The sequence below is a fragment of the Oncorhynchus clarkii genome, unplaced genomic scaffold (assembly GCF_045791955.1).
Source record: "Oncorhynchus clarkii lewisi isolate Uvic-CL-2024 unplaced genomic scaffold, UVic_Ocla_1.0 unplaced_contig_14143_pilon_pilon, whole genome shotgun sequence".
Classification (NCBI taxonomy): domain Eukaryota; kingdom Metazoa; phylum Chordata; class Actinopteri; order Salmoniformes; family Salmonidae; genus Oncorhynchus; species Oncorhynchus clarkii.
Window position 1 is genome coordinate 1 of NW_027260818.1, and position 142500 is coordinate 142500.

General features: G+C 44.5%; 6 protein-coding genes across 9 annotated transcripts; 4 read left to right on the forward strand and 2 right to left on the reverse strand.

Annotated features, from left to right (window-relative positions):
* Positions 1-2289: 2289 nt before the first annotated feature.
* LOC139401793 (protein transport protein Sec31A-like) lies at positions 2290-24579 on the forward strand. The gene is made up of 26 exons (XM_071145765.1): positions 2290-2391; positions 3570-3685; positions 4049-4172; positions 4309-4504; positions 4735-4830; positions 5551-5691; positions 7247-7389; positions 7796-7895; positions 8073-8234; positions 8734-8886; positions 9257-9490; positions 10073-10240; positions 10456-10594; positions 10830-11008; positions 11799-11925; positions 12411-12556; positions 12747-12920; positions 13546-13719; positions 14012-14255; positions 14620-15027; positions 16065-16109; positions 18711-18766; positions 19112-19273; positions 19592-19711; positions 19871-19942; positions 23043-24579. Exons 2-26 carry the CDS (start codon positions 3607-3609, stop codon positions 23220-23222), a joined length of 3822 nt encoding a protein of 1273 aa, XP_071001866.1. The 5' UTR covers positions 2290-2391; positions 3570-3606; the 3' UTR covers positions 23223-24579.
* Positions 24580-37803: 13224 nt separating this feature from the next.
* LOC139401794 (acyl-CoA desaturase-like) lies at positions 37804-50495 on the forward strand. 2 transcript variants are annotated; one of them, XM_071145768.1, is made up of 6 exons: positions 37804-37957; positions 38231-38491; positions 39137-39267; positions 42304-42509; positions 48976-49208; positions 50215-50495. In XM_071145768.1, exons 2-6 carry the CDS (start codon positions 38260-38262, stop codon positions 50418-50420), a joined length of 1008 nt encoding a protein of 335 aa, XP_071001869.1. In that variant the 5' UTR covers positions 37804-37957; positions 38231-38259; the 3' UTR covers positions 50421-50495. The 2 variants fall into 2 exon arrangements, with proteins under 2 accessions (XP_071001869.1, XP_071001870.1); XM_071145769.1 differs by having other exon boundaries at positions 37833-37957; positions 38203-38491; positions 50215-50488.
* Positions 50496-59182: 8687 nt separating this feature from the next.
* On the forward strand, positions 59183-74220 carry LOC139401795 (dnaJ homolog subfamily B member 12-like). The gene is made up of 9 exons (XM_071145770.1): positions 59183-59394; positions 59877-60051; positions 60701-60846; positions 61065-61238; positions 61368-61432; positions 63235-63344; positions 67660-67832; positions 71267-71423; positions 73279-74220. Exons 1-8 carry the CDS (start codon positions 59262-59264, stop codon positions 71386-71388), a joined length of 1098 nt encoding a protein of 365 aa, XP_071001871.1. The 5' UTR covers positions 59183-59261; the 3' UTR covers positions 71389-71423; positions 73279-74220.
* Positions 74221-75154: 934 nt separating this feature from the next.
* LOC139401796 (DNA damage-inducible transcript 4 protein-like) lies at positions 75155-77315 on the reverse strand. Its single transcript, XM_071145771.1, has 3 exons — positions 77170-77315; positions 76649-76920; positions 75155-76466 (listed from the first exon to the last, which is right to left on the reverse strand). The coding sequence occupies exons 2-3, from the start codon at positions 76854-76856 to the stop codon at positions 75961-75963; spliced, it is 714 nt and encodes a 237-aa protein (XP_071001872.1). The 5' UTR covers positions 76857-76920; positions 77170-77315; the 3' UTR covers positions 75155-75960.
* A 9741-nt stretch (positions 77316-87056) lies between these two features.
* On the reverse strand, positions 87057-92718 carry LOC139401798 (anaphase-promoting complex subunit 16). 2 transcript variants are annotated; one of them, XM_071145774.1, is made up of 4 exons: positions 92575-92718; positions 92083-92229; positions 87877-87951; positions 87057-87589 (listed from the first exon to the last, which is right to left on the reverse strand). In XM_071145774.1, exons 2-4 carry the CDS (start codon positions 92222-92224, stop codon positions 87480-87482), a joined length of 327 nt encoding a protein of 108 aa, XP_071001875.1. In that variant the 5' UTR covers positions 92225-92229; positions 92575-92718; the 3' UTR covers positions 87057-87479. The 2 variants fall into 2 exon arrangements, with proteins under 2 accessions (XP_071001875.1, XP_071001877.1); XM_071145776.1 differs by having other exon boundaries at positions 87064-87581; positions 92575-92696.
* Positions 92719-92783: 65 nt separating this feature from the next.
* On the forward strand, positions 92784-125802 carry LOC139401797 (activating signal cointegrator 1 complex subunit 1-like). 2 transcript variants are annotated; one of them, XM_071145772.1, is made up of 10 exons: positions 92784-92988; positions 93293-93398; positions 96038-96135; positions 96970-97148; positions 97544-97677; positions 99226-99345; positions 101045-101169; positions 104467-104531; positions 111534-111677; positions 125700-125802. In XM_071145772.1, exons 1-9 carry the CDS (start codon positions 92871-92873, stop codon positions 111648-111650), a joined length of 1062 nt encoding a protein of 353 aa, XP_071001873.1. In that variant the 5' UTR covers positions 92784-92870; the 3' UTR covers positions 111651-111677; positions 125700-125802. The 2 variants fall into 2 exon arrangements, with proteins under 2 accessions (XP_071001873.1, XP_071001874.1); XM_071145773.1 differs by lacking the exons at positions 104467-104531; positions 111534-111677; positions 125700-125802 and adding an exon at positions 101430-101525.
* The last annotated feature ends 16698 nt before the right edge of the window (positions 125803-142500 follow it).

Genomic DNA, 142500 nt, shown 5'->3' on the forward strand with positions numbered 1-142500 from the left:
CTGATATGGACAGTGATGGTGCAGAGATGGCAGGAGCAGGTTAAAAGCCTGATATGGACAGTGATGGTGCAGAGATGACAGGTTTAAAGCCTGATATAGACAGTGATGGTGTAGAGATGACAGATTTAAAGCCTGAAATGGACAGTGATGGTGTAGAGATGACAGGCTAAAAGCCTGATATAGACAGTGATGGTGTAGAGATAGCAGGAGCAGGTTAAAAGCCTGATATGGACAGTGATGGTGCAGAGATGGCAGGAGCAGGTTAAAGCCTGATATGGACAGTAATGGTGTAGAGATGACAGGCTAAAAGCCTGATATAGACAGTGATGGTGTAGAGATGACAGGCTAAAAGCCTGATATAGACAGTGATGGTGTAGAGATGACAGGAGCAGGTTAAAAGCCTGATATGGACAGTGATGGTGCAGAGATGACAGGTTTAAAGCCTGATATAGACAGTGATGGTGTAGAGATGACAGATTTAAAGCCTGAAATGGACAGTGATGGTGTAGAGATGACAGGCTAAAAGCCTGATATAGACAGTGATGGTGTAGAGATAGCAGGAGCAGGTTAAAAGCCTGATATGGACAGTGATGGTGCAGAGATGGCAGGAGCAAGTTAAAAGCCTGATATGGACAGTGATGGTGCAGAGATGGCAGGAGCAAGTTAAAAGCCTGATATGGACAGTGATGGTGCAGAGATGGCAGGAGCAAGTTAAAAGCCTGATATGGACAGTGATGGTGCAGAGATGACAGGAGCAGTGGAATAGAGATACTAAGGGCAAGCATTTATTTCAAGTACAGAGGAAAGTCGGAGAGGGGAGGACGGCAGGAAGGGACAGAAAATAGCAGGCTATTTTTACAAGATTAAGGGTGAGACACAGCCGGTTGAATAAGACCTTAAGCGTGATGGATGAAAGCATCCAACAGGAAAGTGTGATTATTGCCAGGAAACAGAGACCGTGGAGCATGTATTGCTAGTGTGGGCAGTATCAGAGGGAAAGAGAGGCTGAGATCTAGTATGAGGGAGGAGGGGATACAGGAAATTAGTTTAAAGAGTGTATTGTGTAGAACATCATTAGATATAGTCTCAAATATTTTCGATTTTTTTTTTAAGAGTAATGGGGCTGGCAGGTAAGATTTAGTTTCTCCGTCTCTGGCTCACACTCCAGTACAGTAGGTGGCGGTAATGCACCATCATGTTGGATGCCAACTGTCGATAAACCCCCACAGAAGAAGAAGACAAAGAAAAAGAAGAAGGAGGAGAAGAAGAAGAAGAAGGGCTGTGACTGGCCTCACACTCCACTACAGTAGGTGGCGGTGATACACCTTAAAAGTTGGATACGATCTGCCAACCCTATCTCAAAATAATAAGAAGAAAGAGTTTGCCTACCAAGACGTCAATGAATCGAAGATTGTATAAGTAAACCAAGATAGACTGACTACACCCTCTCGTTTCCAATGGGAACAAATGAGCCGAGAGTTAGAGTTTAGAGAGATCCCATTGGCGTGTTCTTGCACACATCTGCGTTATGTCCGTTAGGGACCCACTACCCTGTGAGGTGCGCGTGTGCAATAACTCAATTCGCCTTTGCGCCCCTTTTAAAAAACGCACATTTCAAAAAACTTTTGCAAACTGCAAAGTCTGCAAAACTTAGGCCACTCTTTTCATAACATATAGTTTTGGGAACAAAAAACTGTATTGAGATCAAACGTTTCATCGATAAGAAAATGTGTAGAATATCGGCTAAAATCCATCTGGTTCCATCTTCTCCCGCTGCCCGCAATCGGGCTTCCTCTCACTACCATAATATTGTACAATCCAGGTGTGCAAAACTCTTACAGATTTACCCAGAAAGACTCACAGCTGTAATCACGTCCAAATGTGATTCTAATTTGTATTGACTCAGGGATGTGAATATTTATGTAAATTAGATATCTGTATTTTTTATTTTCAATACATTTGTAAAAAGGTCTAAAAAATGTTTTCATTATGGGTATTGCGTGTATTAAAAAAAACAAATGTGGACAAAATCAAGCGGTATGAATACTTTCTGAAGGCACTGTATGTTTGTCTGGCTGAAGCTAGTTGCAACATTGTCCATCAGGAAATTAAAATGTATAGTTATAGATGTAATACTATTTTGAAAAAAAAAAGAAAAATATTTATTCAGTACTTTCAACTACTGACATTTGAAGAGGCGAGACAATCTTTGCTGAACTGAAAACATTGCAAAACACAGCTACAGGTCAAATCAAGATACTGACTGCTGTGATATTTGATACCATGTCGGCCACCGTAGACGACGATAAACATCCAGGATTACGTTGGGAGTGCCCGGTGGTTTTCTACATCATTTGTAAGCTAGAAAGATTGATAATCATCAATTCCGACGTAAGTATTTTATATGAAGATATGGGGGTACTAACAATATAGTGTTAGAATATATTTATTCTAGCTTTTAGCTAGCTTGCTAGATTTATAAACTGAACGACACGTCTGCATGATTTAGCTGTCAAGCTCTAGCAGAAGCCAACGACACGTATCGGTAACTAGCCTAGCTAGCTACCGTTAGCTAACTAAATAAATTGGTTGAACCAGGGATGGTTTATAGCTAATAGCTCAACCAGCATTAACTACCTATCTATTTATAGAACATATACATTACGACGAAGAAAAGCCGTTGACAGACGTGTATTACTAGCTAACCAAATGATGGATGTTAGCTAGCTCAACGTTTTCTCATCACCCAGCAGCTCTCCATCTAACGGCTCGCTTCCTTCTCGTGTTGTTGATTCATGACACGTGATTGAAATTGATTCTTCTAACGTTTAGTAAATTGTTTCATCTTATTAACCATCCCGGAATGTTACGTAGCTAACTAGCTAGCTACTGTAACGCCCTACAATATGTTGTTTTGATTATTCAGAAACTATTAACGTTTGCTAGTTAGCTGTAGGTGGGTTCATAGTGTTTAGAAATCGGCTATCCCCATATGACGTCCATTACTGCCCAATGCAATACGCTTACCTTGGGTTTATTCCTTACGTCTTGCAACGGAAACTTTGTACCGTTTAAGAAGTCAACTGAGACAGACCTACCTGAGTTTTTCCGATAGAATCTCTCGTTTTCGTTGCAAAACTTTTTCAGTTTGGAGGAAACGTTTTGCAACATAATTTGCGTAATGAATACACTCCAGGGGTCATAACGTCAGGGGTATATTCAATATGACAAAACTTTGTTCAACGTAGCCAAAAACATTTCGAAATGTTTTGGCTATGTTCAACGATTTAGTCAATGGAAACGGTGCTGAAGAGAAGAACGGTGTGATTATGGTGGCTCAGAGGGCTATTGTGTATGGTGGGCTGCACAATATTGTGCGATTAGCTACAAATGGTCACACTGGTGATTTATGTATCTCAATGTGTCACACCCATATTGATCAGGGTACACCCACCAAACAGAAGCAAACAGACCTCAAAAGTTGTTGAAGAATGCTGCACACGTTGAACTGAACTGAATGCACCCCGTATTGAAACGTCATTAAAAGTGCTTGTTTCCATTTTTTTTAGGACTTTGATAGAGGCATCCTAGCCCAATAGAGGAAAGATGAGGCTGAAAGAGATCCAGAGGACTGCTCATCCAGCATGGAGTCCTGCGCCCCACCACCCTATCTGCCTGGCTTTAGGTAGGGCACCAAATGTTACCTGTATCAGGCCTGTCCATACCTGTCCTACACTAACTCTAACCCTTCTACCTAATCTTAGGTAGGTCAGAACTGTTTTGTGTATCAGGACTGTCATGCACTTATACAGTAGATAGTTCCAGATGTTTAGGCATTCTTCCCAGATCTGTTTATGCGATCTAGCCAACTTGCCTAACTTGGCAAGCATGCATAAACAGACTTGGGAGCAGGCTTCTAAAAATCAGGAGTTGTGTAACTGATGATAACAGGCTTCACTTTTAATTCTGAATAACATACTTCTTGAGTTCTTGTGATTTATTAGATTTCTTTGTTGGTCTGTTTGTTGTTGTTGTTGTTGAGGAACAGGCACGTCAGCTCAGCAGCTGGATGCGTCATTCAACACCACTGCCGCCTTGGAAATATTCCAGGTGGATTTTGCCGATCCTTCCCTGGGAATGAAGCTCAAGGGGTCCCTACCTACTTCTAACAGGTAAGCAACAACAATGACCTGCTAACCCAATACTATACGAGTTATCAAGTTTTATATATATATATATATATAATATTATTGTATCAATACATACGATTCAACCTATAACATTTGATTTTTGATATCTGTGCCTTAGGCTCCATAGTCTGGTGTGGGTGAACTTTGGAGCAGGAGAAGACGGTTTGGGAGGGAGACTGATTGGAGGCAGTGATAATGGCATGGTAACGGTGTATAGCCCAGAAGCCATCGTAACATCAGGGGCAGAGGCAATAATAGGACAGTCTGACAAACACACTGGGCCTGTCAGAGCACTAGACTTCAACCCCTTTCAGGTAATACTGGTAGCAGCCAGTCAAGGCTTTGGCCCATTTCTCACTTGTAGTTTGACATGCAATTTAAAATGGCTACTAAATTACATTTAAATGAAGCTTTTAATATGAACACTTAAAGGATATGTTCAATCCAATGTTCTCTTTCATATTCGTCACATGTATTTTTTTTCTCTCATTTGAATGTACTCCACTCTCTCACTCTCTCACTCTCTCTCTCCTCTCTCTCTCAGAGTAATCTGTTGGCATCAGGTGCAAACGATTCAGAGATCTACATCTGGGATTTGAACAATTTCAGCAATCCAATGACACCCGGGACAAAGTCACAGGTAAATGTCTCTGGGGGGGAAGTTTGTCCCGTTCTCTTCTATTTCCATTCAACTTCTTCTCTAAATCAAAATGGTGGGTAATTCCAGGTGATTTAAATCCCTGGAATGAGTCTTAATTTAATTTTGAACCGTTTTCTCCATGTTTTCCCCTCTTTGTAGCTTTGTGAGGTAAGAGTGAAAGCCTGTGTGTGTGTGTGTGTGTGTGTGTGTGTGTGTGTGTGTGTGTGTGTGTGTGTGTGTGTGTGTGTGTGTGTGTGTGTGTGTGTGTGTGTGTGTGTGTGTGGTTGTCTGGTGTGTGTTGGCTTTAACATGTGTGGGCTGGTGAGTCTTAATTTAATTTTGAACCGTTTTCTCCATGTTTTCCCCTCTTTGTAGCTTTGTGAGGTAAGAGTGAAAGTGTGTGTGTGTGTGTGTGTGTGTGTGTGGTTGTCTGGTGTGTGTTGGATTTAACATGTGTGGGCTGGTGGGAACAATAAATAACCTAACACTTCCCCCTATCAAGATATTACTGAAGTCTCAGAGAAATAGCCTGTGACGATAGTCTTCCACAGTGTGGCAGTGTTGGGAATTTTGGCTTTGCTTTTTGATGTGAAATAACTAATTTTTTGTTGTTGTTTTGTTAATCTCTAAAATGTGTGCCATGACATTCTCCACTCACTAATTAATGGAGGAATATCTATATTTGTAACAGTGCTGTTCCTTCTCTCCCCATCCACCTAGCCTCCTGAAGATATCAGTGTAGTGTCGTGGAACAGACAGGTGCAACACATCCTGGCCTCTGCAAACCCCAGTGGGAAAGCAGTGGTCTGGGACCTGAGGAAGAACGAGCCCATCATCAAGATTAGTGACCACAGCAACCGGGTGAGTACAGTAGACTAGTGAGTACAGTAGATTGGTGACCACAGCAACCGGTTGAGTACAGTAGACTAGTGAGTACAGTAGATTGGTGACCACAGCAACAGGGTGAGTACAGTAGACTAGTGAGTACAGTAGATTGGTGACCACAGCAACCGGGTGGGTACAGTAGACTAGTGAGTACAGTAGATTAGTGACCACAGCAACAGGGTGAGTACAGTAGACTAGTGAGTACAGTAGATTAGTGACCACAGCAACAGGGTGAGTACAGTAGATTGGTGACCACAGCAACAGGGTGAGTACAGTAGATTAGTGACCACAGCAACCGGGTGAGTACAGTAGACTAGTGAGTACAGTAGATTAGTGACCACAGCAACAGGGTGAGTACAGTAGATTAGTGACCACAGCAACAGGGTGAGTACAGTAGATTGGTGACCACAGCAACCGGGTGAGTACAGTAGATTAGTGACCACAGCAACAGGGTGAGTACAGTAGATTGGTGACCACAGTAACCGGGTGAGTACAGTAGATTAGTGACCACAGCAACAGGGATGCTCTGGTCTGATGTAGTGTTATAGATGCACTGTTCAGGGATGCTCTGGTCTGATGTAGTATTGTAGATGCACTGTTCAGGGATGCTCTGGTCTGATGTAGTATTGTAGATGCACTGTTCAGGGATGCTCTGGTCTGATGTAGTATTGTAGATGCACTGTTTAGGGATGCTCTGGTCTGATGTAGTATTGTAGATGCACTGTTTAGGGATGCTCTGGTCTGATGTTGTGTTACAGATGCACTGTTTAGGGATGCTATGGTCTGATGTAGTATTGTAGATGCACTGTTCAGGGATGCTCTGGTCTGATGTGTTGTAGATGCACTGTTTAGGGATGCCCTGGTCTGATGTGTTGTAGATGCACTGTTTAGGGATGCTCTGGTCTGATGTAGTATTGTAGATGCACTGTTTAGGGGATGCTCTGGTCTGATGTTGTGTTACAGATGCACTGTTCAGGGATGCTCTGGTCTGATGTATTGTAGATGCACTGTTCAGGGATGCTCTGGTCTGATGTAGTATTGTAGATGCACTGTTTAGGGGATGCTCTGGTCTGATGTTGTGTTACAGATGCACTGTTCAGGGATGCTCTGGTCTGATGTAGTATTGTAGATGCACTGTTTAGGGATGCCCTGGTCTGATGTGTTGTAGATGCACTGTTTAGGGATGCCCTGGTCTGATGTGTTGTAGATGCACTGTTTAGGGATGCTCTGGTCTGATGTAGTGTTGTGTTTTAGATGCACTGTTTAGGGATGCCCTGGTCTGATGTAGTGTTGTGTTATAGATGCACTGTTCAGGGATGCTCTGGTCTGATGTAGTGTTGTAGATGCACTGTTCAGGGATGCTCTGGTCTGATGTAGTGTTGTGTTATAGATGCACTGTTCAGGGATGCCCTGGTCTGATGTAGTGTTGTGTTGTAGATGCACTGTTCAGGGATGCTCTCTTCTGATGTAGTGTTGTGTTATAGATGCACTGTTCAGGGATGCTCTGGTCTGATGTTGTGTTGTGTTATAGATGCACTGTTCAGGGATGCTCTGGCACCCCGAGGTGGCCACACAGTTGGTCCTGGCCTCAGAAGATGACCGCATGCCAGTCATTCAGATGTGGGACCTGCGCTTTGCCACGTCCCCTCTCAAAGTCCTGGAGAACCACACAAGGTGAGCCTCTGGGACATTGTGCCACACATCACTTTAGCTGGAATTGTTATGTGATGATGATGGTGATGATATGGTCTCTGTTATGGCAGGTGGAGCTAAGTACTTCATGTTTCTAGCTCCAACAGTGCAGTAATATCTAACCATAGTAATTCACATAATAAAACATTATTATTTTTATTTTTTTATACGTTGGTGTTGTGCCACTTTAATTGTCTGTATGTCGTTGGTTGTGTTTTTAGTGGTGTTGTATGTGTTACGTGGTTCAATCACATTTTCCTTTTTTAAATGGATTAATAAAGTACAATGAGTTCTTCTAGCTCGGCGGCTGTTGTTGTTTCATAGTTGAAGTTAAAAGAGAGAGAGCTTCGACCGTCGGTGATGAAGGCTTGGTGTTTTTCCTCCTCAGGGGACTTCTGTCCATAGCGTGGAGCCAAGCAGACCCAGAGCTGTTGCTCAGTAGTGCTAAAGACAACAGGATCCTCTGCTGGAACCCAAACACTGGAGAGGTACCTGCTTTTCTGCTCTGTTCTAAAGGCCTCATGGCGTCATGTGGTGCATATGGCCTCCCATCACAAAGCCCCCGCCATCTTTCCCTGCTCAGGGCTTCTTCAGATGCCTCTGTCTAGGTGATCTGTTTCTACAATGTCGTGGTGATCCAATCTCTCTCTCTCCCGTCTCTCTAGGTGATCTATGAATTACCAACGACCAATCAGTGGTGCTTTGACATCCAGTGGTGTCCCAGGAACCCAGCGCTGCTGTCGGCGGCCTCGTTTGACGGCTGGATCAGTGTTTACAGCGTGATGGGAGGAAGCCTGGAGGCCCAGCAGCAGAGCAGGGCTGATCAGGTAGAGAGCCTCCATCTGTGACCCATGTCTGTTTACTGTCTAAAGGAAACCACCCACAATCCAGTGTTGCCGCTGGGAGTCGTTCTGGATAAGAATGTCTGCTAAATGCTAAAACGTCAAAAGCTCCCTGTTTCCTATGTAGTGCACTACTTTTGACCAGGGGACATTTTGGCGTAGTCAGGTGTCTAGCCTGGTATGGTTGTAGACCTCATTTGGGCGGAAGCGTAGCCTAGTGGTTAGAGAGTTGGACTAGTAACTGAAAGGTTGCAAGTTCAAATCCCCGAGCTGACATGGTACAAATCTGTCGTTCTGCCCCTGAACAAGGCAGTTAACCCACTGTTCCTAGGCTGTCATTGAAAATAAGAATTTGTTCTTAACTGACTTGCCAAGTTAAATAAAGGTAAAAATATAATAATAATTTAAAGACCTCTGCTCATTTATCTTTCCTTTATATAATATTTAGATTGGAATGCAGTCTTTGTGTGGTGCTTTCCCACAGATCTCCTCGTCCTTTGACACCATGGATCCGTTTGGGACAGGCCAGGTGCTGCCCCCTCTGCAAGTTCCCCAACCCACCCCTCAGACCACCCTCGTCGCTCCGCTGAAGAAGCCCCCCAAGTGGGTTCGTAGGCCCGTAGGAGCCTCATTCGCTGTAAGTGCAATGTACCTGACCTTTTAAAAAATGTATATATATTAAAAAAAAATGTATTTCAGAAGGTAAATAACATCAGTGAATGCCTATTGTGAGGAACCCCAATATGTTTAAGCAGTAAGGCATGACAACCCGTGGATTATGGTAGAAACACACGGTTAAAGTCTATTCTTAGGCATGACAACCCGTGGATTATGGTGGAAACACACGGTTAAAGTCTATTCTTTGGCATGACGTAAAGTGCTACTCTTTTGTCACGCTCTAATCTTAAAGGGACAGTACGTGCTTATGACAAGTCTTAAAATGTATTATAACTGCATCATAGTAATAGTACCCCCCCCCCCCCCCCCCTATTCTCTTCTCCTTGTAGTTTGGTGGGAAGCTGATCACCTTTGAGAGTCCTAAGGCTCCAGTCCAGAGCCCACAGCCCGTCCCTGTCCCCAGGCAGGTGTTTGTGAGCCAGGTCACCACGGAAACAGAGCTCCTCCAACGTTCCAGAGAGCTGCAGGCTGCTCTGCAATCTGGATCCTTGTCAGACTACTGCCAGGCCAAGATCCACAAGGCCCCCACAGACTCTGAACAGGATATATGGAGGTTTCTCCTGGTAGGTGTTATGACACTGCACAGTGGCACGAAAGGTTCATTTTTTAAAGGAATAATGGACGATTTTTGGCAATTAAGCAACTTTTCTACATACCCCAGGGTCAAACAATGTAACATTATAGAGACGGTGTGACATTTTTGTCATTTAATCCCTTTTTCTCCTCACCCAGGGTCATATGATCTCATGGATACCATTTTTTGCCTCTGTATGCAGTTTTGAAGGTAGTTTCGGGAGCCATTGCTAACTAGCGTTAGCACAATGACTGGAAGTCTCCTGGAACTGTTAGCATGCTAAAATGGTATCCATGAATTCATCTGACCCTCGTTAAGTAGAAAAGTTGCTTCATTGCCAAAATGTTTTTAAAAAGTCCAGTTATCTGTGTCCCTGTCTGTCCTTCCGACTGGACAGTAGTAGGACTCACAGAACACCTATGGAGATGATGCATTTCCATGAACAGTAGGCTTCTCTGTACAATGTATTTGGATAGAAAGGCACTCGGGAGCCAAGACCGACATATGATGAACACAAGTTCTGTAAGGGTTGTTTAGGTTTCTAATGTTGTCCACCTCCTGATGTTTGCAGGTCAACTTTGAAGATGAAGCCCGGGTCAAATTCCTGAGACTTTTGGGTTTCAGCAAAGAGGATTTAGAGAGAAAGATATCCACCTGCTTGGGGAAGAATCTGCAGCCTAACGGACACGGAGTGGATGCCAACGATCTGGCTGAGAAGATACAGCTTCTCTCTACTCAGGTCAGTCCAGGAACAAACCTCTTCATAGCCCATTCTCTTTTATAGTAGTCCTACTTCTCGTCTAGACTGCATTTCTTCCACCGTCCACTAGAAGGCAGTGACGAGTTTCAGAAGCGATATGTGGTCTCTGTTCATAACAACATGAATCCTGTCACCTTTTTATATTATCACCGCCAACCTTCTGTAAAAGTACGTTGTCCTCGTTTCGTTTCCAGAGGTCAGAAGAATCCGGGGATGAGGTTGACTCCACCAAGACTCCGGGTTCATCCTCGCCCTCTGACTTTTTCAGTCAGATCCCACCACAACCACAAGACAAGGAGAAGAAGATCAGCTTCCCAATCCCTGTCTCAGCAGGTACTGCTCGTCTTCCGTTCAGTATCCCAGCAGTAGGACGTGACTTCAGCTCTCTCTTCCTGTGAAATCTAAACAGTACGGACTGGTTTCCCGGACACATAACAAATAGAATGTTCAACGTAAAACCTTTTTTTTTTAGTCTTAATATGAATCTGTTGTCCTGGTAACTGGCCCTTTTGTATGACTGTAACTCTCCCGTATCTCATTCAGTTGCTTTATGCTCCTGTTGTATTAGATGCAGATGGTCTGATCAGCCAGGCTCTGCTGGTGGGAAACTTTGAGGGAGCGGTGGACCTGTGTCTGAACGAGGGGCGCTACGCTGAGGCCATCCTGCTGGCGATCAGTGGAGGACAGGAGCTACTGCAGAAGACCCAGCAGACATACCTGGAGAAGCAGAGGAACAGCATCTCTATGGTAAGACGGGGGGGGGGGCATACCTGGACGAGCAGAGGAACAGCATCTCTATGGTAAGACGGGGGGGGACATACCTGGAGAAGCAGAGGAACAGCATCTCTATGGTAAGACGGGGGGGACATACCTGGACGAGCAGAGGAACAGCATCTCTATGGTAAGACAGGGGGGACATACCTGGACGAGCAGAGGAACAGCATCTATGGTAAGACAGGGGACATACCTGGACGAGCAGAGGAACAGCATCTCTATGGTAAGACGGGGGGACATACCTGGACGAGCAGAGGAACAGCATCTCTATGGTAAGACGGGGGGGGGACATACCTGGACGAGCAGAGGAACAGCATCTCTATGGTAAGACAGGGGGGGACATACCTGGACGAGCAGAGGAACAGCATCTCTGGTAAGACAGGGGGGGACATACCTGGACGAGCAGAGGAACAGCATCTCTATGGTAAGACAGGGGGGGACATACCTGGACGAGCAGAGGAACTGCATCTCTATGGTAAGACAGGGGGGGACATACCTGGACGAGCAGAGGAACTGCATCTCTATGGTAAGACAGGGGACATACCTGGACGAGCAGAGGAACAGCATCTATGGTAAGACGGGGGACATTTGGGACTTACCCTCACGGCTATTTGATTTATATCATATTTGTATGACTTGATTACTAGCTAGCAAAGTTAGTTTAGTTCAGAATATAGTTATTTTATATCAACAGGGCAAAATAATCAACATAGTCAACATGAATACATACAACATGGTTAAGTTTACTGTCGACCGTCCTCAGCTGATCTCATCCGTGGTGACCCAGAACTGGGGAGACATCGTGCAGAGCTGTGCCTTGGATAACTGGAAGGAGGCTCTCGCTGCACTCCTAACCTACGCTCACCCCAAAGAGTTTGCTCATCTGTGTGGTAAGAACAAGATGTTGAGGATCGTAAACAAAGGCATCAGTAAACCCCGACTTGCTTTTACCTTGAGTTCAGAACTTATTTCTGCAAGTCACTACAAATCTATTTCAGAAGAGAGACCTGATTGTACCTGATGGTCTCTTCTGCTTCCTGTTCCTAACCCCTCCCTCCCTTTCCCCTGGTAGAAGATGTAACAGAGGTCAGTTCTAGTCCTATCTAACCCCTCCCTCCCTTTCTCCTGGTTGGACTATAACTGATCTCTGTGCTGTGTAGCTCTTCTGTTTCCTGTTCCTAACCCCTCCCTCCCTTTCTCCTGGTTGGACTATAACTGATCTCTGTGCTGGGTTGCTCTTCTGTTTCCTGTTCCTAACCCCTCCCTCCCTTTCTCCTGGTTGGACTATAACTGACCTCTGTTACATCTTCTATCTAACCTCTCCTCCTCTCTCTCCCACTCTTCCTTGCTCTCCCGCCCTCTCCTGGTACTGTAGAGACCCTGGGGTCGCGTCTGGAGGGGGAGAGGACAGAGAAACGCTGTCTGCAGGCATGTCTCTGTTACATTTGCTCTGGGAACATTGAGAAACTAGTGGAATGCTGGGCCCTGCAGAGGGACTGCTCATCTCCCCTGGTTTTAGAGGTAAGAAATCGTTTTTTTTATATATCTATCTATATATTTGTCCTTCATTTAACCATGGAAGTCACTTTTCCAAGTGAACCCAAGCGTTATGATGATGTGATGTGATAACTGGCCACAGATACCATCTGTATTGACGTGGTAGTAACCAGGTAGTTAGTTACATTATGTCGTCTGTGTGATTGACCGCCAGGACTTGGTAGAGAAGATGATGGTTCTGCGTAAGTCTGTGGAGTGTCTGAGGAACAGCGAGGTGGCTGTACAGAGTCCTGTCCTGGCTGACAAGCTGACTCACTACGCTGGTCTCCTAGCTTCACAAGGCAGCCTGGCTACAGCCCTGTCCTACCTGCCAGACACCTCAGACCAGGTAAACACAACCTCCCACTCCTCTTCACAGATACCTTATCAACCAGGAAGTGTTTTAAACGTGTCCTCATGCTTCAAAGACACTGTGTTTTCTCTCTCCTGGATCGTGTTCAGACCTGCATTTTAATATGTAAGTTGTGCTTCGTTGATCTTGCCTGGTGAAAGAGAACTAATGTTGTTGTCGTCCAGAAAGGGTTTTTTCCTACCATCTGTTACTCCAGAGGGCTGTACTGCAGAGCAGGATCAATGAGTTAGTCAGCTTACTTTGATCAACAACCAGAAATTACTACACAGTTTCTGGTTCATTAACAAAGCTAAACATCCATGTGTTCTTGGCTGTTGAGTCAATAAAACCATGCCTAAATATTATGATTTATTATTATTATTATTATTATTATTATTATTATTTGAGAAGCTTGAAATGGGTAAGTTAGCCTGCTAACTCCCTGGTTTATAGTTTACCCCCTCGGGCAGGCTGAAGCATCAAACTGTTGGAAATATTTCCAGTACTATTATAACTGTGTTGTGGTGTTTGTCCTCCTGCAGGCGGACGCATCAAACTGTTGGAAATATTTCCAGTACTATTATAACTGTGTTGTTGTTCTGTGGTGTTTGTCCTCCTGCAGGCTTGCATCATGATGATGAGAGACCGGCTGTTCCACGCCCAGGGAGAGGGAGGAGCTGCAGGGGGGCAACAGCCCCCACCGTGCCCTTACAACAGAGTCAGGGTGACTGGGGGCAACCCTACCCCCGCTCAGGCCCCTGCTGTCCCCGTCCAAACACAACCACCAACACAGACGGTATTTAGGAATGAATGCAACAATAAACACACACACAAATGACTGAGGATTATAAAACACAAAGTAAACAGATGTATTTCCATTGATTTATACATCGATGAATCTAATCTCCACTTGAAGATATCATAGCAGTTCCTAGAGTTCATGTTGTGAAACATCAGCTTGGTATAGTGTTATTCTCTCGTGTGTGTTCCTGTGGCTGCGTTCCAGTCTACTGTTGAAGTAGTTCACTATAAAGGGAAAAGGGTGCCGTTTGGGACGCCGGCTGTGTGTAAATGATGTTCCTCTCCAGGGGCCCTACCAGCCTCCTCTTCCTGTGATGTCAGTGGGTGGCCAGCCTCCTCCTCCTGTGATGTCAGTGGTTGGCCAGCCTCCTATGACGACAGTCTTCACTCCTCAGGCTGCTGCTCTCTCCAGAGGGCCGCCTCCTCCTTCGTATGGCGGTCTGCCACCCTCCTCCCCTGCTCCTCCACCGAGTGGGCTGCCACGTACAGGACTACGGCCAGCCTACCCTCAACATCCTGCCACTGCCCCAGGTAGGCACTCGCCCTCCGTCCAGGGCCGTGTTCAGCAGGTGTTATGTCTGGAACTGACCCTGTGTGTGTAGTATGCTTACTGACTTAATCTTGTTGGTTTTCTATCCTGTGTTTTTGTTCTACCTTGTTATTTTTAGTGCTACATTTGATATTGATTGCTGCATTGTTGGGTTTGAAGCTTGTAAGAAAGGCATTTCATTGTACTTGTGTATGTGACATAGAAATATATAATGTAGAACAAACATGTTTCAATCTGAACGTAATATACAAGCTGTGCCCTGCTGAACCAGGTACTACTCTGTCACCTGCCAGACACTACTCCAGACTGGTCTTGATGTAACATGTCTGTCTCCTGTCTGCTCAGGGTTCTCTCCACTCCAGCCATTCCAGCCACAACAGCAGCCCATGTCTGCAGGACTAGGTGGCCCCGGCCTCTCTGCCTTTCCTCCAGGACCTCCAGGACCTGCTATACACCCCCTGCCTCCGTTCTCTGCCCCTGGCGGCCTCCCCACCATGCCCAGCCCAGGGCCACCTCCGTCAGGCTTCACCCCCACCTCGCTCCCTTCAGGCCCCATGCCACTCAGCTACCAGCAACCTGGGGCCCCCGTCGGCATGTACCCACCAGGGGGGTCTCACCTTCACAGCCAGGGCCCACCTGCAGGTCCCCCCTCTGGTCCGTACCCACCCCTGGGACCTGGGTACCCACAAGGAGGTCCTGGAGCCCCGGCTGTCAAGTCCTTCTCTGCTCCGTCGGTTGCTCCTCCTCCTACAGGTACTGACCATGATGCAATTCATGTGTTGCCATCCTATGCCTGGTAGAGTGCACTACTGTTTACCTGGGATCGTACGGTCAGTAGGACCCTACTGTTGACCTGGGATCGTACGGTCAGTAGGACTCTACTGTTGACCTGGGATCGTACGGTCAGTAGGACTCTACTGTTGACCGGGGATCGTACGGTCAGTAGGACCCTACCGTTGACCTGGGATCGTACGGTCAGTAGGACCCTACCGTTGACCTGGGATCGTACCGTCAGTAGGACCCTACCGTTGCCCGGGGATCGTACCGTCAGTAGGACCCTACCGTTGACCGGGGATCGTACCGTCAGTAGGACCCTACGTTGACCCGGGATCGTACGGTCAGTAGGACCCTACCGTTGACCTGGGCTCGTACGGTCAGTAGGACCCTACCGTTGACCGGGGAACGTACCGTCAGTAGGACCCTACCGTTGACCGGGGAACGTACCGTCAATAGGACCCTACCGTTGACCTGGGATCGTACGATAAGTAGGACCCTACCGTTGACCTGGGCTCGTACGGTCAGTAGGACCCTACCGTTGACCGGGGAACGTACCGTCAGTAGGACCCTACCGTTGACCTGGGAACGTACCGTCAGTAGGACCCTACCGTTGACCTGGGATCGTACGATAAGTAGGACCCTACCGTTGACCTGGGCTCGTACGGTCAGTAGGACCCTACCGTTGACCGGGGAACGTACGGTCAGTAGGACCCTACTGTTGACCGGGGAACGTACCGTCAGTAGGACCCTACCGTTGACCGGGGCTCGTACTATAAAGGGAATGGGGTGTATTTTGGGACACAGGCCTGTAACACCACTGTTTATCTGTTGTGATAGTCATCTTTAATCATATCTTTATTCATTTATGCTTAAACAAGAATCCACCATTCCTTCTTTAACACTTGTCTCTTTTATAAATACTAAATCATGTGTAGTGAGATTTGAGACGTGAATAACGTAATGTTAATTTATAAATGCTTCTGATTGAGCTGTCCCCCTTGTTTAACTTTCAGGGTACTTCCCTTGGCTGAGTACTCCCCTTGTTGACGATGATGAAGGTGACAGTGAGAGTGACAGACAGGGATAGGTTTGGATGTGGTGGGATAAGACAGGGATAGGTTTGGATGTGGTGGGATAAGACAGGGATAGGTTTGGATGTGGTGGGATAAGACAGGGATAGGTTTGGATGTGGTGGGATAAGACTGTGTTAATGCAGACAGGGATAGGTTTAGATATGGTGGGATAAGACTGTGTTAATGCAGACAGGGATAGGTTTGGATGTGGTGGGATTAGACAGGGCTAGGTTTAGATATGGTGGGATAAGACTGTTAATGCAGACAGGTATAGGTTTGGATGTGGTGTGATTAGACTTTTAATGCAGACGGGGATAGGTTTAGATATGGTGGGATAAGACTGTTAATGCAGACAGGGAAAGGTTTAGATATGGTGGGATAAGACTGTTAATGCAGACAGGGATAGGTTTAGATATGGTGGGATAAGACTGTTAATGCAGACAGGGATAGGTTTAGATATGGTGGGATAAGACTGTGTTAATGCAGACAGGGCTAGGTTTAGATATGGTGGGATAAGACTGTTAATGCAGACAGGTATAGGTTTGGATGTGGTGTGATTAGACTGTTAATGCAGACAGGGTTATGGTGGGATAAGACTGTTAATGCAGACAGGGATATGGTGGGATAAGACTGTTAATGCAGACAGGGATAGGTTTAGATATGGTGGGATAAGACTGTTAATGCAGACAGGGATAGGTTTAGATATGGTGGGATAAGACTGTGTTAATGCAGACAGGGATAGGTTTGGATGTGGTGGGATTAGACAGGTCTAGGTTTAGATATGGTGGGATAAGACTGTTAATGCAGACAGGGATAGGTTTGGATAAGACTGTTAATGCAGACAGGGTTATGGTGGGATAAGACTGTTAATGCAGACAGGGATATGGTGGGATAAGACTGTTAATGCAGACAGGGATAGGTTTGGATAGGTTTGGATAAGACTGTTAATGCAGACAGGAGTAGGTTTAGATATGGTGGGATAAGACTGGACTAGGTTTAGATATGGTGGGATAAGACTGTTAATGCAGAGAGGGATATTGTGGGAGAAGACTGTTAATGCAGACAGGGCTAGGTTTGAATATGGTGGGATAAGACAGGGCTAGGTTTAGATATGGTGGGATAAGACAGGGCTAGGTTTAGATATGGTGGGATAAGACAGGGCTAGGTTTAGATATGGTGGGATAAGACAGGGCTAGGTTTAGATATGGTGGGATAAGACAGGGCTAGGTTTAGATATGGTGGGATAAGACAGGGCTAGGTTTAGATATGGTGGGATAAGACTTAATGTACACAGGGCTAGGTTTGGATATGGTGGGATAAGACTGTGTTAATGCAGATAGGGCTAGGTTTAGATATGGTTGGATAAGACGGGGCTAGGTTTAGATATGGTGGGATAAGACAGGGCTAGGTTTAGATATGGTGGGATAAGACTGTGTTAATGCAGACAGGGATAGGTTTGGTGGGATAAGACAGGGCTAGGTTTAGATATGGTGGGATACGACTGTGTTAATGCAGACAGGAATAGGTTTAGATGTGGTGGGATAAGACTGTGTTAATGCAGACAGGTATAGGTTTGGATGTGGTGGGATAAGACTGTGTTAATGCAGACAGGGATAGGTTTAGATATGGTGGGATACGACTGTGTTAATGCAGACAGGTATAGGTTTGGATGTGGTGGGATAAGACTGTGTTAATGCAGACAGGGATAGGTTTAGATATGGTGGGATAAGACTCTGTTAATGCAGACAGGGATAGGTTTAGATATGGTGGGATACGACTGTGTTAATGCAGACAGAGATAGGTTTAGATATGGAGGGATAAGACTGTGTTAATGCAGACAGGGATAGGTTTATATATGGAGGGATAAGACTGTGTTAATGCAGACAGGGATAGGTTTGGAGGGATAAGACTGTGTTAATGCAGACATGTAGAAAGGTGTTTGCTTGTGCCGTCACATGATTTTACAGGAACGCGTTGAGCCGGTCTTTGATTTATAACAAACAATGTAACGATGTAGTGAAATAATCCATGCTAAATCACTGTTGTTGGTGATTTACATTTTACTAATTTAATACCGAAATATCTGTTTTAAGTTTATGATATTTGAGTACTAAAAAATGTAAATTTACCACAGTATTAGGCTATGCCATGTAGTGAAGATAATGCAACAACAATGTGTTATTATTGTCAGTCAGTGTGTCCAATCTAACTGCACTGTGATGCTGCCTGGCCGTGGCCCGCTGTCTGCTGAAGTGACCTACTGCCTGGCCTGCTGTCTGAAGTGACCTGCTGCCTGGCCTGCTGTCTGAAGTGACCTGCTGCCTGGCCGTGGCCTGCTGTCTGTTGAAGTGGCCTGTTTGTTGCTACTCGAGTGGAAATACCTTTTTTTGTTTTTCAGAGTTGAAAGTGATTTTTAAGACTTAATTTATCCTCCTAAGAGATTGAGAAATTACCCTGCTCAACTTAATGTCCCAGAACTTTCCATGGATCTCCAGGTCTCTAGGCTTCTTGGCTTTGGCTGCTGTCTGGATTCTTAAAAAGCGTCAGGTGTCTTGTGGCTGACTATTCATCTTTCACTATCTATAGGACAAGATGGCTGGAATGACCCACCAGCAGTACGAGGGGGTTCTAGGAAGAAAAAGGTATCTCCTCTGGATAAATGACCTTCATACCGGATTCCCCATCCTCTCTGATAACATGGACTAGCTCAGACTGGATAAATGTGGACCAGTTCCAATTTGTCCAATCCAGGACCAGTTGACCATCTTGGAAATGTTAATAGCTACAATCTTAGTTGTATGTAAACCAGTATTCAGTGAATCCATGTTCTCCAGATGTTGTAGACGGGTCTTTGCTATTTCAGTACTTTCACGTGTTTAAACATGCAGTAAGATCTTAGCTGTATGTTAACCAGTATAAGGTGAAGCTTTTATGTCTGTAATAATAAACCTGCCAGTGTGTGAATCTGTGTTCTGTCCGTGTCTCAGGTTGTCCCAGACAACTACACCCCTCCGGCTCCCATCACCGCCCCTGTTATGGGGGGTTTCCCCATGGAGGGCCATCATCATCAGCCCCAAGGACAGCAGGGCCACGACCCCAGCCGCACGCAGCAGTTCCCCCCAGGGGCCCCTCAGGAGCCCAGCGTACAGGTCAGTGACAATCTCGTCTCTTCTGTGTTTCTCCATGCCAGTTCTGGAGCCAGAATACAGTGGGATTTCTGGTAGCATGAGACTAGTGCCAACCTAACCCAGTACCATTTACTTTCGAATTAAAGGCCTGCCAGGCCGACCTCTAACCCCTAAAGTCAGGCTACCATTTACTTTCTTATTAAAGGCCTGGCAGCCTGACCTCTAACCCCTAAAGTCAGGCTACCACTTACTTATAGGTAGGCAGATCTCTAACCCCTAAAGTCAGGATACCAGTTACTTATAGGTAGGCAGATCTCTAACCCCTGTGTGTCCCTTCAGCTCCTCCAGGCGCTGCCGGCTGAGAGGGTGGAGCAGAGAGAGATCCCTGCAGAGCACATGGTCCTCAAGCAGACCTTCGACAGCCTGGTTCAACGCTGCCAGCTAGCCGCACAAGACCCAGTAAGTCTTTACACAAGACGGTAGTTTCGGCTCTAGTGATTCAAAAGACAGAATTTCTACCCGTCTATCTGCATAAGACACACAGAGCCATTCTGAAGGTGCTGCTGTTCGAGTCTGACATCCTAATATTCAATATATTTATTTATTTATTTTCCTCAGCAGACAAAGAGGAAACTTGACGATGCATCGAAACGCCTTGGGTACCTGTATGACAAGCTGAGAGAGCATTCGGTGAGAACACAGAGCAGATACTCTACCACAGGGCCCCAGCCTTAGAGTTCACAAATCTGCTGTTTAAAAACACACACACCTTCAAAAAAAATAATCTGTGTTTTTTAAAACCTGTGTTTTTATATTGAAAGTCGGCTGTTTTTAGATTTTTTGCTTCAATAGAGTGATCAGGGACATGTAGCTATAGTTTTCCTTCACAGAAAATACATTAGTGCAACACATTCTGGCAGAAAATAGCTTCGTTTTCATCAGATGACAACAGAAGTGGAACGCCATTTGGCTGGCAGCCACACAAGTAAATGAGTTTACAATTAAAAAGCACTGTCTTTTTTTTTTTTGCAAAAACGATGCATGGCCATCATATTTCTGTTTAGCATAGAGACAATGTAGCCAGCTACATTTCCCAATGTTTTGCTTGAAGTTAATCTTGTATTTTACCAGAGAAAAGTTGGCTACGCGGAAAAGTAGCTACACATCAGTCAGAGCGCTATCTGCTGATAGAATGCCGTTCCTGAAGTCTCATCCGAGTGGAGAAGTGCAACTGAAGCACAAAATTAGTCTGATGCAGAGCAGAAATTACAATAAGAAGCATTTTAGTTTTGCTGTACAAAACACAGCAAGATATTTCTTACTCGTTTTATCTTTTTTTTTTTTCTGCGTGAAAATCACACAATTCTGTATTAACGCAACTCCTGTACCATGATGTCAGTTAGTTCTCATCTGGGTCTGATATGGAGTGGACCATGGAGTGGAGCACCATGACTGGGTCTGATATGGAGTGGACCATATCAGACCCAGTCATGGTGCTCCACTCCATATCAGACCCAGTCATGGTGCTCCACTCCATATCAGACCCAGTCATGGTGCTCCACTCCATAACAGACCCAGTCATGGTGCTCCACTCCATATCAGACCCAGTCATGGTGCTCCACTCCATAACAGACCCAGTCATGGTGCTCCACTACATTACAGACCCAGGCATGGTGCTCCACTACATAACAGACCCAGTCATGGTGCTCCACTCCATAACAGACCCAGTCATGGTGCTCCACTCCATATCAGACCCAGTCATGGTGCTCCACTCCATATCAGACCCAGTCATGGTGCTCCACTCCATATCAGACCCAGTCATGGTGCTCCACTCCATATCAGACCCAGTCATGGTGCTCCACTCCATAACAGACCCAGTCATGGTGCTCCACTCCAAAACAGACCCAGTCATGGTGCTCCACTCCATAACAGACCCAGTCATGGTGCTCCACTCCATAACAGACCCAGTCATGGTGCTCCACTCCATAACAGGCCCAGTCATGGTGCTCCACTCCATAACAGACCCAGTCATGGTGCTCCACTACATAACAGACCCAGTCATGGTGCTCCACTCCATAACAGACCCAGTCATGGTGCTCCACTCCATAACAGACCCAGTCATGGTGCTCCACTCCATAACAGACCCAGTCATGGTGCTCCACTCCATAACAGACCCAGTCATGGTGTTCCACTCCATAACAGACCCAGTCATGGTGCTCCACTCCATAACAGACCCAGTCATGGTGCTCCACTCCATAACAGACCCAGTCATGGTGCTCCACTCCATAACAGACCCAGTCATGGTGCTCCACTCCATAACAGACCCAGTCATGGTGCTCCACTCCATAACAGACCCAGTCATGGTGCTCCACTCCATAACAGACCCAGTCATGGTGCTCCACTCCATATCAGACCCAGTCATGGTGCTCCACCCCATATCAGACCCAGTCATGGTGCTCCACTCCATATCAGACCCAGTCATGGTGCTCCACTCCATAACAGACCCAGTCATGGTGCTCCACTCCATAACAGACCCAGTCATGGTGCTCCACTCCATATCAGACCCAGTCATGGTGCTCCACTCCATAACAGACCCAGTCATGGTGCTCCACTACATTACAGACCCAGGCATGGTGCTCCACTACATAACAGACCCAGTCATGGTGCTCCACTCCATAACAGACCCAGTCATGGTGCTCCACTCCATATCAGACCCAGTCATGGTGCTCCACTCCATATCAGACCCAGTCATGGTGCTCCACTCCATATCAGACCCAGTCATGGTGCTCCACTCCATAACAGACCCAGTCATGGTGCTCCACTCCATAACAGACCCAGTCATGGTGCTCCACTCCATAACAGACCCAGTCATGGTGCTCCACTCCATAACAGACCCAGTCATGGTGCTCCACTCCATAACAGACCCAGTCATGGTGCTCCACTCCATAACAGACCCAGTCATGGTGCTCCACTCCATAACAGACCCAGTCATGGTGCTCCACTCCATAACAGACCCAGTCATGTTGCTCCACTACATATCAGACCCAGTCATGGTGCTCCACTACATATCAGACCCAGTCATGGTGCTCCACTACATATCAGACCCAGTCATGGTGCTCCACTACATATCAGACCCAGTCATGGTGCTCCACTACATATCAGACCCAGTCATGGTGCTCCACTACATATCAGACCCAGTCATGTTGCTCCACTCCATGACAGACCCAGTCATGGTGCTCCACTCCATGACAGACCCAGTCATGGTGCTCCACTCCATGACAGACCCAGTCATGGTGCTCCACTCCATGACAGACCCAGTCATGGTGCTCCACTCCATAACAGACCCAGTCATGGTGCTCCACTACATAACAGACCCAGTCATGGTGCTCCACTCCATAACAGACCCAGTCATGGTGCTCCACTACATATCAGACCCAGTCATGGTGCTCCACTCCATAACAGACCCAGTCATGGTGCTCCACTCCATAACAGACCCAGTCATGGTGCTCCACTCCATAACAGACCCAGTCATGGTGCTCCACTCCATAACAGACCCAGTCATGGTGCTCCACTCCATAACAGACCCAGTCATGGTGCTCCACTCCATAACAGACCCAGTCATGGTGCTCCACTCCATAACAGACCCAGTCATGGTGCTCCACTCCATAACAGACCCAGTCATGGTGCTCCACTCCATAACAGACCCAGTCATGGTGCTCCACTACATAACAGACCCAAAGGAAATCTGTACATGCCTATAGTAACTTTAAATTCTCCCCTCATCCTGTAGCTGTCTAACAACATCCTGGGGGGTTTACATGAGATCAGCCGCTGTGTGGCGGGCCAGAACTACCAGCGTGGCCTGGAGGTCCACACTGCTGTGGTCACCAGCAGCAACTTCAGCGAGATCCAAGCCTTCATGCCCATCCTCAAAGTGGTCATGACCATCGCCAACAAGCTGGGCGTCTGACCACTGATCCCACACCAAGGCAGGCTTCTAGAATAAACCTTATTTCCTATAATGCTCTACTTTTGACCAGACCCTATGGGCTCTTTACGGGCCCCGTGGGCCCTATGATTTATGAGGGCCCCGAGGGGTCTATGAGGGCCCCCGAGGGTTTTTGTCAAAAGTAGTGCCCTAAATAGGGAGTAGAGTGCCATTTGGAACACTCAAAAACACACCAAGATAAAAACAGCCTTCAGTGTTATCATATGGATGGATCACAATGTTATAGATTAGATATTTATTTCTTTTTCAGCTGTTGAAATGTGCTTTGATAAAGAGAACATGATTGCAGATGTGTGGTTTTCGCTTGACTAAAGCCGACTCATTGAAAAGGTTTCAGACTTGGCTGATGACGAGAGGTGTTCTTCTCTCTGAGAAGACGAGTCACTGTGGTGGTTATCAACAGCAAAACACCCAATAGTACTAAAGAAGTTGAGTCCTTTTAGCTTTTCGATGGGAAGATACCTGATGTTAAATATTAAAGAGGTGGGGGTTTACTGATGTGGGAGGATTGTAGATTGCTGAGGATTTTAATGTCATATGTTTGAGAGTGGAGAAAGATACGCAAATGTCTCTGAACAATGTGGGCTTGGATTCTCTGGCTGTCAGTAGTTCTTAACATGGTAACACATCCAACTAAGGGAAGACTTTGGAGAGCGAGGTTGTTTTCGTCCACCTTCCTACCTCATCTTTCCTTAACAAACCACACAACGTCCAGCCGATTTTTACAATAGTTAGGAAGAGTGAATGAGTTATATACACTTTTGTAATGCATACTGTACCACAGCGCTGAAATTTTTACTTTTCACTGACAGACCAGTAGGCTCTACAGACCAGTGTGCTCTACAGACCAGTGTGCCACCTCTTACTTTGTTCCGTTTTTCAGGCCAAAGCACTGCAACGACTAGCTCTGATCCAGGGTGTTACGTGCAGCTTGTTGACTCAGAGCTGTGTCAGAGCCTGCACATTACGCCCTGGTCCAGAGCTATGCAACAACAGAATGTAATTTAATGATTCTTGTGGAGTTGCTGGATGTGTTTTATAGTCAGTCCGCGTTAGTCACTATAGAGCGGCCCACTGCTGTCAGCTAGCTTGTGTGATTGAGATACTGTATGAGAACAGTGTGTGTCCTGGTTGTTGGCTTTGCCCCCTGTTTATAGTGTGCTGGCTTCTGTTGTGTATAAACTGTAATGAGCACACCAGTGTAAACAGCTTTGGCGTGGTTATACTTGACATTTCATGCTGATTGAAGAACGTGGCGGTTATCGACTGAAATATGAATTATGGCAAAGAAACCCATGAATAAATATCTTGAAATATTTTTGTGAATTGTAAGTGGTGCGTAAGCTACACTCCCCCTATTTTTTTGGGGTCGTTGTTGACCATTTCCCTGTTTTTAATAATTAATTAGTATTTCCCCATTTTTAATCATGAATTAGTAATTCCCTGTGTTGAATAAGGAATTAACAATTACCCCTGTTTTAATAAGGAATTAGACATTTCTTATGTGACCTGTTGCATCCTATATTTAGTTTCTAATTGTGCGTAGCCATAGAAACGACCTTCCCACGTCACCTTGTTCATTTTCAGGAGGGGGTTTGTGCACAAAAAATTATCACACCAAAGCTGATCCATTCTAGTGTTTTGTTCTCATTGGGAGTGGCCTATGCTTACGTGTGTACTTAATATTAGTCGAGATCTAATGTGCTAAATCAAATGTTTGAGAGCTGGAGCAGTGGAAATGCGTTCTCTAGAGTGATGAATCACGCTTCACCATCTGGCAGTCCGACGAACGCATCTGAGTTTGGTGGATGCCAGGAGAACGCTACCTGTCCTACTGCATAGTGCCAACTGTAAAGTTTGGTGGAGGAGGTATAATGGTCTGGGGCTGTTTTTCATGGTTCGGGCAAGGCCCCTTAGTTCCAGTGAAGGGAAATCTTAATGCTACAGCATACATTCTAGACAATTCTGTGCTTCCAACTTTGTGGCAGCAGTTTGGGGAAGGCCCTTTCCTGTTTCAGTATGATAACAATGCCCCTGTGCACAAAGCGAGGTCCATACAGAAATGGTTTGTCGAGATCGGTGTGGAAGAACTTCACTGGCCTGCACAGAGCCCTGACCTCAACTCCATCAAACACCTTTGAGAAAAATTGGAACGCCGACTGGGAGCCAGGCCTAATCGCCCAACATCAGTACCCGACCTCACTAATGCTTTTGTGGCTGAATGGAAGCATGTCCCCGTATTGATATTCCAACATCTAGTGGATAAGCCTTCCCAGAAGAGTGGAGGCTGTTATAGCAGCAAAGGAGGGACCAACTCCATATTAATGCCCATTATTTTGGAATGAGATGTTCAACAAGCGGGTGTCCACATACTTTTGGTCATGTAATTGACTATCTGATGTGCTATGTTACACCCTGTTGTGTATTACTTTAGTTCTGTACTATAGGTTGGTTGAAGAGATGTCAGTCAGTTAAACAGGTTGGCCAGAGAGAGCAAACAGAGAACATCATGTGGCAACAGAAGGCATTGAAGCACCTCACCCAGTGCTCATTATTTGTTGCACTAAAATATGTATCCAATCCATTGATGCTTACTTTGCCATCCTTTGCTGTATATATTTTTGTTTTGAAATAAAATAATAATTCAGACTTGTATAAATAAGGAAGTGTCCATGTTTAGTGCAGAAAGTGTATCAAGGGATTTATGATTGTGTAAGGTTGATTCCTCAGCAGAGTAGGCTGATGTACATGTGGGTCTACAGGAGAGAAGGCGAATGAATGAATGAATGGCGCGAGAGACTTAATAACAGCAGGTCAGGCTGAACTGAGTGGTGAGTATGGAGCGGACCAACAGCATGGAACCAACTAGTATGGAACCGCTTGTAGTGTCAACTTAAAATATAATATATATATTCTTCTTCTTTTTTTATATATATAAAATCCCCAAAATTGACCTGACATGGAAATGCCCGTAGTTGCAGAATCACCCAATTACGAGACCGTGATACTACGAATGTTCTGCCTTGTCATGTTGTCTTGCCAGGTAGGTGGCGCCAAAACTCAGCTATAGCCATACTTCAAAGCTGGAGGTTTTAAGGTGGGAACACGTCACCCCACTATCAAAGATTTCTATAACTAACCCAAGATATACCAGAGCCTGTCCTTTCCAATGAGAGCAAATGAATCATAGTGGGCAGAACAAGGAAGGAGGTGGGCAGAGCCAAGCACGAGCTAGTGAGATCCTATTGGCGTGTTCTAGAGTTTATTTGCATATTTCTGTTAAGGGAACGCCTACTCTGAAGAGTACGTGTACAATAACCAAATTCGCTCTTGCACTCCTAAACAACGCATTTTTTTTTAAACATTTGGCAAAGCGTAAAATCTACAAAACATCTACTATGTTTGTTACAGACTCTAGTTTTGGAAACAGAAAACCGTATGGAGATCAAATGTTTCATCGATGAGAAAATTTTGCAGATTGTAGGCCAAAATCCATCTGTCTCCATCTTCTCCCACAGCCGGCTATTGGGGTTCCTCTTATCACCATATTTGGTAGTGAGTGGAAACGCCAACCGGTTTCTTCACATTTATACAGCCAGTGAAAGATCTGGCTCATTGTTCCATCTGTGCCACTATCATCTAAGGGGAATGTAAATTATAGGTAAGGTTCGGGTTTAGGGTAGGAACGTCCCAATGAGCTCATATAGGAATGACCGTAATTTATAGGTTGGATTCTTTTTTTTAAATTTACTTCAGACGTGATGCCTTGCTAAGGTTTTCACTCACTTTGCAGGCATGTCGTAGGATTGGTCAGAGGGGAACACATGTTGAAGAACTGCTGCTGATTGGTTGTGTTGAATCAGACGACGTAAGCTGTTGTGCGGGTGATTTTACCAGGTGAACCGCCCTAGTGCCATTATGACCTAAAGTAACCTCTACTTGACAAGGTGATGTAACCATAACCTCCATCAAACACAATGCATATGTAATTATCCTACATTCACCAATGGGAAATGAACACAGTCTTATTGTGTTGGCGGGGTGTGTCAGAGTCATATGGGATATATCCCAAATGGCTCCATATTCCCTATATAGTGCACTACTTTTGAAAAGAGGGCCCTGGTCAAGTTAAACACTATATCGGCAATAGAGTGCCATTTGGGGAGCAGATAATATCTACATTCATAGTCCTACCCAGACATGATTCCTAGAGCTCTAGCCAGCTTTGAATTTTAGGGAACCCTTCACTTGCAAATTACTGAGAGCTTAGGCCTCAAAGACAACGATAGCACAGCCATGGATCTGTTAAGTAAATCATATAAAAATGTATTTGCAGGGCCTCCCGGGTGGCGCGGTGGTTAAGGGCGCTGTACTGCAGACCTTACCGTGAAATGCTGAATACAACAGGTGTAGGTAGACCTTACAGTGAAATGCTGAATACAACAGGTGTAGGTAGACCTTACAGTGAAATGCTGAATACAACAGGTGTAGTAGACCTTACAGTGAAATGCTGAATACAACAGGTGTAGGTAGACCTTACAGTGAAATGCAGAATACAACAGGTGTAGGTAGACCTTACAGTGAAATGCTGAATACAACAGGTGTAGGTAGACCTTACAGTGAAATGCTGAATACAACAGGTGTAGTAGACCTTACAGTGAAATGCTGAATACAACAGGTGTAGTAGACCTTACAGTGAAATGCCGAATACAACAGGTGTAGTAGACCTTACCGTGAAATGCCGAATACAACAGGTGTAGTAGACCTTACCGTGAAATGCTGAATACAACAGGTGTAGGTAGACCTTACAGTGAAATGCTGAATACAACAGGTATAGTAGACCTTACAGTGAAATGCTGAATACAACAGGTGTAGTAGACCTTACCGTGAAATGCTGAATACAACAGGTGTAGTAGACTTTACCGTGAAATGCTGAATACAACAGGTGTAGTAGACCTTACCGTGAAATGCTGAATACAACAGGTGTAGGTAGACCTTACCGTGAAATGCTGAATACAACAGGTGTAGGTAGACCTTACCGTGAAATGCTGAATACAACAGGTGTATGTAGACCTTACCGTGAAATGCTGAATACAACAGGTGTAGGTAGACCTTACCGTGAAATGCCGAATACAACAGGTGTAGGTAGACCTTACCGTGAAATGCTGAATACAACAGGTGTAGGTAGACCTTACCGTGAAATGCTGAATACAACAGGTGTAGTAGACCTTACAGTGAAATGCTGAATACAACAGGTGTAGGAAGACCTTACAGTGAAATGCTGAATACAACAGGTGTAGTAGACCTTACCGTGAAATACTGAATACAACAGGTGTAGTAGACCTTACAGTGAAATGCTGAATACAACAGGTGTAGGTAGACCTTACAGTGAAATGCTGAATACAACAGGTGTAGGTAGACCTTACAGTGAAATGCTGAATACAACAGGTGTAGGTAGACCTTACAGTGAAATGCTGAATACAACAGGTGTAGGTAGACCTTACAGTGAAATGCTGAATACAACAGGTGTAGGTAGACCTTACCGTGAAATGCCGAATACAACAGGTGTCGGTAGACCTTACCGTGAAATGCCGAATACAACAGGTGTAGGTAGACCTTACCGTGAAATGCTGAATACAACAGGTGTAGGTAGACCTTACCGTGAAATGCTGAACACAACAGGTGTAGGTAGACCTTACCGTGAAATGCTGAATACAACAGGTGTAGTAGACCTTACCGTGAAATGCTGAATACAACAGGTGTAGGTAGACCTTACCGTGAAATGCTTACTTACAAGCCCTTAGCAACTAGCCCAGTGGTTAGAGCATTGTGTTAGTAACCAAAAGGTTGCTGTATCGAATCCCTGAGCTGATGTCACGGTGTTTGACACGGTGTCTGATCCCCTGTAGGCCGTTGTGCCATTGATCAAGGCACTTAACCTCCACAAAGTAGACCTGCACTCTTAGTCGCATGTTGTCAACACGTGGTCAACCCTCCATCTGGAGAGCTTCTGGGTGTTCAGGCTTGACTTTTGATCTATCCCTGAAACACCCAAGTCTGCTTATCGAGGTCCTGTTGAGCAGCTGATGTTTAGGCTACAATGTGGTTAGAGCAGGGCTTGAACAAAAGTCTGCACACCCAGTAGCTCTCCTGCAGTGGTGCAAAGTACTTAAGTAAAAAATACTTTGAAGTACTACTTCAGTTGTTTATTGGGGTACTTTATCATTTATATTTTTAACAACTTTTACTTTTACTTCACTACATTCCTAAAGAAAAGTATGTACTTTTTACTCCATACATATTCCCTGACACCCAAAAGTACTTGTTACATTTTAAATGCTTAGCAGGACAGGAAAATTATCCAATTCACTTATCAAGAGAACATCCCTGGTCATCTCTACTGCCTCTGATCTGGTGGACTCACTAAACAGAGAACATCCCTGGTCATCCCTACTGCCTCTGATCTGGAGGACTCACTAAACAGAGAACTTCCCTGGTCATCCCTACTGCCTCTGATCTGGTGGACTCACTAAACAGAGAACATCCCTGGTCATCCCTACTGAATCTGATCTGGAGGACTCACTAAACAGAGAACATCCCTGTTCATCCCTACTGCCTCTGATCTGGAGGACTCACTAAACAGAGAACCTCCCTGGTCGTCTCTACTGTCTCTGATCTGGTGGACTCACTAAACAGAGAACTTCCCTGGTCATCCCTACTGCCTCTGATCTGGAGGACTCACTAAACAGAGAACCTCCCTGGTCATCCCTACTGCCTCTGATCTGGAGGACTCACTAAACAGAGAACCTCCCTGGTCATCCCTACTGCCTCTGATCTGGTGGACTCACTAAACAGAGAACATCCCTGGTCATCCCTACTGCCTCTGATCTGGAGGACTCACTAAACACAAATGCTTTGTTTTAAATTATGTCTGAGTGTTGGCGTGTGACCCTGGCTGTATATAAGGAATTTATATAAGGAATTTTGTATTATTGGTACTTTTACTTTTGACACTTAAGTATATTTTAGCAATTACATTTACTTTTGATACTTAAGTATATTTAAAAATACTTTTAGACTTTTACTCAAGTAGTGTTTTACTGGGTGACTTTCACTTTTACTTGAGTCATTTTCTATTAAGGTATCTTTACTTTTACTCCAGTTTGAGAATTTAGTACTTTTTTCACCACTGCTATCCTGGAGGATGGTTGCCACCCTTCATATAAAATATTGCAGATGGATATATTGATCAGATGGATACATTGATCAGATGGATAAGGTAGGATACTTCAAAGCAAGGTATCTAAAGCCTTAATGCTCAAATCAGTTTTGTTTTTCAAATCCGTTTCGGACTACTGACTGTCCAAACAGCGTGGCCAAATCCGTTTCGGACTACTGACTGTCCAAACAGCGTGGCCAAATCCGTTTCGGACTACTGACTGTCCAAACAGCGTGGCCAAATCCGTTTCGGACTACTGACTGTCCAAACAGCGTGGCCAAATCCGTTTCGGACTACTGACTGTCCAAACAGCGCGGCCAAATCCGTTTTGGACTACTGACTGTCCAAACAGCGTGGCCAAATCCGTTTCGGACTACTGACTGTCCAAACAGAGTGGCCAAATCCGTTTTGGACTACTGACTTGTCCAAACAGCATGGCCAAATCCGTTTTGGACTACTGACTGTCCAAACAGCGTGGCCAAATCCGTTTCGGACTACTGACTGTCCAATCAGCGTGGCCAAATCCGTTTCGGACTACTGACTGTCCAAACAGCGTGGCCAAATCCGTTTCGGACTACTGACTGTCCAAACAGCATGGCCAAATCCGTTTCGGACTACTGACTTGTCCAAACAGCATGGCCAAATCCGTTTCGGACTACTGACTTGTCCAAACAGCGTGGCCAAATCCGTTTCGGACTACTGACTTGTCCAAACAGTGTGGCCAAATCCGTTTCGGACTACTGACTGTCCAAACAGCGTGGCCAAATCCGTTTCGGACTACTGACTGTCCAAACAGCATGGCCAAATCCGTTTCGGACTACTGACTTGTCCAAACAGTGTGGCCAAATCCGTTTCGGACTACTGACTGTCCAAACAGCGTGGCCAAATCCGTTTCGGACTACTGACTGTCCAAACAGCGTGGCCAAATCCGTTTTGGACTACTGACTGTCCAAACAGCGTGGCCAAATCGGATTTGTGTGTGTTCAAACAGCAGTCATTTGCAGACAAGGCTACCCTAGTCGTCATAGTAACAACCGGTGTATGCCATAGTGGTGTAGGCTGATTAGTGGTGGTGCTTGTGCTTCCTATCACTCAGACGTTATGTAGCAAGCTAAGATTATGCAAATAAATAGGATTTGAGTCACTTCAAACTGCCAATGTGAACACGGCTTAACTGTTTATATATAAGGCTCAAATATTCATATTTCAGGAGATATCTATGCACAGCACAGGAGGCCGCTGAGGGGAGAACGGCCCATAATAATGACAGGAACGGAGCAAATGGAATGGCATCAAACACCTGGAAACTATGGAAACCAGGTGTTTGATGTGTTTGATACCATTCCATGGATTCCACTCCAGTCATTACCATGAGCCTGTTCTCCCCAGTTAGGTGTTTGTTGTGTTTGATTCCATTCCATGGATTCCACTCCAGTCATTACCATGAGCCTGTTCTCCCCAGTTAGGTGTTTGTTGTGTTTGATTCCATTCCATGGATTCCACTCCAGTCATTACCATGAGCCTCTTCTCCCCAGTTAGGTGTTTGTTGTGTTTGATTCCATTCCATGGATTCCACTCCAGTCATTACCATGAGCCTGTTCTCCCCAGTTAGGTGTTTGATGTGTTTGATTCCATTCCATGGATTCCACTCCAGTCATTACCATGAGCCTGTTCTCCCCAGTTAGGTGTTTGTTGTGTTTGATACCATTCCATGGATTCCACTCCAGTCATTACCATGAGCCTGTTCTCCCCAGTTAGGTGTTTGTTGTGTTTGATACCATTCCATGGATTCCACTCCAGTCATTACCATGAGCCTGTTCTCCCCAGTTAGGTGTTTGTTGTGTTTGATTCCATTCCATGGATTCCACTCCAGTCATTACCATGAGCCTGTTCTCCCCAGTTAGGTGTTTGTTGTGTTTGATTCCATTCCATGGATTCCACTCCAGTCATTACCATGAGCCTGTTCTCCCCAGTTAGGTGTTTGTTGTGTTTGATTCCATTCCATGGATTCCACTCCAGTCATTACCATGAGCCTGTTCTCCCCAGTTAGGTGTTTGTTGTGTTTGATTCCATTCCATGGATTCCACTCCAGTCATTACCATGAGCCTGTTCTCCACAGTTAGGTGTTTGATGTGTTTGATACCATTCCATGGATTCCACTCCAGTCATTACCATGAGCCTGTTCTCCCCAGTTAGGTGTTTGTTGTGTTTGATTCCATTCCATGGATTCCACTCCAGTCATTACCATGAGCCTGTCCTCCCCAGTTAGGGTACCACCAACCTCCTGTGATGCACAGCAAGTCATTTGTCAATTCTTACCATTTTTGTTGCCGCAATTACACGGCTACGGTTTAATAGAGGGTAATCCCAGTTTTCCAACGGTGCAGATTTATTTAGGCTTAGTGCGGGTGGAAAGGCGACAACGACATTAGTTATAATTAACTAGCGAGAACTGCTACACGTTGTTTTGAATTGGCTATCTACACTGAACAAAAATATGAACGCAACATGTAAAAGGTTGGTCCCATGTTTCATGAGCTGAAATAAAAGATCCCTGAAATGTTCCATACGCACAAAAATATTATTTCTCTCAAATTTTGTGCACAAATTTGTTTACATCCCCGTTAGTGAGCATTTAACCATTGCCAAGATAATCTATCCACATGACAGGTCTGGTATATCAAGAAGCTGATTAAACAGTATGATCATTGCACAGGTGAACCTTGTGCTAGGGACAATAAAAGGCCACTCTAAAATGTGCAGTTTTGTCACACAACGCAATGTCACAGATGTGTCAGGTTTTGAGGGAGTGTCCAATTGGCATGCTGACTGCAGGAATGTTCACCAGAGCTGTTGCCAGAGAATCTAATGTTCTCTACGATAAGCTGCCTCCAGAATTTGGCAGTACGTCCAACTGGCTTCACAACCGCAGACCACGTGTAACCACGCCAACCCAGGACCTCCACATTCGGCTTCTTCACCTGCGGGATCGTCTGAGACCAGCCACCAGCCTGCGGGATCATCTGAGACCAGCCACCTGGACAGTTGACTGTCAGAAACCGTCTCAGGGAAGCTCATTTGTGTGCTCGTCGTCCTCACCAGGGCCTTGATCTTGAATACCGGTTTCAACTGTACCAGGCAAATGTCAGACAACGTGTATGGCGTCGTGTGGGCGAGCCGTTTGCTGATGTCAACGGTGTGAACACAGTGTCCAATGGTTGCGATGGGGTTATGGTATGGGCAGGCATAAACTGTGGACAACGAATACAATTGCATTTTATCGATGGCAATTTGAATGGACACAGATACCGTGATGTGATCCTGAGGTCCATTGTCGTGCCATTCATCCGCCACCATCACCTCATGTTTCAGCATGATAATGCACGGCCCCATGTCACACGGATCTGTACACAATTCCTAGAAGCTGAAACTGTGTTTTCTCTTCCATAACCTGCATTCTCACCAGACTTGTCACCCATTGAGCATGTTTGGGATGCTGTGGATCTATGTGTACGACAGCGTGTTCCAGGTCCCGTCAATATCCAGCAACTTTGCACAGCCATTGAAGAGGAGTGGGACAGCATTCCACAGGCCACAATCAACATCCTGATCAACTCCATGAGAATGAGATGTGTCTTGCTGCATTAGGTAAATGGGGGTCACACCAGATACAAGGGGCACAACTTTGGTTTTAGAAGTGGGGGGACATACAGTCAGAAGTTTACATACACCTCAGCCAAATACATTTCAACTCAGTTTTTCACAATTCCTGGCATTTAATCCTAGTAAAAATTCCCTGTCTTAGGTCAGTTAGGATCACCACTTTATTTTAAGAACGTGAAATGTCAGAATCATAGAAGAGAGAATGATTTATTTCAGCTTTTATTTCTTTCGTCACATTCCCAGTGGGTCAGAAGTTTTCATACACTCAATTAGTATTTGGTAGCATTGCCTTTAAATTGTTTAACTTGGGTCAAATGTTTCGGGTAGCCTTCCACAAGCTTCCCACAATAAGTTGAATTTGGTAAATGTTGGGCCCTTCCTCCTGACAGAGCTGGTGTAACTGAGTCAGGTTTGTAGGCCTCCTTGCTCGCACACGCTTTTTCAGTTCTGCCCAAAAATGTTCTATAGGCTTGAGGTCAGGTCTTTGTGATGGCCACTCCAATACCTTGATTTTGTTGTCCTTAAGCCATTTCGCCACAATTTTGGAAGTATGCTTGGGGTCATTGTCCATTTGGAAGATCCATTTGCGACCAAGCTTTAACTTCCTGACTATTGTCTTGATATTTTGCTTCAATATATCCCCATAATTTTCCTCCCTCATGCCATCTATTTTGGGAAGTGCACCAGTCCCTCCTGCAGCAAAGCACCCCCACAACATGATGCTGCCACCCCCGTGCTTCACGATTGGGATGGTGTTCTTGCAAGCCTTTTTCCTCCAAACATAACGATGGTCATTATGGCCAAACAGTTCTACTTTTATTTCATCAGACCAGAGGACATTTCTCCAAAAAGTAATATCTTTGTCACCATGTGCAGTTGCAAACCGTAGTCTGGCTTTTTTATGGTGGTTTTGGAGCAGTGGCTTCTTCCTTGGTGAGCAGCCTTTCAGGTTATGTCGATATAGGACTCGTTTTACTGTGGATATAGATACTTTTGTACCTTCCTTTTCGCAACAAAGTACGTTCATCTCTAGGAGACAGGCCGTGTCTCCTTCCTGACCGGTATGACGGCTGCATGGTCCATGGTGTTTATACTTGCGTACTATTGTTTGTACAGATGAACGTGGTATCTTCAGGCGTTTGGAAAATGCTCCCAAAGATGAACCCGACTTGTGGAGGTCTACAATTTTTTTCTGAGGTCTTGGCTGATTTCTTTTGATTTTCCCATGATGTCAAGCAAAGAGGCACTGAGTTTGAAGGTAGGCCTTGAAATACATCCACAGGTACACCTCCAATTGAGTCAAATTATGTCAATTAGCCTATCAGAAGCTTCTAAAGCCATGACATCATTTTCTGGAATTTTCCAAGCTGTTTAAAGTCAACTTAGTGTAGGTAAACTTCTGACCCACTGGAATTGTGATACAGTGAATTATAAGTGAAATAATTTGTCTGTAAACAATTGTTGGAAACATTACTTGTGTCATGCACAAAGTAGATGTTCTTACCGACTTGCCAAAACTATTGTTTGTTAACAAGAAATTTGTGGAGTGGTTGAAAATCTAGTTTTAATGACTCCAACCTAAGTCTATGTAAACTTCCGAGCATAAATATATATATATATATATATATATATATATATATATATAAAAATATAGATATTTTTTTTGTAAAATCCAGACAGATAAACACTCCAAACGTCTGCATGGTCCTAAAGCACACCTTTTCCTAGGTTTGTATCACATTCCAATGATAAAATAGGGGAATGTGGTGGGGACTTGTTGCGCCGCTGCCAGATACTGGTTTTCTGATCCACACGGTGTCTGTGACCCAACAGTTGCATATTTGTATTCCCAGTCATGTGAAATCTATAGATTCGAGCCTAATGAATGTATTTCAATTGACTGTTTTTCTTATATCAACTGTAAACTCAGTAAAAATATTTGAAATTGTTGCATGTTGCGTTTATATTTTAGTTCAGGGTAGTTGGTCTGTTGTCTGTCATTATGTTATACCTGCTGCTGAATTGCCGGCGCTCTCTCTCCTCGGGCAACAGACCACTCATACTGGCACACGTGCAGTGTACAACAGTCACGCAATGAATGGTCCTTCCGGTAATGGCTGATATGTCGATTTTTAAGTGATTGATCATATTTAAAAGTGTGCCTTCATTAATTAATTATATTAACAAAAAATATTAAACTCATTTCAATTACATTTCATGACCTTAAAAACCCTAATTTGACACCATGCCATTCAGGCTGGCGCATTTTTAATCTGCACAATCTGGAACAGCCTACAGTCATGCATAGTTTCACAGACTAGCGCCAAATCAATTTCAACAAAGCGGAATCAGGAAATGAATGCCAAAATGTCATTGCTATTCAATGCAGATCCCGCCTTCCATTCCGTTTTGATCACCGTGTTCTGCCTCGGTGTGTGAATCTGCGCCGCCGACATGCTACTTTGTTTTATAGAGGAGCTGGTTTGCAATTACCAAAAAATGTGAAGTCCGGGTACGGAGCTCGTCGGGACAGCTCCGGCCCAAGTCAAGCAATCTTAGACATCATCTCTCACTGCATTCCCATCATTGCAGGGCAACCGTGTGGGTGTGGGTGTGGCTGTATCAATGGACAAAGTATTCTTCTCCTCTTTCTTCAGTGTTTGAATGAAAGTGGTGATATTAAAAAAAGATATGATGAATGAAAGATGAATGAAAGAAAGACATGGCTATTTTCTCAAAGCGCATGAACCACCGAAGCCACTGAAATGTGGTGTGACATTCAGTGGCTTCCTGTGGAATTCATCATATAGGTGTGGGAAGCACAGCACTAGACGTGGTAGCATCACATGGTAAAGCTGAAGCAGAGAGCGGAGGAACGAACGACTGTAGCCTATCTACTATCTAATGGCTGAAGATAGCGACACTGTCAGCATGATGGGACTATCACTGATGATCCAAACCAACCGTTTGATGTTTTTAGCATGGACTACTGGTATTGTCAGTATTGCACTCAATTTCTAGAGTGCCAATCCAATAAAACATCTAAACTATTTGTGTAAGCCTGTACAATAGATTATTATTGATCAATATCGTATTAATGAGATGTGACTAAAGTAGGCCTACACTTTCTCCATCCAATATTCATCTTCGGGGGGGTGTAATAACCCAGAACTGTACTGTAGTCATAAATCTAATCCAATTTCATTTGTCACATGCGTCGAATACAACATGTATTCGAATAAAGCAAGTAAAAAGTTGGAAGGGACACAGTCATAGCCAATTCCATCCACCGTGAAATGCGTATTTACAAGCTCTTTTAACCAACAGTGCAGTTCAAGAAATAGTTAAGAAAATATTTACCAAAAAAAATCAAAGTAACACAATAAAATAACAATAACGAGGCTATATACAGGGGGTACCGGTACCGAGTAAATGTGCGGGGGTACAGGTTAGTCGAGGTAATTTGTACATGTGACTATGCATAGACATGAAAACCAGACTGTAGTATATTATTATGTAAATGATGAGAATATTCTATTAACAAGTTATTGTAACAACGTGAACATCAGATAACAGGGCAACCAATGAAACGAGGCGAGAAAGGTGGTATCAAACCCAGCTTGTCCAATTACAGTCTCGCAAATATCTTCTCCAAACCCCGGAGCACCTAGCAAGGTAAACGGCTTCAGCAACACTGGAATTTAGGTCATCACAGTGTTATTATATTATTTTCAATTCAGTGCCGTTTACCACCATTTGAAACTGGATTCTGTCATATTTGTTCGCATCAATTAACAGAAGTAGTCTTCATAAGGTACGTTTGATATTGCATTGAACATAATACGGGGATGTTTCATCCAACATTAGTTAACTAACGTACGTCTTGATGCCAGTGTTCAGCATCACCCAGCAACAGACAGGTTTTGTCACCATCGTGCAACGTTTAACCACAATTTCGAGTGACAATAGTTACAAATGTCAATTTCTGCAGAAACATTACATTTAATTCACATTCACGCCACTATTTTATGACTGTTGTGTTGTCTCGTTATTTTGAAGGTAACAAAATGTCTGCTTTCGTTGCCAGTTTCATTCATCAACAAAATCACGGCGAGGATGACTGACACGGAGATAGAGGGTCCGGGGAGACACAGGAACGGTGATGTGCTCGCAGAATCGGCGACAAAAAGAGATGATGTGTTTGATGAAACGTACAAAGAGAAAGAAGGTCCTAAACCTTCCATGATAATCGTGTGGAGAAATATCATATTGATGACTTTATTGCACATTGGAGCCGTGTACGGCATCACCCTCGTCCCATCTGCTCACGTTTTGACCTGGGCTTGGTGTAAGTATGATAAAGCTAACCCACTTGTTATTTCAAATTAACTGAGTTTTCATATTGTTTTTATGGCGTAGTTAATTGTCACCTCGGATTGGGCACACAGCACAGCTGGATTCGCCAGACTTCAGTGCTGCGTAGCGCAAGCTCCCTGCCTCTTTCTCTCTCCCCTGCTGGTGAACACGGATGGTTGTCATTTCTCTGCAAATGTAATACTATAATAACCAGACATGTAGAAAGTTCTAGAAACAGTTGTTATTATGCATTCATTAAAAAAACTCTTACTCCAAATATGATTATTGTATTCCGGGGATAAACTCCAAATGAATGATTCTATGGAAAAGAGACATTCTAATCTGTGAAACCTTCCACTCCGTTTGACGTGTCTATTATTATTCACAATCGCTCGTTTATACTCTGTTATGGAATAGCAGACCCTTTTTCTGGATTAGATGGCAAACAAATGAATGAATGTTTTTAGGAAAACCAGAGACTACAGGACCCATTCTTTGCCACCTGATCCTATTCATGATTATGGTTGTGTTTTCTCTGTTTATCATGCAAATGATTCTGGGCGAGGAGCTGTTGTCATCTGACCATTTCAATATATTTTGTTCCTCTATCTTCCTTGTTCTCTCTCTTTCCACACAGTTGTGTTTTGCTTTTTAACAAGTGCTTTAGGAGTGACTGCGGGGGCTCACCGGCTATGGAGCCACAGGTCCTACAAGGCCTCGTTACCTCTCAGAATCTTCCTTGCCACTGCCAACTCCATGGCCTTTCAGGTACAACATGGGGGTTTCCCACCTCACCTTTATTGAACCGGGTTGAACATCAGAAGACAGACGATAGCGGTACACACACACAAAAACCTCTTCCATTGTTATGATGAACAAACTTTCCCGAAGTATCGTTCTGTTAGCCTGGTCAAGCAGACGACTGCATGCACTCAGAATGTGAGCTGTCGCGAGATCAGGCTGTAATGTAGAATGTTCATTCAAATTGTGCTAATTTACAGTGCCTTTGGAAAGGATTCAGACCCCTTGACTTTATCCACATTTTGTTACGTTACAGCCTTTATCTAAATTGGATGAAATATATTTGTATACACGATACCCCATAATGACAAAGCGAAAACAGGTTTTGAGATATTTTTGCTAATGTATAAAAAATTATTATAATATAATATATAAATATACTTATTTACATAAGTATTCAGACCTTTTGATATGAGACTCAAAATTGAGCTCAGCTGCCTCCTGTTTCCATTGATCATCCTTGAGACATTTCTACAAGTTGATTGGAATCAACCTGTGGTAAATTCAATTGATTGGACATGATTTGGAAAGACCCATACCTGTCTATATAAGGTCCCACAGTTGACAGTGCATGTCAGAGCAAAAACCAAACCATGAGGTAGAAGGAATTGTCCTTAGAGCTCCGAGACAGGATTGTGTTGAGGCTCCGATCTGGGGAAGGGTGCCAAAACATCTCTGCAGCATTGAAGGTCCCCTTAAACACAGTGGCCACCATCATTCTTAAATGGAAGAAGTTTGGAACCAACAAGACTCTAGTTGTAGCTGGCCTCACGGCCAAACTGAGCGATCGGGGGAGAAGGGCCTTGGTCAGGGCTGTGACGACGAACCCGATGGTCACACTGACAGAGTTCCTCTGTGAAGATGGGAGAACCTTCCAGAAGGACAATCATCTCTGCAGCACTCCACCAATCAGGCCTTTATGGTAGAGTGGCCAGATGGAAGCCACTCTTCAGTAAAAGACACATGACAGCCCTTTGTGCTGTTGTCTGTGCCCAATAATGTTTGTACCATGTTTTGTGCTGCTACCATGTTGTGCTGCTACCATGTTGTGCTGCTACCATGTTGTGTTGCTACCATGTTGTGTTGCTACCATGTTGTGTTGCTACCATGTTGTGTTGCTACCATGTTTTGTGCTGCTACCATGTTGTGTTGCTACCATGTTGTTTTGTCATGTGTTGCTGCCTTGCTATGTTGTTGTCTTAGGTCTCTCTTTATGTAGTGTTGTGTCCTTTTGGTAGGCCGTCATTTTAAATAAGAATTTGTTCTTAACTGACTTGCCTAGTTAAGTAAAGGTTAAATACTAAACAAAAATACATAAAAACAGCCTGCTTGGAGTTTGCCAAAAGGAACCGAAAGACCATGAGAAACAAGAATCTATGATGAAACCAAGATTAAACTCTTTGGCCTGAATAACGTCTGGAGGAAACCTGGAACCATCCCGACAGTGAAGCATGGTGGTGGCAGCATCATGTCTGGAGGAAACCTGGAACCATCCCTACGGTGAAGCATGGTGGTGGCAGCATCATGTCTGGAGGAAACCTGGAACCATCCCGACAGTGAAGCATGGTGGTGGCAGCATCATGTCTGGAGGAAACCTGGAACCATCCCAACAGTGAAGCATGGTGGTGGCAGCATCATGTCTGGAGGAAACCTGGAACCATCCCTACGGTGAAGCATGGTGGTGGCAGCATCATGTCTGGAGGAAACCTGGAACCATTCCTACTGTGAAGCATGGTGGTGGCAGCATCATGTTGTTGGGATGTTTTTCAGCGGCAGGGACTGGGAGAATAGTCAGGATCGAGGCAGAGATGAACGGAGCAAAGTACAGAGAGGTCCTTGATGAAAATCTGCTCCAGAGCGCTCAGGACCTCAGACTGGGGCGAACGTTCACCTTCCAACAGGACAATGACCCTAAGCACAGCCAAGACAACGCAGGAGTGGCTTTGGGACAAGTCTCTGAATGTCCTTGAGTGGCCCAGCCAGAGCCCGGACTTGAACACGATCGAACATCTCTGGAGAGACCTGTAAATAACTGTGCAGCGACACTCCCTATCCAACTTGACAGAGCTTGAGAAGATCTGCAGAAAAGAATGGGAGAAACTCCCCAAATACAGGTGTGCCAAGCTTGTAGCGTCCTACCCAAGAAGATTCAAGGCTGTAATCACTGCCAAAGGTGCTTCAATAAAGTACTGAGTAAAGGGTCTGAATACTTATGTAAATGTGATATTTCCGTTGTTGTTTTTTTCATACATTAGCAAAAATGTTTTTTTTAAATTATATATTTCTTTTGTTTTGTCATTATGGGGTATTGTGTGTAGATTGATTATAATTATTTTTCAAATCAATTTTAGATTAAGGCTGTAACCTAACAAACGTTTGGAAGAAGTGAATGGGTCTGAACTTGCCCAAGGCCCTGTGTATGTCACATGCAATGGAATGGATTTTTGTCATGTAATTTGAGTTGACAACACAGCAAAGATTGAAAGGTACACTTCCTGTTTTTATTTCCTGGATTGGTCTAGTTTGAAGCTAACAACGTTTCGGCCAATGTAATAATTCCATGCAGAAGCGTTTGAAAATAAACAAATTCATTGGACCAGCGCCGCGTCGCTGATTCTACAGGATTAGCGATTAAAAATGACTGGAAGTGAATTTTAGCCGTACTGAAAGTTCGCCATGAAAGTGGAGAATAAACACAATCGTAGTTCATTTCAGCTAACTACTCAGTAAACACAGAATAACTGTCGTTCTGGTCATTTAAAACGTTTTTCAAATGATCTACATCCACTTTTATTACTTGATGTCCCGACCGCTGGTCACGTGTTCAATGCTCATCCTGTAGAATCAGCACCGGTCCAATGAATTTGTTTCCTTTTCGAACCAGTATGTTAACGACCTAGGCATGGGTACACTCAAAATGGCTGCCAAGTCCACCCATTATGCCGTCAGGCCCGTTCTATGGATTCTATGTTTAAATATTTGTCTTTGTGCCCCCCACTACAGAATGATATCTTTGAATGGGCTCGGGACCACAGAGTTCACCACAAGTTTTCAGAGACCGATGCCGACCCGCACAACGCCGTCCGAGGGTTCTTCTTCGCCCACATCGGTTGGCTCCTGGTGCGTAAACACCCGGACGTCATTGAGAAGGGGAAGAAGCTGGAGCTCAGTGACTTGAAGGCTGACAAGGTCGTCATGTTCCAGAGGAAGTAGGTGTTCCTTCCTGACGATCCATTTCAACCGTATTCCTTGAATTCTCTTTTTCCATAACTGTTTCTGTTCACTCCCCACTAAACCTGTCCTGTTCATAGTTAGATCACCACTAAACCTGTCCTGTTCATAGTTAGATCACCAGTATGACTCCCCACTAAACCTGTCCTGTTCATAGTTAGATCACCAGTATGACCCCCCACTAAACCTGTCCTGTTCATAGTTAGATCACCAGTATGACTCCCCACTAAACCTGTCCTGTTCATAGTTAGATCACCAGTATGACTCCCCACTAAACCTGTCCTGTTCATAGTTAGATCACCAGTATGACTCCCCACTAAACCTGTCCTGTTCATAGTTAGATCACCAGTATGACCCCCCACTAAACCTGTCCTGTTCATAGTTAGATCACCAGTATGACCCCCCACTAAACCTGTCCTGTTCATAGTTAGATCACCAGTATGACTCCCCACTAAACCTGTCCTGTTCATAGTTAGATCACCAGTATGACTCCCCACTAAACCTGTCCTGTTCATAGTTAGATCACCAGTATGACTCCCCACTAAACCTGTCCTGTTCATAGTTAGATCACCAGTATGACTCCCCACTAAACCTGTCCTGTTCATAGTTAGATCACCAGTATGACTCCCCACTAAGCCTGTCCTGTTCATAGTTAGATCACCAGTATGACTCCCCACTAAACCTGTCCTGTTCATAGTTAGATCACCAGTATGACTCCCCACTAAACCTGTCCTGTTCATAGTTAGATCACCACTAAACCTGTCCTGTTCATAGTTAGATCACCACTAAACCTGTCCTGTTCATAGTTAGATCACCACTAAACCTGTCCTGTTCATAGTTAGATCACCAGTATGACTCCCCACTAAACCTGTCCTGTTCATAGTTAGATCAACAGTATGACTCCCCACTAAACCTGTCCTGTTCATAGTTAGATCACCAGTATGACTCCCCACTAAACCTGTCCTGTTCATAGTTAGATCACCACTAAACCTGTCCTGTTCATAGTTAGATCACCAGTATGACTCCCCACTAAACCTGTCCTGTTCATAGTTAGATCACCAGTATGACTCCCCACTAAACCTGTCCTGTTCATAGTTAGATCACCAGTATGACTCCCCACTAAACCTGTCCTGTTCATAGTTAGATCACCAGTATGACTCCCCACTAAACCTGTCCTGTTCATAGTTAGATCACCACTAAACCTGTCCTGTTCATAGTTAGATCACCAGTATGACTCCCCACTAAACCTGTCCTGTTCATAGTTAGATCACCAGTATGACCCCCCACTAAACCTGTCCTGTTCATAGTTAGATCACCAGTATGACTCCCCACTAAACCTGTCCTGTTCATAGTTAGATCACCAGTATGACTCCCCACTAAACCTGTCCTGTTCATAGTTAGATCACCAGTATGACACCCCACTAAACCTGTCCTGTTCATAGTTAGATCACCAGTATGACACCCCACTAAACCTGTCCTGTTCATAGTTAGATCACCACTAAACCTGTCCTGTTCATAGTTAGATCACCAGTATGACTCCCCACTAAACCTGTCCTGTTCATAGTTAGATCACCAGTATGACTCAGAAGGTTGGAGAAGCCTCTTAACAATGGAGACCTGGAACGTCCATAACCTCATGGCATGTTGTGTATTTGTAACGGAATAATGTGATCATCTGTCAAAGAAGAGGCTGCCAGCCGAGACAGTGTTACTGTGTTGGGTCCTGTAGACTTTCAGTCTAACAGACCTCTCTCTATCTGCTGTTGGGCCTTGTAGAGAGAGGTCTGTTAGACTGATAGTCTATCTCCTGTGTTGGGTTATGTACAGAGAGGTCTGTTAGACTGATAGTCTATCTCCTGTGTTGGGTTCTGTACAGAGAGGTCTGTTAGACTGATAGTCTATCTGCTGTGTTGGGTCCTGTAGAGTGAGGTCTGTTAGACTGATAGTCTATCTGCTGAGTTGGGTTCTGTAGAGAGAGGTCTGTTAGACTGAAAATCTATCTGCTGTGTTGGGCCTTGTAGAGAGAGGTCTATCTGCTGTGTTGGGTTCTGTACAGAGAAGTCTGTTAGACTGTCAGTCTATCTTCACAGATACATGGATATATACACACCATGATAACATACGCACTATACACACACGTACACATGGATTTTGTATTGTAGATACAGTATGTGGTAGTAGTGGAGTAGGGGCCTAAGAGCACACAGTGTGTTGTAGATATGTGGTAGTGGTGGAGTAGGGGCCTGAGGGCACACACTCAGTGTGTTGTAGATATGTGGTAGTGGAGTAGGGGCCTGAGGGGACACTCAGTGTGTTGTAGATATGTGGTAGTGGAGTAGGGGCCTGAGGGCACACAGTGTGTTGTAGATATGTGGTAGTGGTGGAGTAGGTGCCTGAGGGCACACACTCAGTGTGTTGTAGATATGTGGTAGTGGTGGAGTAGGTGCCTGAGGGCACACACTCAGTGTGTTGTAGATATGTGGTAGTGGAGTAGGGGCCTGAGAGCACACAGTGTGTTGTAGATATGTGGTAGTGGTGGAGTAGGTGCCTGAGGGCACACACTCAGTGTGTTGTAGATATGTGGTAGTGGAGTAGGGGCCTGAGGGCACACACTCAGTGTGTTGTAGATATGTGGTAGTGGTGGAGTAGGGGCCCGAGGGCACACACTCAGTGTGTTGTAGATATGTGGTAGTGGTGGAGTAGGGGCCTGAGGGCACACACTCAGTGTGTTGTAGATATGTGGTAGTGGAGTAGGGGCCTGAGGGCACACACTCAGTGTGTTGTAGATATGTGGTAGTGGAGTAGGGGCCTGAGAGCACACACTCAGTGTGTTGTAGATATGTGGTAGTGGAGTAGGGGGCCTGAGGGCACACGCTCAGTGTGTTGTAGATATGTGGTAGTGGAGTAGGGGCCTGAGGGCACACACTCAGTGTGTTGTAGATATGTGGTAGTGGAGTAGGGGCCTGAGGGCACACACTCAGTGTGTTGTAGATATGTGGTAGTGGAGTAGGGGGCCTGAGGGCACACACTCAGTGTGTTGTAGATATGTGGTAGTGGAGTAGGGGCCTGAGGGCACACACTCAGTGTGTTGTAGATATGTGGTAGTGGAGTAGGGGCCTGAGGGCACACACTCAGTGTGTTGTAGATATGTGGTAGTGGAGTAGGGGGCCTGAGGGCACACACTCAGTGTGTTGTAGATATGTGGTAGTGGAGTAGGGGCCTGAGGGCACACACTCAGTGTGTTGTAGATATGTGGTAGTGGAGTAGGGGCCTGAGGGCACACACCCAGTGTGCTGTAGATATGTGGTAGTGGAGTAGGGGCCTGAGGGCACACACTCAGTGTGTTGTAGATATGTGGTAGTGGAGTAGGGGCCTGAGGGCACACACTCAGTGTGTTGTAGATATGTGGTAGTGGAGTAGGGGCCTGAGAGCTCACAGTGTGTTGTAGATATGTGGTAGTGGAGTAGGGGCCTGAGGGCACACACTCAGTGTGTTGTAGATATGTGGTAGTGGAGTAGGGGCCTGAGGGCACACACTCAGTGTGTTGTAGATATGTGGTAGTGGTGGAGTAGGGGCCTGAGGGCACACACTCAGTGTGTTGTAGATATGTGGTAGTGGAGTAGGGGCCTGAGGGCACACACTCAGTGTGTTGTAGATATGTGGTAGTGGAGTAGGGGCCTGAGGGCACACACTCAGTGTGTTGTAGATATGTGGTAGTGGAGTAGGGGCCTGAGGGCACACACTCAGTGTGTTGTAGATATGTGGTAGTGGAGTAGGGGGCCTGAGGGCACACAGTGTGTTGTAGATATGTGGTAGTGGAGTAGGGGGCCTGAGGGCACACACTCAGTGTGTTGTAGATATGTGGTAGTGGAGTAGGGGCCTGAGGGCACACACTCAGTGTGTTGTAGATATGTGGTACTGGAGTAGGGGCCTGAGGGCACACACTCAGTGTGTTGTAGATATGTGGTAGTGGAGTAGGGGCCTGAGGACACACAGTGTGTTGTAGATATGTGGTAGTGGAGTAGGGGCCTGAGGGCACACACTCAGTGTGTTGTAGATATGTGGTAGTGGAGTAGGGGGCCTGAGGACACACACTCAGTGTGTTGTAGATATGTGGTAGTAGTGGAGTAGGGGCCTGAGGGCACACACTCAGTGTGTTGTAGATATGTGGTAGTGGAGTAGGGGCCTGAGGGCACACACTCAGTGTGTTGTAGATATGTGGTAGTGGAGTAGGGGCCTGAGGGCACACACTTAATGTGTTGTAGATATGTGGTAGTGGAGTAGGGTCCTGAGGGAACACAGTGTGTTGTAGATATGTGGTAGTGGAGTAGGGGCCTGAGGGCACACACTCAGTGTGTTGTAGATATGTGGTAGTGGAGTAGGGGCCTGAGGGCACACACTCAGTGTGTTGTAGATATGTGGTAGTGGAGTAGGGGCCTGAGGGGACACACTCAGTGTGTTGTAGATATGTGGTAGTGGAGTAGGGGCCTGAGGGGACACACTCAGTGTGTTGTAGATATGTGGTAGTGGAGTAGGGGCCTGAGGACACACACTCAGTGTGTTGTAAAATCCGTTATGAATGTATTGTGATGTTTTTCACAATTGTATAACTGCCTTCATGTTGCCAGACCCCACGGAGAGTAACTGCTGTTACACTGACAGTTTGAATAGACATGTATCTTCTGTTGCTGCCTCCGTACCACAGGTATTACAAGATGTCATAGAGGATATGTCCCTGGTCTTCTCCACAGGTATTACAAGATGTCATAGAGGATATGTCTCTGGTCTTCTCCACAGGTATTACAAGATGTCATAGAGGATATGTCTCTGGTCTCTGGTCTTCTCCACAGGTATTACAAGATGTCATAGAGGATATGTCTCTGGTCTCTGGTCTTCTCCACAGGTATTACAAGATGTCATAGAGGATATGTCTCTGTTCTTCTCCACAGGTATTACAAGATGTCATAAAGGATATGTCTCTGGTCTTCTCCACAGGTATTACAAGATGTCATAGAGGATATGTCTCTGTTCTCTGGTCTTCTCCACAGGTATTGCAAGATGTCATAGAGGATATGTCTCTGTTCTCTGGTCTTCTCCACGGGTATTACAAGATGTCATAGAGGATATGTCTCTGTTCTCTGGTCTTCTCCACAGGTATTACAAGATGTCATAGAGGATATGTCTCTGTTCTCTGGTCTTCTCCACGGGTATAACAAGATGTCATAGAGGATATGTCACTGTTCTCTGGTCTTCTCCACAGGTATTACAAGATGTCATAGAGGATATGTCCCTGGTCTTCTCCACAGGTATTACAAGATGTCATAGAGGATATGTCTCTGGTCTTCTCCACAGGTATTACAAGATGTCATAGAGGATATGTCTCTGGTCTCTGGTCTTCTCCACAGGTATTACAAGATGTCATAGAGGATATGTCTCTGGTCTCTGGTCTTCTCCACAGGTATTACAAGATGTCATAGAGGATATGTCTCTGTTCTTCTCCACAGGTATTACAAGATGTCATAAAGGATATGTCTCTGGTCTTCTCCACAGGTATTACAAGATGTCATAGAGGATATGTCTCTGTTCTCTGGTCTTCTCCACAGGTATTGCAAGATGTCATAGAGGATATGTCTCTGTTCTCTGGTCTTCTCCACGGGTATTACAAGATGTCATAGAGGATATGTCTCTGTTCTCTGGTCTTCTCCACAGGTATTACAAGATGTCATAGAGGATATGTCTCTGTTCTCTGGTCTTCTCCACGGGTATAACAAGATGTCATAGAGGATATGTCACTGTTCTCTGGTCTTCTCCACAGGTATTACAAGATGTCATAGAGGATATGTCTCTGTTCTCTGGTCTTCTCCACGGGTATAACAAGATGTCATAGAGGATATGTCTCTGTTCTCTGGTCTTCTCCACGGGTATAACAAGATGTCAAAGAGGATATGTCTCTGTTCTCTGGTCTTCTCCACAGGTATTACAAGATGTCATAGAGGATATGTCTCTGTTCTCTGGTCTTCTCCACAGGTATTACAAGATGTCATAGAGGATATGTCACTGTTCTCTGGTCTTCTCCACAGGTATTACAAGATGTCATAGAGGATATGTCTCTGTTCTCTGGTCTTCTCCACGGGTATAACAAGATGTCATAGAGGATATGTCTCTGTTCTCTGGTCTTCTCCACGGGTATAACAAGATGTCATAGAGGATATGTCACTGTTCTCTGGTCTTCTCCACGGGTATAACAAGATGTCATAGAGGATATGTCTCTGTTCTCTGGTCTTCTCCACGGGTATAACAAGATGTCATAGAGGATATGTCTCTGTTCTCTGGTCTTCTCCACAGGTATTACAAGATGTCATAGAGGATATGTCTCTGTTCTCTGGTCTTCTCCACGGGTATAACAAGATGTCATAGAGGATATGTCTCTGGTCTTCTCCACAGGTATTACAAGATGTCAGTGGTGCTGATGTGCTTCTCCATCCCCATGTTTGTTCCTTGGTGCCTGTGGGGAGAGAGCCTGTGGCTGGGCTACTTCGTGCCGGGTCTGCTGAGGTACACCCTGGTACTGAACGCTACCTGGCTGGTCAACAGTGCTGCCCACATGTGGGGAAACCGGCCCTACGACACCAACATCAACCCCAGAGAGAACAAGTTTGTCACCCTTAGTGCCATAGGTATGTTAGCTACCTCTTGCCATTTTAAAAGATCTTAAGATCTTTCATTAAGTCGCTCCTTTATAACATGTAGTTATATCGTAGATGACTCTATACTGGGGTCTCCTGAGTGGCGCAGTGGTCTAAGGCACTGCATCGCATTGCTAGCTGTGCCGCTAGAGATTCTGGGTTCGAGTCCAGGCTCTGTCCCAGCCGGGAGACCCGTGGGGCAGCGCACAATTGGCCCAGCGTCGTCTGGGTTAGGGGAGGGTTTGGCCCAGCGTCGTCCGGGTTAGAGGAGGGTTTGGCCCAGCGTCGTCTGGGTTAGGGGAGGGTTTGGCCCAGCGTCGTCTGGGTTAGGGGAGGGTTTGGTCGGCAGAGATGTCCTTGTCCCGTCACGCACTAGCGACTCCTGTGGCGGGCCGGACCGGGCGCAGTGCACGCTGACACGGTCACCAGGTGTACGGCTTCTCCTCCGACACATTGGTGCGACTGGCTTCCGGGTTAAGTGGCCGTTGTGTCTAGAAGCAGTGCGGCTTGGCCGGGTTGTGTTTCGGAGGACACACGGCTCTTGACCTTCGTACGGGAGTTGCAGCGATGAGACAAGACTGTAACTACCAATTGGATACCATGAAATTGGGGAGAAAACGGGGTAAATAAATGACTCTATATTACACAATTATCGTAGAACAGTAGCCTAACAGAACGAGCGTTGACTTCTGTGCTTGTAATTACCTTCCTGGGTGAAATTAAACATGTAATATGTTTTTAACCTGCTGTCAGTTTACTTTGATTCCACCTGTTTGTCAAAGAGATCCAAAGGGGATTGGTTGTTCATTGTCGATGAAGAGCAAGTTTATGCAGACCATGAATTTTAGGTTTTCTGAGTTGACAGAAAATAATATTTATAGTAGTTCTATATCAAACCATGTGTGGGTGTTCACATCTTACAAGGTATCTTGAATGTATGATTGTGTGTAAATAACGGCCAACGGTTATCCTGACTGTGGTTTCCTGTTACTTTCAGGTGAAGGGTTCCATAACTATCACCACACCTTCCCATATGATTACGCATCAAGTGAGTTTGGCTGCAAACTGAACCTGACCACCTGTTTCATCGACTTGATGTGTTTCCTCGGCCTGGCAAAGGACCGCAAGAGAGTGTCCCCTGAAATAGTGCTGGCCCGGGCTCAGCGCACTGGGGACGGAAGCACCCGGAACCGGAGTGGCTAGGAGGTTTTCCCCAATCTCAAAAAAGCTCCAAAACAAAACCAATGTAAAAATAAAAAAATACATAGATATAAAACCGACAGAAGTTTAGTTTGCAGTGTAATTTTGAGAGATGCTTCTCTATCTTGTAGCTACAGTCACAGCTTCACTCTTCTCCTTTGTGAGCTTTTTACGCGTTTCCTAAAGAGTTCTTAAAGATTCATGTTAGCTTTTTAAAATAAGGACTTTAATCAACTTTACGTTATACTGTTTCATTTCTTCTTCGCTGCAGCAAATAGTCTGTTGTGTGAAATGGTACAAATCTGTCTGTTGCCAAAGCTGGTATGCTGCCATTGGTCGAGCCTCCCTCATGCTGCCATTGGTCGAGCCTCCCTCATGCTGCCATTGGTCGAGCCTCCCTCATGCTGCCATTGGTCGAGCCTCCCTCAGTAGGCTGGAGGAGGTGTCCATGAGCTGTGAATGCTTCTTCTGCTGTAATGTTACATTGATGTTGCAAAGGCAATCAATCCACAGTTTCTCTTTAATATTACTGTCAAATATTAAAGGAGAGATTTGAAAAATAAGAAAGCTTTAAAAAAAAAAAAAAGAAACATTTTAAACTTGTTTGTTGTGACACCTTTTAAATCTCCCGTCTTGAAGTGAAGCTGTCAGTTGTGTCCATAGCTTTCATGTAATGTGGGTCGTGCAACCAACACAGATACTTTTATATTCTTAAAGTAACTGTCCAGTGAAAGTCTCACTTTTTAAAAGGTCATGTTCTGTTTACTCAAACCCAAAGAATGTTGCGGACATATCCTCTATGACATCTTGTAATACCCGTGGAGAGAAGAAAACAACACTTCAAAAACTCCAATTCAAAGTTAAATCTCAAACAGACGGTTTAAAAAAGCCTTGCTATTTCCTCATAGAGTATGAAGTGCTGGCCAATCAGCGGTTTACTCACATGAATATTTTTACTGACCGGTAGATACGCCCACACCATTCCAACACAGAAAAGATGCTTCATTTTTTTAAAAAATTGGAAGGAAAACTATTTCATATTTCATAAAAATCTGGAAGTTATTTTAATACTTAAATGATTTACTGGATATTAATAAGGAATAGAGTCCTGAAACGTGGAAAATCATGTTCCGTTTCGTAGAGTATATGAGATTTATTAGGTTTCAACTGACTTGGTTGTTATTCAACATTGTTACAGTTTACAGCACAGTGTTTAAATGATACGGAAGGAGTCTTACTTTATTGAGAGGGGTCACAGTGGAACTGGATAAATGAGAGGGGTCACAGGGGAACTGGGTAAATGAGAGGGGTCGCAGGGGAACTGGGTAAATGAGAGGGGTCGCAGGGGAACTGGGTAAATGAGAGGGGTCGCAGGGGAACTGGATAAATGAGAGGGGTCACAGGGGAACTGGGTAAATGAGAGGGGTCGCAGGGGAACTGGATAAATGAGAGGGGTCGCAGTGGAACTGGGTAAATGAGAGGGGTCACAGGGGAACTGGATAAATGAGAGGGGTCACAGGGGAACTGGATAAATGAGAGGGGTCGCAGTGGAACTGGATAAATGAGAGGGGTCGCAGTGGAACTGGATAAATGAGAGGGGTCACAGGGGAACTGGATAAATGAGAGGGGTCACAGGGGAACTGGATAAATGAGAGGGGTCGCAGTGGAACTGGATAAATGAGAGGGGTCACAGTGGAACTGGATAAATGAGAGGGGTCGCAGTGGAACTGGGTAAATGAGAGGGGTCGCAGGGGAACTGGATAAATGAGAGGGGTCACAGTGGAACTGGATAAATGAGAGGGGTCACAGGGGAACTGGGTAAATGAGAGGGGTCGCAGTGGAACTGGATAAATGAGAGGGGTCGCAGTGGAACTGGATAAATGAGAGGGGTCACAGGGGAACTGGGTAAATGAGAGGGGTCGCAGGGGAACTGGATAAATGAGAGGGGTCGCAGGGGAACTGGATAAATGAGAGGGGTCGCAGGGGAACTGGATAAATGAGAGGGGTCACAGGGGAACTGGATAAATGAGAGGGGTCACAGGGGAACTGGATAAATGAGAGGGGTCACAGGGGAACTGGATAAATGAGAGGGGTCACAGGGGAACTGGATAAATGAGAGGGGTCACAGGGGAACTGGATAAATGAGAGGGGTCACAGGGGAACTGGATAAATGAGAGGGGTCACAGGGGAACTGGATAAATGAGAGGGGTCACAGTGGAACTGGATAAATGAGAGGGGTCGCAGTGCAACTGGATAAATGAGAGGGGTCGCAGGGGAACTGGATAAAGCACAGGCATGGCGGTACTGTCACAAAAATAGATTTTATACATCTTAGAAAACAAATGAAGAATACATGCTCCCCCTCACTAGATTGTCAACCAGGTTAGAGCTATACAAAAAAAACATATATAGTAAACAAATATTTTTTTATGTGCTGTTTCTTATAGAAGCAGGGCTGACAAACCACATCTGGGGCCCTAGGCAATAATATTTTGAAGCCCCCCTCCCCTCTCCTCATGGCAGTGGAGCAAGACATTTTTTAAAGCTAACTTCCTGCAATTGTACACATTTTGCCATGGGGCAGAGATAAAAAATGTTCCGTTTTAAAGCTAATTTCCCAGTTGGTAATCCGGCCATGAATATGAAACAGTTCTCTGTCTATGCCATGGCCATTCTACTGTAGGCTGAGTGTACTCTTTTCACAAGCTATTTGTAGTCTACAGCACTTTTGAATTGCATTGACAAAAAGACAACTCAATAAAAAATGATTTGTTGATAAAACGTAAACTAGTAAAAGGTGAATGTAAAATGTAGTTGTTAGGATTATGGCCATAAAATGTACTTCTGAATCCCTGAAGAGGGACCTGCAGTATTTATTTTTCCCTTTATTTAACCAGGCAAGTCAGTTAAATAATACATTTTTAATTTCAATGACGGTCTAGGAACAGTGGGTTAAACTGGTCTAGGAACAGTAGGTTAACTAATCTAGGAACAGTGGGTTAACTGGTCTAGGAACAGTGGGTTAACTGGTCTAGGAACAGTGGGGTTAACTGGTCTAGGAACAGTGGGTTAACTGGTCTAGGAACAGTGGGTTAACTGGTCTAGGAACAGTGGGTTAACTGGTCTAGGAACAGTGGGTTGACTGGTCTAGGAACAGTGGGTTAACTGGTCTAGGAACAGTGGGTTAACTGGTCTAGGAACAGTGGGTTAACTGGTCTAGGAACAGTGGGTTAACTGGTCTAGGAACAGTGGGTTAACTGGTCTAGTAACAGTGGGTTAACTGGTCTAGGAACAGTGGGTTAACTGGTCTAGGAACAGTGGGTTAACTGGTCTAGGAACAGTGGGTTAACTGGCCTAGGAACAGTGGGTTAACTGGTCTAGGAACAGTGGGTTAACTGGCCTAGGAACAGTGGGTTAACTGGTCTAGGAACAGTGGGTTAACTGGTCTAGGAACAGTGGGTTAACTGGTCTAGGAACAGTGGGTTAACTGGTCTAGGAACAGTGGGTTAACTGGTCTAGGAACAGTGGGTTAACTGGTCTAGGAACAGTGAGTTAACTGGTCTAGGAACAGTGGGTTAACTGGTCTAAGAACAGTGGGTTAACTGGTCTAGGAACAGGGGGTTAACTGGTCTAGGAACAGTTGGTTAACTGGTCTAGGAACAGTGGGTTAACTGCCTGTTCAGGGGCAGAACGATAGATTTTTACCTTGTCAGCTCGGGGATTTGATCTAGCAACCTTTCAGTTACTGGTCCAACGTTCTAACCACTAGGCTACCTGCTATAACCACTAGGCTACCTGCCCCAGTATCCCCAGTATCATAATATTTAACTTATTGAGAACACAGTTAAATAAGGAGTTAATCCACATTTAGTTTAAAACATTCACCAACTACTTTACGGTACATTTCTTCCATATCTTCCTCTCTGCCATAGCATGAAAATGTTAGTGGATTTTCTCGTAATATTTGATAATAAATCTAAAATAATACCACTGGAGTAAATGAGGGATACAAAGTGTATTGAAGCAGGTGCTTCCACACAGGTGTGGTTTCCTGAGTTAATTAAACAATTAACATCCCATAATGCTTAGGGTCATGCATACAAATGGCTGGGCAGGCCATTTATTACGGTTACCATGGCTATGTCCCCATAAGATGACAATGCCCCCCATCCACAGGGCACGAGTGGTTTGATAAGCATGAATACGATGTAAACCATGTGCCGTCTCAGTCACCAGATCTCAACCCAATTGAACACTTTACGGGAGATTCTGAAGCGGCGCCCTGAGACAGCGTTTTACACCGCCGCCACCAAAACACCAACTGGTGGAATTTCTCCTGGAATAATGGTGTCGCAAGCCCTCCCAACAGAGTTCCAGACACGTGTAGAATCTATGCCAAGGTGAAGCTGTTCTGGCTGGTGGTGGGCCAGTGTTCTATTGAGACGATGTTGGTGTTGTTTTTATTTTGCCAGTTACCTCTATGTGCCCATAATGTGCCATTGGTTGGACATGTCTAGTTAGTGCAGCCTTACCATAGAGACGTTATTAGCCGCTTGTAGCTGGATAATGCTGTTTAGCAAGCTACTTAGGTCATAAGATTGTACAAGATTTTAAAACTTTTTCAGACATTTAGCAGACGGCTCTTATCCAGAGCAACTTACAGGAGCAATTAGGGTTAAGTGCCTTGCTCAAGGGCACATCGGCATTTTTTTTTGTTTTTTCACCTAGTCAGCTCTGGGATTCGAACCAGTGACCTTTCGGTTACTGGGCCAACGCTTAAAAGTGTGGTCTTTGTCATAACCTAAACAACTGCCCTGATTTCCCTGACACTAGCTACATAAAGTCAATTAGTTGTTACCTGAGACAGTCGTATAGCATGCAAACGATAACATTGACACGGAAGCATTCTCGGTGATGCGTTTGTCTCAGTAAGGAAGTAACACCATGCAGTGAGGCCCAGGTGTTATTTGGTCGCTAGAAGATCCAGGGGCTGTTTGGATGTTCTACAGAGGCTCAGATTGTGACTTAGGATCTTGTTCAATAGGGGAGTTACTTTTCATTCAACTTGAAAGATTCTGTTTGTATGTTAGCTTGACAAAATGTTCTGTAAGCATTTATTGTGTATTTTTTTCGCCATTTGTGGTTTTCATTTACTGAAAGAAAATGGCATGAAAATGTATTGCTTTAAGTACTTTTTTCCTTAATAAAATGAATTATTTGAGCACCTTTTTAAACCATTTTAAAGGTCGAAAGCAGCTATTTTTATCGCAATGTCTAGCATTTCTGGGTAACAATTTAACTACCTTACTGTGATTGTTTTCAATTAATATGGTCAAAAACAAAAATAGCTTTGTAGCAAACAGCAATTTCTCAAGCAAGTGTTTAGCTTGAACTGTCTGGGAGTGGTTCTGAGTGGGGAGGGGGAAACTGAAGACGAGCTGTTATTGGCAGAGAGGTCTGGAACTCTCTTTCTTATTGGTCTATATTAACTCATTTACCACATGGTGATGTCACCATGTGAGGCCAAAACTCCCTCTCACCAAAACAGGCTGAAATTTCAGGCAGTCTTTTCAAACAGCTCTTACCACTAAAAGGATATATATATATATATATATAAAACACAGGAAATCACATTGTTGACTGTACTTAAAAAGACTGAGTCGGGATACTCTACTACTGCCCAATGCCTTATGATTACTTTAATCCATTCCTGATCCTTTCTGTGTTCACATCCCATTTAGTTTGGTTAAAAACAGCCAAAGGCCGTGAAAGGCAGAAATGACACGTACCACAATGCAGATCTAAGTGTTTTAGTTCCATCAGATATGAATGAATTGGTGGTTTACTGTATTTAATGTGCTTTAGTGGACAATGGCTGAGTCCGATAGACGTGCCAACCTGAAGGAGGTACAGAGACAGGACATGACATCTGCATGGAACTTTTGAACAAAAAAAAGGGGCTTTCATGTTAGCCTGGTCTCAGTTCCGGATCGGTTTGTGCTGTACATCGAAACAGCTGTAGGAGTTGGATATACAGCACACGTTGATCTGGGAACAGGATACTTTAATGTGAAATGCTACTGAGAACTAATCGTAGAGTTTTACTGAACTGCAAATTATTATTCAACAATCCCACAAATAAATATAGTTAATTCTGTCATGTTGAGGGAAGCAAAACTGGTATCATTCTTATGTTCTGGTATATGTAAAATGTGAAATATATTCTGAAGTAAAATTCAGAGATATTTTCAATAAATGTATAATTAAATGAATTGTTGTTGCTCTACTGTTTTGCAGTGCAGTTATTTTTTTCCAGTATTCTTGAAATGCCTTAGCAACAGTCTGACATATTTTGCCTTAGCAACAGTCTGACAGATTTTGCCTTGGCAACAGTCTGACACATTTTGCCTTAGCAACAGTCTTGACACATTTTGCGAGGAATGTTGTAATGCACTGTAAATAGAAAATTTTCTACGGGTGGGAAATATACTGTGTTGAAGATAGTGTATGTTCCTGTATTTAAATGCCACATTGATATGAATTAATATATTGTTCAAATGCCCAGTCAAATAAAAAATACATTGTACCTTTTGCCTAATCTGTAAGTAAAGTTGTAAATATTATATAATAATCTCAATGATAACAGACCTGATAATAAGCCAAAGCACAATCAACACGTCAAAGACGAGGGGAAATTAACTGAGTCGTGTATTCTATCCCTCTCAGCACTGCCTGGACTGCGCAAAAATGCAAATGCTTTCCGTTTGAGTTATATTAGGTTTTATTTCATCGAACTTAACTAAACGACGGAGAGTTTTGACTGTGTGATATTAGATTGCTTCTTGTGTAAATATTTTCTGTCTGGATTTTAATGACCTGAATGTTGCAAACCATTGACCTACTGCCAAACAAACTATTTTGTGTATCTGTCTAATGAATGAGGATGCACCTTTTATTTTCCAGCGAGAACCTCTCCGTGGATGCTGCAGTGTACCCAAGTGGCGTCGGGAGCAACTGCTGGCACGCGCGTTACGACTCCACAATGTCTCCCTGTCATGGCTTTTGCTCCACCATCATCGGGGGGGTGTAACGGATGTGAAACGCTATTTAGCGCGCACCAACTAGTGGTGGTGCGTGCTAAATAGCGTTTCAATCGGTGACGCCACTTGCTCTGAGACCTTGAAGTAGTGGTTCCCCTCTGTTACAGGGGCAGTGAAACGAGGCTACTCACCCAAATGTTTAGCCCCGTTGGAAAATATTATAATTATTATTTTAAATGTGAATCACATTTTTATTTTGCGTACCCCCGACGGCATTGTGCGTGTACCCCAGTTTGGGAATACCTGCCTGTTTCAGCCCAACATTAAGCCACGGTATCTAGGATTTCATAACACGCCTCTGTTAGCTATCCCAACCAGACAATTCTCATCGGGACCCGGGATTCAAACCTGCAACCCGTATTATTTTATTAAAGTAATAATAAGGGATTCCGGTTGAAATCCATAGACAAATATACAGGTCAGTTTGCTTATCGCTCCCTCAACTTCAACACAAGGAAGGAGCTGATCGTGGACTACAGGAGACAGCAGAGAGACCAGGTCATGAGATCAGGAAAAACTCCAGGCCCGAAAAAAGACACTTACTAATTTTTCCACACCACTTTTGAACACGTGGTGCCACCTCCGGCTCATTCTGACGTCTTAACATATTGTTCTTTATTATTATTATTATTTTTAAACCTTTGGATTATGTGCGTCTTGTTATTTTGTATTGCTAGATATTACTGCACTGTTTGAACTAGATACATAAGCATTTTGCTGGAACTGCGATAAAACGGTACGTAGCCGTACTTCAATGAGATTTGATTCCACTTAAAACACCATCTGGCTCAATCATGGGGCCCCATAAGGGCAATTCAATTCAAAGGGCTTTATTGTCAAAGCAAGTGAAATAGATAATAAACAAAAGTGAAATAAATAATATAAAATGAACAGTAAACATTACACTCGGCAAAAAGTTCCAAAGGAAATAGAGACATTTCAAATGTCATATTATGTCTATATACAGTGTTGCAACGAATGCAAAAGGGAAAATGAATAAAAAATAAATATGGGTTGTATTTACAATGGTGTTTGTTCTTCACTGGTTGCCCTTTTCTTGCTGCTGTGATGGCACACTGGTATTTCACCCAATAGATATGGGAGTTTTCAAATTCTTTGTGGGTCTGTGTAATCTGAGGGAAATATGTGACTGACTTGCCTAGTTAAATAAAGGTAAAGAAATAAAATAAAAATATGGTCATATATTTGGCAGTTGGTTCGGAAGTGCAGCTCAGTTTCCACCTCATTTTGTGGGCAGTGAGCACATAGCCTGTCTTCTCTTGAGAGCCATGTCTGCCTACGGCGGCCTTTCTCAATAGCAAGGCTATGCTCACTGAGTCTGTACATAGTCAAAGCTTTCCTTAAGTTTGGGTCAGTCACAGTGGACAGGTATTCTGCCACTGTGTACTCTCTGTGTAGGGCCAAATAGCATTCTAGTTTGCTCTGTTTTTATGTTAATTCTTTCCAATGTGTCAAGTAATTATATTTTTGTTATTTTATGATTTGGTTGGGTCTAATTGTGTTGCTGTCCTGGGGCTCTGTTTGTCAACAGGACCAGCCTGCTTCTCCAGGTTCATCTCTCTGTAGGTGATGGATTTGTTATGGAAAGTTTGGCTCCATCTAGTAGGCAATACCAGCGTGACCCCACCACCTCGTCCCTACTTACTGCGTGGCGTCATTAGAAAGCGCCCTACAACGGCTATTATAGCGTTATTTTTTTATTTACCTCAAGCTGCGTCCCGCAATGGAAGTAAACAGGGACGAAGCAGAGCGTTGCATTGACATTGCAACTGCTGCATTAACAAATAATCAAGCAGAGAAGGCTGTTAGATTTCTAGAAAAGGCACAGAAACTTTTTCCGACGGATAAGGCGAGAGGTAAGAGACGGCCGCTTGAGAAGCGACATGAATGCCAGCTAGCATCCAGGCTATATTTTTTCTTGGGAAATTGAGGGCCCTCTATAGTTACGAAAATACGTTACCCATCTCGCTGCTATAGCTAGCTAATTATCGCCGAGTTTTCATATAAAACATCTAATCTGTCTGGATGTTGCATTGTCACTGTTGTAGTATACACAGTCCGTTTAATTCTGCTGGTTATATTAGCGAGCTACCTAACGCTAGTTATGTAGTCAGTACATTCAGTTGCACCCAATCTCATGTTGCTAGTTAAATACAAACGGTGGAGCTGCATAGCTAGCGGTCTTTGACGCTGTTACTTCGAATAACTCACTCCGTGTGCTTCTGATTGTACAAGAGGGAGATGTCATCAGAGATTTGCCCCAATGGGCCTGCTCAGTGGAGACGTTTCTGGGGGGATACTACGATACTCTAATGTTCCTCTCCATCTGTATTTCCAGCACTGCTGGACTTGATTGCAAAAAATGGTTTCACCCCTGGTCACGACAACCAGTCAGGAGGAACCAGTGATGGCACTGGGCCGAGGCAGCGAAGACCTGGGGAGGAGGACCAAGGAGAGAAGGCCTCGCAGACAGCCAAATCCTACACCTCAGATCAACTGGATGCTGTCAAGAAGTAGGATGCGTGGAATTTAGTATCATTGCAATTATTATCATATATAATGTAATTACAAGGAAAGTGAAGGGAAAGGACAATTAGTCAGTTGCATAACTGAATACATTCAACCAAAATGTGTCTCCCCTCATTTAACCCAACCCCTCTGAATCAGAGAGGTGCGAGGGGTTGCTTTAACCCAACCCCTCTGAATCAGAGAGGTGCGAGGGGTTGCTTTAACCCAACCCCTCTGAATCAGAGAGGTGCGAGGGGTTGCCTTAATGGAAATCCATGACATCCCTGCCCGGAGAACAGTTGTTGGGGGTTAAATGCGAAAGGTCGCTGGCTTGGATTCAAACAGATTTTTCACCCAACGCTCTTACCCGTTAGGCTACCTGCCGCCCAACGTTCCTGCTGAGCTGGGACCATATATATATATATATATATATATATATATATGGCTCCATCTAGTATATATATATATATTTGTTGATAAAAGCATCTGCTAAATGGCATGTTATATTGAAACTGCTTCAAGACTTCTAAAACATTAACATCAAACATCTGTTTAACTCCCACTTTCCACAATGAATCTTCCTTATCAGAACATGAAAATATCTTGAAACAATTTAGTGTTTTGTCTTCATAGTTTTCTTCTTTTTGTTTCCAGAATAAAACAGTGTAAAGACTTCTATGAGATTCTTGGAGTGAAGAAAGATGCGTCCGAAGATGATCTCAAGAAGTCATATCGAAAATTAGCGTTGAAATTCCATCCCGACAAAAACCACGCACCGGGTGCCACTGAGGCGTTTAAAGGTACGCCCCCCAAACCATACTTATTTTCCTAATTATTAGAATGTGATAACCAGTCAAAGGATCCGGTTTGACGGACACAGATTAAGCCTAGTGGACTAAAACGTGTTAAACTGAGAATGCTTTCTAGGCTAATCTGTATCCAGGAAACCGGTCCAATGAATTGTATATCATTTAATGTAATTTGAAGGTACCGAAAAGGGTGTTTGTTTTCCCCCCAGCTATTGGAAATGCCTATGCCTGCCTGAGTAATGCTGACAAGAGGAAACAGTATGACCAGTGTGGTGAGGAGAAGAGACATCCGTCAAGACAGGGCCAGACCAACGGCGACTTCCAGGCCGATATTTCACCCGAGGACCTCTTCAATATGTTCTTCGGAGGGGGTTTTCCAGCAAGTGAGTGACACACACACACGCACGCACGCACGCACACACACAGTCATTAGAGACCATTACATCTACATATTTTACTGCCACCTCCACTGCTAATGCTTTATCTATTGGTTGTCTGTTTTGCTTCTCAAGGCAACGTTCATGTATACAGAAATGGGCATCAGAGGCCAGCGGGACAACGAGGACAACAGAGAGAGGTATGCCAGTGGTTTTTTTTCGTGATTGCACATTTTCCAGTTCAGGTCATTAAGTAGATACATTTAGCCATTTTCTAATGGCTTTCTAATGTCCTGCTGCTGTACAGCAGGGGGAGTCCTTGTTGTTTTTTCAATGCAAACTGAGAATGATCTACTTGGGTAGAACTATGTTGTTACACTACGTGACCAAAAGTATGTGGACACTTGCTTGTCCAACATCTCATTCCAAAATCATGGGCATTAATATGGAGTTGGTCCCCCCCCCTTTGCTGCTATAACAGCCTCCACTCTTCTGGGAAGGCTGTCCACTAGATGTTGGAACATTGTTGTGGGGGCATGCTTCCATTCAACCATAACAGCATTAGTGAGGTCTGACACTGATGTTGGGTGATTAGGTCTGGCTCGCAGTCGGCGTTTCAATTCATCCCAATGGTTTTTGATGGAGTTGAGGTCAGGGCTCAGTGCAGGCCAGTCAAGTTCCACTTCCACACCGATCTCGACAAACTATTTCTGTATGGACCTCGCTTTGTGTACAGGGGTATTGTCATGCTGAAACAGAAAAGGACCTTCCCCAAACTGCTGCCACAAAGTTGGAAGCACAGAATCGTATAGAATGTCATTGTATGATGTAGCATTAAGATTTCCCTTCACTGGAACTAAGGGGCCTAGCCCGAACCATGAAAAACAGCCCCAGACCATTATTCCTCCTCCACCAAACTTTACAGTTGGAACTATGCATTGGGGCAGGTAGCGTTATCCTGGCATCTGCCAAACCCAGATTAGTCTGACGGACTGCCAGATGGTGAAGTGTGATTCATCACTCCAGAGAACACGTTTCCACTGCTCCAGAGTCCAATGGCGGTGAGCTTTACACCCCTCCAGCCGACACTTGGCATTGCGCATGGTGATCTTAGGCTTGTGTGTAGCTGCTCGGCCACGGAAACCCATTTCATGAAGCTCCTGACAAACAGTTATTGTGATGACGTCGCTTCCAGAGGCAGTTTTGAACATGGTAGTGAGTGTTGCAACCGAGGACTATTGTTATGCTCTATGGGCTACATCGCTCGGCGGTCCTGTTCTGGGAGCTTGTGTGTCCTACTACTTCACGGCTGAGCCGTTGTTGCTCCTAGACGTTTCCACTTCAATATAACAACACTTAGTTGCCCGGGGCGGCTCTAGCAGGGCAGACATTTGATGAACTGACTTGTTGGAGAGGTGGCATCTTATGACAGTGCCATGTTGAAAGTCACTGAGCTCTTCAGTAAGGCCGTTCTACTACAAATGTTTGTCTATGGAGATTGCATTGTACGTGCTCAGTTTTGTATACCTGTCAGCAATGGGTGTGGCTGAAATAGCTGAATTCACTCATTTGAATGTGTGTCCATATACTTTTGTACATATAGTGTGTGTGAAATTAGCCTGTGCAAAGTGGATTGCTAGGCTTAAGGTCAGTAGTTGGTTTTGCAGTGTTACCAGTTAACTCTAACTAACCTGTATAGTTTACCATGTCAGTTTGTCATTGTTGTTGTCTAACTAACCTGTATAGTTTACCATGTCAGATTGTTGTTGTTGTTGTTGTTGTCTAACTAACCTGTATAGTTTACCATGTCAGTTTGTCATTGTTGTTGTTGTCTAACTAACCTGTATAGTTTACCATGTCAGTTTGTCATTGTTGTTGTTGTCTAACTAACCTGTATAGTTTACCATGTCAGTTTGTTGTTGTTGTCGTCTAACTAACCTGTATAGTTTACCATGTCAGGTTGTTGTTGTTGTCTAACTAACCTGTGTGTTGTGATTTTCAGGGAGGCTTTGCGCTCTTTGTCCAGCTGCTGCCCATCGTCATCCTAGTGGTTGTGTCAGCTCTCAGTCAGATGATGGTCTCCGCCGCCCCCTACAGTCTCAGCTTCAGGCCGTGAGTCTAACCCCTGACCCCCCCCCCCCCCCACACCTGGATAATCACCTCATGGAGTAGCCTGGTCTTTATTTATTTCACCTTTATATAACCAGGTAGGTCAGTTGATAACAAGTTCTCATTTACAACTGCGACCTGCCCAAGATAAAGCAAAGCAGTGCGACAAAAACAACAACAGAGTTACACATGGAATAAACAAATGTACAGTCAATAACACAATAGGGAAACAATCTATATACTGTGTGTGCAAATGTAGAAGATTAGAGAGGTAAGGCAATAAGTAGGCCATAGAGGCAAAATAATTACAATTTAGCATTAACACTGGAGTGATCGATTTGCAGATGACGTTCAAGTAGAGATACTGGGGTGCAAAAGAGCAAGAAAATAAATAACAATATGGGGATGAGGTAGTTGCGGGTGCTATTTACAGATTGGCTATGTACAGGTGCAGTGATCGGTAAGCTGCTCTGACAGCTGATGCTTAAAGTTAGTGAGGGAGGTAAGAGTCTCCAGCTTCAGTCATTTTTGCAATTCGTTCCAGTCATTGGTAGCAGAGAACTGGAAGGAAAGGCGGCCAAAGGAAGTGTTGGCTTTGGGGGTGACCAGTGAGATATACAGTGGGGCAAAAAAGTATTTAGTCGGCCAACAATTGTGCAAGTTCTCCCACTTAAAAAGATGAGGGAGGCCTGTAATTTTCATCATAGGTTACCTGCTGGTCAGGATGATATCTAAGAGGGTGCCCATGATTACGGATTTAGGGTTGTACCTGGTAGGTTCCTTGATAATTTGTGTGAGATTGAGGGCATCTAGTTTAGATTGTAGGATGGCCGGGGTGTTAAGCATATCCCAGTTTAGGTCACCTAACAGTACGAACTCAGAAGATAGATGGGGGGGCAATCAATTCACATATGGTGTCCAGGGCACAGCTGGGGGCTGAGGGGGGTCTATAACAAGCGGCAACGGTGAGAGACTTGTTTCTGGAAAGGTGGAATTTTAGAAGCTCGATTCGTTTGGGCACAGACCTGGATAGTAAGACAGATCTCTGCAGGCTACCTCTGCAGTAGATTGCAACACCGCCCCCTTTGGCAGTTCTATCTTGTCGGAATGTGTTATAGTTAGGGATGGAAATTTCAGGGGTTTTGGTGGTCTTCCTAAGCCAGGATTGAGACATGGCAAGGACATCCAGGTTGGCAGAGTGTGCTAAAGCAGTGAATAAAACAAAACTTAGGGAGGAGGCTTCTGATGTTAACATGCATGAAACCAAGGCTTTTACGGTTACAGAAGTCAACAAATGAGAGCGCCTGGGGAATGGGAGTGGTGCTGGGGGCTGCAGGTCCTGGGTTAACCTCTACATCCCCAGAGGAACAGAGTAGGATAAGGGTACGGCTAAAAGCTATTAGAACTGGTCGTCTAGTACATTCAGAACAGAGTAAAAGGAGCAGATTTCTGGGCGTGGAAGAATAGATTCAAGGCATAATGTACAGACAAGGGTATGGTAGGATGTGAGTACAGTGGAGGTAAACCTAGGCATTGAGTGACGATGAGAGAGGTTTTGGGAATGTTCCAACCAGGATTAATGGACATCTGGAATTTTGGAAAATTTACCGGAGTTTTGCAACCCTAGCTGTGCTGTCTTAAACTCCTATAGTCAGACATCTGACTATGCTGTATTATTACACAACTTCCCCCAGAATAATGCAATCATTTGATGAGTCTTCTTTCCTTGTATTACAAAATGCTGAACTGTCTTTGATGGGACGGATTATCCTCCAGTTGCTATGTTATCCTGCTAGACAATGGATTTCACAATTTGGAAATTGTTTGGAAAGGTTGGTTTTCAGCAGGTTTTTTTTGTGTTTGCTAGCTGTATTATTTTGACTTGGGTGGTGAGATGGCACCCTATTCCCTATATAGTGCATTATCCCTATGGGCTCTGTTCAATGGTAGGACACTAAATAGGGACTAGGGTGCCATTTGGAACACCTCCTGGTAGTCTTTAGGGAGGTCACAGGTCATACATTGACTTTAGGGGAAAGTAGTCGTCAGCAGGGACTCTTTGTCCTGTGGCCCGGTGATGAATGGCCCGTGTTTAAGGCCCGGTGATGAATGGCCCGTGTTTAAGGCCCGGTGATGAATGGCCCGTGTTTAAGGCCCGGTGATGAATGGCCCGTGTTTAAGACCCGGTGATGAATGGCCCGTGTTTAAGGCCCGGTGATGAATGGCCCGTGTTTAAGGCCCGGTGATGAATGACCCGTGTTTAAGGACCGGTGATAAATGGCCCGTGTTTAAGGCCCGGTGATGAATGGCCCGTGGTTAAGGCCCGTGGTTAAGGCCCGGTGATGAATGGCCCGTGTTTAAGGCCCGGTGATGAATGGCCCGTGTTTAAGGCCCGGTGATGAATGGCCCGTGGTTAAGGCCCGGTGATGAATGGCCCGTGTTTAAGGCCCGGTGATGAATGGCCCGTGTTTAAGGCCCGGTGATGAATGGCCCGTGGTTAAGGCCCGGTGATGAATGGCCCGTGGTTAAGGCCCGGTGATGAATGGCCCGTGGTTAAGGCCCGGTGATGAATGGCCCGTGTTTAAGGCCCGGTGATGAATGGCCCGTGGTTAAGGCCCGGTGATGAATGGTCCGTGTTTAAGGCCCGGTGATGAATGGCCCGTGGTTAAGGCTGGCCCATGGTTAAGGCTGGCCCATGGTTAAGGCTGGCCCATGGTTAAGGCTGGCCCATGGTGAAGGCTGGCCCATGGTGAAGGCCGGCCCATGGTGAAGGCCGGCCCATGGTGAAGGCCGGCCCATGGTGAAGGCCGGCCCATGGTTAAGGCTCAGTGATGGCTGGTAGGCTTGAGCAGAATACCAGGGTATTTGGAAAAAGCCACGGTAGGGTTTTTCAATACCGTTAAAACTATTTATTTGTAATTTCTCAATAAATGTGAATATGTGTAGCTACTTTTTAAATTAATACCCGCAGTCAACTTGTGCAATAAGGGAAAGCGTGATACCTAGTCAGTTGTACAACTGAATGCCTTCAACTGAAATGTGTCATCCTTATTTAACCCAACCCCTCTGAATCAGAGAGGTACGGGGAAGCTACCTTAATCAACATCCACGTCATCGGCGCCCGGGGAACAGTGGGTTAACTGTCTTGCTCAGGGGCAGGACGACAGATTTTTACCCTGTCAACTCCGGGATTCGATCCAGCAAACTTTTGGTTACTGGCCCTACGCACCTAACCAACAGGCTATCACCACCAATACCCTACTCCTCTGTCTGTCTGTTATCACCACTGTTACTGTCGTGTGGGAGACTATAGTGATTGTGTCAGAAGAGTAGTTGAAGGGATTGGTGTTGGTGGGTTGGATCATGTGAAGCTGCTTCACTGGGATGGCAGGTAGCCTAGTGGTTAGAGCGTTGGGCCATTAACTAGCAGGTAGCCTAGTGGTTAGAGCGTTGGGCCAGTAACCAGCAGGTAGCCTAGTGGTTAGAGAGTTGGGCCAGTAACCAGCAGGTAGCCTAGTGGTTAGAGTGTTGGGCCAGTAACCAGCAGGTAGCCTAGTGGTTAGAGCGTTGGGCCATTAACTAGCAGGTAGCCTAGTGGTTAGAGCGTTGGGCCAGTAACCAGCAGGTAGCCTAGTGGTTAGAGTGTTGGACCAGTAACCAGCAGGTAGCCTAGTGGTTAGAGCGTTGGGCCAGTAACCAGCAGGTAGCCTAGTGGTTAGAGCGTTGGGCCAGTAACCAGCAGGTAGCCTAGTGGTTAGAGCGTTGGGCCAGTAACCAGCAGGTAGCCTAGTGGTTAGAGCGTTGGGCCAGTAACCAGCAGGTAGCCTAGTAGTTAGAGCATTGGGCCAGTAACCAGCAGGTAGCCTAGTAGTTAGAGCATTGGGCCAGTAACCAGCAGGTAGCCTAGTAGTTAGAGCATTGGGCCAGTAACCAGCAGGTAGCCTAGTAGTTAGAGCATTGGTCCAGTAACTGAAAGGTTGCAAGATCGATTCCCCGAGCTGACAAGGTAAAAAAAAAAGATCTGTTGTTCGGCAGTTAAGGCAGTTAACCCACTGTTCCCTGGTAGGCTGTCAATGTAAATAAGAATTTGTTCTTAACTGACTTGCCTAGTTAAATAAAATAAAAATTCACTCACTGCTCTCTCTCTGTCTCTCTGTCTCTCTGTCTCTCTGTCTCTCTCTGTCTCTCTCTGTCTCTCTCTGTCTCTCTCTGTCTCTCTCTGTCTCTCTCTGTCTCTCTCTGTCTCTCTCTGTCTCTCTGTCTCTGTATCTCTCTCTCTCTGTCTCGCTGTCTCTGTCTGTATCTCCATCAAATTCAGGTCTATTGGACACACCCACAAGAGGTACACGGAGACCTTGAGGGTGCCGTACTATGTGGGAGACCACTTCTCCAGGGAGTACAACGGACTGAACCTGAAGACTGTGGAGAGGAGTGTGGAGGATGACTACATCTCCAACCTCAGAAACAACTGCTGGAAGGAGAAACAACAGAGTACGTTCACTTTGTAGTGTGAGAATAACATGGTCATTTAGCAGACACTTCCAGAACAGTCAGCGTGGACAGTGACACCTAATTCAGTATGTTGATCCGTGTGGGAATTGAACCCACAACCCCATACTCTTAGAACTACAGCTGCTGGAAGGAGAAACAACAGAGTATGTTCACTTTGTAGTGTGAGAATAACATGGTCATTTAGCAGACACTTCCAGAACAGTCAGCGTGGACAGTGACACCTAATTCAGTATGTTGATCCGTGTGGGAATCGAACCCACAACCCCATACTCTTAGAACTACAGCTGCTGGAAGCAGAAGTAGGTAGATTTTTCTAACAAGCTTCTTCTCCGTTGACCTTTTTGTCTGTCTTTGGGATGATGAAGTTGTACTATTGATTAATCAATATTCTCCAAATCAGATGTTATTGGTCACGTACACGTGTTTAACAGATGTTATTGGTCACGTACACGTGTTTAGCAGATGTTATTGGTCACGTACACGTGTTTAACAGATGTTATTGGTCACGTACACGTGTTTAACAGATGTTATTGGTCACGTACACGTGTTTAACAGATGTTATTGGTCACGTACACGTGTTTAACAGATGTTATTGGTCACGTACACGTGTTTAGCAGATGTTATTGGTCACGTACACGTGTTTAACAGATGTTATTGGTCACGTACACGTGTTTAGCAGATGTTATTGGTCACATACACGTGTTTAGCAGATGTTATTGGTCACGTACACGTGTTTAGCAGATGTTATTGGTCACGTACACGTGTTTAGCAGATGTTATTGGTCACGTACACGTGTTTAGCAGATGTTATTGGTCACGTACACGTGTTTAGCAGATGTTATTGGTCACATACACGTGTTTAGCAGATGTTATTGGTCACGTACACGTGTTTAGCAGATGTTATTGGTCACATACACGTGTTTAACAGATGTTATTGGTCACGTACACGTGTTTAACAGATGTTATTGGTCACGTACACGTGTTTAACAGATGTTATTGGTCACGTACACGTGTTTAGCAGATGTTATTGCGGGTGTAGTGAAATGCTTGTGTTTCTCGCTCCAACAGTGCAGTAATATCTAACAATACACACATCTAAAGTAAAGGAATGGAATTAAGAATATATAAATATATGGACGGGCGACGTAGAATAGGATAGAATACAGTATGTACAAATGAGACGAGTCATGCAAAATATGTCAACATAAAGTGACTAGTGTTCCATTATTAAAGTGACCAGTGATTTCAAGTCTATGTATATAGGGCAGCAGCCTCTCTGTGTTAGTGACGGCTGTTTAACAGTCTGATGGCCTTGAGATAGAAGCTGTTTTTCAGTCTCTCTGTGTTAGTGGTGGCTGTTTAACAGTCTGATGACCTTGAGATAGAAGCTGTTATTCAGTCTCTCGGTCCCAGCTTTGATGCACCTGTACTGACCTCGCCTTCTGGATGATAGCGGGGTGAACAGGCAGTGGCTCGGGTGGTGATGATGCACCTGTACTGACCTCGCCTTCAGGATGGTAGTGGGGTGAACAGGCTGTGGCTCGGGTGGTGATGATGCACCTGTACTGACCTCGCCTTCTGGATGGTAGCGGGGTGAACAGGCAGTGGCTCGGGTGGTGATGATGCACCTGTACTGACCTCGCCTTCTGGATGGTAGCGGGGTGAACAGGCAGTGGCTCGGGTGGTGATGATGCACCTGTACTGACCTCGCCTTCTGGATGGTAGCGGGGTGAACAGGCAGTGGCTCGGGTGGTGATGATGCACCTGTACTGACCTCGCCTTCTGGATGGTAGCGGGGTGAACAGGCAGTGGCTCGGGTGGTGATGATGCACCTGTACTGACCTCGCCTTCTGGATGGTAGCGGGGTGAACAGGCTGTGGCTCGGGTGGTGATGATGCACCTGTACTGACCTCTCCTTCTGGATGATAGCGGGGGTGAACAGGCTGTGGCTCGAGTGGTTATTGTCCTGGATGATCTTTATGGCCTTTCTGTTACATCGGGTGGTGTAGGTGTCCTGGAGGGCATTTAGTTTGCCCCCGGTGATGTGTTGTGCAGACCTCACCACCCTCTGGAGAGCCCTGTGGTCAATTCCACGTGGCTGGCTACTTTAAAATGAATGTGTACTGGAGGAGTGTTTTAATGATTTAGTTTGGAGGCTTCGGGTGTTCTGATCCGACCTTAACCGGTTGTGTTCTGTTTGCTGTAATGTAAGATGGATAACACGGTACCAGAAAGTGATATTCTCTGTGAAGAAATAGCACTACTTCACATGCAGAGGAGGCTGGTGATGGGAGGACGGCTCATAATAATGGCTGAAATACAGTGACTGGCATGTAGGGACCTAAAAAAAACATATATATATTTTTTTTGCCTGATTCTGTTTTTTCCATGTTGTTTTCCCAGGTTTCAATTTCCTACAGTTTCATGTTTTTGCTCTCAATCAAGTCCACAACACTGCTTAAACCACATCAGGAGAACACTTAAGGTCTGGGATAATGTTGATAATGTTTGGGTGTAGCTACCATTTTAATTCCAGTGTACTGAGGCTGTTTGTTTTAGAGGTGTTTTTGTAAAACCAAATAGCCACAATAATCATCCTCATATGGTTCTGCCAGGTCAGCATAGCCTACTTCCTAGATGACATTTAATATGAGAAGGATTTTGGATAAGGAAAGGATTTCCCATGTCCAGAAAGATCATCGCTAGCGGCGACACACCACACATACAGACGGGGAATTCTCATTGGCTCTTCAGAAAGTTGCAGGAAATACCAATCACTGATTCATTCTGTTCATGTCTTATGATAAACTTTAATTTTCAATTAATTTACTTGATTCCCTACTAAGTTCAGTACATTGTTGGATTCCGTTTTAATGTCTGGATTCCGTGATTCCGTCCTCATTCTCAACATCGCGGATTTTCTCGGACCCTAGGAATGGTTCAATTCCATTTATTCTGTTCCAGACATAACTATGAGCCTGTCCTCCTATTTTAAAGTGCCAGCCACCGCTGTTTCCATGGCAGGGGGAAAGGCACATAGCAGTTTTACATTATAACACATCATTCAGATGATTGGTTGTCTGGGCAAAATGCAAAGGAATTAGGATCCTCTTTTCAGCCTCTCTATTGTACTTCCTGTTATCTTATTTAACTTGTATTGTACTTCCTGTTATCTTATTTAACGTGTATTGTACTGGATGCCCAAGTAGGCGTTTGTCTTAGACTACATCACAGTTCTGCTCCCTTCTCCCAAGGTGTCCACTTGCTCACTTTCTTGCATGGATTTAACGATAGTGGAAACTCACTCCAGACAATGCTTACAACAATCATATGTTTTTAAATCCACGACAGGGAGCGCAGACTTCTGGGAAATATTGGGGACTGAGCCGTTGTACTTTTGTTGTTGTGTTCCAGAGGAGGGCCTGCTGTATCGAGCTCGCTATTTTGGAGACAATGAGTTGTACCAGAGGGCTCAGAAGATGGGCACACCGAGCTGCTCCAGGCTGTCTGACATCTCCGTTTCCTTGGGTGGTTAAATATAAAGGAAGGCTGTTGATCGCCACACTGATAGGTAAGAGCTCACCACTAAAACAACCCAAAATGGCACCCTATTCCCTTTCTAGTGCACTACTTTTGACCAGGGCCCATAGGACACTATAGGGAATAGGATGCCATTATGGACTCAGTCTGTCTCTCTATAAGGCTCCGTTGTTGTAGTGTCCCCATTGGGTTAGTTATGAAGTCCTACTGAACTATGTACAGTGGCAAGAAGAAGTATATGAACCCTTTGGAATTACCTGGATTTCTGCATAAATTAGTCATACAATTTGATCTGATCTTCTAGGTCACAACAACAGACAAACACAGTCTGCTGAAAGTAATAACACACAAACAATTATACTTTTTCATGTCTTTATTGAACACACCGTGTAAACATTCACAGTGCAGGGTGGGGAAAAGTATGTGAACCCTTGGATTTAATAACTGGTTGACCCTAATTTGGCAGCAATGACCTCAACCAAACGTTTTCTGTAGTTGCGGATCAGACCTGCACAACGGTCAGGGGGAATTTTGGACCATTCCTCTTTACAAAACTGTTTCAGTTCAGCAATATTCTTGGGATGTCTGGTGTGAACTGCTCTCTTGAAGTCATGCCACAGCATCTCAAATGGGTTGAGGTCAGGACTCTGACTGGGCCACTCCAGAAGGCGTATTTTCTTCTGTTGAAGCCATTCTGTTGTTGATTTACTTCTGTGTTTTGGGTCGTTGTCCTGTTGCATCACCCAACTTCTGTTGAGCTTCAATTGGCGGACAGACAGCCTTACATTCTCCTTCAAAATGTCTTGATAAACTTGGGAATTAATTTTTCCGTTGATGATAGCAAGCTGTTCAGGCCCTGAGGCAGCAAAGCAGCCCCAAACCATGATGCTCCCTCCACCAGACTTTACAGTTGGGATGAGGTTTTGATGTTGGTGTGCTGTGCCTTTGTTTTCTCCACACATAGTGTTGTGTGTTCCTTCCAAACAACTCAACTGTAGATTCATCTGTCCATAGAATATATATATTTCCAGTACCGCTGTGGAACATCCAGGTGCAATTATGCAAATTTCAGATGTGCAGTAATGTTTTTATTGGACAGCAGTGGCTTCTTCCGTGGTGTCCTCCCATGAACACCATTCTTGTTTAGTGTTTTACGTATCGTAGACTCGTCAACAGAGATGTTAGCATGTTCCAGAGATTTCTTTGTCTTTAGCTGACACTCTAGGATTCTTCTTAACCTCATTGAGTAGTCCTCTTTGCAGGATGGCCACTTCTAGGGAGAGTAGCAACAGTGCTGAACTTTCTCCATTTATAGACATTTTGTTTTACTGTGGACTGATGAACATCAAGGCTTTTAGAGATACTTTTGTAACACTTTCCAGCTTTATGCAAGTCAACAATTCTTAATCTTGGGTCTTCTGAGATCTCTTTTGTTCGAGACATGGTTCACATCAGGCAATGCTTCTTGTGAATAGCAAACTCACATTTTGTGAGTGTTTTTATAGGGGAAGGCAGCTCTAACCAACATCTCCAATCTCGTCTCATTGATTAGATTCCAATCAGCTTTTGGAGAAGTCATTAGCCTCGGGGTTCACATACTTTATCCAACCTACACTGTGAAGGTTTAAATGATGTATTCAATATAGACAAGAAAAATACAATTTGTGTTATTAGTTTAAGCACACTGTTTGTCTATTGTTGTGACTTAGATGAAGATCAGATCAAATTTGATGGCCAATCTTTGAGAAATTCCAGGTAATTTCAAAGGGTTCACACACTTCTTCTTGCCACGGTATGTTATGAAGGCCTACCTAACTATGTAAGTTATGAGTCCCATGAACAGAGTGCACATGTCGAAACTGAATTGTTTTTGCTCTCTCTTTTAGGTAGTTATATCGAAACCGCAAAAAAAAACAATTTTATTGCCTGTAAATACGTACGCTTTTCAACATTCGGGACTGTGACTTCACTGCACACCAAAACTCGGACAGACTCTCTCTCCTTGAGTTGGAGATCTCGTATGGCGAAGAAGAAGAAGAGGAGAATGACCTAAAGTCTTGTTGAGGAAGAATGAAAGCCCTCTGTGTTGATGATCATGGTGATGTGTCATGAAGTGACTGTGCTCTGTTACAAGCTGACTGTTTTACAAATGCACTGTTAGGGACTCCTGCTTTTACCCTCTTACGTCCTAAATGGCACACTATTTACTATATAGTGCACTACTTTCTTTTTTTAAATCCAGGCCCATAGGGCTCTCTGGTCACAAGTAGTGCAGCATATAGAGAATAGGGTGCTATTTAGGATGCACCCTCGAGTCAGATGATGTAAGGGCGGTGTTATAATCAGGAAATACTCCGATCAGAAGTGGTTCGTTATAGATGTCCTCCTTTTAGCAATTGATACTTCCGAGATATTCATCTTTTATTTCGATCTGGTGAAAACATCGAAGAATGGTTAAGACCAATTGAAGCTGATGACAGTTGGTTTCCTGATTTTTATACTTTATACGTAAATTATGATTTTCACTATGCAGGGATTATATTTATATATATTCTCCTATCAGAGTCAGTAAGGTAAACATACACCTCTCGGAGACTTGTACTGAGCAATTTTAATTTTGCAGACCTATGTATTTACAATGAGTGAACCCAGTGACTGAGAAAGTAATTTATTTATTGTTGGAATTCTAAAATGTAAAAATGTTTTTAATCAAGGTTTTCTTCATTAGAACACAACGGCTATCTAATAAAGTAGGTCTTGCTCACCATGACACGTCCATATTATGTTTTTACTCAAACAGGGAAAATAAATATTCTACGTGCCCCATCTGTCATTCTTCCCCCCTCTCTGTGTGTGTGTGTGTGTGTGGGAGAGCTGGGAGCTGGACAAGTGCCCAGACCAGTGAGTGCATTACTCATCAAAAAATTGGCTTGTACAACAGTGACTAGCTGTAGCAAAGACGTGAAGATGTGCACGTTTTCTACCAAACCAGGTGGGCGCTGTTGTGCACGTTTCCCAGGGACGGCTTCATTCCACAACGCTTCAGTATCTACAACACGTATTTAAAACCACAAGCAAATCAGTTGTGAGGAACTAGAAGTAATAACAATGAACATCTACCCTGGGGCCGGTCGGCACTCACTGGTACACTAGTTTTTATATACTTCTCAGTACTCGACTGCCCCTTTTAGAACAGATGCGTTCCAAGGAAATGTGTCTCATATACACAGGCCATTTCTTGGGATACTGCAATATATTTCTCAGTTTATGGTCAACACCTGTAGTTCACTTGCTGTATCGCTAGAGGGCGCTAACGCAATTTTAAAAAACACGTCTGAGAAAAACAAGTGGTGGAGCTCAGACAAAGGCCCTGCAATGAATGGAGAAAAACAAAATGCGCCTGTGTTGCAAAGAATCCTAGTATCTAATGCTGTGTTGCTATTCATGTTCCAGTTCATCTAATGATGAGCCTTTCCTACGCTGGCTGCTTTCACACAATACACAGGCAGATAAATGTGGATCATTTGTCCCAATTATTGGCAAAGATTTGATCTAACTGATCAAAAGTCAAGCCCAATCAGTGGGGGGGGTGGGGGGGACAGAATTTTGTTGCCTGTGTAAAATGCAACCACTGTGTGCAACCTACATATGGGGTTCTTGATTCAATGAGGTAAAGTGGAGTTTCATTCAGTGATATGTATCACACTACACCCTCTCATAAGACAATCTGAAAGGTTTGGTCAAAGCAACAATGAGTTTTGTAAAAAAAAAATATTTTATTGTCCGAGGTTCATAAAATGGAAAGTATCAAGACAGTACAGATATTTGAATATCAAATAAAATGATGCACAGATGAGTATGCAGGAGGACAATCCAGTCGAAACCGGAAATAAAGAATCAAGTAAACTGACCTGTGGTTCACAGAATGGACGCTACAGACGGAGAAGCCAGTACTGCTAAGTAATGTTGGTCTCTAACCAAACATGTCAATCTGGTCCCCTCACCATAGTGTACAATGAAATGCCATGAAAAAATTATTACCACAGTTTCTAAATGGCCACATACAAACATTACCACACAACAAACATTACCACACAGCTAGCTGCCATTGTCTGGTTTCAATAGAAACAGGTAAACATTTTTAACAATAAATGGAAAACCAAACCACCCATCTTGTATAAAAATAGATATTAGTGGTTTGCAAAAGTGCCAGAAACTTCATTTTTCAGTGTTCGGGTTAACACCATTCTCTTAAGCACACTCAACTACTCACGTACCATTTACTGTGTGGCTCCCTGTTCCATTCTCTTAAGCACAATAGTTGTTCTTATTAACTTTCCACGTACCATTTACGGTGGCTCCCCTACACAGGAACGCCAATCGGCAAATAATGAACATAGCAAAGTAATCGGCGATTCATCTTAACAGTTAAGAAAATGTCCTAGAAAATCATACATTTGACTAGAATCCCAAACGTTGATCACTAGGGCTCTGATGAGCGTTGTAGGTAGGACACTTGGTACAAGGTTTATTAGAAAAATATCTGAAGAAAGTCTCTTTGGTTTCTTTCAGCATTCTTCAATGAGCAACTCTTCAGAGCTGTACAGTTTCTTCTTGATCACTCTGAAGCCCGTGCTCAATCTAATTGCCTGTCTCTTTACGGGACTGGATGGAGACTTTGTGGAGAAAAGCCCTTGGATTTTGGGCCACAGTCCTCCAGAATCGAGCCTCAGCACCAGTGTGAGCTGGAAGGTAGGGACTAGATATGGGTCCACGGCGATCTGTTCCATACTCTGACACACCTCCCCCTGTTCCACACAGAGGTCTATGAGAGCCCCCCTCAGGCCACAGGGCTCGCTGGCCGCCAGGTGAAGGAGCTCTTGGCCTATGTGTTCTAGAAGCTTCTCAGGGATGAGTAGTTTCGAACATCTAAGGGCACCGTCTTTGGCTTCCCTTAAGCTACTGGCAATTAGGTGCACAAGTTCTTTCAGAAGGGTCTCCTCCATTGAGAGGAGATCATCATATAGCACGTTGCTGAAGTCATCAGATGAGGAGATAGAGGGAAAGTCAAACCCTGAAAAGACAGAGGGCAGTTTTAGTCATACAGAACATCAGATAGATCTATTGTTTTTGTCAAACTAGCAATAACCTGGTCTCAGATCTGTTTGTTTCTGTATTAATAGCCAACTCCTATCCTCAATAAGACAGCACAAACAGGTCCGGGCACCAGGCTAGGTCGAGTTATTAAATATTTACCGGAGTCTGAGAGATCAGTCCTGCTGCCATTGTCTGAGTCGGAGTCTAAACTGTGACGGCTGCTCTGGCCGTCTCCACTGAAGTCCGTTAACTTCTGCACCAGTTTCCCCCATGAAGACCTTTTGGCGGTGGCGTCCATTGGAGAAGGAGATGCGCTGAAGATATCTAAATCATGGACCATCATGGTTGTAGGAAGTGCATGCATCATTTCCAACTGGTCAAGTGTTCAACTTCTTGTAACTTTCCAAGTCTCAGGGATCATAGATCAGGTTCTGTGGAGAGAAATAAGGGCAAAAGATGAGACCACTGAATTTGAAAGTAACGTTGACTAGCTAGAATTTACACATCAGACAATCTAACAATACAGCTAGCTATTCAGTGACTGATATAGCTAGTTATCTATTGTAATAAACGTTTATCGAGTGGAGGAAAAAGGCAGTTGGTCCTTTCATTCCCTTGTTCAAAGTTGACGGTCGATACAATAGGTTGAAACAATAGCCAGTGACAATAATGATACTTACAAAGATATGTTGCTAACGTGGAAATGTTCTTTCTGTTGCTAATCCAGTTTATTTATTTTTGTTGCTGCGATTGAGGACAAAGGCTTCCCAGTCAAGCCGACTATACATGTACCTCTCCCGTCGCACAGCTGCTCAGCTCTGCAGATATTCTGCAACGACGAAGCTGTTTAAATATGCAGACGGGAGAACAGCACGCCCAGTTCTCACTTTTCAGCCAATCAGAGGCAGGACAGCGCGCCCAGCTCTCACTCTTCAGCCAATCAGAAGCAGGGGCACGTCATCGGTGTTCTATCTTGCCTGGTAACATGCGGTTAATCACAGAGGGGGCAGAAGGAAGGACACAGACATGGTGAAGGGGGGGTGGGACCCTCAAAATGTATTTTCTGATCGGGAAAAACACCAGCTACAGTCTTTGTTGCACGTAGTACTAGCCCGGACATAGCCAGGACATCTTAAAACTCCGTGCACTTGTTCATTTCCAAAAGAATAGGACGCAATACATTGACTAAGCAGAAGGTGTAACATTACGTCATGGGTTTGGAACCATGTATCTGATTTAAACTGAGCGTATTACATTGTACCAGCTGAGTAGGCATAGTCCACTGCTTACTAAACTACACATAGTTCTAGATACAACATGCATTTTACCTGATACCCTAAAAAGAACTTACAACAGCAGTGTCATCAATTTGGTGGTGCGTAGTTATGATTTTACTTGCAAGAATAACTGTCGAAAATGTTTTGTCATCATTTGGTGGTGCATAGCTATGATTTTACTTGCGAGAATAACTGTCGAAAATGTTGTTTTGTCATCCCATGTGCCCCCCTCCCCCCCAGCCCCCCAAACCACAGGCAATAGGCATAGAAACTGTCCGCTGCAGATAAACAAGAGAACCACAGACAATGGACACACTTCTGGTTATAATACAGCTCGACTTTATACGTTTTCATGTTGCCTTTTACATTATGTCAATTCATCAGTTGGTTACAGTAACAGCTCTTTGTGTTATTCAGTCCAGGTATGTTACTTATGTTATGCTCAGCTGCTGTTATAGTACATACTGTATATTGTAACTTTGCATCTTCCACTCCCCACAGGATAGAATATTCTCTGTTACCATTTGTACAGCAAGGCAGAGAGCATTTACAGGTATATTGATCCTTTATCAACAAACTACATTATATTAGTCTCAGACGTATTGCTGAACTGTCTGTAATACCTTATCTGTTGATCATGTTGCTGATGTCACTATAAAAAGGATAACATGGTGACTATTGAGTGTGAGGAACTGTTTTCAGGAAGTGGGTTGGAACATTATCTTCATGTCGTGAACATCATGTTCTTAATGCAGATAAACAAATGAGTTGGTTTTGTGTTTGGAGGATGCAGGGACACGTTTTGCATTGTTCTGTGTTTTTTTTATTAATTGTCACATACACCGGATTAGGTGCAGTGAAATGTGTTGTTTTACAGGGTCAGTCATAGTAGTACGATAGGTGTTGTTTTACAGGGTCAGCCATAGTAGTGAAATGTGTTGTTTTACAGGGTCAGCCATAGTAGTGAAATGTGTTGTTTTACAGGGTCAGTCATAGTAGTACGATAGGTGTTGTTTTACAGGGTCAGCCATAGTAGTATGATAGGTGTTGTTTTACAGGGTCAGTCATAGTAGTACGATAGGTGTTGTTTTACAGGGTCAGCCATAGTAGTATGATAGGTGTTGTTTTACAGGGTCAGTCATAGTAGTACGATAGGTGTTGTTTTACAGGGTCAGCCATAGTAGTACGATAGGTGTTGTTTTACAGGGTCAGCCATAGTAGTATGATAGGTGTTGTTTTACAGGGTCAGTCATAGTAGTATGATAGGTGTTGTTTTACAGGGTCAGTCATAGTAGTACGATAGGTGTTGTTTTACAGGGTCAGCCATAGTAGTATGATAGGTGTTGTTTTACAGGGTCAGTCATAGTAGTATGATAGGTGTTGTTTTACAGGATCAGTCATAGTAGTATGATAGGTGTTGTTTTACAGAGCCAATCATAGTAGTATGATAGGTGTTGTTTTACAGGGTCAGTCATAGTAGTATGATAGGTGTTGTTTTACAGGGTCAGCCATAGTAGTACAGCACCCCTGATGCAAATTAGGGTTAAGTGCCTTGCTCAAGGGCACATCGACATATTTTGCACCTTGTCTGCTCGGGTATTTGAACCAGCAACCTCTCGGTTACTGTACCAACGCTCTAACCGCTAGGCTACATGTCATGTTGCATAGTATTATTACACCGTTATTTTGTCAGGAATGCTGAGACTAGGGCCTCTTTTTCAGATGAGCCCTGCATAAATACATCAAACACACACTGCTCAAAAAAATAAAGGGAACACTAAAATAACACATCCTAGATCTGAATGAATGAAATATTCTTATTAAATACTTTTTCCCTTACATAGTTGAATGTGCTGACAACAAAATCACACAAAAATTATCAATGGAAATCAAATTTATCAACCCATGGAGGTCTGGATTTGGAGTCACACTCAAAATGAAAGTGGAAAACCACACTACAGGCTGATCCAACTTTGATGTAATGTCCTTAAAACAAGTCAAAATGAGGCTCAGTAGTGTGTGTGGCCTCCACGTGCCTGTATGACCTCCCTACAACGCCTGGGCATGCTCCTGATGAGGTGGTGGATGGTCTCCTGAGGGATCTCCTCCCAGACCTGGACTAAAGCATCCGCCAACTCCTGGACAGTCTGTGGTGCAACTGGTGGATAGAGCGAGACATGATGTCCCAGATCTGCTCAATTGGATTCAGGTCTGGGGAACGGGCGGGCCAGTCCATAGCATCAATGCCTTCCTCTTGCAGGAACTGCTGACACACTCCAGCCACATAAGGTCTAGCATTGTCTTGCATTAGGAGGAACCCAGGGCCAACCGCACCAGCATATGGTCTCACAAGGGGTCTGAGGATCTCATCTCGGTACCTAATGGCAGTCAGGCTACCTCTGGCGAGCACATGGAGGGCTGTGCAGCCCCCCCAAAGAAATGCCACCCCACACCATGACTGACCCACAGCCAAACCGGTCATGCTGGATGATGTTGCAGGCAGCAGAACGTTCTCCACGGCGTTTCCTGACTGTCACATCTGTCACATGTGCTCAGTGTGAACCTGCTTTCATCTGTGAAGAGCACAGGGCGCCAGTGGCAAATTTGCCAATCTTGGTGTTCTCTGGCAAATGCCAAACGTCCTGCACGGTGTTGGGCTGTAAGCACAACCCCCACCTGTGGACGTCGGGCCCTCATACCACCCTCATGGAGTCTGTTTCTGACTGTTTGAGCAGACACATGCACATTTGTGGCCTGCTGGAGATAATTTTGCAGGGCTCTGGCAGTGCTCCTCCTGCTCCTCCTTGCACAAAGGCGGAGGTAACGGTCCTGCTGCTGGGTTGTTGCCCTCCTACGGCCTCCTCCAAGTGTCCTGATGTACTGGCCTATCTCCTGGTAGCGCCTCCATGCTCTGGACACTACGCTGACAGACACAGCAAACCTTCTTGCCACAGCTCGCATTGACGTGCCATCCTGGATGAGCTGCACTACCTGAGCCAGTTCTGTGGGTTGTAGAGTCCGTCTCATGCTACCGCTAGAGTGAAAGCACCGCCAGCATTCAAAAGTGACCAAAACATCAGCCAGGAAGCATAGGAACTGAGAAGTGGTCTGTGGTCACCACCTGCAGAACCACTCCTTTATTGGGGGTGTCTTGCTAATTGCCTATAATTTCCACCTGTTGTCTATTCCATTTGCACAACAGCATGTGAAATTTATTGTCAATCAGTGTTGCTTCCTAAATGGACAGTTTGATTTCACAGAAGTGTGATTGACTTGGAGTTACATTGTGTTGTTTAAGTGTTCCCTTTATTTTTTTGAGCAGTGTATATACACACACACACAACATACATTTTTCTTAATATATTTTGTATATTGTATCACATTTATCAACATAGAGAACTGACCAATGGGGGACCAGAACTTCTCATTTCAGGTCTCTGATCATGACTCTGAACTGACCAAGGGGGACCAGAACATCTCATTTCAGAGAGCTCTGATCATGACTCTGAACTGACCAATGGGGGACCAGAACATCTAATTTCAGAGAGCTCTGATCATGACTCTGAACTGACCAATGGGGGACCAGAACATCTCATTTCAGAGAGCTCTGAGTTGTTCCACATAAAGGGCACAGAAAAAAAACAAAAGCAGCTTTCCCCAACTCTATGGAGACCGAAGGGGCCTCCAGTGTTATCCAAGCCTGTAACCGGGTTTGGTCATTTGTAAGTCTAAGTGTAATTAATGACGACAGATACATAGGAGGTTTCTGCACGAGTGCTTTGTAAATTCACACAAGATAATGCTACTCTCTCCTTACCTACAAAGAAGCCCTACCCACTTTTTTGAAACAAAGCACAACGTTGAGTTCTAGAACCATCCCCAGTAATAAACCTAATGGCACAACGTTGAGTTCTAGAACCATCCCCAGTAATAAACCTAATGGCACAACGTTGAGTTCTAGAACCATCCCCAGTAATAAACCTAATGGCACAACGTTGAGTTCTAGAACCATCCCCAGTAATAAACCTAATGGCACAACGTTGAGTTCTAGAACCATCCCCAGTAATAAACCTAAGGGCCCAATGGAAAACAGAAAGCATCTACAGGTTTAAGTATAGTTGCTGCTGCAGGCATTTAGATAATATCCCCAGAATCTTAAAACAGACATAAGTGGCCTGGACAATATCCTTCCTGATATCAAAAGTCAGACATGCTTTGTTTTGCTTTGTTTCTGTAAAAGAAACCAACCTTGAACTTTCATCTTCTTTTTTAAATTACATTTTGTCATCAAGCCAGATACCAAGATATTTGTAGGAAGGAACTCGCTCAATTTGTGCAGCATTCAAACTAGTCATTACAAATTCATTTAAATCTGGATTATAGGTCCTAGAAAAAAAGCATGCGTTTGGTTTTGTTTGTATTTACCACCAACTGTAGATCCAACAGTGACCTCTGCAGTGCTAGCAAATCAGATTTTAAACGTGAAAAGACTTGGCCAACTGATGCAGTTGTAACGAACTTCTTCGTCTGATGAGGAGTAGGAAGGATCGGACCAAAATGCAGCGTTGTAAGTGTCCATGATAATTTATTACATCAGATCACGAAAAATGACAAAATAACAACGTGCATGAAAGAAATGAAAATCGAAACAGTTCTGTATGGTGAAAACAACTACCCACAAATCATAGTGGGGAAAACAGGCAACCTAAGTATGGTTCTCAATCAGAGACAACGATAGACAGCTGCCTCTGATTGGGAACCATACCAGACCAAACACATAGAAAAGCAAACCTAGAAAAACAACATAGAATGCCCACCCCAACTCACGCCCTGCCCAACCTAAAATAGAGACATCAAAAGGAACTAAGGTCAGGACGTGACAGCAGTAATGGAACACAACACTATCGTCCGCACACAAAATGAATATTACAGTTGTTTACATTGTAATTAGCATTGCTGATGCTTCTTCATTTCTATATAGATTGTAAACGTTAGCAGGCCGAGGTATGTAACTCAAGGATCTCGGATTTGACCTCATCTACCTTGATGGCCTGAGTTCTGTCATTGAGATAATTACGAAATCATCAGCAAGGATCAGTACCCAAGCCTATCAGGACAGCTTATTCAACAGAATGACATGGTCTATATTACCCTATCAGGACAGCTTATTCAACAGAATAACATGGTCTATATTACCCTATCAGGACATAATAACATGGTCTATATTACCCCATCAGGACAGCTTATTCAACAGAATAACATGGTCTATATTACCCCATCAGGACAGCTTATTCAACAGAATAACATGGTCTATATTACCCTATCAGGACAGAATAACATGGTCTATATTACCCTATCGGGACAGCTTATTCAACAGAATAACATGGTCTATATTACCCCATCAGGACAGCTTATTCAACAGAATAACATGGTCTATATTACCCCATCAGGACAGAATAACATGGTCTATATTACCCTATCAGGACAGAATAACATGGTCTATATTACCCTATCGGGACAGAATAACATGGTCTATATTACCCTATCAGGACAGCTTATTCAACAGAATAACATGGTCTATATTACCCCATCAGGACAGAATAACATGGTCTATATTACCCTATCAGGACAGAATAACATGGTCTATATTACCCTATCAGGACAGAATAACATGGTCTATATTACCCTATCAGGACAGCTTATTCAACATAATAACATGGTCTACATTACCCTATCAGGACAGCTTATTCAACAGAATAACATGGTCTATATTACCCTATCAGGACAGAATAACATGGTCTATATTACCCTATCAGGACAGCTTATTCAACAGAATAACATGGTCTATATTACCCTATCAGGACAGCTTATTCAACAGAATAACATGGTCTATATTACCCCATCAGGACAGAATAACATGGTCTATATTACCCTATCAGGACAGAATAACATGGTCTATATTACCCTATCAGGACAGCTTATTCAACATAATAACATGGTCTACATTACCCTATCAGGACAGCTTATTCAACAGAATAACATGGTCTATATTACCCTATCAGGACAGAATAACATGGTCTATATTACCCTATCAGGACAGCTTATTCAACAGAATAACATGGTCTATATTACCCTATCAGGACAGCTTATTCAACAGAATAACATGGTCTATATTACCCTATCAGGACATAATAACATGGTCTATATTACCCTATCAGGACAGAATAACATGGTCTATATTACCCTATCAGGACAGCTTATTCAACAGAATAACATGGTTTACTGTATAAAAAGCTTTTGACAAGTCTACAGACATGGCAGTACTATTCCTTCTATCATCTAAGACAACTGCAACCAGCATGGTAGCCATAGTGGTGCTATCTAAACCCCAGTATGTCTTAGTCATATGTTTAAAGTACTTCTGACATCCTCCACATGTACACTAAACATGCTACTTGAAAAAGAAAATATGAGTAATCATAAAATATCAGACTCACAAAAAGACCTACTGATTAGGAACTAACTTAAGTTGTGTTGCGTCGGCTCAGTAAAGTCACTTTTTACTGTCCCAAAATTGGCAGAATAACGTGATCGGCTGGTAAACTAGTGTGTTCTGTATCAGGCCTTGCTGCTAGTAGGAGAACACATTCTCAACCAGGCTTTTGTGGTCTGCCAGAGGAAGAAAAGAACAGTTTTTGGATGGCAGCCAGGTATCACATATGCAGTGAAACAACACATGACGAGAGATGGACGGACTGTACTAGTCAAGGAGATTGAACTGCTAGACAAGGCACAAGGCACACAATGTGAACTGCAGCAAGACAAACAATGTGCTGTCATAAAATGACTTTTACCTTCAACAACCTTTGTCTCTATCTGATCAAGGAAAATGGATAGGTTACCGAAATCAGTAGAGGCAAGTTGATTGTTTGAAATAACTTTTATTATGTGTACTTTGTAAAAATACAAATCTACCAACTGACACAACAAGAGACACAAAGGGTAGAGAAACAGGAGCCTGGTTAAAAACAAGTTTTAACACAGCAAGAGACACAAAGTGTAAAGAAACAGGAGCCTGGTTAAAAGCAAGTTTTAACTGGACTAACTTTAGGACCCAGAAGTGTTCCTCTCGGTTAGTCACACCCTTTTATTGGAAAAAAAACAGTTTGTAAACTAGTACAGTACATTCTGTACAGTCAACCAACCACTGAGCTTCCCCACTGCTCATTCAACTGAAAAACATTCATTCACTGGTGTGATCACCAAGTACATTACATTTCCTGACTTCTGATTCAATAAGACCCACCAAACACCAGGGTGAAAGAGACTGGATCTCTGCCAGGGCCACGCTCAGTAGACAAACACTGTCGAGGAACACCGCAGAAAGAAATGCCATAAGAATAGAGCTGACATTTTAAAATGCTCTATTCTACTGGACATTACAGACAACATATAAGTTCCACAATACATTTCTATCCCAATATCCTGTAACATTGCACCCTGCTGATCAGACTCCTGGTAAACAACAGTCTGTACCTGGACTGTACTGATCAGACTCCTGGTAAACAGTCTGTCCCTGGACTGTACTGACCAGACCCCTGGCAAACAACAGTCTGTCCCTGGACTGTACTGATCAGACTCCTGGTAAACAGTCTGTCCTTGGTAGTGTAGGCAGAACACCTACAGCCCTGGTAGTGTAGACAGAACACCTACAGCCCTGGTAGTGTAGACAGAACACCTACAGCCCTGGTAGTGTAGACAGAACACCTACAGCCTGGTAGTGTAGACAGAACACCTACAGCCCTGGTAGTATAGACAGAACACCTACAGCCCTGGTAGTGTAGACAGAACACCTACAGCCTGGTAGTGTAGACAGAACACCTACAGCCCTGGTAGTGTAGACAGAACACATACAGCCCTGGTAGTGTAGACAGAACACCTACAGCCCTGGTAGTGTAGACAGAACACCTACAGCCCTGGTAGTGTAGACAGAACACCTACAGCCCTGGTAGTGTAGACAGAAGACCTACAGCCTGGTAGTGTAGACAGAATGGTGGTGATTTATTAACAAAACCTACCTCTCTCCCCCCTTGTCCTTTAATGACTGACTGCCTGATGTTATTGTGTGTGTGTCTGTATCTGCATATTGAGAGCAGCTCCGAGGGCATCGACACATGGACGTACTAGCACCGTCATCCAGAACATCAGCCTGTTCAGTCCCCTCCCTTCAGAATGAGATCAGCCTGTTCAGTCCCCTCCCTTCAGAATGAGATCAGCCTGTTCAGTCCCCTCCCTTCAGAATGAGATCAGCCTGTTCAGTCCCCTCCCTTCAGAATGAGATCAGCCTGTTCAGTCCCCTCCCTTCAGAATGAGATCAGCCTGTTCAGTCCCCTCCCTTCAGAATGAGATCAGCCTGTTCAGTCCCCTCCCTTCAGAATGAGATCAGCCTGTTCAGTCCCCTCCCTTCAGAATGAGATCAGCCTGTTCAGTCCCCTCCCTTCAGAATGAGATCAGCCTGTTCAGCCCCCTCCCTTCAGAATGAGATCAGCCTGTTCAGTCCCCTCCCTTCAGAATGAGATCAGCCTGTTCAGTCCCCTCCCTTCAGAATGAGATCAGCCTGTTCAGTCCCCTCCCTTCAGAATGAGATCAGCCTGTTCAGTCCCCTCCCTTCAGAATGAGATCAGCCTGTTCAGTCCCCTCCCTTCAGAATGAGATCAGCCTGTTCAGTCCCCTCCCTTCAGAATGAGATCAGCCTGTTCAGTCCCCTCCCTTCAGAATGAGATCAGCCTGTTCAGTCCCCTCCCTTCAGAATGAGATCAGCCTGTTCAGTCCCCTCCCTTCAGAATGAGATCAGCCTGTTCAGTCCCCTCCCTTCAGAATGAGATCAGCCTGTTCAGTCCCCTCCCTTCAGAATGAGATCAGCCTGTTCAGTCCCCTCCCTTCAGAATGAGATCAGCCTGTTCAGTCCCCTCCCTTCAGAATGAGATCAGCCTGTTCAGTCCCCTCCCTTCAGAATGAGATCAGCCTGTTCAGTCCCCTCCCTTCAGAATGAGATCAGCCTGTTCAGTCCCCTCCCTTCAGAATGAGATCAGCCTGTTCAGTCCCCTCCCTTCAGAATGAGTGGGGAATAACAGGCCTGTCTGTTTCTGCAGATGTTATTGTGCTGCCCTACATTCTCCTTGACCTTGGTATTTACAGTAATACAATTAGCCGGGTTCTAATTGTTTTCAACTGTGTGATAACAAATAATCCATTGTAATAATGTTATAAAACTGTAAATAACTCGAATACAATTGATTCTGTATATTTGTATTTCAATATTTAATAAATGATAATCCAAGTACGTCATGTTTTCATTTTAATACATAGGAAGAGGATTCCTTAATCTTATTTAGTTTATTTTAAAAAACACGAATGCATCAATTTCCCCACTATAACATGATTAATTACTCAATTCATAATTCATTGCAGTGATAAAGTTTGTTTTTTTTAGGTCACAACAATAGCTCTCTCGTATCAGGGTGTTCCTTCCTCCAGTTAGTGACCACAGCTAAACATTGGCCAATAACAGGCAGGAACATCCTTCCCTGTGGGAATGACACAACAAATGACAATAAAGCAAATGTGTTGGAAATAAAGTAGTGTTCTGTGGTCAACGTGTTCTTCCAGTGGTGACCAGCTAGCGGCTACTGAGCAGGTCTTTATTTGGACCTCTAAGACGGAGTAAATCCCAAAAGCTGTTCGATTGGTTTGTAACGCCACTCATCTGCTTCCAGCTCTTCAACCAAACTGGCCAGTTTCTCCATTCTAGATACCTGTTGATCTAAAAAAACAGATCAGTGAAATGTGCTGTTAGATCAAAGCATTGCAGTTGTTTGTATCCCTTACCAGAGTTATTTTTCCCTAAACAACAAATACGACCTAAATAGCACCTTATTCCCTATATAGTGGGATACTTTTGACCAGGCCCATAGGGCTCCGGTTGAAAGTAGTCCACTATATATAGGGAATAGGGTGCCATTTGAGATGCATTCTTAGGCATTAATTTTTAAAACATTTTTTAAAGACAACTGCAATAAAATAACTGAATGAAGAGACTGATGGACTTACCGTGCTTCACCTGTTTCAGTGTTGACGCCACCTGGTAGCTGAACACAGACTCACACAGAAATCTGTCTGAGCCGTCTGAAGACACAAGAATTCATGTTCAATATCACATCAATAACTGTTACGCCTTCCTCAACTAGCACATGTTACAAAATACTGTAGTGGTAGTAGACAAGTTAGCCCTGAGATAGTTTAAACAACAAGAATGGAAACGTGCCTTCTGGATCACAACCCAAACCAGCACACGCACACGCATGCACGCGCGCACACAAACTCACACACACATGCACGCACACACGCACTCACACTACTATTAGGCTATAGATCTATTATATAACATAACGTATTATAGTATATGGTTTTGTGGTACAAACTATTTAATACCCAATCCTCCGGGCGAGCACAATCCTCAGTAATTATTGAGTGAGTAAGTAAGTAGAGGAGTTGGCTAAAACGTGATATAACTCCTCACATTATGCCAACATGTGCCACCGTTCAGTTTGCTGGAGAATAAAAAGACGAGCCAAAATAATCAACTAGCACACAATGTGTCACAAATGGCACTCTGTTTCCTAGACAGTGCACTACTGTTGACCATGGCCCTAGACAGTGCACTACTGTTGACCATGGCCCTAGACAGTGCACTACTGTTGACCATGGCCCTAGACAGTGCACTACTGTTGACCATGGCCCTAGACAGTGCACTACTGTTGACCATGGCCCTAGACAGTGCACTACTGTTGACCATGGCCCTAGACAGTGCACTACTGTTGACCATGGCCCTAGACAGTGCACTACTGTTGACCATGGCCCTAGACAGTTGACTACTGTTGACCATGGCCCTAGACAGTGCACTACTGTTGACCATGGCCCTAGACAGTGCACTACTGTTGACCAAGGCCCTAGATAGTGGACTACTGTTGACAATGGCCCTAGACAGTGGACTACTGTTGACCATGGCCATAGACATGTTGACCATGACCCTAGACAGTGCACTACTGTTGACCATGGCCCTAGACAGTGCACTACTGTTGACCATGTCCTTAGACAGTGGACTCCTGTTGACCATGGCCCTACACATGTTGACCATGGCCCTAGACAGTGGACTACTGTTGACCATGGCCCTAGACATGTTGACCATGGCCCTAGACAGTGGACTACTGTTGAACATGGCCCTAGACAGTGGACTACTGTTGACCATGGCCCTAGACAATGGACTACTGTTGACCATGGCCCTAGACAGTGGACTACTGTTGACCATGGCCCTAGACAGTGCACTACTATTAACCATGGCCCTAGACAGTGCACTACTGTTGACCATGGCCCTAGACATGTTGACCATGGCCCTAGACATGTTGACCATGGCCCTAGACATGTTGACCATGGCCCTAGACATGTTGACCATAGCCCTAGACATGTTGACCATGACCCTACACAGTGGACTACTGTTGACCATGGCCCTAGACAGTGGACTACTGTTGACCATGGCCCTAGACAATGGACTACTGTTGACCATGGCCCTAGACAGTGGACTACTGTTGACCATGGCCCTAGACAGTGCACTACTGTTGACCATGGCCCTAGACAGTGCACTACTGTTGACTATGGCCCTAGACATGTTGACCATAGCCCTAGACATGTTGACCATGGCCCTAGACAGTGCACTACTGTTGACCATGGCCCTAGACAGTGCACTACTGTTGACCATGGCCCACATGATATTAGTGCTCCTCACATTATGCCAACATGTGCCACCGTTCAGTTTGCTGGAGAATAAAAAGACGAGCCAAAATAATCAACTAGCACACAATGTGTCACAAATGGCACTCTGTTTCCTAGACAGTGCACTACTGTTGACCATGGCCCTAGACAGTGCACTACTGTTGACCATGGCCCTAGACAGTGCACTACTGTTGACCATGGCCCTAGACAGTTGACTACTGTTGACCATGGCCCTAGACAGTGCACTACTGTTGACCAAGGCCCTAGACAGTGCACTACTGTTGACCAAGGCCCTAGATAGTGGACTACTGTTGACAATGGCCCTAGACAGTGGACTACTGTTGACCATGGCCATAGACATGTTGACCATGGCCCTAGACAGTGCACTACTGTTGACCATGGCCCTAGACAGTGCACTACTGTTGACCATGTCCTTAGACAGTGGACTCCTGTTGACCATGGCCCTACACATGTTGACCATGGCCCTAGACAGTGGACTACTGTTGACCATGGCCCTAGACATGTTGACCATGGCCCTAGACAGTGGACTACTGTTGACCATGGCCCTAGACAGTGGACTACTGTTGACCATGGCCCTAGACAATGGACTACTGTTGACCATGGCCCTAGACAGTGCACTACTATTGACCATGGCCCTAGACAGTGCACTACTGTTGACCATGGCCCTAGACATGTTGACCATGGCCCTAGACATGTTGACCATGGCCCTAGACATGTTGACCATGGCCCTAGACATGTTGACCATGGCCCTAGACATGTTGACCATAGCCCTAGACATGTTGACCATGGCCCTAGACAGTGCACTACTGTTGACCATGGCCCTAGACAGTGCACTACTGTTGACCATGGCCCACATGATATTAGTGCACAAGGTAGGATTAGGTTCTTCAACTGGCGGCCCATGGACCGAATTCGGTCCCCCCCATTTTCAATGTTGGCCAAAAGAATCAAACATTGTGAAATCTGTTCCCAAGTAGTCCTGTGCAGAATAGAGAGACACATCTGATCATATACAGTATACAAGTAAGCAAGGTTTGATATAATATTTGACTAAAACAATCTGTTTGGCCTTTTTGCGGTCAATTTGCAGTCTGATTATGTTCAGGCCCCTGACCATCCACTCAAGTAAAAACAAAAATCATCCCGCGGCTGAATCTAGTTGATGATCCCTGGTATAGGGAATAGGGTGCCATTTATTAATCATTTTTTAATATATATTTTTTTATTTTATTTAACTAGGCAAGTCAGTTAAGAACAAATTCTTATTTACAAGGACGACCTACCCCGGGCCAAACCCTCCCCTAACCCGGATGACGCTGGACCAATTGTGCGCCGCCCTATGGCACAGGCCCCAAAAACAAAGTGGAAAAGAACCCCAACCCTGGCCACCAGCTTCACTGCTGTCCCACTTAACAGTGAGCCCAATAGTCCTCTGAACACCCAGTGCTTTCCAGCACAATGATCCAAACTAAGACATTCATTACAACACAATGTTTGATTTGGGGTCTATGAGGTAACAAAGGATGGGGCACCCTATCCTAATATAGTGTACAACTCTGGCACATAAGGCTCTGGTCAAAATTAGTGCACAACGTAGGTAATAGGGTGTCATTTGGGATGCACAAAGCAGGGGCAAGGAGCCAGATGGCCCATTGGGTTCAAACAAACAGATCCTCTTGTGTGATGTGACAAAACTGGTGGTGGGTGTTGTGGGCTGACTCATTGGCAGAGCACTGACTGCTTGCTGGTGCCCATGTACGTCCTCTGTTGGATGAAGATCCAACTATGATGCAAAGGATCATGGGTCACCAACTCTAGATCAAAGGATCACTAACTACACTTGACTTGGAGCCAGATTGATTTGGGTGTGAGGGAAGTGGTGCACACTGGCGATGCGCGTTGTGGGGTGACGTTGGGGCAGAGCATTGACTGTCGCTGGTAGCAGTGCACGTCCTCCTGGAGGAAGAGCCAACGCATGGTACGCATGGTAGCTAGGTCATTAAGGGAACAGTGAAAAGTTCCAGGGACACATTGTTTATCTTGTGGGTAAAATCCAGACAAGCTACACTTGACTTGAAGCCAGATAGAATAGTTGTAAGAGAAGTGTGACTAGGCAGATGTACAGAAGGGGCAAGTATTCAGAACCACACACACATGTACAGTAGCTAACCACACACACACACACACACACACACACACACACACACACACACACACACACACACACACACACACACACATTAATCCATCTGAAACACACAACATCACTGTATATGGGATATGAGCACGATTAATATTGCAATCAGAGCCAAGAACAATGTTCAGAATGTTGCAGGTAGAATGTACAGAACAGACAAGGTTTTCTAGAACTCCAAAAGAATCCTCATCACCGGTCTTGTGTCTTGCAACGTTCTGAACCTATATTCCAAAGCCACTGGTGATTGGCCTGTGTCAAAGAAAGCCTACCTTCCATCATCTCCCCGGCTCCTTTGGGATACGTGTAGAGGACCTTACGCGGGGGGATGAGTTCAGACGCGCTGAATCCAGAGCCAGTCACGGAGCTCCCACTAACCCCTCCGGCAGAGGAGGATGAGGAGGAGGCTGCCATTCCGACTGAGGAAGAGGAACAACGGCAAAATCATGATCACCAAGTTCAGAGTCGTGTATTGCGGATAAATACAGTCCCAAATGACCAGCAATATTTATTCAAAGTAAATTTAGCTAACGTTAGCTGAGCAGCATTAGCACAGATAGAACACGTTATACAAATCTTTGTCATATTACATTAGCATGACTAGCTAGCTAACGTTGGCTAACAACACAAGGCTAACAACATTATGAATAATAAACTGACAAACATAGCATGAAACATGAAACACAGCGCATTTACTACTGAAGCAAACTTTCCGCAAAATAAATCAGACATAAGATTATTATTGAAGTGATGAACCTACCTACCACTGGTGATGGAGAAAGCGGTTGTTTATGTTTCTGGTTAGCTACCCCAACAATAACCCCCGCTTTACGGCTTGGGCGACATATAAATCAAATGTTGATATCGGCGCATCATTCATTTGTTGCGAGCGCGGAATGTTTATCCATGCGGTTTAGAGATCAGCGACGACGTAATCAGCTGGTTACTTTACGTCAAACTGCCGTATGTCGCAAAACAGCCAAAGAGCCAACACGTAGTTGGCAGCTACTATTCACTACAGTATATCTCGTTTTATTTACTGTTCAAGATAACTGCTACAATGGAAATCTTACGTCCATCATTGATCAACATAAGTGGAAGAGTATACAGAAGAAATACGATCAAAGAAGACCAGTATGAAGAGGGTGAAGAGGACGACTCCTACATGGGACCACCAGGTAGCTAGGTCCTCAGTGCTAGCCATTATACCTCAGTGGTGCTAGCTCCCTACACCCCCAGCTAACTATAGCTAGCTAGATAAGACAGATGGCTACAATACTGTACAGTACTACCAGATTATTGACTTTATTCTACTGAGACTTAGCTAGTTATAGCTGACCAATTGACCACCACATTGTGTTGTGGGATGCTTGTCTCCTCTAAATGTAGCTGTCTCCTCTCCCATTTGTCCCTGCTGCACCTATTATGGAACACCAACATGTTCTTGCCAATCTCACAAATGCACTTTGTTGTTTTGATTAGCAAGTGAACAGTTTGACGAAGAAGTAGAGTTCTGTGACAGCCACTCCATAGAACAGACGGACAAAGGTTTCAGCTGTGCCATTGATGTCCCAAGTGTTCTTTACAAGTGAGTTACAAACACCATGTAGGCTATGCGCCCTAAATGGTACCCTATCCCCTATTTGGTGCACTACGTTTGACCAGAGCCCTAAGGGAATAGGGTGCCATTTGGGATGCACGTCATGAGTCGATGACTGCATATGAGGTTGTTAGTCCATTTTAGAATCCGGGACTAAATGACCCACACTCTCGTCTCTAACACGTGAGCTCAACATTTCCGAACCGTCCCATTACAGATGAAAATGTTGAATAAACCTCATTTTGATTTACATTACCCGTTGTCCACAGGGAAGCGTTTTGTAGCCGGACTTTCAGTACGCTGGTCTGCATATGGTTCTGTTGGTTTGGAGTTTCAATACTTCACGCAATTCGTATGTGACGTAAACATTTCAGCACAATATGTAAACAATGGCCAAGTGTAACCGCACCAGAGACCGAACGTTGCAGCACAATATGTAAACAATGGCCAAGTGTAACCGCACCAGAGACCGAACGTTGCAGCACAATATGTAAACAATGGCCAAGTGTAACTGCACCAGAGACCGAACGTTGCAGCACAATATGTAAACAATGGCCAAGTGTAACCGCACCAGAGACCGAACGTTGCAGCACAATATGTAAACAATGGCCAAGTGTAACCGCACCAGAGACCGAACGTTGCAGCACAATATGTAAACAATGGCCAAGTGTAACCGCACCAGAGACCGAACGTTGCAGCACAATATGTAAACAATGGCCAAGTGTAACCGCACCAGAGACCGAACGTTGCAGACTTTTAATTTGCAGTTAGCACTTCCAGCTGATTGCGAAAGGAAACGTGGTTCAGGCGACAACGTTTGGCTACGTGCCATGCATCAGAAGATTGAAAATACATACACACTTTGCCCGTGCTCATTTCACATACACTATATCTACAACAGTATGTGGACACCCCTTCAAACTGTCTCTGGAAGCAACGTCAGCAGATATGTGGACACCCTTTCAAATTAGAGGATTAGGCTATTTCAGCCCCACCCGTTGTTGACAGGTGTATAAAATCGAGCACACAGCCATGCAATCTCCACAGACAAACATTGGCAGTAGAATGGCCTTCCTGAAGAGCTCAGTGACTTTCAACGTGGCACCGTCATAGGATGCTACCTTCTAACAAGTCAGTTTGTCAAATTTCTGCCCTGCTAGAGCTTCCCCTGTCGACAGTAAGTGCTGTTAATGTGAAGTGGAAATGTCTAGGAGCAGCAACGGCTCAACCGCGAAGTGGTAGGCCACACAAGCTCACAGAACGGGACCGCCTAGTGCTGAAGCACGTATCGCATAAAAATCGTCTGTCCTCGGTTGCAACACTCACTACCGACTTCCAAACTGTCTCTGGAAGCAACGTCAGCACAATAACTGTTCGGGAGCTTCATGAACTGGGTTTCCGTGGCCGAGCAGCCGCACACAAGCCTAAGATCGCAATGCCAAGCTTCGACTGGAGTTTATTTATTTTATTTTACCTTTATTTTACTAGGCAAGTCAGTTAAGAACAAATTCTTATTTTCAATGATGGCCTAACTGCCTGTTCAGGGGCAGAACGACAGATTTTGTACCTTGTCAGCTTGGGGATTTGAACTTGCAACCTTTCGGTTACTAGTCCAATGCTCTAACCACTAGGCTACCTTGCCACCCCAGGGGTGTAAAGCTTGCGGCCATTGGACTCTGGAGCAGTGGAAATGCGTTCTCTGGAGTGATGAATCACGCTTCACCATCTGGCAGTCCGACGGACGAATCTGGGTTTGGCGGATGCCAGGAGAACACTACCTGCCCCAATGTATAATGCCAACTGCAAAGTTTGGTGGATGAGGAGTGATAGTCTGGGGCTGTTTTTCATGGTTCGGGCCCCTTAGTTCCAGTGAAGGGTAGTCTTAACAGTACAGCATACAATGACATTCTAGACAATTCTGTGCTTCAACTTTGTGGCAACAGTTTGGGGAAGGCCCCTTTCCTGTTTCAGCATGACAATGCCCCTGTGCACAAAGAGAGGTCCATAAAGAAATGTTTTATCGAGATTGGTGTGGAAGAACTTGACTGGCCTGCACAGAGCCCTGACCGCAACCCAATCGAACACCTTTAGGATGAATTGAAACACCGACTGCGAGCCAGGACTAATTACCCAACATCCGTGCCTGACCTCACTAATGCTCTTGTGGCTGAATGGAAGCATGCCCCCACAACAATGTTCCAACATCTAGTGGAAAGCCTTCCCAGAACAGTGGAGGCTGTTATAGCAGCAAAGAGGGGGGGACCAACTCCATATTAATGCCCATGATTTGGGAATGAGATGTTTGAACAGGTGTCCACATACTTTTGGCCATGTAGTGTAGCAGGAATACAAGCTGACAGAGTCAAACAGACCGACGCCCCATAAAGTCTGGTTAATAATCCTCTGTGTTTATCTCCACTTCCTACCGTCACATTTAAATATCATTTTATTCAACATTCTGGCTTGTAGTTAAGACTACATGAGGTAACCGTGGTAACAGCGTAATATTTTAGGCAAATTAGGTGTTTGTGTGTGTTTGTTTCATTAGGGCTATGTGTACATCTTCAATGAAAATCAAGGATACGGTGTACTAACCAGAGAAGTGTTGTTGTTGTTGTTTTTAACAGATACATCATCGGAAGGAAAGGAGAGACACGTAGAAGACTCGAGGCAGACACAAAGACAGACATCCACATTCCAAAACAAGGAGTGGAAGGACAGATCGGTGAGTGGCGTTTTATTAGCGGAGAGACCAGTACCTCTGGTCCAGGGCTTGAGCCCTCTTTCAGCCTTCTTGAAGAAGGGTCAAGGCCTCACGTAACGCCCTGGACCAGAGCTTGGAGACCAGCCCAAACCAGAGGTCTATAGTAAAGATACTGGTGCAACACTGTAGCCTCGTCCCATATTATGACTGTTTGTGCTGTCTCACCAACTCCTGTGGTCGGAATTACAAGACAATTAATGTTTTTATTTTATTTAACCTTTATTTAACTAGGCAAGTGATTAACAATGACTATAGGAGTTCACTATGCAAGCAAAAACAGATCTGGGACCAGTCTAGCAAAACTCTTCTTTCTCTATCTCTGGGAATTTCAGTGGTTTTCTGTCAGCAGTCAACTCATATTTTACTTGCTATATTGTATTTACTTTGCCACCATGGCCTTTTTTTGCCTTTACCTCCCTTATCTCACCTCATTTGCTCACATTGTATATAGACTTGTTTATACTGTATTATTGACTGTATGTTTGTTTTACTCCATGTGTAACTCCGTGTCGTTGTATGTGTCTAACTGCTTTGCTTTATCTTGGCCAGGTCGCAATTGTAAATGAGAACTTGTTCTCAACTTGCCTACCTGGTTAAATAAAGGTGAAATAAATAAAATAAAAATGAATGAGTGTAGTACTAAAAGTCAGCCAAGAACGTGGTTCCAGCAACCACGCAAAACTCAAGACATTATCCATGAACCTCTGCTCTTCTCCGAAGGGCTAGAATCATGGGATATCAAAAATAAAAGTCTCACATTCACAGTCACACAATAACGGTCTCGCATTGTTCCAGTGATCACTGGCTCCCAGAAGGCCGCGGTGTCCTCTGCCGTGACTCGTGTCGAACTCCTGGTGCAGAGCTTTCGCAAGAAGCAGCCGTTCACCCACTTCCTGTCGTTCGCTCTTAACCACCCTCAAGTTCAGGATGGATTCCTGAGGTTTAAAGAGGAGGTGTTGGAGCAGTGTTCTCAGGTAAGGAAGAGTGTGTGTGTGTGTGTGTGTGTGTGTGTGTGTGTGTGTGTGTGTCAGTGAGTGCGTTCATGGCGGATGGGAGGGATGACAATCTGTAAAATCGTGCATAATACTCTCAAACTCCAGTTTGAGACTTGACTATATTCCATTCATGTTTATATTGACTGAATAGCTATCAGAGATCTTGGGTCCCTGTTTTAGTTTCTCTGGTTGTCTGGTTCTAAGGGTTAAATTGTGCAGATCTAGGATCAGCTTCCTCTTCCTCCAATACTAATCTCAACCATTAGTGGAGGGAATGCCAAACGGACCTAAGATCGGTGTCTAAGGGCAACTTCACCCTACAGTGTTTCTCTGTGCGGTCAGTTCATCGCTGGTCTCTCTCCTCTCTTGTTAAGGACCACGGAGTAGATGGAAGCATCTTCCAGAACCCTGCTAAGCTCCATCTAACAGTCGGCACCCTGGCCCTGCTGAACGACCTGGAAGTGACCCAAGCATGTAAACAACTCCAGCACTGTCAGGACTTTATCAAGTACGTATGACTGACTGACAACTGGGTCATGTTCATTAGGAATCAAACAGATGAAAACAGACTGAAACAGGGAGGGACTATCCCTATCTAGATTGTATAAAAAATTGAGTTGGAGCCAGGAACACATGTTATGTTATGTCATGTAACACACATTATGTCATGTTATGTAACACACATTATGTCATGTTATGTCAAGTAACACATTATGTTATGTAACTCATGTTATGTCATGTTATGTCATATTATGTAACACACATGTTATGTCATGTAACACACGGTATGTCATGTAACACACGCTATGTCATGTAACACACGTTATGTCATGTAACACGTTATGTCATGTAACACACGTTATGTCATGTAACACACACGTTATGTCATGTAACACACGTTATGTCATGTAACACATGTTATGTCATGTAACACATGTTATGTCATGTAACACACATTATGTCATGTCAAGTAACACATTGTCTTGTTATGTTATTTCAAGTAACACGTTATGTCATGTCATGTAACACACGCTATGTCATGTAACACATTATGTCATGTAACACACGTTATTCTTGTAACACATGTTATGTCATGTAACACATGTTATGTCATGTAACACACATTATGTCATGTCAAGTAACACATTGTCTTGTTATGTTATGTCAAGTAACACGTTATGTCATGTCATGTAACACACGCTATGTCATGTAACACATTATGTCATGTAACACACGTTATTCTTGTAACACATGTTATGTCATGTAACACATGTTATGTCATGTAACACACATTATGTCATGTCAAGTAACACATTGTCTTGTTATGTTATTTCAAGTAACACGTTATGTCATGTCATGTAACACACGCTATGTCATGTAACACATTATGTCATGTAACACACGTTATTCTTGTAACACATGTTATGTCATGTAACACACATGTTATGTCATGTAACACACATTATGTCATGTCAAGTAACACATTGTCTTGTTATGTTATGTCAAGTAACACGTTATGTCATGTAACACGTTATGTCATGTAACACACGTTATGTCATGTAACACACATTATGTCATGCCAAGTAACACATTGTCTTGTTATGTTATGTCAAGTAACACGTTATGTCATGTAACACATGTTATGTCATGTAACACATGTTATGTCAAGTAACACGTTATGTCATGTAACACATGTTATGTCATGTAACACATGTTATGTCAAGTAACACGTTATGTCATGTAACACATGTTATGTCATGTAACACGTGTTATGTCAAGTAACACGTTATGTCATGTAACACATGTTATGTCATGTAACACACGTTATGTCATGTAACACACATTATGTCATGCCAAGTAACACATTGTCTTGTTATGTTATGTCAAGTAACACGTTATGTCATGTAACACATGTTATGTCATGTAACACATGTTATGTCAAGTAACACGTTATGTCATGTAACACATGTTATGTCATGTAACACATGTTATGTCAAGTAACACGTTATGTCATGTAACACACGTTATTCTTGTAACACATTATGTCATGTTTCAGGACCATCACAGAAGGGAAGCCTCTCCCGCTGGAGGTGACAGGGATTGAGTACATGAACGATGACCCAGCCATGGTGGATGTCCTGTATGCCAAGGTCCAAGTGAAAGATGGTTCGGACAAGTAAGAGTCTGGTTCCTGGATACTCTCATGTCTCTTTCTTTAACCACAGTTTGTACCACAGTGACTCTGGCTCCTTGAAAAGCACTATATACAGTGCCTTTGGGAAAAGTATTCAGTATTCAGACCTCTTGACACAGCCTTATTCTAAAATGGATTAAATACAACAAAAAACCTCTGCGATCTACACACAATACCCCATAATGACATCACAATACCCCATAATGACAACACAATACCCCATAATGACATCACAATACCCCATAATGACATCACAATACCCCATAATGACAACACAATACCCCATAATGACATCACAATACCCCATAATGACATCACAATACCCCATAATGACATCACAATACCCCATAATGACAACACAATACCCCATAATGACATCACAATACCCCATAATGACATCACAATACCCCATAATGACATCACAATACCCCATAATGACATCACAATACCCCATAATGACATCACAATACCCCATAATGACATCACAATACCCCATAATGACATCACAATACCCCATAATGACACACAATACCCCATAATGACATCACAATACCCCATAATGACACACAATACCCCATAATGACACACAATACCCCATAATGACATCACAATACCCCATAATGACATCACAATACACCATAATGACATCACAATACACCATAATGACATCACAATACACCAAAATGACAAAGCAAAAACTGATTTTTAAAATGATTTGCAAATGTATTAAAAATAAAAAACTGAAATACGTTATTTACGTAAGTATTCAGATACTTTGCTATGAGACTTGAAATTGAGCTCAGGTGCATCCTGTTTCTATTGATCATCCTTGATATGTTTTGAAAAATTGATTGAAGTTCACCTGTGGTAAATTCAATTGATAGGACATGATTTGGAAAGGCACACACCTGTCTATATAAGGTCCCACAGTTGTCAGTGCATGACAGAATGTTCTTGAGTGGCTCAGCCAGAGCCTGGACTTGAACCTGATCGATTGATCTCTGGAGAGACCTGAAAATAGCTGTGCAGCGACACTCCCCATCCAACCTGACAGAACTTGAGAGGATCTGCAGAGAAGAATAGGAGTCCTGGGGAACTCCCCAAATACAGGTGTGTCAAGCTTGTAGCGTCATACCCAAGAAGAGTTGAAGCTGTAATCGCTGCCAAAGGTGCTTCAACAAAGTTCTGAGTAAAGGGTCTGAGTACTTATGTAAATGTGCTATTTATGTTTTATGTTTTTAATACATTTGCAAACATTTCTAAAAACCTGTTTTTTCTTTGTCATTATGGTGTATTGTGATGTCATTATGGTGTATTGTGACGTCATTATGGGGTATTGTGATGTCATTATGGTGTATTTTGATGTCATTATGGTGTATTGTGTATAGATTGTTGAGGGGGGAAACAATTTAGTCCATTTTAGAATAAGTCTGCAACGTAACAAAATGTGGAAAAAGTCAAGGGGTCTGAGTACTTAACGAATGCACTGTAAATACCATGTAGTATAATTAGTATTTTTACAGTTGACTTTTTTTAATGACAGATTGAGTGACAATTAGTACATTAAAATGATGTTCATCGATAGGATGTCAACAGTGTGAGAGGGTTGCTCCCAGGTAACAACAACTAACTCTTGTGTTGACTGTCTGTGTTGACTGTGTGTTGACTGTCTGCTGTGCAGGCTGCAGACCATTGTGGAGCGGCTGGTGGACCACTTTGTTTCCTCAGGGCTGATGGTCAGAGAATGGGACAGAGTGAAACTGCACGGCACTGTGATGAACACTCTGTTCAGGAAGGATGCTTCAGGTAGGATGAAGAAAGTGGTTTTTGTCTATGGCCATCACTGATGTGTGTTTTAGGTATGTGTATTGGAGCTTCATCTTGAAAACAAGGACACTTACTAGAGTACACACACACACACAAACACACGTACTTGAAATGAAAATGCAAAATAAGTGTCACTGCTCTCTCAAAACAGCCTTTCCTCTGTGTAAAACTGTGTAAAACTGACCCAGAGTATCCTCCTGATAATGTGAGCCTGTTTCCCTCATTCTCCTCCCACTCAGAAAGATGGACATTAAGTCAGTCACTGGACACAGTCAGTCAGCATAAAGATGGACATTAAGTCAGTCACTGGACACAGTCAGTCAGCATAAAGATGGACATTAAGTCAGTCACTGGGCACGGTCACTGCATAAAGATGGACATTAAGTCAGTCACTGGACACGGAGTCAGTCAGCATAAAGATGGACATTAAGTCAGAGTCACTGGGCACGGAGTCAGTCAGCATAAAGATGGACATTAAGTCAGTCACTGGGCACGGAGTCAGTCAGCATAAAGATGGACATTAAGTCAGTCACTGGGCACGGAGTCAGTCAGCATAAAGATGGACATTAAGTCAGTCACTGGGCACGGAGTCACAGCATAAAGATGGACATTAAGTCAGTCACTGGACACGGAGTCAGTCAGCATAAAGATGGACATTAAGTCAGTCACTGGGCACGGAGTCACAGCATAAAGATGGACATTAAGTCAGTCACTGGACACGGAGTCAGTCAGCATAAAGATGGACATTAAGTCAGTCACTGGACACGGAGTCAGTCAGCATAAAGATGGACATTAAGTCAGTCACTGGGCACGGAGTCAGTCAGCATAAAGATGGACATTAAGTCAGTCACTGGACACGGAGTCAGTCAGCATAAAGATGGACATTAAGTCAGTCACTGGACACGGAGTCACAGCATAAAGATGGACACAGAGTCACAGCATAAAGATGGACATTAAGTCAGTCACTGGACACAGAGTCAGTCAGCATAAAGATGGACACAGAGTCACAGCATAAAGATGGACATTAAGTCAGTCACTGGGCACGGAGTCAGTCAGCATAAAGATGGACATTAAGTCAGTCACTGGGCACGGAGTCACAGCATAAAGATGGACACGGAGTGACAGTATAATCACATTAGTGAAACAAACTGACACCTGAACACACCACCCCATGTCAACAACACGGATGTAGCAACAACCATAACAACAATAACAACCCCTAGATTTAAAATGTTTTTACATTTATTTTATTTAACTAGGCAAGTCAGTTAAGAACAAATTCTTATTTACAATGACGGCCAACCAAAAGGCAAAAGGCCTCCTGCGGGGGACGGGGGCTAGGATTAAAAATATATAAAATCAAATAATAAAATACAAATGTTTATAAATATAATTTTTTTTAAAATATTTTTGTCAGCAACACATGACAACAACATGGTAGCAGCACAACATGGCAGCAGCACAACATGGTAGCAGCACAACATGGCAGCAGCACAACATGGTAGCAGCACAACATGGCAGCAGCACAACATGGCAGCAGCACAACATGGCAGCAGCACAACATGGCAGCAGCACAACATGGTAGCAGCACAACATGGTAGCAGAACAACATGGTAGCAGCACAACATGGTAGCAGCACAACATGGTAGCAGCACAACATGGCAGCAGCACAACATGGCAGCAGCACAACATGGCAGCAGCACAACATGGCAGCAGCACAACATGGTACAAACATTATTGGGCACAGACAACACAAAGGGCAGGAGGGTAGAGACAACAATACATCACACAAAGCAGCCACAACTGTCAGTAAGAGTGTCCATGGAATGAGTCTTTGAATGAAGAGATAAAACCGTCCAGTTTGAGTGTTTGTTGCAGCTCGTTGCAGTCGCTGGCTGCAGTGAACTGAGAAGAGGAGCGCCCCAGTCCCTGTTCCTGAAGTAGTAAACAGAGTTTTATTGGACGCTCTTGGGACAGACCCCTCCCTTTGTCCTGTGCTCTTGGACAGACCCCTCCCTTTGTCCTGTGCTCTTAGACAGACCCCTCCCTTTGTCCTGTGCTCTTGGACAGACCCCTCCCTTTGTCCTGTGCTCTTGGACAGACCACTCCCTTTGTCCTGTGCTCTTGGACAGACCCCTCCCTTTGTCCTGTGCTCTTGGACAGACCCCTCCCTTTGTCCTGTGCTCTTGGACAGACCCCTCCCTTTGTCCTGTGCTCTTGCACACTTTCAGCTGACCAGCCCTGAGTTGTTGGCCAGTCTCTCAGCTGGCCAGCCCTGTGTAAACTCATGCGTGAAAGAACTAGGGCTGGACTTGATCCACGGCCAACTGAATGAAACCCCTTGTCACTGCTGTTGGAAAACACTCTGCCCTGTTGCACACAAACAGAGTTGTGGCCAAAGAGAGAGCGAGGGAGGGAGGGAGGGAGGGAGGGAGGGAGGGAGGGAGCGAGGGAGCGAGGGAGCGAGGGAGGGAGCGAGGGAGCGAGGGAGGGAGGGAGGGAGGGAGCGAGGGAGCGAGGGAGGGAGCGAGGGAGCGAGGGAGGGAAGGTTACTGTTGGTTCTGCTCTTGTTGTTGACTAGCTCAGAATAGCTCTGAATTGCTCAGAATGCAGTGTTTTAGGTACGTCACTGCTGCATACCAGATGAATGGTCAGCATTATGTTGTTAGAATCACAGCTGTTACATAACAGACAGGGACATTGACCAATCAGGGTGGTGGTGGTGGTAAGGCTGTCATCTGTTTAGTGTTTTTCAGAGCGAGAGTAATTTAGGATCATATCTCCCAGAACAGTTCATAGGGATATCCACCTGGTTTGAACAGTGTTGTAATAAACGGTGTGGTTGACGTTGAACTCCACTAAACCTCACTAACCCACATTTTTTGATTTTATAAAATAGAGTTGTCCACCTAATACACTAGATGTGTGTTTTGTTCATTAGGGTCAAAGGACCTTTTTTCAAAGTTCACCTTTTTGTTAACCAAATCTGTATTTTTCGATGTAAATGTCGTGCTCTAAGTGTCCAGACACCTTTTTTTACTTGGTTGTGAGGAAATGTACCCCACCAGCGATAACCTTCCTCATGCTCGTTGTGCAGTTGCAGAGGCACAGATGAAACACCAACAAATGCTCCAAAAACACCCAAATATATCTATTTTGGAAACGCCAACGCTCTCAGTATCAGGGTTTACCCGCGGTGCTCAGGGTTTACCCGCGGTGATCAGGGTTTACACACGGTGCTCAGGGTTTACCTATCTTTTGTTGTGTGTTTTCCAGCCGGAGGAGGAAGGCAGCAGAACATGAAGGAGCGGGAGGCCTTCGATGCCAGGAACATATTAAAGGTCAGAGGTCAAACAACACAAACAAATAAACATCCTGGTGTTACCTTTTTACCTGCCTGTTGTCTGTTGAACAATACAACCTTTAGGTCCGTCTCATAGGAGATCATTTCTCTCCTATATTGAGCAATAATACGTTTTTGTGGGTTATCTTTATTCTTGACTAGTACTCCCATAATATTTTGGGTGGAACGACTATTCACAGAAGCAATAGGAACATTCCAGGAACACATAAAGCCTCCCGGGGCTTACATAATGCAGTAAGATTTAGCAGACTCACTCACTCAGTGAGATTTATTAGCAGCACTCATTCAGTCAGTAAAATGGTCGGCAGTTCATTCAGTCAGTAAGATGGTCGGCAGTTCATTCAGTCAGTAAAATGGTTGGCAGTTCATTCAGTCAGTAAGATGGTAGACAGTTAATTCAGTCAGTAAGATGGTCGGCAGTTCATTCAGTCAGTAAAATGGTCGGCAGTTCATTCAGTCAGTAAGATGGTCGGCAGTTCATTCAGTCAGTAAAATGGTCGGCAGTTCATTCAGTCAGTAAGATGGTAGACAGTTCAGTCAGTCAGATGGTAGACAGCTCATTCAGTCAGTAAGATGGTAGTCAGTTCATTCAGTCAGTAAGATGGTAGACAGCTCATTCAGTCAGTAAGATGGTAGACAGCCCATTCAGTCAGTAAGATGGTAGACAGCCCATTCAGTCAGTAAGATGGTAGACAGCCCATTCAGTCAGTAAGATGGTAGACAGCCCATTCAGTCAGTAAGATGGTAGACAGCCCATTCAGTCAGTAAGATGGTAGACAGCCCATTCAGTCAGTAAGATGGTAGACAGCCCATTCAGTCAGTAAGATGGTAGACAGCCCATTCAGTCAGTAAGATGGTAGCCAGTCAGGTAGGTGATGCAACAATACCTCTGGCTCTGTTTCATGTGGATTAGCTGCCCTCTGCTGGTAAAATGTAAGAACTACAATAGTATATTCCTGGTGCGGTCTGTCTGAATGGAGCAGTGCTCTAGTCCTGGGCCCAGTTTTTCCAAAGCTATCTATCTGGATTTATCCTATCAGATAGGATTAAGTACACATAAATATGATGAATCGAACAAATTAATAATTCACTTGAATGGTGACCGTTCTGTTCATTTTGGGCTCCCGAGTGGCACAGCGGTCTAAGGCACCGCATCTCAGTGCTAGAGGCGTCACTACAGAAACCCTGGTTCGATTCCAGGCTGTATCACAACCGGCCGTGATTGGGAGTACCATAGGGAGGCGCACATTTGGCCCAACGCTGTCCGGGTTTGGCCGGTGTAGGCCGTCATTGTAAATAAGAATTTGTCCTTAACTGACTTGCCTAATTAAATAAAGGAAAAAATAAATCTATAATATTAGTTTTTGCCCTCGCGCTACACACCTGATTCCACTAATTGGCTCATACCTATTGGTTCCCCAGGATCATGAAACACTGGAACAGAGTGTTGATTGGACCTGAAATATATTCCTGACAGACAACTCTAAAGTCCCAGCCAACTCAACACGCTGGGTTTGATCCCTCCAACCAACCATAACTGAAAAGATCAATGACATTTTATTAGTCTTAAGAATTTAGAATGTTATGAGTGTTGTTAGAACTGGGAATCAGCCTCCATTTCCTCATTAGGTCCAATGATCAGTGTCTTCACAATGTATTCAGACCCCTTGACTTTCTCCACATTTTGTTGTGTTTCAGCCTGAATTTGACATTTATTACATTGAGAGGTTGTTTTGTCACTGGCCAACACACAATACCCCAGAATGTCAAAGTGGAATTATGTTTTTTAAATTATTTTACAAATGAATTTGAAAGGTGAAATGTCTTGAGTCAATAAGTATTTAACCCTTTTGTTATGCCAAGTCTAAACCACTTCAGTCGTAAAAAGTTGCTTCACAAGTCACACAACAAGTCACATGGATTCACTCTGTCTGCAGTAATAGTGTTTAACATGATTTTTTGAATAACTACCTAACCTCTGTAATCCACACATACAATTACCGGTAAGGTCCCTCAGTCAAGCCGTGAATTTCAAATACAGATTCAACCACAAAGACCAGGGAGGTTTTCCATTGCCTCGCAAAGAAGGGCTCCTATTGGTAGATGGGTAAAGAAGGGCTCCTATTGGTAGATGGGTGAAAAGGAAAGAAAAGCAGACATTAAATATCCCTTTTTATTTCTATTTAATTTCACCTTTTATTTAACCAGGAAGACAAGTTGAGAACAAGTTCTCATTTACATTTACACATGGAGTAAAACAAACACAGTCAATAATACAGTATAAACAAGTCTATATACGATGTGAGCAAATGAGGTGAGATAAGGGAGGTAAAGGCAAAAAGAAGAAGGCCATGGTGGCAAAGTAAATACAATATAGCAAGTAAAACACTGGAATGGTAGATTTGCAATGGAAGAATGTGCAAAGTAGAAATAAAAATAATGGGGTGCAAAGGAGCAAAATAAATAAATACAGTAGGGAAAGAGGTAGTTGTTTGGGCTAAATTATAGATGGGCTATGTACAGGTGCAGTAATCTGTGAGCTGCTCTGACAGCTGGTGCTAAAAACTAGTGAGGGAGATAAGTGTTTCCAGTTTCAGAGATTTTTGTAGTTCGTTCCAGTCATTGGCAGCAGAGAACTGGAAGGAGAGGCGGCCAAAAGAGGAATTGGTTTTGGGGGTGACCAGAAAGATATACCTGCTGGAGAGCGTGCTGCTATGGTGACCAGTGAGATAAGGGGGACTTTACCTAGCAGGGTCTTGTAGATGACCTGGAGCCAGTGGGTTTGGCGACGAGTATGAAGCGAGGGCCAGCCAACGAGAGCGTACAGGTCGCAGTGGTAGGTAGTATATGGGGCTTTGGTGACAAAACGGATGGCATTGTGATAGACTGCATCCAATTTATTGAGTAGGGTATTGGAAGCTATTTTGTAAATTACATCGCCGAAGTCAAGGATTTGAGCATGGTGAAGTTATTAATTACACTTTGGATGATGTAAGAACAAAAACCTAAAACACAAGGCCAAATCTACACAGGAGTTGCTTACCAAGACGACATTGAATGTTCCTGAGTGTTCCAAGTTAGATTTTCAAGCCGATTTAAGAGGAAACTGTATGGCAAGACATGAAAATGGCTGTCAAGCAATGATCAACCACCAACTTGACAGAGCTTGAAGAATTTTAAAAAGAATAATGTGCAAATATTGTACAATCCAGGTGTGGAAAGCTCTTAGAAACTTACCCAGAAACACCCAGGTGTGGAAAGCTCTTAGAAACTTACCCAGAAACACCCAGGTGTGGAAAGCTCTTAGAAACTTACCCAGAAACACCCAGGTGTGGAAAGCTCTTAGAGACTCACCCAGAAAGACCCAGGTGTGGAAAGCTCTTAGAGACTCACCCAGAAAGACCCAGGTGTGGAAAGCTCTTAGAGACTCACCAAGAAAGACTCAGCTGTTATCACTGGGTGATTCTAACATGTATTGACTGAGGGGCTTGAATACTTATGTAATTTAGATAGTTATGTATTTCATTTTCAATACATTTGCAAACATTTCTTAAAGCATGTTTTCACTTTGACTATGGGGTATTGACTCAGGCACATGAAATTATCTCATTTTTTACAAATGTAATATCCAAGTGGGTTGTCATGTGTCTTTTACTGAGGAGTGGCTTCCGTCTGGCCACTCTACCATAAAGGCCTGATTGGTGGAGTGCTGTAGAGATGGTTGTTATTCTGGAAGGTTCTCTCATCTCCACAGAGGAACTCTAGAGCTCTGTCAGAGTGACCACAGGGTTCTTGGTCACCTCCCTGACCAAGGCCCTTCTCCCCCGATTGCTCAGTTTGGCCGGGCGGCCAGCTCTAGGAAGAGTCTTGGTGGTTACAAACTTCTTCCATTTAAGAACGATGGATGCCACTGTGTTCTTGGGGACCTTCAATGCTGCAGACATTTTTTGGTATCCTTCCCCAGATCTGTGCCTCGACACAACCCTGTCTTTGAGCTCTACAGACAATTCCTTAAACCTCCTGGCTTGCAGGAACTGTCCGTAGAGCTCCAAGACAGGGTAGAGCTCCAAGACAGGGTAGAGCCCCGTAGAGCTCCAAGACAGGGTAGAGCCCCGTAGAGCTCCAAGACAGGGTAGAGCTCCAAGACAGGGTAGAGCCCCGTAGAGCTCCAAGACAGGGTAGAGCCCCGTAGAGCTCCAAGACAGGGTAGAGCTCCAAGACAGGGTAGAGCCCCGTAGAGCTCCAAGACAGGGTAGAGCTCCAAGACAGGGTAGAGCCCCGTAGAGCTCCAAGACAGGGTAGAGCCCCGTAGAGCTCCAAGACAGGGTTGTGTCGAGGCACAGATCTGGGGAAGTGTACCAAAACATTTCTGCAGCAGTTTTTGCTCTGACATGCACTGTCACCTGTGGGACCTTATATAGACAGGTAAATGCCTTTCCAAATTATGTCCAATCAAATTGAATTTACCACAGGTGGATTCCAATCAAGTTGTCGAAACATCTCAAGGATGAAAAATGGAAACAGGATGCACCTGAGCTCAATTTTGAGTCTCATAGCAAAGGGTCTGAAAACGTATGTAAAACATTTATTTAAAAAAAAAACAGTTTTTGCTTGTCATAATTTTTTACCTTTTATTGAACGAGGCAAGTCAGTTAAGAACAAATTCTTATTTTCAATGACGGCCTAGGAACAGTGGGTTAACTTCCTGTTCAGAGGCAGAACGACAGATTTTTACCTTGTCAGCTCGGGGATTCGATCTAGCAACCTTTCGGTTACTAGTCCAACGCTCCACTAACCACTAGGCTACCTGCCGCCCCGATGGGGTATTGGGGTATTATGGGGTATTGTGTGTCGATTGACGAGGAAATTGTTGTATTTAATCCGTTTCAGAATGAGGCTGTAACATAACAAAATGTGGGAATATTCAAGGGGTCTGAATAGTTTCCGAAGGCACTATGTTTGGGATAAATCAGCATGGCAGCCTATAGAGGGCTTTCATACAGTAACGTTAGAATTTAATTCACCTTGGGGGTCCTCCCAATGTTTAGATATGACAAACTGAGCCTTCAGCGCAGTAGCGTACCCTATTCCCTATATAGTGCACTACTTATAACCTGATCCCTATGGGCCCTGGTCACTATATAGTGCACTACTTATAACCAGATCCCTATGGGCCCTGGTCACTATATAGTGCACTACTTATAACCTGTGCACTACTTATAACCTGATCCCTATGGACCCTGGTCACTATATAGTGCACTACTTATAACCAGATCCCTATGGGCCCATGTCACTATATAGTGCACTACTTATAACCTGATCCCTATGGGCCCTGGTCACTATATAGTGCACTACTTATAACCAGATCCCTATGGGCCCATGTCACTATATAGTGCACTACTTATAACCAGATCCCTATGGGCCCTGGTCACTATAGTGCACTACTTATAACCTGATCCCTATATGGGCCCTGGCCAAAAGTAGTGCAGGGAATCGGGTTCCATTTGAGCAGCAACATGATAGGAATGTCCCTGGAGAGTCTCTGTCAGTACCATGTGTTCCCCTGAGAAGCAACATGATAGGAATGTCCCTGGAGAGTCTCTGTCAGTACCATGTGTTCCCCTGAGAAGCAACATGATGTCCCCGGAGAGTCTCTGTCAGTACCATGTGTTCCCTTGAGAAGCAACACGATAGGAATGTCCCTGGAGAGTCTCTGTCAGTACCATGTGTTCCCCTGAGAAGCAACACGATAGGAATGTCCCTGGAGAGTCTCTGTCAGTACCATGTGTTCCCCTGAGAAGCAACATGATAGGAATGTCCCTGGAGAGTCTCTGTCAGTACCATGTGTTCCCCTGAGAAGCAACATGATAGGAATGTCCCTGGAGAGTCTCTGTCAGTACCATGTGTTCCCCTGAGAAGCAACATGATAGGAATGTCCCTGGAGAGTCTCTGTCAGTACCATGTGTTCCCTTGAGAAGCAACATGATAGGAATGTCCCTGGAGAGTCTCTGTCAGTACCATGTGTTCCCCTGAGAAGCAACATGATAGGAATGTCCCTGGAGAGTCTCTGTCAGTACCATGTGTTCCCCTGAGAAGCAACATGATAGGAATGTCCCTGGAGAGTCTCTGTCAGTACCATGTGTTCCCTTGAGAAGCAACATGATAGGAATGTCCCTGGAGAGTCTCTGTCAGTACCATGTGTTCCCCTGAGAAGCAACATGATGTCCCTGGAGAGTCTCTGTCAGTACCATGTGTTCCCCTGAGAAGCAACATGATAGGAATGTCCCTGGAGAGTCTCTGTCAGTACCATGTGTTCCCCTGAGAAGCAACATGATAGGAATGTCCCTGGAGAGTCTCTGTCAGTACCATGTGTTCCCCTGAGAAGTTTATTTCATTCATCATTTTTATTTAACCTTTATTACACCAGGCAAGTCAGTTAAAATAACAAAATCTTATTTACAATGACGGCCTACACCGGCCAAACCCGGACGCCGCTGGGCCAATTGCCTTATGGGACTCCCAATTACGGCCGGTTGTGATACAGCCTGGAATCAAACCAGGGTGTCTGTAGTGATGCCTTAGACCGCTGCGCCACTCGGGAGCCCTTAGTAACCACAGTAACACCATCTTTGAGAGAGAGAGAGCGGTCTCATCGTTATGTCGTTCTGTTGATGGTCGTGGAGTGGAATTTATTTTTTTGTCATGCTGTAGTTGTATAACCAGAACCTCCGTCAAAACTCTGGTCCAGTTCACAACGTGGACATGTAGAACTACTTCAAGTGTAAACAGGAGATTCACGTAACAATGTTAGTAGTGGTTTCCTAGGGTGTGTCGCAAATGGCTCCCTATTCACTATCTAGTGCACTTCTTCTGGTCAAAAGTAGTGCACTAATATAGGGGAAAGGGTGTCATTTGGGACACACCCTAACACTCAGATTGACAGTACTGTTCTAACTCTCTTGTCTTGTTCTTAACGTAGAGCTTTGGGTCGTACCATTTTGGGGAGTTTGATCTGAGTGCGGTCCAGATTTCCCAGAGGTATTCTACCGACTGCACCGGTTTCTACACCTCCGCTGGCCTTCTGAACTTCTCCTGACCACCTCTCCAATGAACGTTCACTCAGGTACAGTAGAGAGAGAGAGAGAGAGGTAAAGAGAGAGAGAGAGAGAGAGAGACAAAGAGAGAGACAGAGGTAGAGAGGTAAAGAGAGAGAGAGAGGTAAAGAGAGAGAGAGAGGTAAAGAGAGAGAGAGAGGTAAAGAGAGAGAGAGAGGTAGAGAGAGACAGAGGTAGAGAGGTAGAGAGAGAGGTAAAGAGAGAGACAGAGGTAAAGAGAGAGACAGAGGTAGAGAGAGAGAGACAGAGGTAAAGAGAGAGAGACAGAGGTAGAGAGAGAACACAACAGTGGTTTTTACATTGATTACCTTTACTGTAAATTGTTGTACATTTTAAGTGGTCAGTGACAGTTGACAGTTGTTTGACAGACGAGGTAAATCTCAGCAATTATGGTAAATTTCCTCAAATATCAGAAGTGTAAATCCCTCTTCAGGCAGGACATCAAAGCACTCTACTGTTGGCCAGCAGAGGGCTCTATCGGGCGTTATTATACTGTGGAGGAGGCAGGGAGCATTCTCCCATCTGTGTGTGTGTGTGTGTGTGTGTGTGTGTGTGTGTGTGCAGGCATTTTGAGGGGCAGTGACACTGTTGTCTGCCCCCCCCCCCCCCCCTGTCAGTGCTGTTGTCTGTCACCCCCCTGTCAGTGCTGTTGTCTGTCAGTGCTGTTGTCTGCCTCCCTGTCTTGCCCTTGTCTGTTTGTCTGTACTGCTGTCACAGTCTGCTCAGCTCAGCTACATTCACTTCCTCCTGTCCTGCCCTCAGAGAGATGTTCTGCTGTCACAGTCAGCTCAGCTCAGCTACATTCACTTCCCCCTGTCCTGCCCTCAGAGAGATGTTCTGTTGTCACAGTCTGCTCAGCTACATTCACTTCCTCCTGTCCTGCCCTCAGAGAGATGTTCTGTTGTCACAGTCTGCTCAGCTCAGCTACATTCACTTCTCCCTGTCCTGCCCTCAGAGAGATGTTCTGTTGTCACAGTCTGCTCAGCTACATTCACTTCCTCCTGTCCTGCCCTCAGAGAGATGTTCTGTTGTCACAGTCTGCTCAGCTCAGCTACATTCACTTCCTCCTGTCCTGCCCTCAGAGAGATGTCCTGCTGTCACAGTCTGCTCAGCTACATTCACTTCCTCCTGTCCTGCCCTCAGAGAGATGTTCTGTTGTCACAGTCTGCTCAGCTCAGCTACATTCACTTCTCCCTGTCCTGCCCTCAGAGAGATGTTCTGCTGTCACAGTCTGCTCAGCTACATTCACTTCCTCCTGTCCTGCCCTCAGAGAGATGTCCTGCTGTCACAGCCTGCTCAGCTACATTCACTTCCTCCTGTCCTGCCCTCAGAGAGATGTTCTGTTGTCACAGTCTGCTCAGCTCAGCTACATTCACTTCTCCCTGTCCTGCCCTCAGAGAGATGTCCTGCTGTCACAGTCTGCTCAGCTACATTCACTTCCTCCTGTCCTGCCCTCAGAGAGATGTTCTGTTGTCACAGTCTGCTCAGCTACATTCACTTCCCCCTGTCCTGCCCTCAGAGAGATGTTCTGCTGTCACAGTCAGCTCAGCTACATTCACTTCCCCCTGTCCTGCCCTCAGAGAGATGTTGTGCTGTCACAGTCAGCTCAGCTACATTCACTTCCTCCTGTCCTGCCCTCAGAGAGATGTTCTGCTGTCACAGTCTGCTAAGCTCAGCTACATTCACTTCCTCCTGTCCTGCCCTCAGAGAGATGTTCTGCTGTCACAGTCAGCTCAGCTACATTCACTTCCTCCTGTCCTGCCCTCAGAGAGATGTTCTGCTGTCACAGTCAGCTCAGCTACATTCACTTCCCCCTGTCCTGCCCTCAGAGAGATGTCCTGCTGTCACAGTCTGCTCAGCTCAGCTACATTCACTTCCTCCTGTCCTGCCCTCAGAGAGATGTCCTGCTGCCCTCTGCTTGCTTGGCATGCCATGCAGGAGGGAAATATCTACCACCGAGTGCACTTGGCTAGCTCTGTCTGTCAGCTCAAAGACACTCATTACTAGCATACTGTAGCAGCTAGAACACACACACACACACACACACACACACACACACACACACACACACACACACACACACACACACACACACATTTGTCCTTCTTCCCGGAGTCTTGTCAACAGCAATGATTATACAGGGTTATGTAAATGCCCCCAGCCGACCCAGCCATCCTGCCGAGCATCAGAACATTGATAGTGACACTGTGTTGTGTCTATAGAATGTACAGTGCCTTGCGAAAGTATTCGCCCCCCCTTGAACTTTGCGACCTTTTGCCACATTTCAGGCTTCAAACATAAAGATATAAAACTGTATTTTTTTGTGAAGAATCAACAACAAGTGGGACACAATCATGAAGTGGAACGACATTTATTGGATATTTCAAACTTTTTTAACAAATCAAAAACTGAAAAATTGGGCGTGCAAAATTATTCAGCCCCCTTAAGTTAATACTTTGTAGCGCCACCTTTTGCTGCGATTACAGCTGTAAGTCGCTTGGGGTATGTCTCTATCAGTTTTGCACATCGAGAGACTGACATTTTTTCCCATTCCTCCTTGCAAAACAGCTCGAGCTCAGTGAGGTTGGATGGAGAGCATTTGTGAACAGCAGTTTTCAGTTCTTTCCACAGATTCTCGATTGGATTCAGGTCTGGACTTTGACTTGGCCATTATAACACCTGGATATGTTTATTTTTGAACCATTCCATTGTAGATTTTGCTTTATGTTTTGGATCATTGTCTTGTTGGAAGACAAATCTCCGTCCCAGTCTCAGGTCTTTTGCAGACTGCATCAGGTTTTCTTCCAGAATGGTCCTGTATTTGGCTCCATCCATCTTCCCATCAATTTTAACCATCTTCCCTGTCCCTGCTGAAGAAAAGCAGGCCCAAACCATGATGCTGCCACCACCATGTTTGACAGTGGGGATGGTGTGTTCATTGTGATGAGCTGTGTTGCTTTTACGCCAAACATAACGTTTTGCATTGTTGCCAAAAAGTTCAATTTTGGTTTCATCTGACCAGAGCACCTTCTTCCACATGTTTGGTGTGTCTCCCAGGTGGCTTGTGGCAAACTTTAAACGACACTTTTTATGGATATCTTTAAGAAATGGCTTTCTTCTTGCCACTCTTCCATAAAGGCCAGATTTGTGCAATATACGACTGATTGTTGTCCTATGGACAGAGTCTCCCACCTCAGCTGTAGATCTCTGCAGTTCATCCAGAGTGATCATGGGCCTCTTGGCTGCATCTCTGATCAGTCTTCTCCTTGTATGAGTTGAAAGTTTAGAGGGACGGCCAGGTCTTGGTAGATTTGCAGTGGTCTGATACTCCTTCCATTTCAATATTATCGCTTGCACAGTGCTCCTTGGGATGTTTAAAGCTTGGTAAATATTTTTGTATCCAAATCCAGCTTTAAACTTCTTCACAACAGTATCTCGGACCTGCCTGGTGTGTTCCTTGTTCTTCATGATGCTCTCTGCGCTTTTAACGGACCTCTGAGACTATCACAGTGCAGGTGCATTTATACGGAGACTTGTTTACACACAGGTGGATTGTATTTATCATCATTAGTCATTTAGGTCAACATTGGATCATTCAGAGATACTCACTGAACTTCTGGAGAGAGTTTGCTGCACTGAAAGTAAAGGGGCTGAATAATTTTGCACGCCCAATTTTTCAGTTTTTGATTTGTTAAAAAAGTTTGAAATATCCAATAAATGTCGTTCCACTTCATGATTGTGTCCCACTTGTTGTTGATTCTTCACAAAAAAATACAGTTTTATATCTTTATGTTTGAAGCCTGAAATGTGGCAAAAGGTCGCAAAGTTCAAGGGGGCCGAATACTTTCGCAAGGCACTGTATTTGTTCAACCCTCCTCCTTGGCTCCCAGAGGCCTCGGAGACAGAAGAGAAACAGTCAGAAAGTATTCAGACCCCTTTTCCCACTTTTCCTTACAGCCTTATTCTAAAATGGAGTTCATTGTTTTTTTTCCCCTCATCAATCTACACACAATACCCCATAATGACGAACCAAAAACAGGTTTTTATTCTACACACAATACCCCATAATGACGAACCAAAAACAGGTTTTTAGAAATGTTTGCAAATTTTATTAAAAAAAAACACACAAAAAACAGAAATATAACATTTACATAAGTATTCAGACCCTTTACTCAGTACTTTGTTGTAGCACCTTTGGCAGCGATTACAGCCTCGAATCATCTTGGCTATGAAGCTACAGGCTTGGCACACCTGTATTTGGGGAGTTTCTCCCATTCTTCTCTGCAGATCCTCTCGTCTCTGTCAGGTTGTATGGGGAGTGTCGCTGCACAGCTATTTTCAGGTCTCTCCAGAGATGTTCAATCGGGTTCAAGTCCGGGCTCTGGCTGGGCCACTCAAGGACATTCAGAGACTTGTCCTGAAGCCACTCCTGCGTTGTCTTGGCTGTGTGCTTAGGGTCGTTGTCCTGTTGGAAGATGAACCTTCGCCCCCAGTCTGAGCTCCTGAGCGCTCTGGAGCAGGTTTTCATCAAGGATCTCTCTCTACTTTTCTCCTTTCATCTTTCCCTCGATCCTGACTAGTCTCCCAGTCTCTGCCGCTGAAAAACATCCCCACAGCATGATGTCCTTCACCGTAGGGATGGTGCCAGGTTTACTCCAGACATGATGCTTGACATTCAGGCCAGTGAGTTCAATCTTGGTTTCATCAGACCAGAGAATCTTGTTTCTCATGGTCTGAGAGTCTTTAGGTGTCTTTTGGCAAACTCAAAGCGGGCTGTCATGTGCCTTTTACTGAGGAGTGGCTTCCGTCTGGCCACTCTACCATAAAGGCCTGATTGGTGGACGGCTGCAGAGATGGTTGTCCTTCTGGAAGATTCTCCCATCTCCACGGAGGAACTCTGGAGCTCTGTCAAGAGTGACCATCTGCCAGCTCTAGGACGAGTCTTGGAGGTTCCAAACTTCTTCAATTTAGGAATGAAGGAGACCACTGTGTTCTAGGGGACCTTCAATGTTGCAGAAATGTTTTGGTACCCTTCCCCAGATCTGTGCCTTGTTAAAATCCTGTCTTGGAGCTCTACGGACAATTCCTTTGACCTCATGGCTTGGTTTTTGCTCTGACAATGCTGGGACCTTTATATAGACAGGTGTGTGCCTTTCCAAATCATGTTCAATCATGTTTACTACAGGTGGACTCCAAGTTGTAGAAACATCTCCAAGGATGATCAATGGAGACATGATGTACTGGAGCTTCATTTTGGGTCTCATAGCAAAGGGTCTGAATACCTATGTAAATAACTTATTTCTGGGGGGGATTGTTATATATACATTTGCAAGAAACCTGTTTTCGCTTTCTCTTTATGGGGTATTGTGATGTCATTATGGGGTATTGTGTGTAGTTTGATGGGGAAAAAGTCAAGGGGTCTGAACACTTTCCAAATGCACTGTTTGGCCCAAATGTCACCCCATTCCCTATATAGTGCACTTCCTTTGACCAGGGCCCATAGAGTGCCATTTCGGGCTGAAGTCATGGCCTAATCAGCCACTGCCTATCTCCTGAGACTGACTGGCTGGCTGACTGACAGAGACAGAGAGAATGATCTCAGTGTCATGTAGACAGACAGTAGAAAATGCCACGGTGTATTGACAAAAGCAGCAAATGACTCATCTAGTTTTAAGGCTTGTTACTGTCAGGAAGGGATAAATGAAAACCGCAGGCTCAGGTAAACTGGCAAGAGCTTGGCTTATTCGTTCTTGGAAACATCCCATAATACCCTCCTAGTAAGTACAGGGATGGGGAAAGGGCCTGATTTGCAGGTTAATTAAATTGTTAAGGGCTGCAACACTCTTTTCTTTTGGCAGAGAGAGATGTCATTCAGGATGTGGTGTGCTGGGCAAAGGTTTCCAGGAATGACTAGACCACATGTCAGGACACTACAGAGTAGACCACATGTCAGGACACTACAGAGTAGACCACATGTCAGGAGTCAGGACACTACATAGTAGACCACATGTCAGGAGTCAGGACACTACAGAGTAGACCACATGTCAGGAATCAGGACACTACAGAGTAGACCACATGTCAGGAAACTAAAGAGTAGACCACATGTCAGGAAACTACAGAGTAGACCACATGTCAGGAAACTACAGAGTAGACCACATGTCAGGACACTACAGACTAGACCACATGTCAGGACACTACAGACTAGACCACATGTCAGGACACTACAGACTAGACCACATGTCAGGACACTACAGAGTAGACCACATGTCAGGAGTCAGGACACTACAGACTAGACCACATGTCAGGAAACTACAGAGTAGACCACATGTCAGGAAACTAGACTAGACCACATGTCAGGACACTACAGACTAGACCACATGTCAGGACACTACAGAGTAGACCACATGTCAGGACACTACAGACAAGGATACTTTGTGGATAAATCAGTTCTGTTCAGACAGGGATACTTTGTGGTACCATAGACATTTCTTCTATGGATTCTGATATTAATTTATCATCTGACTCTGTCTCTCTCTCTGTCTCTCTCTCTGTCTCTCTCTCTGTCTGTCTCTCTGTCTCTCTGTCTCTGTCTCTCTGTCTCTCTGTCTCTGTCTCTCTGTCTCTCTCTCTGTCTCTCTCTCTGTCTCTCTGTCTCTGTCTCTGTCTCTCTGTCTCTCTCTCTCTCTCTCTTTGTCTCTCTCTCTGTCTCTCTCTTTGTCTCTCTGTCTCTCTCTCTGTCTCTCTCTTTGTCTCTCTGTCTCTCTCTCTGTCTCTCTCTCTCTCTCTCTCTCTCTCTCTCTCTCTTTGTCTCTCTGTCTCTCTCTCGGTGTTGACTATCTTTGTTGTAGTGTTTTCATGGGCCATTCAGAATAAATCATTTCTGAAGCATTTCTTCTTCTCATTACATAAATGTAGTATTAGATCATGACGATGTTTCTTTGTGCTTGGGGTTTCACCTAAAGCATCACTGATGCTTTCTCTGCTTCCTGTGGATAAATGTCTATTTCCTGCAGCATCAGCGTCTGTGGAGAAACGTCTAGTTCCTACAGGTCATGTCTAACAGGACAGAAGTCAACAGATCTGCTGATAGGGAGAAAACAGCCTCTTCTTTCCCCGGGGGGATGAGGAATCTTCCTCTATCCGTTGACAGCTCTCCATTTCTGCTTAGTAGAGCCAAAAAAGAAACCAATGGATTATTGAAAATAATGACGTGGGCAAATCAATCACCTATCCTCCTTTAAGACTAGGATCATTACAAATATTGCACTAAACTATCAAAGATTAAATCCACTTCTTCTGATTTTTCATTTAGAATGAAAAATCCATTATGAGAATGTCTTCATCAAATTCTAACAAGTATTCAATCTATTTTAGTTTCTGAAGTTAGTGTTTTTGGGACATTCAAAGAGAAACAACACTATCTAAATATTGTTATATACCCAACTGACATGTTTCATTTCATACCAAGTTAGGAGAAGTGGCGTATTGTTGTGATCCACACAGTGAAGTCGGCCAATCCACTGAGATACCTTCTGGCTTTTAAATCCCAAATGTTTACGATGTTGTCATTCAAAACCATCCTGTACCATCTCTGACATTGTACTTAGAAAGCTCCCGTATCTCATTTGAAAGATGTGTAGAATTGGTTCTGACTTGAAGCGTGTAGGAAAGGAAAAGGCAGAAGACATTTGAAAGACCTTTGACCTTTGAGAAGTGCAGATACAGTTAGTTACATGCTTCAAGTGGCTGGAGCAGCACACGGGGAAATTGATTTAGCCGTTAATCCATTTTTAAGGTCAGAGGAACTTTTTACATTATGTGGTCGGTCTTACCTTTTAAACTGCTAATGGCGTCAGGTTAATTGAACACCATAGATTTTACAGACAGACGGACGGACAGAAACAAACAGAAACAAACAAACAGACAAACAGACAGAAACAAACAAACAGACAGAAACAAACAAACAAACAGACAGAAACAAACAAACAAACAGACAGAAACAAACAAACAAGCCCGGCCCAGCCCTGCCCAGCCCAGGCCAGCCCAGCCCAGCCCAGCCCAGCCCAGCCCAGCCCATACAAATAATTGCTGACATGGTTTTAGTTGTGCGTCGTACCTCTCAGTCAGCTGGTAACCAAACATTAACCTGCTTAAATGATGACATGGTTTTAGTTGTGCCTCATACCTCTCAGTCAGCTGGTAACCAAACATTAACCTGCTTAAATGATGAGATGGTTTTAGTTGTGTGTCGTACCTCTCAGTCAGCTGGTAACCAAACATTAACCTGCTTAAATGATGAGATGGATTTAGTTGTGTGTCGTACCTCTCAGTCAGCTGGTAACCAAACATTAACCTGCTTAAATGATGAGATGGTTTTAGTTGTGTGTCGTACCTCTCAGTCAGCTGGTAACCAAACATTAACCTGCTTAAATGATGAGATGGTTTTAGTTGTGTGTCGTACCTCTCAGTCAGCTGGTAACCAAACATTAACCTGCTTAAATGATGAGATGGTTTTAGTTGTGCGTCGTACCTCACAGTCAGCTGGTAACCAAACATTAACCTGCTTAAATGATGAGATGGTTTTAGTTGTGTGTCGTACCTCTCAGTCAGCTGGTAACCAAACATTAACCTGCTTAAATGATGAGATGGTTTTAGTTGTGCGTCGTACCTCTCAGTCAGCTGGTAACCAAACATTAACCTGCTTAAATGATGAGATGGTTTTAGTTGTGTGTCGTACCTCTCAGTCAGCTGGTAACCAAACATTAACCTGCTTAAATGATGAGATGGTTTTAGTTGTGTGTCGTACCTCTCAGTCAGCTGGTAACCAAACATTAACCTGCTTAAATGATGAGATGGTTTTAGTTGTGCGTCGTACCTCTCAGTCGCTGGTAACCAAACATTAACCTGCTTAAATGATGACATGGTTTTAGTTGTGTGTCGTACCTCTCAGTCAGCTGGTAACCAAACATTAACCTGCTTAAATGATGACATGGTTTTAGTTGTGTGTCGTACCTCTCAGTCAGCTGGTAACCAAACATTAACCTGCTTAAATGATGAGATGGTTTTAGTTGTGTGTCGTACCTCTCAGTCAGCTGGTAACCAAACATTAACCTGCTTAAATGATGAGATGGTTTTAGTTGTGTGTCGTACCTCTCAGTCAGCTGGTATCCAAACATTAACCTGCTTAAATGATGAGATGGTTTTAGTTGTGCGTCGTACCTCTCAGTCGCTGGTAACCAAACATTAACCTGCTTAAATGATGAGATGGTTTTAGTTGTGTGTCGTACCTCTCAGTCAGCTGGTAACCAAACATTAACCTGCTTAAATGATGACATGGTTTTAGTTGTGTGTCGTACCTCTCAGTCAGCTGGTAACCAAACATTAACCTGCTTAAATGATGAGATGGTTTTAGTTGTGTGTCGTACCTCTCAGTCAGCTGGTAACCAAACATTAACCTGCTTAAATGATGAGATGGTTTTAGTTGTGTGTCGTACCTCTGTCAGCTGGTAACCAAACATTAACCTGCTTAAATGATGAGATGTTCTTGGGTTTGTTTTCTAATGTTGGACTGTTAAACGTTAAAACATATTTGTAAAGCTCTGTGGACAGATGGTTAGATGGTTTATCAAAGTGCCAGACAGGCACACGGCAACGACAGCTGCTGCTGTCATGAAGGGGAATGTCTTGTGGCGTTTGTTAGATATCATTACCTGTGGAATAGGACGCAGGGCACCTTCCTCCCCTCCGTTCAGACGCAGGGCACCTTCCTCCCCTCCGTTCAGACGCAGGGCACCTTCCTCCCCTCCGTTCAGCGGTTGTTGTTTTGATGTGTTTTATGTGACATTCAGCTAGGAGACACTCAATTGCATCTCTAACCAATCAGTGTCTTTAAAAAGCCTACAGAGACACCCTAATGTGATGGCCAGTCGATGCAAACAGAAAGACAGACAGAGAGAGAGAGAAACAGACCACGCACAGATAAACAGACCACTCTCTCTCTCTCTCTCTCTCTCTCTCTCTCTCTCTCTCTCACACACACACACACACACACACACACACACACACACACACACACTCGCACACTCCGGGGTAGCTGAGGCAGGCAGATGACATGCTGAGTGAGTCTGGAGGGGGCTCTGCTGCTGTCAATGTCTGTTTACCCTGCAATCTATCTACACAGAGAGAATAACCATGTTAACCCTGCAATCTATCTACACAGAGAGAGAATAACCATGTTTACCCTGCAATCTATCTACACAGAGAGAATAACCATGTTAACCCTGCAATCTATCTACACAGAGAGAATAACCATGTTTACCCTGCAATCTATCTACACAGAGAGAATAACCATGTTAACCCTGCAATCTATCCACACAGAGAGAGAATAACCATGTTAACCCTGCAATCTATCTACACAGAGAGAGAATAACCATGTTTACCCTGCAATCTATCTACACAGAGAGAGAATAACCATGTTAACCCTGCAATCTATCTACACAGAGAGAGAATAACCATGTTTACCCTGCAATCTATCTACACAGAGAGAATAACCATGTTAACCCTGCAATATATCCACACAGAGAGAGAATAACCATGTTAACCCTGCAATCTATCTACACAGAGAGAGAATAACCATGTTTACCCTGCAATCTATCTACACAGAGAGAATAACCATGTTAACCCTGCAATCTATCCACACAGAGAGAGAATAACCATGTTAACCCTGCAATCTATCTACACAGAGAGAGAATAACCATGTTAACCCTGCAATCTATCTACACAGAGAGAGAATAACCATGGTTACCCTGCAATCTATCTACACAGAGAGAGAATAACCATGTTTACCCTGCAATCTATCCACACAGAGAGAGAATAACCATGTTTACCCTGCAATCTATCCACACAGAGAGAGAATAACCATGTTAACCCTGCAATCTATCCACACAGAGAGAGAATAACCATGTTTACCCTGCAATCTATCCACACAGAGAGAGAATAACCATGTTCACCCTGCAATCTATCCACACAGAGAGAATAACCATGTTTACCCTGCAATCTATCTACACAGAGAGAGAATAACCATGTTAACCCTGCAATCTATCCACACAGAGAGAGAATAACCATGTTAACCCTGCAATCTATCTACACAGAGAGAGAATAACCATGTTAACCCTGCAATCTATCTACACAGAGAGAGAATAACCATGTTAACTCTGCAATCTATCCACACAGAGAGAATAACCATGTTTACCCTGCAATCTATCCACACAGAGAGAATAACCATGTTAACCCTGCAATCTATCCACACAGAGAGAATAACCATGTTTACCCTGCAATCTATCTACACAGAGAGAATAACCATGTTAACCCTGCAATCTATCCACACAGAGAGAATAACCATGTTTACCCTGCAATCTATCTACACAGAGAGAGAATAACCATGTTAACCCTGCAATCTATCCACACAGAGAGAATAACCATGTTAACCCTGCAATCTATCTACACAGAGAGTAACCATGTTTACCCTGCAATCTATCTACACACAGAGAGAGAATAACCATGTTTACCCTGCAATCTATCCACACAGAGAGAGAATAACCATGTTAACCCTGCAATCTATCCACACAGAGAGAGAATAACCATGTTTACCCTGCAATCTATCTACACAGAGAGAATAACCATGTTAACCCTGCAATCTATCCACACAGAGAGAGAATAACCATGTTAACCCTGCAATCTATCTACACAGAGAGAATAACCATGTTTACCCTGCAATCTATCCACACAGAGAGAATAACCATGTTTACCCTGCAATCTATCCACACAGAGAGAGAATAACCATGTTAACCCTGCAATCTATCCACACAGAGAGAATAACCATGTTAACCCTGCAATCTATCCACACAGAGAGAATAACCATGTTTACCCTGCAATCTATCTACACAGAGAGAATAACCATGTTAACCCTGCAATCTATCTACACAGAGAGAATAACCATGTTAACCCTGCAATCTATCTACACAGAGAGAGAATAACCATGTTAACCCTGCAATCTATCCACACAGAGAGAGAATAACCATGTTAACCCTGCAATCTATCCACACAGAGAGAATAACCGTTAACCCTGCAATCTATCCACACAGAGAGATTAACCACGTGTCTTTAGTTATAAACAATACACATAACCATGTTTATTTACAGTTATAGAGACAATACACATAACCATGTTTATTTACAGTTATAGAGACAATACACATAACCATGTTTATTTAGTTGTAGAGACAATACACATAAACATGGGATAACCACAGGGATGCTGGCCCATGTTGACTCCAATGCTTCCCACATTTGTTAAGTTGGCTTCCTCTGCTCTCTCACTTCAGACTGGCTTCCTCTCCTCTGCTGTCTCACTTCAGACTGGCTTCCTCTCCTCTGCTGTCTCACTTCAGACTGGCTTCCTCTCCTCTGCTGTCTCACTTCAGACTGGCTTCCTCTCCTCTGCTGTCTCACTTCAGACTGGCTTCCTCTGCTGTCTCACTTCAGACTGGCTTCCTCTCCTCTGCTCTCTCACTTCAGACTGGCTTCCTCTGCTCTCTCACTTCAGACTGGCTTCCTCTGCTGTCTCACTTCAGACTGGCTTCCTCTCCTCTGCTGTCTCACTTCAGACTGGCTTCCTCTCCTCTGCTGTCTCACTTCAGACTGGCTTCCTCTGCTCTGCTGTCTCACTTCAGACTGGCTTCCTCTCCTCTGCTCTCTCACTTCAGACTGGCTTCCTCTGCTCTGCTGTCTCACTTCAGACTGGCTTCCTCTCCTCTGCTCTCTCACTTCAGACTGGCTTCCTCTGCTCTGCTGTCTCACTTCAGACTGGCTTCCTCTCCTCTGCTGTCTCACTTCAGACTGGCTTCCTCTGCTGTCTCACTTCAGACTGGCTTCCTCTCCTCTGCTCTCTCACTTCAGACTGGCTTCCTCTCCTCTGCTGTCTCACTTCAGACTGGCTTCCTCTCCTCTGCTGTCTCACTTCAGACTGGCTTCCTCTGCTCTGCTGTCTCACTTCAGACTGGCTTCCTCTCCTCTGCTCTCTCACTTCAGACTGGCTTCCTCTCCTCTGCTGTCTCACTTCAGACTGGCTTCCTCTGCTCTGCTGTCTCACTTCAGACTGGCTTCCTCTCCTCTGCTCTCTCACTTCAGACTGGCTTCCTCTGCTCTGCTGTCTCACTTCAGACTGGCTTCCTCTCCTCTGCTTTCTCACTTCAGACTGGCTTCCTCTCCTCTGCTGTCTCACTTCAGACTGGCTTCCTCTGCTGTCTCACTTCAGACTGGCTTCCTCTCCTCTGCTCTCTCACTTCAGACTGGCTTCCTCTGCTCTGCTGTCTCACTTGGCACCTTTAATAGCCGTGTGACCCAGTTTGAATCCAATTGAATTAAATCTACATATTTGGAGTAACCCCTACTTGCAGCCAGTAAGCCAGTTAAGATGACTTATTAGACAGTTTCTCCAGGCAGACTTAGTATTCTCCCTCTGCCTAGAATATTCTAGCAGCGTTGGTTGGTTCTCCACCACAGCCCAGCAGCATTATGAGTCACTGAGGCTACGCTCCAAAATGGCAACCTATTCCCTATATAGTGCACTACTTTTGACCGGGGCCTATAGCATAGGGTTCATAGGACCAAAGGGCCCTGGTCTAAAGTAGTGCTCTATATAGGGAATAGGGTTCTATAGGGCTCTGGGCTAAAGTAGTGCACTATATAGGGAATAGGGTTCTATAGGGCTCTAGTCTAAAGTAGTGCACTATATAGGGAATAGGGTTCTATAGGGCTCTGGTCTAAAGTAGTGCACTATATAGGGAATAGGGTGCCATTTGGGATACAGACACGGATGCATTTCTCATTTGCCGTGGGGGTCTCACTCAGAGCCATTGTTGCTGTAATGTTTGAGTAAAAAAATGTTCCACTTTAATGTTGAGTCCATGAATGTTTCCTCTGCATCTTGTACTGTTCTGTTCAATGTCGATGTCGATTGTGTCTCGCAGGTCAGAGGTGAACGATGAAGCTTCAAGGTGGACTGGACCTGCAGAGATGAAGGACCGGGTTACAAGGTGGACATGTCAGAAAACTCTCGGATGTCCCTGTCACCGTGTCAAGAACTCTAGGATGTCCCTGTCACCGTGTCAGGAACTCTAAGATGTCCCTGTCACCATGTCAGGAAACTCTAGGATGTCCCTGTCACCATGTCAGGAAACTCTAGGATGTCCCTGTCACCATGTCAGGAAACTCTAGGATGTCCCTGTCACCATGTCAGGAACTCTAGGATGTCCCTGTCACCGTGTCAGGAACTCTAGGATGTCCCTGTCACCGTGTCAGGAACTCTAGGATGTCCCTGTCACCATGTCAGAAAACTCTAGGATGTCCCTGTCACCATGTCAGAAAACTCTAGGATGTCCCTGTCACCGTGTCAGAAAACTCTAGGATGTCCCTGTCACCGTGCACTTGGCTGCAGGCCAATCAAATGCCAGTGGAATTGTGTCAGAAAATGCTGGCCTTCATTTCCGTGGGACATCGTGCTCCATCTCCCCCAGTCACGTGCTTCCTGATTTAAAAACGTGTCTTCCTGAAGTGTTTACGTTTCAACTGGAGTTGAAGGCCTGAAAACAACGTGATTATATGATTGACACATTGGGTTAATGACACATTGGGATTAATGACACATTGGGATTAATGACACATTGGATTAATGACACATTGGGGTTAATGACACATTGGGTTAATGACACATTTGGGTAATGACACATTGGGGTAATGACACATTGGGGTAATGACACATTGGGGTTAATGACACATTGGGGTTAATGACACATTGGATTAATGACACATTGGGTTTAATGACACATTGAGGTAATGACACATTGAGGTAATGACACATTGGGGTTAATGACACATTGGGTTAATGACACATTTGGGTAATGACACATTGGGGTAATGACACATTGGGGTAATGACACATTGGGGTTAATGACACATTGGGGTTAATGACACATTGGGGTTAATGACACATTGGGGTAATGACACATTGGGTTAATGACACATTGGGGTAATGACACATTGGGTTAATGACACATTGGGGTAATGACACATTGGGGTAATGACACATTGGGGTAATGACACATTGGGGTAATGACACATTGGGGTAATGACACATTGGGGTAATGACACATTGGGGTTAATGACACATTGGGTTAATGACACATTGGGGTTAATGACACATTGGGGGTAATGACACATTGGGGGTAATGACACATTGGGGTAATGACACATTGGGGTTAATGACACATTGGGGTAATGACACATTGGGGTTAATGACACATTGGGTTAATGACACATTGGGTTAATGACACATTGGGGTAATGACACATTGGGTTAATGACACATTTGGGTAATGACACATTGGGGTAATGACACATTGGGGTAATGACACATTGGGGTTAATGACACATTGGGGTTAATGACACATTGGGGTAATGACACATTGGGTTAATGACACATTGGGTTAATGACACATTGGGGTTAATGACACATTGGGGTTAATGACACATTGGGGTAATGACACATTGGGGTAATGACACATTGGGGTTAATGACACATTGGGGTAATGACACATTGGGTTAATGACACATTGAGGTAATGACACATTGGGGTAATGACACATTGGGGTAATGACACATTGGGGTAATGACACATTGGGGTTGATGACACATTGGGGTAATGACACATTGGGGGTAATGACACATTGGGGTAATGACACATTGGGGTAACATTTGGTTTTGATATTTTTTCCCTCTATGGCATAAGGTTCCACTATTGTGATATGAGATTAATCTGTAAAAAAATATATTTTAATAATAAACAGACAAATTATTCAAACTTGTGCATGTTAATCTTTTCATAATGAATTGGCTGGTTGACAGGACTCAATGCTTGTCGTTAGGTGAGGCTTTTCATAATGAATTGGCTGGTTGACAGGACTCAATGCTTGTCGTTAGGTGAGGCTTTTCATAATGAATTGGCTGGTTGACAGGACTCAATGCTTGTCGTTAGGTGAGGCTTCTCATAATGAATTGGCTGGTTGACAGGACTCAATGCTTGTCGTTAGGTGAGGCTTTTCATAATGAATTGGCTGGCTGACAGGACTCAATGCTTGTCGTTAGGTGAGGCTTTTCATAATGATTTGGCTGGTTGACAGGACTCAATGCTTGTCGTTAGGTGAGGTTTTTCATAATGAATTGGCTGGCTGACAGGACTCAATGCTTGTCGTTAGGTGAGGCTTCTCATAATGAATTGGCTGGTTGACAGGACTCAATGCTTGTCGTTAGGTGAGGCTTTTCATAATGAATTGGCTGGCTGACAGGACTCAATGCTTGTCGTTAGGTGAGGCTTTTCATAATGAATTGGCTGGTTGACAGGACTCAATGCTTGTCGTTAGGTGAGGTTTTTCATAGACAATGTGTGTTTACTATAAGAGAAAGCAAAACAGGTTGCACTAAATGAAAGTATGATATTATGACCTGCTAACCATCACATCTTCACTACATTCAATAGGATGGTGGGTTTAATGTATTCACATTTTGTAGATGATTCCATTTTGAAGTGTGTCGTCAGTCGGTGTTATTCACATTAAGTGTTTCTGCCCTCGACTTGGTCCTTTGTGTAAACTGATTATGCTCACAGAGGAGGTTAGATGACTTTAATGATGGTTCTACAGAAGGGAGAGGGAGGGAGACAGAGGAGAGGGAGACAGAAGAGAGGGGGAGACAGAGAAGAGAGGGAGACAGACAAGAGGGGGAGACAGAGAAGAGGGGGAGACAGAGAAGAGGGGGAGACAGAGAAGAGGGGGAGACAGAGAAGAGAGGGGGAGACAGACAAGAGAGGGAGACAGAGAAGAGAGGGAGACAGAGAAGAGAGGGAGACAGAGAAGAGAGAGGGAGACAGAAGAGAGAGGGAGACGGAGAGAGAGAAGAGAGGGAGACGAAGAGAGAGAGGGAGAGAGGGAGAGAGAGAAGAGAGAGAAGAGAGAGAGGGAGAGAGAGAAGAGAGGGAGACAGAGAAGAGAGAGGGAGACAGAGAAGAGAGGGAGACCGAGAAGAGCGGGAGACAGAGAAGAGAGAGGGAGACAGAGAAGAGAGAGGGAGACAGAGAGAGAAGAGAGGGAGACGGAGAGAGAGAAGAGAGGGAGACAGGAGAGAGAGGGAGACGGAGAGAGAGAAGAGAGGGAGACAGAAGAGAGAGAAGAGAGGGATACAGAAGAGAGGGAGACAGAGAAGAGAGAGGGAGACAGAGAAGAGAGAGAGGGAGAGAGAGAAGAGAGGGAGAGAGAGAAGAGAGGGAGACAGAGAAGGGAGGGGAGACAGAGAAGAGGGAGGGAGAGAGAGAAGAGAGGGAGACAGAGAAGAGAGGGAGACAGAGAAGGGAGGGGAGACAGAGAAGGGGGAGGGAGAGAGAGAAGAGAGGGAGACAGAGAAGAGAGGGAGACAGAGAAGAGAGGGAGACAGAGAAGAGAGGGAGACAGAGAAGAGAGGGAGACAGAGAAGAGAGGGAGACAGAGAAGAGAGGGAGACAGAGAAGAGAGAGGGAGACAGAGAAGAGAGAGGGAGACAGAGAAGAGAGAGAGGGAGAGAGAGAAGAGAGAGGGAGACAGAGAAGAGAGAGAGGGAGACAGAGAAGAGAGAGAGGGAGACAGAGAAGAGAGAGAGGGAGACAGAGAAGAGAGAGAGGGAGAGAGAGAAGAGAGGGAGAGAGAGAAGAGAGGGAGACAGAGAAGAGAGGGAGACAGAGAAGGGAGGGGAGACAGAGAAGAGGTAGGGAGAGAGAGAAGAGAGGGAGACAGAGAAGAGAGGGAGACAGAGAAGAGAGGGAGACAGAGAAGAGAGGGAGACAGAGAAGGGAGGGGAGACAGAGAAGGGAGGGGAGACAAAGAGAAGAGAGGGAGACAAAGAGAAGAGAGGGAGACAAAGAGAAGAGAGGGAGCCAAAGAGAAGAGAGGGAGACAGAGAAGAGGGAGACAGAGAAGAGGGAGACAGAGAAGAGGGAGACAAAGAGAAGAGAGAGGGAGAGAAGGAAGAGAGAGGGAGGGAGAAAGAGAGTCCGAGATGACATCAATTAATCCAGCATTTCAATTAAACTCATCAGCTCTTCCACAGCTCACCTCAAGAGACAGACGTGAGGGGAATATGATAAAACTGCTAAATAAAATGTCTTCCCTGGCAAAAATATTATTTCTGAGACTTTCTTCCCTCCTCCTCGCTAGAAATAATTGACTGAACCTAAATTATGGCCCGGCTTTTATGCAGCATCTCACTTGATTATTCCACTTCGATGTGTGTCCCAAATGCTGCTCTATTCCTTTTATAATGCATGACTTCTGACCATGGAATAGGAGTCATTTGGGATGCCCCCTAGGTCTGAGGGCCCTGGTTGAATGTAGAGCACTACATAGGGGGAAAAGGTGTGATTGTTTTGATTTATCTTAATTTAACTCGGCAAGTCAGTTAAGAACAAATTCTTATTTTCAGTGACGGCCTGTTCAGGGGCAGACCGACAGATTTGTACCTTGTTCGGGGATTTGAACTTGCAACCTTCCGGTTACTAGTCCAGCACGCTAACCACTAGGCTACCCTGCCGCCCCGAGAACCTTGGGACGCGGGTCCAAGGTTCTCCCACTCAGGACATATGGGACTCACAACATCCACATGGGGGTAATAAGAACAATTATTTATTCCAGAGAGAGCTGCTGCTACCTCTTAAACTCAGCAAAAAAAGAAACGTCCTCTACCTGTCAACTGTGTTAATTTTCAGCAAACTTAACATGTGTCAATATTTGTATGAACATAACAAGATTCAACAGCTGAAACATACACTGAACAAGTTCCACAGACATGTGACTAACATAAATGGAATAATGTGTCCCTGAACAAAGGGGGGAGGTCAAAATCAAAAGTAACAGTCAGTATCTGTTGTGGCCACCAGCTGCATTAAGTACTGCAGTGTATCTCCTCCTCATGGACTGCACCAGATTTGCCAGTTCTTGCTGTGAGATATTAACCCACTCTTCCACCAAGGAACCTGCAAGTTCCCGGACATTTCTGGGGGGAATGGCCCTAGCCCTCACCCTCCGATCCAACAGGTCGCAGACGTGCTCAATGGGATTGAGATCCGGGCTCTTCACTGGCCATGGCAGAACACTGGCATTCCTGTCTTGTAGGAAATCATGCACAGAACGAGCAGTATGGCTGGTGGCATTGTCATGCTGGAGGGTCATGTCAGGATGAGCCTGCAGGAATGGTACCACATGAGGGAGTTGGATGTCTTCCCTGTAACGCACAGCGTTGAGATTGCCAGCAATGACAACAAGCTCAGTCCGATGATGCTGTGACACACCGCCTCAGACTATGACGGACCCTCTACCTCCAAATCGATCCCGCTCCAGAGTACAGGCCTCGGTGTAACGCTCATTCCTTCTACGATAAACGTGAATCTGACCATCACCCCTGGTGAGACAAAACCGCGACTCGTCAGTGAAGAGCACTTTTTGCCAGTCCTGTCTGGTCCAGCGACAGTGGGTTTGTGCCCATAGGCGACGTTGTTGCCAGTGATGTCTGGTGAGGACCTGCCTTACAACAGGCCTACAAGCCCTCAGTCCAGCCTCTCTCAGCTTATTGCGGAGAGTCTGAGCACTGATGGAGGGATTGTGTGTTCCTGGTGTATCTCGGGCAGTTGTTGTTGCCAACCTGTACCTCTCCCGCAGGTGTGATGTTCCGATGTACCGATCGTTTGGAGGTGTTGTTACACGTGGTCTGCCACTACAAGGACGATCAGCTGTCTGTCCTGTCTCCCCGTAGCGCTGTCTTAGGCGTCTCACAGTACGGACATTGCAATTTATTGCCCTGGCCACATCTGCAGTCCTCATGCCTCCTTGCAGCATGCCTAATTTTTCTTTTGGTGTTTTTCATAGTCAGTAGAAATGCCTCTTTAGTGTCCTACGTTTTCATAACTGTGACCTTAATTGCCTACCGTCTGGAAGCTGTTAGTGTCTTAACGACCGTTCCACAGATACATGTTCATTAATTGTTAATGGTTCATTGAACAAGCCTGGGAAACAGTGTTTAAACCCTTTACAACGAAGATCTGTGAAGTTATTTGGATTTTACTAATTATCTTTGAAAGACAGGGTCCTGAAAAAGGGACGTTTCTTTTTTTGCTGAGTTTGTTACTGCTGTTACTAGTCCACATCACTGTGATCTCTACTTCACATGTTACTGCTGTCACTAGTCCACATCACTGTGATCTCTACTTCACATGTTACTGCTGTCACTAGTCCACATCACTGTAATCTGTATTCACATGTTACTACTGTCACTAGTCCACATCACTGTAATCTCTACTTCACATGTTACTGCTGTCACTAGTCCACATCACTGTAATCTCCTGGATGCCCACGGACATGTATCTATTCCACAAGAGATAGGCTTTCTCAGATTCCCCTGCTCTGGCAGCAGTAATAGGTTATATCCCAAACATGCACCCTATTCCCTTCATAGTGATCTACTACTACCTTTAAATAGGGTTCAAATGGCTCTGGTCAAAAGTAGTACACTATATAGAGAATAGGGCGCCATTTTGGGAGTCAGCCCCCTCATAGTATGTCTGCCTCGTCCACCGTGTGACCACTACTATGGCTGTTGATGGATTAGAGCAGACGACCTGTAGATTGGAGCCTGGTCTCAACCAGACCTGTCATCCATGTCCTGGTCTGAGTCTCCCCTCTAACATGGTGAACCACCCTCATCAGTACTATGTTGTCCTGGTCTGAGTCTCCCCTCTAACATGGTGAACCAGATTTAACCCTCATCAGTACTATGTTGTCCTGGTCTGAGTCTCCCCACTAACATGGTGAACCACCCTCATCAGTACTATGTTGTCCTGGTCTGAGTCTCCCCTCTAACATGGTTAACCACCCTCATTAGTACTATGTTGTCCTGGTCTGAGTCTCCCCACTAACATGGTTAACCACCCTCATCAGTACTATGTTGTCCTGGTCTGAGTCTCCCCTCTAACATGGTTAACCACCCTCATCAGTACTATGTTGTCCTATTTACTAGATTGCTGGTCCCACAGCTGCTGTTGCGATGCGTGCACACATACACACACACACACACACACACGCAATCAAGCACAAGCACAAGCATTTCGCTACACTCGCATTAACATCTGCTAACCATGTGTATGTGACAAATAAAATTTGATTTGATTTGATTTGAATCACACACACACACGTGCGCACACACACACACACACACGCAATCACACACACACACACACGCAATCACACACACACACACACACACACACACACACACACACACACACACACACACACACACACACACACACACACACACACACACACAGGCACACTGCTGCAGTCTAGCTAGCACCACAGTATGTTCGATCAAAAGGATCTCCGCTCTTCCTGCAGTTCTGTAGTTTGTTCAGCATGATTATGACATGATTGATGATGAAATGCTAATTACCACGTCTTGGCAAGGGCCACATAATGTTGACGTTCACAGCTGGCCGTCCTGGAACGGGCCTAACTTCTCAATAAGCAAAGTAAAAACAAATCTAGTTGATTCAACTAATTGTCATTATGTACAGTGTGTCACATGACTGGTGCAGTGAAGAGAAAACACATCGATCAATAAGGGTAAAGGACTGCTTCTGTGACTGCTTCTGTGACTGTGACTGTGACTGCTTCTGTGACTGCTTCTGTGACTGTGACTGTGACTGCTTCTGTGACTGCTTCTGTGACTGCTTCTGTGACTGTGACTGTGACTGCTTCTGTGACTGCTTCTGTGACTGCTTCTGTGACTGCTTCTGTGACTGTGACTGTGACTGCTTCGGTGACTGCTTCTGTGACTGTGACTGTGACTGCTTCGGTGACTGCTTCTGTGACTGTGTGCTGGTACGACTCAATAATTCATACATTTATATCAGTTCTGTGACTGTGTGCTGGTACGACTCAATAATTCATACATTTCTATCAGTTCTGTGACTGTGCTGGCACGACTCAATAATTCATACATTTCTATCAGTTCTGTGTGCTGGTACGACTCAATAATTCATACATTTCTATCAGTTCTGTGACTGTGACTGTGTGCTGGTACGACTCAATAATTCATACATTCTATTATTTCTGTGACTGTGTGCTGGCACGACTCAATAATTCATACATTTCTATCAGTTCTGTGACTGTGACTGTGTGCTGGTACGGCTCAATAATTCATACATTTCTATCAGTTCTGTGACTGTGTGCTGGTACTGCTCAATAATTCAAACATTTCTATCAGTCCTGTGACTGTGTGCTGGCACGACTCAATAATTCATACATTTCTATCAGTCCTGTGACTGTGTGCTGGTACGACTCAATAATTCATACATTTCTATCAGTTCTGTGACTGTGTGCTGGCACGACTCAATAATTCATACATTTCTACCAGTCCTGTGACTGTGTGCTGGTACGACTCAATAATTCATACATTTCTATCAGTCCTGTGACTGTGTGCTGGCACGACTCAATAATTCATACATTTCTATCAGTCCTGTGACTGTGTGCTGGTACGACTCAATAATTCATACATTTCTATCAGTTCTGTGACTGTGTGCTGGCACGACTCAATAATTCATACATTTCTATCAGTCCTGTGACTGTGTGCTGGTACACTCAATAATTCATACATTTCTATCAGTTCTGTGACTGTGACTGTGTGCTGGCACGACTCAATAATTCATACATTTCTATTTGGTAGACTAAAGACAAGTAGGACAATAAGAAGAGGGATAAACACTTTAAAACATGTTTTACTTGTTAATTAAGACCAAATAACCATCCAAAGTACAGTATTGTATGACAGTGTTGTTTGTATACTAGACTACTAAATGGAAGAGTCAAATGCATTTTAGGCTATTGCTGGCTTCACTCATTCAATTAGAAACACGGTTTAGAATAATATTTCACTGGCGTCTCTCTCTCTCTCTCATATTCATGCTCGCTCTGCCCTGATCGCACTGCTGTAAACTCGTCTATGAGAAACGCGTAGTCTATTCGAGTCGGGCTGCCTGGCTACATCGCATCGTTAAAACCTTGGTTTAGAGGACAGGATAAGATATAGCGGCTACTAAAACAGCAACACAAATATGGTCGGGATGAGAGATGTGGTTTGCCTCCTGCTGCCAGCCGTCGTGCTGTTCGGCACATCGATGCAGGTGGAAGTGAAAGGTGGGAAAGAGGGAGAAAAAGCAGGGAATTTCATGGAAGATAAGCAATGGCTATCAACCATTTCTCAGTACAGCCGGAAGATCAAACACTGGAATCGCTTCAGAGACGTGAGTTGGCTATTTTAAATGAATACTATTTTGTTTGGAATAAAATTGAAAATATTACGCTGTAGGCTAATGATGTGAGGTTGAACGAATAGACTAGGCCACCGGGTGTGTCGTAACCTGATGGTAACCCTAGGCAGTAACGGAGGTGATATGTTTATAACCAGACAGGTAATGTAGCTAATTGCGCGGCACAGTTGACCCGCTCTTGAATGCGCCTCACTGATAGGCAACAATAACATGCAACGGCAACATGAATACAACGCAAATTCACCTCATGAATGCAATTCTAAAGGTTATAATAATACAGTTACTATAACAACGCTTCATTATGTGGAATCTGCTGCTTTATATATATATATATATATATATATTAGTTCGTCATAAGGTGTAGGCTATTATTTTTTTTAACCTTTATTTAACTAGGCAAGTCAGTTAAGAACAAATTCTTATTTACAATGACGGCCTAGGAACAGTGGGTTAACTGCCTGTTCAGGGGCAGAACGACAGATTTGTACCTTGTCAGCTCGGGGATTCGATCTAACAACCTTTCGGTTACTGGTCCCCCCCTCCCCAGGCTACCCCGCCCTGTGTATAAGACACGCTTTGGTTAGGCTCTAGCAGCATGTTATGCACTTGTATGTTTTAACTTGCTGGGTTGTTATTCCAGACTTAATCGATTTCTAACATCATGTCATGTCGATATAAACCGAGTTGGCGTTACAGTAGTATAGAGCCCCACTTCATTTTTTCCTAAATAATGTCTACTCCTTCATTTCTGCGCTAGTCTAAATCAATACACAGTTATTCAATGCACAGCCCTACACAATAACGTATTAGTTGCGTAGAAAATGCCCACGGACACATTTGGACAGATATTCTCGTAATAGGCTTATTCTGAAGGACAATGATACACTAGTCTATAGTTAACACAACACCGACGTCTATTGCAATGTTGATAGATGGGAGGTTGTTGATCCCGACACAAATCATACAGTGGGGTTGCAATACAAAGTGCTTGATATAATGCCCAGTGTCATAGTTGATCTGCCTCGTCTTTTGTAAAGTGGAAAACGATTTACTGTGTGTGTGTGTGTGTGTGTGTGTGTGTGTGTGTTCCCTATATCTTGCACTACTTTTAACCAGTTGTTCGTGGGTAACTTTGATTGATATTAAATCCTGACGTGGGTAACATTGATTGATAATAAAACCAGGGCATTGGGTAGAGAATGTATTTGCTGGTCAATATTTATGTCTCTGGTTGCCCGCTGCTTATAAAATCTGCCTCTATAGTCGGAGACTGTTGAAGAAACACAAGAGGCAACACACAGAGAAAACAAGCCCATGACTCACCCTGTGGACTCGCTGTCCGGCCCGTGACTCACCCTGTGGACTCGCTGTCCGGGCCATGACTCACCCTGTGGACTCGCTGTCCGGCCCATGACTCGCCCTGTGGACTCGCTGTCCGGCCCATGACTCACCCTGTGGACTCGCTGTCCGGCCCATGACTCACCCTGTGGACTCGCTGTCCAGCCCATGACTCACCCTGTGGACTCGCTGTCCGGCCCATGACTCACCCTGTGGACTCGCTGTCCGGGCCATGACTCACCCTGTGGACTCGCTGTCCGGCCCATGACTCGCCCTGTGGACTCGCTGTCCGGCCCATGACTCACCCTGTGGACTCGCTGTCCAGCCCATGACTCACCCTGTGGACTCGCTGTCCAGCCCATGACTCACCCTGTGGACTCGCTGTCCAGCCCATGACTCACCCTGTGGACTCGCTGTCCAGCCCATGACTCACCCTGTGGACTCGCTGTCCGGCCCATGACTCACCCTGTGGACTCGCTGTCCGGCCCATGACTCACCCTGTGGACTCGCTGTCCAGCCCATGACTCACCCTGTGGACTCCCTGTCCAGCCCATGACTCACCCTGTGGACTCCCTGTCCAGCCCATGACTCACCCTGTGGACTCGCTGTCCAGCCCATGACTCACCCTGTGGACTCCCTGTCCAGCCCATGACTCACCCTGTGGACTCCCTGTCCAGCCCATGACTCACCCTGTGGACTCCCTGTCCAGCCCATGACTCACCCTGTGGACTCCCTGTCCAGCCCATGACTCACCCTGTGGACTCCCTGTCCGGCCCATGACTCACCCTGTGGACTCCCTGTCCGGTTGGTTATAAGCTGTAAGTTCTGCTTGATTTATTTATTGTTTTGTTTTTATTTATTTGTTTATTTGTCTTTATTTATTATTTTATGTATGTATTTATTTTTTTGTTTGTTTGTTTGTTTGTTTGTTTATTTATTTCTTTTTAGAGAGACTCGATTCATTCTCTCCTGTCACGCTCCCAAACCCAGCCAATCACATGACAGGAAAAAGGGGATCCACTTGTGTGGCACAATGGCACCAGACCAGACAGTGGGCAAAAGACTGTGTGTGTCAGTCTGTCTCTGTGTGTGTGTGTGTCAGTCTGTCTCTCTCGCTGTGTGTGTGTCAGTCTGTCTCTCTGTGTGTGTGTCAGTCTGTCTCTCTGTGTGTGTGTCAGTCAGTCTCTCTCTGTGTGTGTCAGTCTGTCTCTCTCTGTGTGTGTGTCAGTCTGTCTCTCTCTGTGTGTGTCAGTCTGTCTCTCTCTGTGTGTGTCAGTCTGTCTCTCTCTGTGTGTGTCAGTCTGTCTCTCTCTGTGTGTGTCAGTCTGTCTCTCTCTGTGTGTGTGTCAGTCTGTCTCTCTCGCTGTGTGTGTGTCAGTCTGTCTCTCTCTGTGTGTGTGTGTGTCAGTCTGTCTCTCTATGTGTGTGTGTCAGTCTGTCTCTCTGTGTGTGTGTGTGTGTGTGTCAGTCTGTCTCTCTCTGTGTGTGTGTGTGCGTCACTGTTTGTACGGTGGAGACTGAGCTGAGGACTCCCCCTCAGTGCCAAGGACAGGAACACAACACATGGCTTCATCTCAATGCCAGGGAAGGATACTTAGGGAGTGTCCCAAATGGAACCGTATTCCCTATATACTTCCCTATCCAGGGCCTTCAGAAATTATTCACACCCCTTGACTTATTTACAGCCTGAATTCAAAATTAATTAAATTGTTGTTTTTCTCCCTCACCCACCTACTGTATGTACACACAATATCCCATAATGACAGTGAAAACACGTTTTTAGATAAATAAATACAAATTAAGTACATAAATATCTCATCAATCAATCAAATGTATTTATAAAGCCCTTCTTACATCAGCTGATGTCTCAAAGTGCTATACAGAAACCCAGACTAAAACCCCAAACAGCAAGCAATGCAGATGTAGAAGCACAGTGGCTCGGAAGAACTCTCTAGAAAGGCCAGAACCTAGGAAGAAACCTAGAGAGGAACCAGGCTATCATTTACATAATTATTCACACCCTAGAATCAAAACTTTACCGATGCACCTTTGGCAGCGAATACAGCTGTGAGTCTTTCTGGGTGAGTCTCTAAGAGCTTTCCACACCTGGATTGTGCAACATTTGCCCATTATACTACTAGAAATTCTTCAAGCTCTGTCAAATTGGTTGTTGATCATTGCTAGACAACCATTTTCAGGTCTTGCCATATATTTCCAAGTATATTTAAGTAAACACTGTAACTCGGACACTGAGGAACATTTACTGTCTTCTTGGTAAGCAACTCCAGTGTAGATTTGACATTGTTTTTAATTTGTTGTCCTGATGAAAGGTGAATTTGTCTCCCAGTGTCTGGTGGAAAGCAGATTAAACCAGGTTTTCCTCTAGGATTTTGCCAGTGCTTAGCTCCATTCAGTGTATTATTTTATCCTGAAAAACACCCCAGTTCTTAACGATTACAAGGATACCAATAACATGATGCAGGCACCATTATGCTTGAAAATATGGAGAGTGGTACTAAGTAATGTGTTGTATTGGATTTGCCCCAAACATAACACCATATTCAGGACAAAAAATGAATTGCTTTGCCACATGTGTTGCAGTATTACATTAGTGCCTTGTTGCAAACAGGATGCATGTTTTGGAATATTTGTATTCTGTACAGGCATCCTTCATTTCACTCTGTCATTTAGTGTGTATTGTGGATTAACTACAATGTTGTTTATCCATCCTCAGTTTTCTCTTATCACAGCCATTAAACTCTGTAACAGTTTTAAAGACACCATTTACCTCATGGTGAAATCCCTGAGCGGTTTCCTTCCTCTCCGGCAACTGAGTTAGGAAGGACGCCAGTATCTTTGTAGTGACTGGGTGTATTGATACACCATCCAAAGTGTAAATAATAACCATCATGCTCAAAGGGATATTAAATGTCTGCTTTTAATTTTTTTTTTTACCCATCTACCAATAGGTGGCCTTCTTTGCCTTGTGTGTAGGTCAGTGATGGAAACATCTCAATGGAATCCATTTTAAATTCAGGCTGTGACACAACAAGATGTGTGAAAAGTCAAAGGGGAGTGAATCCTTTCTGACGGCTCTGGTAAAAAGGGAATAGGGTGCCATTGGAATAGGGTGCCATTGGAATAGGGTGCCATTTGGGATAGGGTGCCATTGGAATAGGGTGCCATTGGAATAGGGTGCCATTGGAATAGGGTGCCATTTGGAATAGGGTGCCATTGGAATAGGATGCCATTGGAATAGGGTGCCATTGGAATAGGGTGCCATTTGGAATAGGGTGCCATTGGAATAGGGTGCCATTGGAATAGGGTGCCATTGGAATAGGGTGCCATTGGAATAGGGTGTCATTGGAATAGGGTGCCATTGGAATAGGGTGCCATTGGAATAGGGTGCCATTGGAATAGGGTGTCATTGGAATAGGGTTCCTTTTGGGATGCAGCCTTGGTCTCAGTGGAAGGATACTTAGAATCTGTGGTTCTACAGCAGGGTCTTTAAACACAGCTGTTTCAAATAACCAACTCGTCATCAATCTTTGAACAAAAAACGCACCCAGGAGGGGCCCCAGGACCAAGTTTGTGAACCCCTGATCTACAGCATAGCAGCATTGTGATGGCAGGGCGAGACCAATTTTATCCAAAGCCGAGTTTCCAAAGCTTTCATCCATTTTCTAATGAGTGGTGCCTGCATGAATGGAACTCACTCTCCTGGTGTTGCAAGCACCAAAGCCACAGTGCTCCACCAACTGAGCCACAGAGGACTGCACTGAGATGCATCATCTAACTAAGAGATAATGAGCAGATTATCTCTGAACCGAAGTGAAAACATTGACGCCAACAGATGCTTGCATGGAAGATACAGAATCTGTCTGTCGGTTGGTCAGTGTATCTGTATTTCTGTGTCTGTCTGTCAATCTCTCTGTCTGTCTGTGTGTGTCTGTCTGTCTGTCTGTGTGGCTGTCTGTCTGTCTCTGTCGGTCGGTCTGTCTGTGTATCTGTATTTCAGTCTGTCTGTCTGTGTCTGTCTGTGTGTGTGTGTGTGTGTGTCTATGTGTCTCCTACACAGCAGGGTCTACTAAGGACTCATTATGAGTGCTGATGACGTTACAAGTCAACCTTGTCATCACACTGTGACTCTGTGGGGATTTGGCATGTCAACCTTTTCAGTCGCTACCACAGCAGCTCTCATATTGCAAAATACATCACTTAAAGTCACTCTCTGTAGTCAGAATGTGCACACAGACACCGTCATCTCCTCAAGTGCTGCGGCAAGAGACCGAATGCAGTGTGTGAGGATGGATGGCAACTGGATAGAGAGTTGAGCTTCCTTTTCCTATAGCACATCATTAATTTATATCCTAGACAGTCTGGAAGCTAGTCAACATCCTCTTTTAGGATCCAGGCTGTATCACATCCGGCTGTGATTGGGAGTCCCACAGGGCGGCGCACAATTGGCCCAGCGTCGTCCGGGTTTGCCTGGTGTAGGCCGTCATTGTAACCTTTTGGGGCGGCAGGTAGCCTAGTGGTTAGAGCGTTGGGGCAGTAGCCTGAAAGGTTGCTAGATCGAATCCCCGAGCTGACAAGGTTAAAATCGGTCGTTCTGCCCCTGAACAAGGCAGTTATTCCACTGTTCCTAAGCTGTCATTATAAATAAGAATTAGTTCTTAACTGACTTGCCTAGTTCAATCAAGGTTATTGTAAATAGTTAAAACAGAGAGCTTGAAGAATTGTGTCTTTCTGCTTCCTTACATTCTTCCTGCTTCACAGACCCACTTTAGTTGGAGGTATGAGGTGCATCGCTTTCTCGGGCTTTAGCTTAGATCCCATCTTGTGCTCAGTTAGAAGCCAACCAGGGCCTGTATTCATAAAGTGATCTTTAGACTAGATCCCATCTTGTGCTCAGTTAGAAGCCAACCAGGGCCTGTATTCATAAAGTGATCTTTAGACTAGATCCCATCTTGTGCTCAGTTAGAAGCCAACCAGGGCCCATATTCATAAAGTGATATTTAGACTAGATCCCATCTTGTGCTCAGTTAGAAGCCAACCAGGGCCCATTTTCATAAAGTGATCTTTAGACTAGATCCCATCTTGTGCTCAGTTAGAAGCCAACCAGGGCCCTTATTCATGAAGTGATCTTTAGCTTAGATCCCATCTTGTGCTCAGTTAGAAGCCAACCAGGGCCCGTATTCATTAAGTGATCTTTAGACTAGATCCCATCTTGTGCTCAGTTAGAAGCCAACCAGGGCCTGTATTCATAAAGTGATCTTTAGACTAGATCCCATCTTGTGCTCAGTTAGAAGCCAACCAGGGCCTGTATTCATAAAGTGATCTTAGTACTGATCTAGGACCAGGTCCGTCCCCTCCATTTAATCATATTCATTACGATCTAAAAGGCCAAACTGATCCTAGATCAGCACTCCTACTCTAAGATGCTTTATGAATATGGGGTCCAGAACTGGTCACTGAGGACAGGACCCGGCGGATTGAGGGACAATGCTCTGCTGTTCACGACCAATAGACCCTCTCACCCCTCCTTTCTTCCCCCCCCCCCCCTCTCTTCCTCTCAGCATTGGCATAGAAGGGGCTCATTAAAGAGCAGAGCAGTTCTCCCCAGAGCGAGCTGCACAGCCACACACGCACAGAGAGCTGCTGAAGATAGCACCTGTTATACAGAGACAGATACATTTTAATGAGGGGAAATGACTACATCCTTCCCCTTTAAATGGCTCCTCTGTCTGACAGTTCTCTTTGGTTTGTATTACTAGTGCAGAACCAAATGGTGTGCAAGGAAAGGATGGGTTATGGTTAGAATGGGTTATGGGTAGAATGGGTTATGGATAGAATGGGTTATGGATAGAATGGGTTATGGGTAGAATGGGTTATGGATAGAATGGGTTATGGGTAGAATGGGTTATGGATAGAATAGGTTATGGTAGAATGGGTTATGGATAGAATGGGTTATGGATATAATGGGTTATGGATAGAATGGGTTATGGATAGAATGGGTTATGGATAGAATGG

Excerpts from the sequence above, each read along its gene's own strand:
- LOC139401796 (XM_071145771.1), bottom strand. The coding sequence starts at position 76,856 with ATGATGCATGCACTTCCTACAACCATGATGGTCCATGATTTAGATATC. Across the intron at positions 76,467-76,648 it reads GACTGATCTCTCAGACTCCG|GGTTTGACTTTCCCTCTATC; the intron begins GTAAATATTTAA and ends CTGTCTTTTCAG.
- LOC139401795 (XM_071145770.1), top strand. The coding sequence starts at position 59,262 with ATGGAAGTAAACAGGGACGAAGCAGAGCGTTGCATTGACATTGCAACT. Across the intron at positions 59,395-59,876 it reads TCCGACGGATAAGGCGAGAG|CACTGCTGGACTTGATTGCA; the intron begins GTAAGAGACGGC and ends CTGTATTTCCAG. Across the intron at positions 63,345-67,659 it reads TACAGTCTCAGCTTCAGGCC|GTCTATTGGACACACCCACA; the intron begins GTGAGTCTAACC and ends CATCAAATTCAG.
- LOC139401793 (XM_071145765.1), top strand. The coding sequence starts at position 3,607 with ATGAGGCTGAAAGAGATCCAGAGGACTGCTCATCCAGCATGGAGTCCT. Across the intron at positions 7,390-7,795 it reads GTCCTGGAGAACCACACAAG|GGGACTTCTGTCCATAGCGT; the intron begins GTGAGCCTCTGG and ends TTTCCTCCTCAG. Across the intron at positions 19,712-19,870 it reads AGCTAGCCGCACAAGACCCA|CAGACAAAGAGGAAACTTGA; the intron begins GTAAGTCTTTAC and ends TATTTTCCTCAG.
- LOC139401797 (XM_071145772.1), top strand. The coding sequence starts at position 92,871 with ATGGAAATCTTACGTCCATCATTGATCAACATAAGTGGAAGAGTATAC. Across the intron at positions 93,399-96,037 it reads GTCCCAAGTGTTCTTTACAA|ATACATCATCGGAAGGAAAG; the intron begins GTGAGTTACAAA and ends TGTTTTTAACAG. Across the intron at positions 104,532-111,533 it reads ATGCCAGGAACATATTAAAG|AGCTTTGGGTCGTACCATTT; the intron begins GTCAGAGGTCAA and ends TTCTTAACGTAG.
- LOC139401798 (XM_071145774.1), bottom strand. The coding sequence starts at position 92,224 with ATGGCAGCCTCCTCCTCATCCTCCTCTGCCGGAGGGGTTAGTGGGAGC. Across the intron at positions 87,952-92,082 it reads AGCCGGGGAGATGATGGAAG|ACGGCTCAGACAGATTTCTG; the intron begins GTAGGCTTTCTT and ends TTGTGTCTTCAG. Across the intron at positions 87,590-87,876 it reads ACTGAAACAGGTGAAGCACG|ATCAACAGGTATCTAGAATG; the intron begins GTAAGTCCATCA and ends CTGTTTTTTTAG.
- LOC139401794 (XM_071145768.1), top strand. The coding sequence starts at position 38,260 with ATGACTGACACGGAGATAGAGGGTCCGGGGAGACACAGGAACGGTGAT. Across the intron at positions 39,268-42,303 it reads CCAACTCCATGGCCTTTCAG|AATGATATCTTTGAATGGGC; the intron begins GTACAACATGGG and ends CCCCCACTACAG. Across the intron at positions 49,209-50,214 it reads TGTCACCCTTAGTGCCATAG|GTGAAGGGTTCCATAACTAT; the intron begins GTATGTTAGCTA and ends TGTTACTTTCAG.